We start from the raw sequence: 144,179 nt of genomic DNA, 5'->3' as shown, positions 1-144,179 counted from the left end.
GGGATATCAGACGATATACAAATCCTATGCAATCTATATCAATCAATAAATATATATATTCGGTTACAGTTAGGTGAAGGTTAGGGTTATGTATGATTATGGTTAGGATTAGGGGTAGGGTTACAGTTAGCTCTACACTCATCAACCCGTAGGAATTCCAACGTAAAATCGACATTCCTGTTAAGAATAGCCTGCAGAAGTATACAACGTTATGTCCCTGCACTCATAGGCAAGTGTAGCAGAGGTTGCATTTATCACCCTGGATTCGCAGATACTGCTTTTCAAATACAAAAAGGAATTTGAATAAATAATATTAATAAAATATTGAGAATCAATGAATGGCAATAATGAAAGGCTCTGCTGACACTGACAATTACTGCAATGGTCTCTCTCTCTGCTGTAATGTTATATCTCTCTGCTGCAATGGTCTCTCTCTCTCTGCTGCAGTTCCTGTTTGAAAGGTACTATACAAATAACGTGTTTATCATTAACCCTTTGTTGTGTGGCAGTGAAAGGGTTAACCTTCTGTATTGTCGCAGTGAAAGGGTTGACCCTTTGGTAGTGTGGTAGTGAAAGGGTTGACAGCACAGCTCTGTGTCTTCAGCTAGTGGCAGCTCCTTAGCCAATCATATGATTACATGCCAATGAGCTAGTGCTGCAGGCGGTATGGAAAGGAAGCCGCGAGATATGATGCCAGTTATCTGTAAAATAGAAAGATATTAGGAGAGGAGTCCGTAGCAGTGGATATAATAAGCACCACTGGAACTAACACGTTCATTTCGTGCAACATAAATTATTAGCCTGGTGGGATCTGTCCAGTAGAGTTCTTGTCCGTTCTCTAACGGAGCGACACGCCGCGCACTGACACAGGTGGTAAGAGAGTGCAGGGGGGGGGGGGGGGGGGGGGGGGGCGTTTCTGAGACATTAAACTTAAAGGAACACTATCTGTTTGAGTCAGAAATTAGCTTACCGTCTTCTCCAGAGAGAGAGAAATAGATAGATACCAGTTTCCTCTGTGCGTTCAGTAGAAAGCTATTTGGCTGCTCGTTAGCCTAGCTTAGCACAGTGAATGAAAGCGGATGTTGCCGTGTTCCTTTAATGGATGGTAGGTAAACATAAAGATGAAGATAAATAAAGAGAAATGAAATAGATCCCACTGGCAGATCCCAGGACTAGATCTAAGAACATCGGTGAGGCATTGAGCAGACGGCGTAGGAGACTGTCAATAACACACACACACACACACACACACACACACACACCTACGCTTGAAAACCTTGGCACATCAGACAACATAGTCAATAATAGTGAATTAATTTTCATTCCTAGCCAACAAACTGACTCAAACTAAATAGTCTGACTCCCACAACATCAACATTCAAACTCTGTAACTCAGTGAACTGGAGCCAATATTTTGGTGTGGGCGTCCAACTGTCATTCATGTTGCTGTGCAAGATAGCACCAGTTGTGGTTACAAATCACCAAACGAGCAATACCCCTAGTCTAGCGCATATATCAGGTGGTGCCTAGTCTTCTAGTATTCATATGATATGTGATGTGGCCACCGCTCATTGGCCAACAATTGGTATTTAATGATAATCACGACTAAAATGTCTGCGACAAAATACTATGAGTGGCTAGAGGCAGGAACAACACCAGGAACCCTCCACTCAGCAGGACCACACAACCATTAAAGGTGTAATATGATGGTCAACCCACCAGCTACTTAAAAATTACACAAGATGGATACGTTAGTTTACTACTACCTTTATATGGATTAGATGCAGTAAGGTGGAGAGGTACGTTATGGAGAGGTATGTTGTGGAGAGGTATGTTGTGGAGAGGTATGTTGTTGATAGGTACATTGTGGAGAGGTATGTTGTAGAGAGGTATGTTGTGGAGAGGTATGTTGTAGAGAGGTATGTTGTGGAGAGGTATGTTGTAGAGAGGTATGTTGTGGAGAGGTATGTTGTGGAGAGGTACATTGTGGAAAGGTACATTGTGGAAAGGTACATTGCCGTTTCCATAGTAGCAGTCCCGGCGCCATGGGCGGGCATTAGGGGACCGGGCCCACCCACTGAGTCAGCTGTGCCCATGTAACGGGGAAGCCCGTGGGTATGTCCACAGTCACGGAAACAGGTGTGTTGACGAGTGACTGTGGCAGTGCGGGCTGGTAAATTAAACTCACTTCCCCATAACAGGGTTAACAGACTCATAGGTACGGTAGTTAGGAGTGAATTCACTTCTTAGTGCAGCGGCCTGTGTCGTCGCCCGCGGACGCGGGAGCCCCCTGTTCGACTCCCCCTCGGGACATTCTCATTTAACATCAAACACAACGCAGACCCAGTATGATCCGTCACACCCACCCTGGTAAAAAAATAAAAATAAAAAACGTTTTTTTATTTATTTTTTTGTCAATCAAAGTCAACTATCCAAATCCTTAGTCGGGGACAGCCCTAGTGGGCACTGATGTCAACAACAACACTACTGAAGCTAGCACAACACTGTGAGAATTCGTTTTCTACCCTCAAGAACGTCTTTACAGAACATCGCCTTAGTATGCTTCATCGACGCAACTAAGGCCAATTTAATTCAGTTGGCATTTGAGAAGGACTTAACAAAAAAGTTCAGGAATGAGTGGAGGGGCAGTGTTTTAAGAAGATTTCACTCTGTCCCCAAACGCTGCTTGCCGCTCTACTTATGATGGTGAGTAGCCTGTGGAGGAATTTTGTTTGCTTTTTTATGCACCTTATTTTTGTCAGTTCAGTTCAGTTTGTCAGTGAATTCAGAAGTGTTGAATAAATGGAGACTTTTCAAACATATAGAATAGAATAGAATAGAAATGTATTATCCTGAGGGAAATTTGACACTGCAAATCACTCAACATTAAACATTTAGACAGAACAAGTCACAAATAAGAATAACAAAACAAATGGCCTAAGAATAGAATAAAATGAAATAGAATAAAAATAGAATAAAAGATACAGTAAATAAATAAATACAGTAAAAATATACTGAAGTCTACAGTAGGTGTAATAATGCACAGTGCTGTTTAAAAATTAAGAGTCCAGGAAGATGGTAATTGGTAATCTGTGCTCAGTGATGCAGTGAGGCACAGTGATGCATTGTATAGTCTGATGGCTGTCGGAATGAAGGACTTCTTGTGCCGTTCAGTGCTGCATTTAGGTAGTGTGAGCCTATAACATGCTCCTCCTGTCAGCCAAGTCTGTGTGTAGTGGGTGGGAGGGATTTTCCCTGATGGCCTGGAGCTTAGCAAGGTTACTCCTCTCCGCCACCCTCGCTAGAGTCCAGCTCCACCCCAACCACGCTACTGGCCTTCTTGACCATCTTATCCAGCCTGTTTGTGTCCCCTGCTCTCAGTCCGCTGCCCCAGCAGGTCTGTTATATATATCCGTTCAGTCTGTTTTTGTATAAGTGAAAGTTCTTAAGATAGAGAGAAATTCGATTTTTCAATTGCCTCTCTGCTGTTTAGTTCAGCACCGTGGGCAGCGCCAAGCAAGCCACAGCGCCGCTGTCCCAGCTGAAACGTATAAAAGGGAACCTGTGTTGAAAAACCATTGTGCCCCCCCGAGAACATTTTATGCCCCCCCACTAATTTGTTTCTGCAGCCTGGTCTGCATAGTAGCGTATATAGTATCTGATGAAAATTCTGACTGCGTTGGTTGTTTCGTCTTATTCCCGGAGATTGCGAGCACCTAATATGTTGAGTAGGGTGTCAATCGAACGTTGACAATCTTAGCGTTCAAGCAATGTATTGGTTCATTGGCATAAAAGCATTGGATCGCCTTAAAAAGTGCCGCAAAACGGGTCGTATAAGACCTGGTGCATGTTAAGAGGTTTTTAACTACAAATGTAGCTATAAAAGTGGATACTTTTTTTTGTGGTAAGTCAGGGTACTGGCCCATTCGTGCCTATAGGCTGCCCAGGCCACTGCTTTCTTGCAGGCCTTCATCGGGATGTGAACTCCTCTGAGTTTTACATTTCTCTCCCAAAACGGCATAGACCATTAATTTCATCAACATCACCTCGTAGGCCCTGCTTCCAGGACTGCATGTGCATCTTTTCATGCAGGGACTCCAGGGATATGAAAAGCACTTGGGATGACTTGGTTTCATTCAGTGTCCCTGGAGTCTCTCCCCAGAGGAAGCACATGTGGTTCGGTTTCAGAGTTTTGCGTTGACATTGTTTATAGTTATTGTTATGTGTACTTTTCACATGGTGGAGCCTATACTCACTGTCTTTGGTGTTACATTCACATTGTGGTGGGAGTGTGGTGTCACCAGAGTCGGCGCCAGAGCGAATTTAACGGGGGGCATATGGTAATTTCGGGGGGGGCATAAAATATAGGCTTCAGAAAACGAATTTCCCGCAAACCAACATGCATTTCAAAACATGAGTGCGCATAAGAGATAAGACGAGTCTCTCTCTCTCACGTCACAACAAACACACTGTACTGTATTGTACCCATTCTGCAATCTAAAGTTTTCAATCAATCAATCAACTCGCGTCTTGCGCACACACACACAAATTAAACAGTATGAAATAAGCCAGAGGCTGGGCTTTACATTCATTAATAAGTGAAAGTAACTGTTAACGGTGCTCCTGGTTGAGAACACATTACTCACTGTCTGCATATGCCTTGTTATGTCTGTGCCAGCCAGTACTGTACAGCGGGGCAGGTCCATGGATCCTCTTACAACCACTACGCAACTCTCTGACTCTAAACCCGATCTCCGATTGACCCCCACCGCCCACCCCCTCCCCTCGCATATAATAATCAATAACTACATGCAAGCTTATCATGCAACGAAATAAGATTGGAGAGGGGGGCAAGACTGTTTGCTGTTTTTTATAAACTGGGATCAACACTGCTCAAAACGGCATTATTTCCGTATTTGGCTGCCTGCTGCGCCTGCGCTGTGATCACAGCGCATGCGCATCATGCACCCAACGCTGGAAATAATGCCGTTTTGACCAGTTTATAAAAGATATTTAAAATGTTTATTAGCAACGCAGAGCTTTCTAACCCTCCCGTATCTCTGTCCAAGACCCTCGTGCAACTGTGAGTATCTTTGAAATTTCTCTGTGATACTTGTATAACGAACGGTTCGACCAGAACCAGTCCTTCATGGTAAATCTAGGTTGGTTTCCTATTGAGGAGCAAGTGACTGTGGATTCACTCGGTGCATCAGTCACGAAAGGGGCTACGTGCGATCAAACATACACTTCTTTTAAGACTTTTTTTTGTTTAATTTCGTTTAATAATAGGCCAAATAGCCTATTTATAAAGGAAAACATCTGACTTTTACTATAATAAAAATAATTAAATGTTTAATTATTTAATTTTTTTATAATAATTGCCTATGACGTTTTGGAGGGGCACAGTGCGTCATCTGGGGGGGCATGGCCCGCGAATGCCCCCCCATGGCGCCGACACTGGGTGTCACTAATTGGTGAGTTGTAATTGACACACTTGCTTTCTTGTAATTGACACAGTTGTTTTTGTATAATTGAACACAGGTGTGGTGACGAGGCTCCACGCCCTATAAAGCAGACTGGGAGCATCGTCACTACTGTCTCTCACAATGTTTCTGCTTGTCACGTATTATTGTATCCTGAACCAAGGAGGCTGGTGCACCCAGCTCTCCACTTCTGTTCTTTAGAAATATATAAATATTATTATTTGTACTAAATTATTGTTGTCCACCACGTTGCAACCAAGGCCTATAGAGGAAAACGAGCCATCTCTGCTTGACTGTGGAGGCCTTAGGGCAAAACATGCAGGCTTGGTTGTAACAGTTATCTATACCGCACCTTTAGGCCTCTTATAATAATAATAATAATAATAATAATAATAATAATAATAATAATAATAATAATAATTCATTACATATTTTCTCAGACTCAAAGTGATTTACAACGTAGGGTTAGGGAAATTGCCTCCTTCACCACCACTGGTAGCACCCAACCTTGGGCTACACAGGCTCAATGGCTCAAAGGCACACATCACACTACACAATGGCTGAACAGCTCAGGAGACAGGGATTGATATCAGCCAATTAAGGGGGGAGGGATGATTAGGTGGCCTTGATGTCAGAGACCTGATTGGGAATTTGGCCAGCAACGTCGGGGAGCCCCCTACTCTTTACGATTGGCGTCCTGGGTTCTTTAACGACCGAATTCAGTCAGGACCTCGGTTTAACGTCTCATCCGAAGGACGGCACTCGCAGCTGTACGGTGTCCCTATCACCATAACAGGGGCATTGTTACTGACAAGTCCAGAGGACAGAGTGCCCCCTGCTGGACAACAACACCACTTTCCGACAGCAGCCTTGACCGGGGCTCGAACCGGTGATCTTCCGATCACAAGTCCGGAGCTGTACTCATGTAGCCACGCTGCCGCACTCGTGTCCACATCGCATCGTTCTCTAATTGCCAGTGTCTTCTTCCAGTCGTTCCCAGTGAGGAGAGTGTATGCAGCCCCAGGCAGACGCCTAAGAGAAAAAGAACCTCTGCATTCCATTTTTCTCTGACTTGAAAACCCTCAAAGTCCAATGCCAGCGCTTTGCTACCAGAAAAAAAGACGCCATGAACACAAGCTCAGCGACTGAAGTAATCCGAACTAGATGTGCTGCTGTGACTGCTGCCGCTCTGGCTGTGATCACGCTCTGATCTCGCTGGACGCGGTTCAAAGCCTCATTAAATGGAGCGTTTCTCGACCGGCAGAGTGCTGAGGCTCCTGCAACTGCTCTGGGGTTGGATGGATGGAACTTGAACACACACACACACACACACGCACACGCACACACGCACACGCACACACACACACACTTTGAGTCAGAAACAAACATAGTATATATTTATTTTTTTATATGTCTGTTTATTGGGTTTTTTTCCAGTGCAACCAACATTTACAAATTATATGTACTTGAAAAAGTTCTATTTGAAACACAAAAACAAAATACAAAGAACAGCGGACATCAAGACAAAGTAACATGTAAAAAAAAAAAAAAAAAAAAAAACAGTTTCAGAGAGAGATTATAGTGATGGTAATAAGAAATATATAAAGGAGAAAAAAAGAAATATGTATATATATAATAATAATAATCATAATAAAGTAAAAATAAAGTAAATAATATTGAAAAATAAAAAGTAAGTTCGTTTTATTTTTTAAATAAGGCGATACCTTTGAAAAAGTGAGTACAGCAATTCATAGGTCAACCAACTCTGGTGTTGATTTGGTGCATCATAGGAGAAATTTTGAAGGGGAGGGATGGGTGAGTAGTGTACCAAGGGTATTGTGTGAGTGAGTATCAGTCTGGAACTATGGGAAGGTGGGTCCTCTCAACATAGGAAAAGAAGGGAGCCCACATAGAAAAGAACTTGTCTGTAGATCCTCGGAGTGTGTCGGATTTTTTCTAGTTTAATACAGTTAAGAATAGATTTAATCCAAAGGGCATGGGAAGGGGGTGAGGGGGATTTCCACTGAAGTAGGATTAACCGTCTTGCTAACAGAGTAACAAAGGCCAAGACCTCTTTGTTATTATTTGTCAGTTGTAGTAAGGGTGAGGTAACACCAAATAGCGCAATCAAAGGATCTGGTTCCACCTGAGTACTGCATATTTCAGAGTGTATTGAATATGTTTTCCCAAAGGTCTGCTAGGGATGGACAGCTCCAAAACATGTGCACATGGTTTGCTGGGGACCGATTACATCGTGGACAGTTAGGTTTCACACTTTTGTAGATTCTGGATGGTCTCATTGGAGTCCAGTGAGCTCGGTGGATGATTTTGCATTGGATGAGACCATGTCGAGCACAGATGGAAGAGGTGTGGACCTTTTTGAGTGCTTTTTCCCACATGTCATTAGATATCGCATCCCCCAATTCCTCCTCCCATGAGGACTTAATAATATTTAAGGAGGTGGGCTGTAATGAGCATAGCTGCCTATAAATTCTCGACAGGGAGCCCTTTAGAGTGGGAAGAGGGGTAAAAAAAATGTCAAGTTGTGTTTCACCAGGAAGGATGGGGAACTGGGTATCTAAGCTGCGGACATAGCTCCGGATCTGTAAAAACCTAAAAAAATTACTTCTGGGGAGACCGTACTTAACCGATAATTGTTCAAACGTAGCAAAGGTATTGTCGATATAGAGATCTTTAAATGTTCTAATACCGAGACTAGTCCAGGTTGAGAAAGCGCCATCAATCATAGATGGGGGGAAGGCCGGGTTTGAGGCCACCGGGGCAGCAAAAGATGTTGCGTGAAAACTAAAAGTGGCGTCTAGATTGGTTCCAAATTTTCATTGTTGATTTGAGGCTTCTTATCCCATATATAAGACAAAATCAGGCCATCAATTTTCTTAAAAAATGCATTGGGGAGAAAAATAGGTAGGCATTGAAAGAGATACAAAAATCTTGGGAGGGTGTTCATTTTAACAGAGTTAATTCTTGCGGCTAGAGAGAGGTGTAGTATAGACCAGCGTTCAAAATCATCCTTAGTACGAGTTAGGAGGGGGGCAAAGTTGGCCTGAAAGAGTTTGTTGAATTTGTCTGTAACATGTACCCCAAGATAGGTGAAGCCATCATGGGCAATTTTAAATGGCAGATTGTGTAGAGGAGAATTTTTTGCGGCTATATTAAGTGGCATCAGTTCGCTCTTGTTAAGGTTCAGTTTATAGCCTGACAGGCTACCAAAGGATTCGATATTGATAAGGGCAGCGGGGACAGAAACAGAAAGATCAGATGTATACAATAATAAATCGTCCGCATACAACGATACCTTATGTTCATGGCCGTATCTAACTATACCTTTGATGAGAGGGTTAAGGCGGAGTGCTATTGCAAGAGGTTCTATGGCAAGGGCAAATAATAAAGGACTTAAAGGGCAACCTTGACGTGTTGAGCGCTGTAGGGGAAACCAACTGGATTGTGTGTCATTAGTCCTGACTGAGGCTTGAGGGGATGCATACAAAAGTCGTATCCAAGTAGTGAATTTAGCGCCAAAGCCGAATTTATTTAGGGTGTAGAAAAGGTATTTCCATTCCACCCTGTCGAATGCCTTCTCTGCGTCTAGGGATATGACAGCCTCAGAGGTATTGGTCATAGAGGGGTTATGTATGATGTTAACTAAACGTCTGAGATTAAAAAATGAGTGTCTATTTTTTATAAATCCTGTTTGATCAGGTGAAATAATTGACGGAAGGACTGATTCTAAACGTATTGCTAGGAGCTTGGCTAAGATTTTATAGTCTACATTTAGTAGGCTGATTGGACGATATGAAGCACATTCCAGAGGGTCCTTGTTTTTTTTAAGTATTAGAGAGATCGTGGCTAAGGTAAGAGTCTGTGGGAGAGTGCCATTTACAAATGCTTCATTGTACATTTCGTTTAGGATAGGGGCTATCTTAGGAAGAAACTTCTTGTAGAACTCGGCTGAGTAGCTGTCCGGTCCTGGACTTTTCCCGGATTGAAGAGATTTTACGGCCATAGATAGTTCTTCAGTAGTAAGTGGCTGTTCTAATTTTCCTACCAGGTCTTGGCTAATTAAAGGAATATCGAGGGTGTGGAAGAAGTCATCTAATTCTGAGATATCGGGATCGTTTTCAGATGTATATAAAGATTGGTAGAAACGCTTAAATTCGTTATTGATCTCTTTGGGGTCTAAGGATATCCCAGACGATGTGCGGACTTTAGGAATCTGGTGTGAAGACGAGACCTGGCGCAGCTTGTGAGCTAGTAATTTATTGGCTTTATCTCCTTGTTCGTAATAAGTGCTTCTAGATTTAATAAGCAGTTCAGTAACCTGATCCGTCAGTAGTGTATCATGTTCTGCTTGCAAAGCTAGACGCTCCTTATAAGCATCTGGAGATGGTGATACAGCATATATATTGTCTAATTGAGCGATACTGCGCTTCAGTATAGATAGTCTGGTATTTTTCTGTTTCCTCTCATATGCAGCATATGAAATTATTTCGCCTCTGAGATAGGCTTTCAAAGTTTCCCAGAGAGTCGATGCAGAGATGTTTGGGGTTCTATTTGTACTTAAGAAAAAATCTATTTGGTTTGACACAAAGTTTACAAAGTCATCTTTACTGAGCAGGTGGGTGTTCAGGCGCCAGGGTGGTCGTAGATTGGTGGCAGCCTGAAAGACTACTACTAGGGTAACAGGGGCATGATCAGAGATAATTATTGGATTATACAAGCATGAAGATACAGAATGAAGAAGTCTGTCGTCTACAAGGAAGTAGTCTATACGTGTAAAGGTGTGGTGGACTGGTGAGAAGAAGGAGTATACTTTACCAGATGGGTTAGATAATCTCCAAGGGTCAGAAACCGCATAATCAGACATAAAGGTCCGGACTACCCTAGCTGAGGTTGTCAAGGTGGTAGGTTTAGTGGAGGAACGGTCCAAATGTGGGTCCAGCCAGCAGTTAAAGTCACCTCCTACTATCAACATGTGGGAAGACATATCAGGGAGAGTGGAAAAAACAGATTTAAAAAAATCCCCATTGTCCCAGTTAGGAGCATAGATATTGACAAGGAGTACATTTGTGTTAAATAACCTACCGCTGACAATTACATATCTGCCATTGCGGTCTGCAATCACATTGGAACATATAAAAGGTACCGATCTGTGAATTAGAATAGCCACCCCCCTGGCCTTACTCTGAAATGAGGAGTGAAACACTTGACCCACCCATCTGCTTCTAAGACTGGAATGTTGTGAGGTTTTAAGATGGGTCTCCTGCAGAAAAATAATATGAGCCTTTAATTGGTGAAGGTGGTGGAGAACCTTACTACGTTTAACTGGGTTATTAATGCCTCTGCAATTCCAAGTAATAAGATTAAGACCATTTCCTCCTATCGAGCTGGCTACACCTGGCTGGGTCATGTCTTGGGAAAGAGAAGATGTGTAAAGAGCAGGGTACCATGTAGACCAGAGATTTTGGTTGACCTTGAATGTGTCAAATCAAAGAACAAAAACGAGTAATACAGTACAGAAAACACTAAAACTAGAACCAAAAACACATAATACAGTACAGAAAACACAAACATACAAAACAAGAACAAATAATACAGTACAAAACACACAAGGAACACAGAAAACACCCCTTCCCTTGCCGAAGCATCTGTGAGATGCAAGCAAAACCCTAAATACCAAAATACCCTAGAGAAAAACGTGGTAACTAACCTTTACTCTATGCTACCTGAGATGTGTGACCATTGGTACAAGATAAATCAAACGTGAACATCAAACATAAATCAGGTGTGGACAACTAACCATTGGCACTACAGTGCAAGTGGCTTATGTCCACAGAGAATAGTAAACTACTAATGATAAACTTTTTAGAGAGCTGTATTCTTACTAGGGCTGGGCAATTAATCTAAAAAAAAAAAAAAAAAAAAAAAAGAATAACCGCAATCTCGATTCATAGACCTATGCAATCTCAGTTTAAGTCAAGCACTTTCATATATATTTAAGTTTAAGTCAAGCACTTTCATATATGTTGTGTTGTCTGAAGAAGTGCAATAAATTATTTTATTGAGAAAATAAGAATCGTATGAGAAAATCGTGAACTCAATTCTTAGAGAAAATAATCATGATTCACATTTTAGCAAGAATCGCCCAGTCCTAATTCTTACTGTGGATAAGACCGAGGGTAGGTTGCATCATGTACCGGTCTGTATTGAGTGTCTCATTACAGTAGGGAATCAGTTGTAGGATACAGTCCAGTATTAGAAGACTGTGCTAAAAAAGTGCAACCAACCCAACATTGTCCTTGTAGGTGGTTTATATCCGCACGAGATATGTCTTATCTCCAAATAACACATTTAATTTCAAGTTATCACTCTTCCAACAGGATCGAATATGCATTATCACTGTAATAATGCAGGACATTGGAGAACTATACGGTTTGCAATGGCACTGATTGAATGGAGTGAATAGTTGAAATTAAGTCAAATTAGATTTTCTGGAGCATTCAGCCAAAAAAAAGGAGAGCTATACGGTTTGCAATGGTACTGATTGAATAGAGTGAATAGTTGAAATTAAGTCAAATTAGATTTCCTGGAGCATTCAGCCAAAAAGACAATACCACCTCAATTTAAACTCCAGCTTCGCTCGTGGCTCATTACTACCAGTTTAGGGTAAGCAAGCAACAACAATAAGATTTCCGGTCCAGAAGGACAGATTAGGACGTTTAGCCTTCAAAATAAATGTGTAAAAATATATAAAAAGAAAACCAAAAACATACATTTCACATGATTCCGTTTTTTTTTTTTTTTGCTTATTTAACAATCAGTCGTTGACAAAAGAGATCAACTAGTTAACTGCCAGTGACAGAGTATTATTTGATGTCATACAATGTTGGAAAATAAAACGTAGAAAGACATAAGTGATGTTATGTTTACTGTAGGTGAAAACAGAGAATATGTTACATCATGTACCTATCTGCGTTGAGGATCACGTTACAGCAACAGTCAATTGTGTAGTTTACTCCCCGACCAAGGTAAGAGAGAGAGAAAAAGTGAGAAAGCGACAAAATAACAGCTCGCTAGTGTTATTCCTGCTAGGTTAACTGCATCAGCCATAGAGCTAACGCAGCTAGCCAGCATTGTAGGTTAGCCTGTCGGATGAGTAGGCTACTGATGGTAAACTATTAGAAGGTTATATGCTTATTGTGAATGGCACAAAAGATAGGTTATAAAGTGTTCGTGTCTGCATTGAATGTCGTGTTTATGTAGCCTACTCACCCACCAGGACAAGTGAAAGATTGACAGCTTCTGAGTGTCATCGATAGTCCATACTAGGTAGCCTATCGGCTAGCCTGCGACGCAGCCAGTTAGCCTACTAGGTAGCTTGTTTGCCAGCCTGCTAATACAACCAGCTATGCGATCTTTTGGTTATCTAGGCACAGTCGCCGTTTTCAGATAGTTTTGGATGAAGTCGGCTGCCAAAGCTGGGTCTTCGAATCGGTGTGCCGAGTTGTCCGGTAGAGTTAGCCTCAGAACTGCAGGGTAAACAAGTCCATACTTCACTCCATGGCAGGTTCGCAGCAGGCGTTTCACCTCACCAAAGCTAGCTCGCTTCTTAGCTACTGCCATTGTATAGTCCGCAAAGATGGAGATCCTTTTCCCATCGAGGAGCAGGGGAGACCTTTTCCCCGCTTGCTGCATCATATCGTTGCATATGTGGAAGTAGTGTACCCTGATGATAAACGGTCGTGGGGGCTCTCCTTCTCGGGGGTGACTCCGTAGGCTGCGGTGAGCTCGGTCCAGTAGTGGCTTCTCCTCCAGGCCGAGTAGCTTCTGGAGCAGCCCGGCTATGTACTCAGTTGGTCGTGGACCTTCTGCTCCTTCTGGTACACCCAGCAGACGGATGTTGTTTCGCCGCATTCTGCTCTCCATATCCTCACATCTGTTGTCTAGGTACTCTACCCTAGTCACCAGGGAGCCGACGGTGGTTTCCAGCTCACGGATGCGGGTGCTGTTATCTGTGGCGCCGCGTTCCAACTCCACTATAGCCTCTCCTTGCGTATCAAGTTTATTTTGTACTTTCTCAATCGACTCTTTTAGCTCGTCTTTGACTGACAGCATCTCCGATCTGAGAGAGTTTGAAAGGGAGTCGATTTTAGCAAAGATATCGGTCTTAAGAGAGCCCATCATGGCTTGTAGTAGTCCAGCAGTTAGGATCCCGGTTTTGTCACCGGCCTCCGGGGCGTCTGGTGTTGGGCCTCCTTTTCGTGTATACGGCATTATAAGTAATATTTCCGCACTGATATCACCGATATTTCATCAATTTCGGGTTGGATGACTGTTCAAACACCTACTTAACACATGTGTTCAATTTGATAAGAGTATAATATGCAAGTTTAGTCACACACTCAGGCGCGGTGGGGAAGCGTGTCTTACATCCTCCTCCTCCCGAAACAAACATAGTATCAATGAGAGTATCAATAATACACCTGAGTGAAGTCTAATAAAAAAATAATAATAATAATTAAAAGAAAAAGAAAAAAAAATATGTTTAAAGTGAATCGTGAGTTAAAATAAATAGTGGCGTTAATAGAATCATGCGTTAACGCGTTAATACCGCGTTAACTTTGACAGCCTTAGTATATAGACAAACAAAATACAGAAATAAACTGCGGGATGAAAAGAAGGGGTTAGGTTTCCCCCATGGTTGTGAGATTTACTGTGGCAGCGTTTCACACTGTAAGATCACATGCAATAAGCCTGTCAACAGGCACAGTCAGCTGGAGAGACCCTCTGCACGCAGAGACTTGCCCCAGAAATTAAACGTGGCCAGACGTCGGCTTTCCGAGGCTGATAGCGATGCTATAACAATTGTGACCACACTCCCCTCCCCCGACAGAACCCTGAGCATACAAATCTGTGTGTGTGTGTGTGTGTGTGTGTGTGTGTGTGTGTGTGTGTGTGTGTGTGCGTGCGTGCGTGCGTGTGTGATGAGCAATGGAGCATTCTCTCCTACTGTACAGAGTGCCAGTGCGTCAGAGGTGCGGTTTAGAAGAAGTCAATGCCGTTTTTCTCTTCTCTTCTGCATACTTATCTTCTCAACCTCCCCCCCCCCCCCCTCTCTCTCTCTCTCTCTCTCTCTCTCTCTCTCTCCCCATCTCGCTTTTGTAACAGGATTGGACTTCAACTGTAATAACCCACTGTCCAAATTCGTGGCTTAAGAACGCTGGTTCTTCTACGGCCGCTGTAGTTGGGCTCGAAGCGCAGCAGATTTTGCCCTGCGGTTAGATCCTGTCAGACAGGGCCCGCTTGGGATGTTTTAAAAAGCTAGGATCACATTAAAATGACAAAAGGCAGCTTCCACGTGGCCAGCGGGAGAAAGGAGGAAGTGAAACAGTAACAGAACGGGCGGGTGGACACGTCAAAGACCTGCAGTGTCTTATTTTAACAAACACATTAATAATAAATAATAATAATAATAATAATAATAATAATAGTGGATTTAAAGAGAGAAGCGCCTTTCTCAGATTCAAGGACACTGTACAAGGAGAGATAAGCTATATAAAAGAACGGGTACAAAAATAATGAATATGTGTATAGTAGGCCTAACAACAGGAAAAAAATAAAACAAGTAAGATAAAAAAGGAAGCAAGGTGCTGTCCAATTGGATGAAACGGTAACAAGAAAATCAACAAAAACAGCGGGATCTGTGGCTTAAAAGAGTCAGGGGATGGGCTACTTGGGAGCAGGGCCGTGTTGCGTGACGGCAAGTATGAACAGGTGTGTTTTAACACACATTGAATTGAGAGTTTTAGTATCTCCACCAGGTGACAGCATGTAATCGGCCCATTGTGTGTGTGTGTCTATCCTTCTGTCCGCAGCACATCTCGCTAACTACAGGGCAGATTGGTTTAAAACACACCTGTTCATACTTGCCTTCACGCAACACGGCCCTGCTCCCAAGTAGCCCACCCCCTGACTCTTTTCTTTTAAGCCACATATCCCGCTGTTTTTGTTGATTTTCTTGTTATTATTATTATTATTATTATTATTATTATTATTATTATTATTATTATTATTATTATTATTATTATTATTATATTATTATTATTACCGTTTCATCCAATTGGACAGCACCTTGCTTCCTTTTTTTATCTTACTTGTTTTATTTTTTCCTGTTGTTAGGCCTACTATACACATATTCATTATTTTTGTACCCGTTCTTTTATATAGCTTCTCTTTCCTTGTACATGAGCATACAAATCTGTGTGTGTGTGTGTGTGTGTGTGTGTGTGTGTGTGTGTGTGTGTGCGCGTGCGCAGCCCATATTGCAGCACGTCTCTGGGGACCGTTTTAAAGTGATTCATGTTTCAGATTTTAGAAGTAATATCCACTTTACTGTACACCTCTCCTCTGTTCTGCTCCTCTCTTCTCATTCCCTTTCCCCTATTCCTCCTCTCCACTGTTCTCTCCTCTGATTATCCTCTCCTCTCCTCTCTCCTCTCCTCTGTTTATCCTCTCCTCTCTCCTTTCCTTCTCTTCTCTCTCCTCTCCTCTCCTTCTATCCTCTCCTCTCCTCTCTCCTTTCCTTCTCTCCTCTCCTCTCTCCTCTCCTTCTATCCTCTCCTCTCCTCTCTCATTTCCTTCTCTCCTCTGTCCTCTCCTCTCCTCTCTCCTTTCCTTCTCTCATCTCTCTCCGGTGCCCTGCTGGCTTTATAGGAAGACCCTCCACCTGTGTGTGTGTGCAGCACATGTTTGTACCTGAGAGAGTAGAGAGAGAGAGAGAGAGAGAGAGAGAGAGAGAGAGAGTTAGAGAGAGAGAGAGAAAGAGAGAGAGAGAGAGAGAGAGAGAGAGAGAGAGAGAGAGATTAATGTCCCCTGCTTTTGGGAGTAATATATATGGTAGCTCCCCCCTCCTCTTTTCTCACCCCCCATAATTCACTGCTGCTTTTGGAACCAAAGCCTCCGTCACCGTGATGTTGCTCTTTGCTCTATAGAAGCATTTTGCAACCTTTGTTTTTACTCCAGGGGATCCTAGACGAGAGAGACTAATTGGTTGCTATGGTAACGTGATGTCACAATGCCCTCTCGGTAGCCAATTTGCAGCGGCCACTCTTAGTAAGCCAGCTGTTCTCAACGGGACTCACTAACAACATGGTATCTCATGTGGGCGTCATGGGCGGTTAAGGTTGGGTGTGAGGACCAATGAGGTTAACCTGGTCTCTTTTGAAAGGAAACATTCTGAACGTTTTTCCTCAAAAGGAAGAATCACTCTGAGTGCTTGTTGTGCTTGTCTTGTTGTTCGGCCTTGTAACCCAAGATTGGAAGCACGTAATAGGTCGAGTAGGGTGTCAATCGAACGGCGGCTTTCCAACGATGTGTAGGTTGCTCTGCAAAAATACAGCCCGAAGTCGATAGACGAGGGCAAAGTGATGCGAAGTGCGGGCGCGTGATGGCCCGAACCTTAATAACACGGTTAAGGTTAAGGTAGGGTGGGTTTATACGTGAGATAGTTTTTAGTGAGTCACGGTTCTCAACCTGAGGGTCGCAAAATGATGTTGTGGGGGTTGCAAAATACATGCACTGTCTAATCATCTTTCATTTGTGCACTATACCACGGTAAACATCGCCTCGTTTCAAAATAATCCGGGCTGGTTTTCTAGATTGTGAGATAAAGTGTGTTTTGTGCAGTGTATGCGCAAATCTCGTGGCTGCTCGCCTGAAACCTATATTATTGCCAGGTCAAAGGTAAACACATGGCCTTGTTTCGGGGGAGGGGGGTGGTCGTTTTCCGATTGCTCCGATCATACAAGCGCATGTTTTAGGATGGGGGTTCGGTAAAATAGATGTTACCTTTGTCAAAAGGTACACTACCATATGTTTCTTCACAAAATCTTCGGAGGGGGTCGTTTGGGAAGGGTCGTTTTCTGATGCTGCGATGATACAAACGCATGTTTTAGGATGGGGGTTCGGTAAAATAGACGTAAAATAGACGTTACCTTTGTCAAAAGGTACACTACCATATGTTTCTTCACAAAATCATCGGGGTAGTTTTCTGATGCTGTGATCATACAAACACATGTTTTATGATGGAGTTTCGGTAAAGTAAACGTAAAATAGACGCTACCTTTGTTTTAGAGGTACTCCATTTCTCACTTCGAGTCTAAGTGTCTTGAATCAGAACAGGATCAATACATATAATGTTAGGAAATGCACCTTATCGTCCATAATCATCATCCATGTAATCCATTTTGTCTTTTTCATAATATCCAATAGTTAGCTCTAGGCGATCGCCATTGTCGTCCTGCTCACAGCGAGAAATCTCTCGTTTGGTGCAGAAAGAGTTAAGCCCGGTACCAGGACGAGATTTATTTCACGTCACAAATATATCAATACAGTCCGTATTAAGTGATGTTGTGTTTCAAATGTACCCAAGAGTAAAGACCCTAACCCTATCAAAACAGCAGTCAAATTGTATATTTTCTTTTGTTTGTTTACCAATGATTTTAAGTGACATATGAGCTTATAAAAAACTCTGCGCATTGCACCGGAAAATGGACGATTTAGACGCGAGGATAGGAAGCTGTCATGAAATAGTTTTGATGTACGTCAAAATTTCATAAAACTACACTACCCAGCTCACACCAGCTGCAGACAAACAACGTGATATTACAAATATTTACGTGAAAGTCGTGTTTATATCTCACGGATCACAAACCTCAAACCTCAACATTATTGCCATGAAATACAACTTATGTTGTTTCTTTACCTTTCTGTGAATGACTAGGAAAAGATGCATCTCAATCCGGTAAAAAATGGCGGAGCTATGGACATTACAAAAGTAACTGTACTTACAGTAGATTTCAGTCACAGTCTTTGCTGCCCTGTACCGGGCGCCTGGTGGTACTAAATCCATATTTAACTCTGCCATTGGAAAGAGGAGATGTGGGCTGATCCATAGATGTATGATATGGCCATAATAAGGTAATTTATAGGCCTGACATTCTATATTCTATATTAATATTTCATATTGAATGTGTCTGGATGGCAAAATTCTGTACTGTATCTACAAGAACACCTGTAAATCATCTGCCCTTTGTTCATTTGCTTAGATATTTAGTACACTTGATCCCAAGAAGGTGCTGAATGAGCTCAGTGGCAATGTGACTTCACTTTTGGTCAATGTTATTGTTATTCACCGTCAAAGATGGGAAAAAAAGAAATAATAATAAATAATCTTGGGGCGCTCCAGTAGCACGCCCCATAGAGTCGCGAAGCGGTCGCCCCGGGTTCGTTTCCCAGACCCGGTGGCCATATGCCGCATGTCTTCCCCTCTTCTCCTCCCGTTTCACCCTCTCTCCTCTGTTGGTCCTGCGTGGCCAAAAGGTCCTGCGTGGCCAGAAAAAGCTGAAAATGCTATAAATAAAAGTAAAAAAAATTATAAAAAAAAGTATCTATATTCTCCTTTGGTTCATTATAATTTACTCAAGCATAGTAACAGACACAATATTTCTGACACTGTGAATACATTCCACAAGGTACATGGATGTCCCTAGATACCAAGAACATGCAAATGGACTTGTAGAAGTGGAGCAATCTTCCATTTACTTGGGTATGTATGTACTTTTAGGTGAATTTTCTGAAAATATGGCTAGAGTTGTAGTATGTACATCACATATTTATGGCTTGAATTTATTGGCGTAAATGCGGGGAGGTTATAATAGTGGATCAATAAGCATATAAATCTTTCTACATTTGGTTGTATCAAGTACGGGAATACATTTGTTCTCTCCACACTGTCATATATATCATCTCCTTTTTAACAATTAGCAGGACAGTATGTCACGTTTATTTATATACCATCTCAATATCTGGTGATGAAGGTAATTCAAGGCTTCAATATGTGTCTGATTGTGATCATTCAAAGAAAAGCTGCATTCTCCCTCCCTGCCTCCCTCCTCTCTTCCCTCTCTTCCCTCTCTTCCACTAAAATCACGTTCTTACTTCTTATCGTGATCATCTCATTTAGAGCCATGCATTCTGTCCTTGTATGTGGAGACAATGATTCAACTCACTCAAAGCGGCATTATGATGGAACGGTGCTTTCCTCAAATACGCTCAAATGGCACATTACAGCAGTATCCATAACAACAGCCCATTTGTGACCACCGTCTCTTCAGCTGAATGTACAGTGTCGAGAAAAATTGCCGTTGATTGCATCATTTCGTATCAGATCGCTTGAAGATGATGATTCGACCTAGTCTGGCAGAAAAGTAACTTCTGTGATACTGCAGATATGTCCATCAATATTTCATTTTTTTTTTTTTTTTCATCAGATATCATGATCTTAACTGAATAGCCCCATACAGAAGGGGAAAGGAATGCTGTTATAATCAGTTATATGGCTATCGGTTATATATCAGTTATATAGCTATCAGCAACAATTGTTTATTTTCTCTAAAAAAATTATGTTAATTTCAATGTTATACAAATCATTTGAAAAGGATGTACAAATGTCTCTTTTAGTGTAGAAAGATGACGCCTTTTTCCACAATTTTGGTCATTCTACCACTGGGTGTTGTTTGTACCAACGACCACCAGCGATTTGCAATTGAAACAGCTGTCCTGTGGTAATTAGCATACATATAGATGGTTAACCCTCTCACTACCACACTACCAGATGGTTAACGTACGGTTATGTATATAACCATAGTCAGGGCCGCCTGGGAGAAATGCGAGGCCCTGTGGGAGTTTTAAACGCGAGCCCCCCCCCCCCCCCCAAAGGTTAAAAAAAATATATATATATATATATATTTTTTCATACAGTCAACATATTCTTAAATAATAGCGCTGCCCGAGGCTGGGCATGATACAGTCAACATATAGCAAGAGAGAGAGCAAGAGAGAGCTCCCGTTCTACAGTCAATATACAGTGTACAGAGAGAGAGAGAGAGAGAGAGAGACACATTGGAAAGAAATTGAAATGCTATTTGGCCCTAAACAGAGAGTACACAGTGGCAGAATACCTGAGCACTGTGACTGAAGATCCTTGACTAGGTACAGACTCAGCGAGCACAGCCTAGCCATCGAGAAAGGCCGCCATAGGCAGACTGTGTGTGTTAGAAAGAGAGAGAGAGAGAGAGAGAGCATGTGTGTTTGTCGTGTGTGTGTGTGTTAGAGAGAGAGCATGTATGAGAGAGATAAGCAAAGATGACCCCCTAAAGGATATTCAACTTTTAATGAAAGAACAAAACAGAAGGAAAAGATAACTTCACAAAGGCAACATGAATATACATAGATCCAAAAGGACAAAGATCAACACTTAAATCCAAAGAGAAGAGGGTCTATACCAGAGAAAACAAAGCAGCAAGGAGCCAATGGCCGACATCAGCTAAATAGGCTAGCCAGGTAGGCTACTGACACCAGGCCACACACAGCTTTGGCCAACGGCCCAACGCTACCCAAGCTACACAAACGACCAAGACAATTCACACACAGCACATGTCGTATCTCCAAATGTTGTGAAGTAACATATGTTTTGCCTGGAAAAAAACATCGTTATTAACAAAACATTCGGGAGGGGAAGGAAGGAAGAGTGGGGTAATGTCATGACATTTTCATTCATCTTACCTGCACCAAGGAACGCAGGGCGAAAGGCCGCAACACAGGTCTCCACGTTGACGAAAGGCCTCTCGCTGGCGGGACAAAAATAAGCTATGGCCGGAGCCTTGTCATGGTGCAGGCCCGACTACATCTTCTGTCAAAGATGATGTCGTAGTCAGAGTGCCAGAACCCCCTGCTATTCTCACGGCTAATGTCAATGGTCGTAGCACAAGATAACAGCTAACTCTAGGCTAACTGATAGCATCAAGCTAACGTTCCCAGCCGAGCGCAGCCGGCAGCTAACGTCGTAGCTAAACAGCTAACTGGCTAACAGTTAGCTCAACCCGGCTATCGCTAACCATTAGCTAACGCAGAAGCAAGCTATGCGGCTACCACTGAAAAACTGTACAACGTGAGAAAAGCAATACAGGCCACACACCGTTAGCTACTAGTACTACAACAGCTAGTCGGCCAGTTTGGCTCCAGAGAGAGAGAGAGAGAGAGAGAGAGAGAGAGAGAGATCCACGGCGGGAATAGAATAGTTAATAGAATAGGTTAAAAACTCACCAAACGTCCAAGAGGATAGAGACAACCGCGTGGAGTTGACGAAGTTCATCTGCCAAACGACCATCCTCTTCATCTTGGCTGCATGCGCTGTCTCTAGGTTAGCTAACGCTAGTTAGACTTTAGCTAAGCTAGCTACTAGCCGACATCATCATGGCTATATCCCGACTGCACCATGACAAGGCTCCGGCCATAGCTTCTTTTTGTCCCGCCAGCGAGAGGCCTTTCGTCAACGTTCCTTGGTGACCGACCGACTGATAATGACCGACCTCTTCGTCTTGGCTGGCATAACTAAGCATAACCTCCAAAGCTGCACGCGCGAAATAGTCAAACGCAGCTGACGCACGCCGGCGTACACATGATGTAACCACTCCCTTCGTTGAAATCAATAGTATGTCTGCTGCAGAGCCCCAGAGCTCCAATAGTGAGTATGTCTGCTGCAGAGCCGCAGACCCAGGAACAAGTCAGACACATTCTACGTGTGTCTAATGTGAAATATATAAGCATATAAGCAAAACTAGATTTTAGGTCTGAGATGAAAAAGGGCCTCGCGGGAAGGGGGGCCTCGCAAAAAAAAAAAATATATATATATATAAAAAAAATAATAAATAAAAAAAATATATATATATATATATATATATTTTTTTTTGTGCGAGGCCCCCCTTCCCGCGAGGCCCTGTGCGACCGCACTGCTCGCACACCCCCTGAGGCGGCCCTGACCATAGTTATATGAGTATAGTGACGCTCTGCGTCATACTGGAATACACTTCCATATCAGTCTAAGCACTGAATAAATCTTCACATGCACCCATATACACACATCCATCTGGCCACACCCCCATCCGCTCCTCTACATAAGCAGGGGTGTGGCCATACTATCAGCTCCTTCCCAAGTCTTTCACCACAAAGGCAAGACCACGGGGTCCTCAGTGAGTCCGACGCAGAGCGTCACTATACTCGTAGTGAGCGCGAACACTCTGCCACGGAAAGAGAGCGCCTCCACGCGCAACAAGCAAGCGAGCGCAAACAATCTGCAGCGGAACGAGAGCGCCTTCACGTGCAACTCCAAGCGCAAGCCCTTAGTGAACGCGAACACTCTGCAACCGAGCGAGAGCGCTTCCAGGCGCAACAAAGGAGTGAAGACGACCGCATAAGACTGGAGGAGAGACGCCTTCAGACAGAAGAGAACATTGAAAGAGACCGCGCCAATGCACAGCGCGACGCCGCCAATGCACAGCGCGACGCCGCCAATGCCCAGCGCGATGCACAGCGCGACGCCGCCAATGCCCAGCGCGAAGCAGAGTGCGACGCCGCCCATGCCCAGCGCGAAGCAGAGCGCGACCGGCTGCAGGCACAGATGATAGAACAATTGATTGCCAGGGCGACACCCCCTCTCTCCGCACGGAGCTCCCGGAGATCATCACGACAATGGTCTAGGGCACCTTCCCCTACCCGACAAAGCGACCCGGGACCCGGCCAACAGGAGGATCCTGTCTACGTCTCCGAACCCCTTCCCCGACCGGTCCATACGAGACCCAGCCACCGGGAAGAACCGGTTAGTCCTTTCGATTAGCCCCACCCGTTCATTGTAATCAATGATGCATGTAATTATATTAACGTTACTGTGTGTTGTAGCTATGTTAATAAATTCTGAATGGCATTATTACGTTTGTTGGGTATGATAGCATTGAATAGCATCAACGCTAGCTGGCTGGCTACAACAAATTCTCAAAATCTCAACACCAGCCATGGGAATACTGTTTACTAAATTGTGGAGGCTTTTAATCGTCAAGGTAAGAGGATTTGAAGGCGTATGCTATGGAAGTCTTCCCCTGCAGCTCCACTTTGTTGAAATGTACATACTGTATAACTAGGGCTATAGGATAACCGACCGGTTAATTCGCGATTTTTTTATTGGTTTGTCATGACAAACCAATTACATAATCCAACATGTGTAGAAAACTAACATATTCCAGTTGACTGTATATTTTTTTGAATGATTCGTTACGAAGAAATAAATACTTCCATTTGTATAAATTACGTTAACTATTGAGGATAGTATTCCTGCCTGCGGAACCAATATTATATGACAGCCCCGCCCCCATTCGCTAACCAACGATAGGTACGCAACATCCTCTGCAACACACTCTGCGACATCTGCAACCATGTTGTGTTGCAGTCACGTCGCAGTTGCCCGAGCATGTAGAGCCACACAGCTGTATTTCAGCAAGGTTGGAAAAGACGGGTCAATTGTTGTTGACGAATTATTGCTTGGTTGCCACCACTCTAATCAATGAGAGGACGAGCACATTTGCGAACGCTTAAACTATATCTTAAATTATGGCTATGGTTCTAATACACCCGTCGCTTATCAACTGACTTGCTTGCAGTCAACATGTACGAAACAGATTGTTTTTTCATCAGTACATTTCAGTTTTATACCGTTTTGAATACGAGTATAGTTTTGGACATTTCTAGAAAGAAAAAAATTCTGCAGTAATAGCCATTTACTGGAATACACACAACATGTTGTCATTTTCCGGTTGATTTATGAATCGGTTTCAAATAAACGCTAGATTATTGATAGCATATGTGTACTTATGCACGCTAGAGAAGCGGGCTGAAAAATCGATTATCTATGCCGTGCCTGGTGCTAACGTTACGCACACACTGTACACACACAGGAGATACGTTGTGAACGCTGTGAAAAAAAACTCTGATTAACCCAATACTGGTAAAATAAAGTCCTTACCTCAGATCAGATGTCCTGCAAAAAGATTAATCAAATTCCTGATCGCCATTCCAAATATCGATCGCGTTTATTGATCCAACGTTATACCTCGAAACACATAATCGACACTTCTTCCAGTGCCCTCAGTGGATGCAATAGTCTCAAGTTACATGCCTCAGAAGTAAAATGTGGAGCCCGGAGTTTTTTTTCCTGATGCATTCCTATCGACTCCATTCCAATGGGTGCAATACCATCCGGGAGACGATAGGGGCGGTATTTGCCCTTTTCGAGGTCAGAGCCATTCCCAATGATAACGTGAGGCTGGATGGATGAAAAATGAATGGATATCGCTAATAAAATAAATAGCGAGAAAACTCGTCATTGGCAACCAACGCATGACGGCCAACAACGAGTTTTCTCGTTTTGGCACCCAATGTGTTAACTATAGATGTAGACAGAGGTGCGTTGCTCATGGGACAGGGTTCTCTGTGAGCAGAAACATGCGCATGCACACAGGAATGCGCTGCACTCGACTGATACCTGGCTACTTTGCATAACAATAGCGTCGGTCATCAGGTGTGTTCAAATTGCACGTGGCGTGCAACCAGCTTTGAAATCAGGAACGCAACACTGGATGTAGGGGCAGGGAACAAAATAAGCACCGCCAAACGCCAATGGCGTGTAGATTTCCTCTTTGGCTGGTAAATTACAGAGGCTACTCAGCCACTCTGGCGTGTAAAATAATTGGGAGCCATATGAGCATATTAGAGTATTATATCAGGGCTATACAGTGCAAGCATTTCACTCGCATTTGCCTCTAAAAATAGATTTGTGCGAACCGGAAAAATCATTTAGGAGCACAGTGTGCGGGTAATAGTCTTGCGTAGTGGGCGTGTCAATACGCAGTTGTCATTTCATAATATACGTGCAACGAAAATCCCAATTGTCTATCATGCTTTGCATCCTCGCCAGTTATACCCACGTCGCGCAAAAAACTAACTACTGTAATGTTATCTGCTAACTGAGTACTCCAACTAAGCTAACCTGCTAATGCTAACTACTGCTAACGCTAATCACTGGGGACGCTCTGAGGCAGTGAGGGAAGGAGGGGCTGAGAATCTGTCTCTCTCTGTCTATCTCTGTGTGTGTCTCCCTCTACATCTCTCCTGAACCCATTTCATTCAAAAGGAAGATATTGATGGACAGTAGCTATAGTATATAGCTCAGTAGCTGTAACAGAATAATTGTATTAATTACTATTGATTAACCCATTCTCTGCCACCACTTTGATCATCCTAAATCAACCTCTGCCAGCACTATTTGTCTATGGAGATGTTCACCTTCTTTGCAGGGCTATAACCGTTTAAATTGTATTGCTAAATTGACATTACTATGGCCCATTCAACATCAATTATCTATCGTTCAGGATGTAGGAACGTTTTACTTTTTCATTCACACATTCATACTAAAATACCGTCTAGAGTATAAATATGTTTTTATCGTTTTCTGCAGTATTTCATAGAACGTGAGATATAGGCATAAATGCATATATTAGATCATCAAATGTAGTTTGATACCGATTGACGTCAGATTAAACATTTATTTATAAGTCCGTGGCCGACGTTAAATCATTTATGTAGTATGGGCGATACATAGATCAGAGCAGTTTATATGGATAATAATAATCAAACACGCTGAAACTCACCGCAGCTTCCTCTGACCGTTGGGTGATCAGCGTGGAGCAGAAAGATCGCTATTATGGGATGTTGATATATGCGATCCATTTCCAGGTTGTATAATACTATATACGTCCAAATCATGTTGTTTATCGAGTTATTGGCAACGGATCGCTATCAAGCTGGAGTCCCGCGAGGAAATATGGGTGAGCACCACTTCCGGCCGCTCACTTCCGGTTTTGGCGATTCGCCGATCGGCCACCAGATGGCGGTCTTGAACCGTTGGAGAGTTGAGAGGAGATCAACAGCAAGTCTCAAGTCTCTGTGGGTGAAATATGATTGCCATGACAGATTTTTGAAATATTGATCTCAAAGACGCTGTACTACGTCATTGGCAGATTAAGCATGGCGAGCAATGACGTCTAAAGTCGTCCTTGGCGATTAAAGGGTTAACGTTATTATCGCCTAATCTATGTTTTAAATTATGGCTATGTGTCTAATCTGCCCGTCGCTTATCAAAGAATCATTTTCAAGTCAACATTGTCAAAGCAGATTGTGTTTTTATCGCTTCATTTCCGTTTTATAGCATTTTGAAAAGCACTCGTTTTCGAAGAAAAAACAACACAATCTATGATAATCGCCTTTTACTGGAATATTCCAGAACGTTGTCATTTGTCGGCCTATTTATGAATAGTTTTCAAATAAACGCTAGATGATCGATAGTATATGTGTACGCACGCACGCTACTGCCGCACGCTGATAATCGCTGCTCTTATTTCCTGACCGCGAGCAGAGTCAAACAGCCTATCACCATAATCACATAAAAGCTTATATATCCGTGAAAACGAGTCTGATTATCCTAATACTGATAACATAGATTCCTTACCTGACATCAGATGGTATCCAAATGGTATATTCCAATTCCTGATCACCATTCGAAAAAATCGATAATTGTATTGATCACCCGTGAATACAGTATAACACATGATCCGCGCGGCTCAGAGGCTCAAGAATGAATCTGGTAACCCCAGCTGCATGGGTGAGACGTAAAATGTGGAGTCAGAAATCCACTCTCCCATTCACTTTCATTGAGTCCACTCCAAAAGGGTGATTTACCATCTGGGAGACGATAGGGGGCGCTTTTTCACATCTGAGCGCCTGAGGTAGCAGAATTTCCTACCGTTGGCTCGGTTGATGAAATATGATTTCAGATCGCTAAAAAAAAAAAAATCTCACAAATATTCTTGTGATGGGCCTTCAACCAGCGGGGGGTAAACCCGAGATTTCTCGGGTGTGGCGCTCAAAGTGTTAATAACCACTTTTGGCATTATTAACCATTTATTCGCCGAAGACGTGTTAAGACGTCATTCCTAGCCATGCGTAATCTGCCAATGACGTCGTACAGCGTCTTTGAGATCAATATTTCAAATTTCTGTCATGGCAATCATATTTCACCCACGGATCCTTGACTGGTGCTGTAGATCTCCGCTCAACTCTCCAACGGTTCAAGACCGCCACCTGGTGGCCGATCGGCGAGTTGCCAAAACCGGAAGTGGCGGCCGGAAGTGGTGCTCACCCATATTCCGTCCGGCCACTCGCTATCGCTCGCGGGACTCCATCTCGACACACTGGACATCGATCCGTTGCCATAACTCGATAAACAACATGCTTTGGACGTATATAGTATTATACAACCTGGAACTGGACCACCTAGATCGACATCCCATAATAATCTTTTTGCTCCAGTAGCATCCCCCATCGCTACGAGGAAGCTGCGGTGAGTTTCAGCATTTTTGATTATTATTATCCATACAAACTGCTCTGATCTATATATCACCCATACTACATAAATGATTTAACATGGGCCACGGAATTATAAAAGTCGAGCAGGATTTCCCTTGGAAAGCGGAATCTGCTCAGGAGCCACTCTGTGCTCCCGGCAAACAGGTCTGCCCTCTCCCTGAAGACACGCTCCCTGCGGAGCGCACCATGTCCCACTGCCAAGTCATCTAATAAACATTGTATCTTGGCCTGTGGGTCGATCTAATGGGTCCGGTAGTTTTTTTTGTTGTTGCTCAAACTCAGCGTTTATAACGGTCGGATTGAGAAGAATCAAATGCTCCAGACGCATGATGTGTAGTGGATTATGTTGGCGACACGATGGACATCAATACTTGGAATGGCGATCAGATTATTGGAATATTCTTTTTGGGGTACATCCTAGTCAAGGTAAGGGCTATATCAGGGCTCCAGACAAACTTTTTTCACCACCGTCCCGAAATACAATTTGAACCGTCCCAAAGTGAATGTAAACCGTCCCAAAAATCAAAATGTCGTTTCTTTACTTTGGTTTTGTCGTCTATAGTTGTTATTGCCATAACATAAGAAACACCATTCAAATGATTAGGAAATAGATAATTGTATTTATTTGAAATAATAATAATTATTATTTTTGTATCCACTTTTTCTCCCATTTTTCAATTTTTCTCCCATCCCAATTTCGTATCATCCAATTCAATCCTCCCCTGTCTCGAACGCTGTTTCTTGCCTCCCACAAGCCGGCTGCAATGTGGACTAAGTCATACATAGCACGAGTCCCCTCCGATACTCAAGGTAACAGCAGTCGCATCTTTTCACCTGCGCGGCTCGATGTTTCAGCGTCAGGGGTCTGGGCTTTGGAGGGGCCCCGCCCCCGTCGCTTCCTGATTCTACTGCACAGGCGCACCAACCGACCTGTAGGAGTCGCTGTCCACAACGCCCGATCCCCACCCCCTAATACTGTCAATGTGTATTAGTACGGACGACCAGCTAAACTGAAAGCAATGTGGAGCGCTGGGCTCGAACAGGCGAACCCAGCGTCTCCAGTATTCGTGGTGAGCGCCTTGCCCACTGCACCACGTAGCCGCACTAAATAATTATTTATTTGAACAATAGACCAACAGGTAACAACAAAACAACCAATTGAAAGTTTAAACACCTTTCTTATTTTAATACTGAGAGAGAGATAGAGGGGGAAAGGGAGAGAGATTAGGAAATATATAATTGTATTTATTTGAAATAATTATTTATTTTAACAATAAACAAACAGGTAACAACAAAACAACCAATTGAAAGTTTAAACACCTTTCTTATTTTAATGCTGAGAGCGTGAGTATCAAGTCTCAGTTGCCTCAGTCTTTGTACTGAGGTCTTCGTGACCTGCAGCCACTGCGCCACCATTTAGTCACGGCTTCCACATAGTCACAGTGCTGTGCAGGAGGCCATGAACCCATATCTGCAGGAGGCAGTTGAGCATCTCGTTGGAGAGGCAGGACCTCCAGTCTGATTTGATCCTCTTCATGCTGGAGAAGCCGTGCTCGCAAGAGAAGCTCATGGGGAGGACGAGGCTGATCTCTGCAAGCACCTGCATGTGCTGGAACAGACCATCCCTTCCGATGGCACCCTGAATCAGCCACTGCCACAGCACCTGGGAATCAAGGTGCCTGTAGCAGCGGGCAATGAGCACCTAGCTGCCTCCACTGATTCAAAGTCCTCACATTCTTCTAAAACTGGATGGAAATGTTCCATGAATGCATTCAGCTCAGCTGTGCCAAATGTTGCCAGATTGGTGGTGTCTTCTGGCCAGTTGGATATGTCAAATAGTGTGGAGGTTGCCTTCAGAACGCCGCTCTCCAGACTCTTGAAGCGCTCTGAGACAAAACTGTAGACGGAAACGCTAGCAGGTGAATCCGCAAAAATATTTTTTCGGATGTGCCTTTCGTTTATACGGAAACAGTGTTTTTACGGGGTGAAACCGCAAAAAAGTGAGACTACCTTCCAGGGTGGAATTACTAGAAACGATAAACCTTTACGCTATCATCTAAACTGTCAAACCGCATAAAACGATGACGAAAGGGTTGTCAAGGCTCTCGTCACGCGTACTGCTTACATCACAGGCATGCGCCAGTAGCCTAGAAGCGTAAACAAAGCATGTCTGATTCTATCCATGGCGATCACCTGAAGGCTACATTGGCAGTACTTTTAAATACACAAGAATCTGTCCCGCGGCGTGACTGGACCCACTGTCTGTGAGTGACTCTGCTTTGGTCCAATCACATTCCCCACCCACAGTCTGCGAATCAGAGGCAGAGTAGGGCGGGTCTTCACAGCACGTCATGTGACATATGCGCCAATCGTGTGACAAGCGGGGCTCAGTTGTCTCGAGTCGTTACAGCGTCGTCTGCACGGAGAATTCCATCCCAAAACACTAGTCTAAACGCAAAATTAAAAGTGAGACCGCAAGACGACTTTTGCGGTTTCTGTTCAGACTCTCTCCGTCTAAACGTAGCCTCAGTGTGTTGAAGGTGTCATCATCAGCATTGGTCCTGCTGAGCTGGACACCCTGCCAGATGCTTCCTGGTCCAACCTCTTCCATAAACTGGTGTAGCCTTGGACCTGGCTTTGTCTAGTTAAAAAAAATATATATATATATATAGAAGAATGTTAAGAATATTTTAGTAATTTTTATTACAAAAAAGCCCTTTTAGTAGGCCTATGTTGAGCTGTGACTGTTAAATACAATTATGTAACTATCAAATATTATTTTAAATATGTATGTCTATCCCGTAAAAAGGTCAGTTGGTGTAAACATGCCTATTTTAAAATGAAAGTTTTCTATGTATTTCCCATCACTAGAATCAGCTAAATATATCTGCTTTTTGATGAAAATGTTGGTTTTGGACACACAAAAAAACCACATCATTGACCCATTTATTGTATGATATTATAATACGATAACGCTTTTGTCCATTTCCATTACAATGTATGTCTCAATATGAATGACCAATATGAATCTATCTAATATTTCACATCTCCTATGGCTTTCTCACCTGCATGGCCACAAGAGCCAGTGTTGTTGACAGTGGGAAAGTACGGTCAGCTGTCAATCAAGTGGGACCACGCCCCTCAACAAAGGGAGACCAATTGGAAGTGGGCCAGTCCCTCCCTCCCTCCTATAAAAGGGAGACACAGTCCCTCACTTCACTCGTACGACGGAACACAGAGACATCGAGTAAGAGAGAAAGACATGGCCAGTGAGCCAGTGAATAAACATGTCAACCCCTTAAAATAAGTCAAGCATAGCCTGAAGAAGATAAAATATTTATCGAAACGTTGCAATCTGCTTGACAAGAATATGGAGCACTTTGAGCACGGTCCGCTTTTGGACCGTGGATGTGAGGCACGCAGACAAGACCCACAAAGAGAGGGTCGGATGCCGCATGGCCACCTCCGGCATCCCCAGAAGAGTGGCAGGCATGGCCAGTATTACTATATGCACAGGGGAGATCTACATACAAATTATTTTGACCCCCATAACCGCGATTCGCAACTCGCAGACCGGCTGGTAACAGCGTTGCCAGAGAAGGACAGGATGGACCCTGATACATTGGACATTATCGTTCTCTGTCTTAACACTTTGGCGACCACAGTCTTGCGGTGATTTATGCCTCAGAGGACAGAGGTTTGTTTACAAACCGATGTACTTTCTAAGAGCTATATATATAATTTATAGTATTGCTATCTGTCCATTCTCATTGTCACTTGAGTGCATAAACCGTGCCTTCATAATGGCTTAAAGAAAATAAAAATCCATCGGTTGGTTGTCATTTTATAGCGTCGTGAATATAAGGTTTATCGCACTTTTCGTCTCGTCTTTTTTCCAGGAAGCTAGATAATAGGCTAAACGTTGGCGCCGTTATATCAAACGCCATTTCTGCTGTATGTATACGAATGAAATAAAACAAACTGCGTAGCATCCGGACTATTACAGAGCATCTATGGATGAAATGGGGGCGGCGGGGAACGCCGATTAGTATTATTGATTAGCAATACAGTGCGTTCAGGTAGCCAATGTCAGTGATCGATCACGTTAGGTTTTAAAACAATGTCCAATCCAGCTGTAATTTGGGGGAATAGTATCCTACCGTCAGGCCATGTGATCGCCGACAGCATTTCTTCATTAGTCATCGGATTCTGGTAGATCGATATGTCCATTGGCTAATCATAAATCCCATTATTCCAGGCTGAAATATGCGTTCGGTAACGGGATCAAAGATTGAGGGTCTTCGTTTGGAAGCGAGGCTCATATCCGCCCACAGACAGTGAAAAGATTTTTTTTTCAATCGCCCTCAATGATACTGCAGTGGAGCGATGGCGCCCCTAAGCGGATCTGGCCGGTATTGCATGTTTCGAAAATCAAATATGTGGGTAGGTCATGCATCTCGATCGCGGACGTTAATAGCATTATAAATATGGAATAAAACAATAACAACTCGCCTGGTCCACAACGCATGGAATCGAATCACGAGTTAACTCGTGGACGGTCCACATACAGGTAGTTCGAGGTGCACTTTCGTGCCTACGACCGCCCCACAGGGATATACGGCTTTGACAAGCTCTCTCTCTCCTGCCGATTAAAATCAGCAGCTCTTCCTCGAGTGCCTGTAGCTGCCTGCATTTGCACAACGGCATCCATCCCTGCTGCTAGCTAACGTTAAAACTAACCTAAAGTTAGTTGTTCACCAAAAATCTCAACATTTGTATTTAGCATCAGCTCAAAAACACAGAACCAGACGACACAAGCCGCTAGCGATAGCAGCAATAATACTTCCGGTCGAGGGGGTTTCAAAATAAAAGAGCGACGTCTAATACACCGGAAAGACGTCAATCACTGTTATATGGGATTGACATTTGTGTAAATTAACAAATGACGTGTAAATCCAATCAAATGGCATTTAGTTTCATTTAAATTAGTCTCAAAGGGAAGTGCAGAACTCATTATAAACATTCAAATGTTCAGTTTCAATTTTACCCGTACAGTATAGTGTGCAAGCTTGCACCGGTTTAGTTTTATGCATACTGACTGCACCAGCATGTCTCATTATTAGAAGTTCTGTGTAATTAAAAAGTAGCCTATAGCTAAGAGTTGGTGGTTTTATAGGCGACAAAAAAAAACGTATTTTGATATTTCGTTTTTTGATGCCTATTATACAGATTAGTGTGTTTACATTTTCAATTCTGATTGCACTGTGAATAGGCTACCGATTTATGCGGTTGATACCTGTTGTTGCAGAGAAACCTGTGATTTACATGCTTGTGTATCCCGCCTCGGCGGGGATAGCGTTTTACTTTATTTTTGTAGGTATAGTATGTTTCCATCGTATTTGTTGCAAAATGTAATCCAGTTCATAGAACTGGTATTTCGGTACTACCTACCCCTTTTGAGGTTTAGTTTTATGCATACTGACTGCACCAGCATGTCTCATTATTGTTATATTTTCTACGCTGTGGCTACTATTCTGTACTATTCTGATGGTGTGATGGATCACGGTTTATGTGGGTTTTATTTTAGTTTATTCTAAGGTGCTTTGGCTTTATTTCGTCTTTCTGTGAGGGACGGCTGTCTATTTCGTCTTTCTGCGAGGGACAGCTGTCAATCACTGGCCTGCAGTTAATCGCCATGCGGCATGGCAGGTGTGTGGGCTGATTGCCACCTGATTGGTGTCAGGTGTGCAGTGCCTTTAAGTGGGTTTGGTTGACTGTGTTCGGATGCTTGTTGTCCACTTCATGTTAACCCTCAACAGTAGAGGAGTGTCCCCAGCTCATGCTTCTAGGGTTTTCTCTGTCTCTTGTTTTTCTTGTTTTCAACTGCTAGGCAGTGGTGTTTATTTTGGGATTTTTACCCAGTTATTTTATACTGGTTTGTGTTTCCTACAGTTGTAATTTTAATTTATTTTATTCTTGTGTTTTCCCCCACCCTCATCAATTCCAGTGGGGAACTTTAACACATTCGGGGCCATCTAATCTCACGCTAAACGGCCAGCATTTCAAAACAGACTTGCATTGGGCATGGGGCTGTTTGTAGAGCTAAATCTGTATTGCTATCTGTCCATTCTCATTGTCAATTGAGACCATAAACCGTCCCTTCAAAATGGCTTAACCCTTGTGGCTCCCTAGAACTCCTGACACCCACTGGGTTTAAGAGATGAAATGATGGATCATGTTTAAAGCCATATCATTTTAACTGTTTACTATTTAAAAAAAAGAAAAAAAAAATCCCCATGATTAACATTAATAGCCTAATCTCAAGATATCTGTAACAAATTACAAATATTTCAGAATATTAACCACTTATAGCCGAGAGGCTAACGTTAGAAAGGACCGGTTATTACTAATATTTCTAGCGGGGATACAGTAGACTTAGTGGTAGAGCGAGCCCTCTCTCGTAGGGCTGGGCGATAAAACGATAACGATAAATATCGCGATAAATTATTTCCTCGAAATAAACATGAAACGTGGTCGCAAAGTTTCGATATATCGATTTTCCAAGTTTGGCTCGGCTCAGCCTCGGCTCAACACACTCACTAACAACAACCAACGTTACGTGATGACGTGCTTACGCACCACAGCTCCAGATGCGCTACTGTTTTGGTTTAGGACTCAAGGCTAGCTAGGATAATTAGCTTGCACGGCACTATTTTATATATTTACGTGCCGAGTATGTGTGTGGCGTGAATTCTGATGCCACGGTTATAGTAGTGTGGGGTATACGGTGGACGTCGTTGCAATGTATTGGGGCGGAACAGAGTATACGGTGGACGTCGTTGCAATGTATTGGGGCGGAACAGAGTATTTTAGGTGATATTTAGTACATTGTAAACAAGGCTGGCTAGGATAATTAGCTTGCACGGCGCTATTTTATATATTTACGTGCCGAGTATGTGTGTGGCGTGAAATCTGATGCCACGGTTATAGTAGTGTGTGGTATACGGTGGACGTCGTTTCAATGTATTGGGGCGGAACAGAGTATTTTAAGGATATTTACTAGTACATTGTCATGGGATACACAGTACTGCTCGCCCTGGCTAACTGCTAACGTGCGCGGACTGATGACGACATCAACTCGAGACATTCGCAGCAGAAAAACAAGTCTATTAATAGCCCGTCCATCGGCGCCGGGCATAATATGTTAATTAAACTTGACAGACATTATATCAACGATAATTATCGATATCGAGTTATATGAAAATAATTTTTCAGCCCTACGGTCTCGTCTCACCAGTGAGCAGCCGGGAGCAGATTGGGCACGTCACAGTGATCTAGCTGGCTGGTGACACAAGTGGGCTCGCTCTGAGGAAAGTATATTCGACGTGCATACAAATATTAATTTCTACATAATATCCCAGCGTTTCAACCAGCTGCACATTATACTCACATTATGTGCTCATTAGAAAAAAGAATTTACGCATATTGGTCAGGACATTATGAAAATACCTGAAGAAAAAAGACATAGATTTCTTTATAATTCATTTTAATTTGCATACGTTGCACACAGAATCGCTGTGATGTTTGCACACAGACTTCCTGCACTTATGGCAGTGCCTCTCCATTCGTGTCTTTTTCCCGTGGCAGAGATGGCACTGCCGCTTAGCCGGTGGTGGTTTCGCTGCTGCTGCCGGTGGTGTGGCTTGTTGCCGGACGGTGTGGCTCGCATCCTGCACAATGCCGGCAGCGCTTAGCCCGCGGGGCAACCTCTCTCGGATGGCCACCTGCGGCATGACGAGCTTGGTTGCCAGCTCATCAATGAACAGCCTCCTTCTGTACTTCCTCCCGACGTTCCAGCCTGGTTCTATGGCCAGCCAGAGCGCCAACCCATTATACAGGGACACGTCCAGCATGTTGGAGAAGAATTTGACGTGTCCCCCTCCGGCAACTATAGGTCCCCACAAGCTGAAATAAAAAAAGAGAAACCAAATAAGATAAAAACGCAAGTCTAAAAAAATCAGTGTGTGTGTGTTAGGGCTGCACGATTATGGGAAATAATCTAATTGCGATTATTCGGACAGATATTGCGATTGCGATTTGCGATGCAACAGCAGCCCAACAGAGGTTTAATGTAAAATGTGGCTTGCATTAAATGATACTTGCATGAAATGTCTCTTGGGTTGCTTTAAAGTTAAGCTTCCGTTTAATATTCATCTTGTAATAGATTTAAAACATGTGATGGGAGCATTACTAACCTGAATACCGGCAGATGTTTTTTTTCACACAACCATCTAGAAAAGCTCCATTGGAAACTGTTTGGAAAAGGGCAGGGACTTTCAAAAATACTTGACAGGTGATTGGATGAATCTGTCTATCATGATACCATCAAACTATTAACTGCTCTAATTCTAATGCAAGGATGAGAGTTTAAAGGATATTAATTGCAACAACATATTTATTTGTGTTTTTTTTAAGCAGCTGCCATTTAGTTTCTCTTAGACACAACTCTCAAATCAGTCACACTTGAAGTGTCAAACAAATTGAACAATTTGAATATGAAAATAAAATAAGACCTTTCTATAAACAAGGTTATTCACTTGTGGCTCAGGACTCAGGAGCAGCAACTAAATATTGCACATGCAATCAAGTTAAAGGAACACGCTAGGAAATTAGGTTACAGTCTTCACCAGAGAGAGACAAGAAGATAAGATGCCATGGCCCGTTTCCTCTGTGCGTTCAGTAGAAAGCTATCTGGCTGCACGTTAGCCTAGCTTAGCACAATGAATGTAAGCGGACAGTGCTGGTTAGCCATTGCCTCCAGCACTGAACACTCTTTCCGATGGGGAACTCGTGGCTGGTATACACAGGAATTTGCGAGCCAGCTTGCTCAGCATCGGAAAGCTAACATGGTGTACCCTCCACCAGGCCAGGGGGTCTTCCTCTGCATCGATGGTGGGAGTCATTAGGTAGGTGTTCACCTCCGCTTCTATGGCACCCTCCAACTGCACAGCAGATGAAGCATTGGGGTCGAGGGCACAGCAGCAGCGGTGCTCTTAAAGAAGCTGCCCAATGACCGCTTTGCCTGCAACTAGACTGGGAGGTTTTGAGATGAGATCTACCATCCCAGTTCACCCATTTACATTAAAAGTCATTTAGCTGACGCTTGTACGACAAGTCATCAGGAAGGGCACAACTCTATCTGCTGAGTAACAATGTCCATCAAAGAGTAACAATGTTCATGAACTCGCACTACTCTCACTTTGCTGGGGCTGCCTCAGGGCGACTCTCACTTTGCTGGGGCTGCCTCAGGGCGGCGAGTAACTTCTTGGTGGCCAGGAGCTTCTCCCTCAGGACCGTGTACTTCTTAGTAACTTCTTGGTGGCCAGGAGCTTCTCCCTCAGGACTGTGTACTTCTTCTGCTCCTGCTGATGCATCTGACTCGGCTTCTTCTTCCACAGCAATCTGGGGGACGGTCGGACAGTAAGTGGGGGTGCAGCGATGAGTCGATGACCATAAAAGACACTATTGTATCGGACAAATTACACGTATGTGTTCATGCATACCAACTATTTCGCCTGTTTTATTCTCCACCCATCGATCATCCTACATCTTATGTCTATTTTATGTCTACATCACTGCTGTGAAGCACTTTGGGCTGCACGTCTTGTATGAAAGGTGCTATACGAATAAATAAATAAAGTGTATTATTATTATTATCTACTGTAAAACAGCAGGACAACCCTTGAGGCCTCACCGCTGTGTGGTCTGCCTGGCCTGCATGTTCTCGGCCGCTGCCCGCGCCTCCAGCAGCAGCTTGCACTTCTGCCTCCTGCAAAGCAAAAACCAAGCCAAACAACGTCAGGGCCAAGCCAAACAACGTCAGGGCCAAGCCAAACAACGTCAGGGCCTAGCCAAACAACGTCAGAGCCAAGCCAAACAACGTCAGGGCCAAGCCAAACAACGTCAGGGCACCACTTGTTTCCATTGCGCTAAGATTCCACATGGGGCTCAAAAGTGGCGCGCGCAATTGCTCGCAACAGTTATCGCTTATTTGGCCTCAACGAGCATCCCCGAAATCATATCCTCATGTCTGGGCACTAAAATACAGCTATTGTCTAGCGATGATTATGCTTTTGGCAATAATACCTGGCAATTTCCTGTGTGGAGCTGCAGGAGTTCGTATCGGAGTTGATGCAGGAGTTCGTATCGGAGTTGATGCAGGAGTTCGTATCGGAGTTGATGCAGGAGTTCGTATCGGAGTTGTCGGAATTGTTCAACTGTACCACCACCCGCTTGTGCTTGGTTCCTGGGAGACGGAGCTGCAGGAGTTCGTATCGGAGTTGTCGGAATTGAGCGATGATTATGCTTTTGGCAATAATACCTGGCAATTTCCTGTGGAGCTGCAGGAGTTCGTATCGGAGTTGTCGGAATTGTTCAACTGTACCACCACCCGCTTGTGCTTGGTTCCTGGGAGACAGAGGAGAACAAGAGCCCATTGTACTTTATACAAGAACCACAGGAAGGCACTTAACTTATACTCTCTATACTTTCTTTCCTTATGTGCCTTATAAGGGGCAGTACTTGTCATGCGACCTCGCAATGGAATTGCAAGGTCATGTTGAGCAACGGAATTGTTTCTGTATACACACATATATATATGAATATAATTTAATTAATTTAGTCATGTTGAGCAACGGAATTGTTTCTGTATACACACATATATATATGAATATAATTTAATTAATTTAGTTATCCACTCAGCATTGAGTGTCTTAGACTTGGCCCCCAAAATGAAATGGAAGTGAACGAGGCGCCGGGAACGGTGGTAAATGGTGCATTTATATAGCAGCTTTTATCCAAAGCGCTTTACAATTTTGTTCCTCACATTCACTTGTACCTGCTCTAGAGATGCCAATGGTTTTGATACAACATTAAATAATCCCTCATCAAGAAAAGAAAAAATCAGCCGGTACATCTCAACCTCAAGCACCTCCTCTGGAAGGGCAGTCCAAGTGTCTACCACATATCGGGAATTGCATGATCAGCTGTATTATGTACATGGTGGCTGTACCCTCTGCTCCATCACGGGAACATCGTCCAACCTAGGGATGGGTATGGTTAGGATTTTATCGTTTTTCTTTTTTTTTGAGAAATGCTGTCATTTAATTTACAATAAGTGGTGCAACAACACACACAACACAATTATTCCCCACTTCGTCTTTCTGTGAGGGATGGCTGTCTATTTCGTCTTTCTGTGAGGGACAGCTGTCAATCACTGGCCTGCAGTTAATCGCCATGCGGCATGGCAGGTGTGTGGGCTGATTGCCACCTGATTGGTGTCAGGTGTGCAGTGCCTTTAAAGGGGAACTCCACTTTTTTTGGAAATTAGCTTATTTAACATCTTCCCTGGAGTTAGACAAGAAGATGCATACCTTATTTGTCTCTGCGTGCATTTTAGCTTTGGGAATAGACGCTCCGTTAGCATAGCTTAGCTTCATCACTGGAAGTGAGGCAGGACAGTAGCCTTACAGTGTATTGCAAGGTCTGACATTGACCAAACTTGATATGCATGACCTTGGTGGGCTCTAGGTCAACTCCTGAAAAGGGGGTCAATGTCAGACTTTGCAATCAAAAGTTAGGGGGCTAATAACCCTTGCCATAATTTCAGTGCGCCCCCTAACTTTTGATTGCAAGGTCTGACATTGACCCCCTTTTCAGGAGTTGACCTAGTGTAGACCTAGTAGTGTAGCCTATAGTGTAGACTAGGCATGTGCCGGTATGACATTTTGAGGGTACGATAACCTTGGGCAAAAATACCACGGTTTCACTGTATTCTGTACATAAAAAAATCCCCCATTGAACAAAACGTCTTTTATTACAGTGCACAATAAGCTTTTCTGTAAGTGTTATTTATGAATGTGTGACGACTGTCTGTATTACACACAGAGGGAACTGTCTGACCACTTTCAAACTAAGTACAGAAGTCCTCGACCTGGGTGTAGAACTGGACTGGTGTAGCAACTAACCAAGCAGCCAACTAAGTAACATAATATTGTTTGGACTGCTAAACCCAAAGTGAGAAAGCCCACTAACTGTGTGTGTGTGTAGTAGGACCTACCAGAGACGATCTGATAGGGGATTCTCAACGACGTATAGAACGCCTGTGCATTTTGATTAAGCTCATCAAACCTCGCCGAGGATTCATGAGGAGAGGTGTAGACGCTCCATCTGATCCTCCTCCCGGTGCTTGGTGCTCAACATCAGCACGTTCTTCCCCTTCTTAGGGACGTAGCTCACGACCGTGGCAGTGGCCGTGAACCCGAAGCGGGAGTCGAGGACGGGCCTGTCCCTCAGGGAGAGCAGCTTAGCCGGCAGCTCCGGCTTGTTCCGCTTGAACGGTCCCCACCTATAATATCAAATGTAATGATTGTGGAATATTACTGACTAATTAATGAGTGGTATATGAACCAAGCATCCTTGACTCTGTATATGTTTATTGTCTAAATAAAATCACTCACTGTCAGTCACTCTCAGCTATATAGCTACCAGGCCCGGAGGATTCTCGGGAGGGGCATCAGGGCGCGGTTTGCCCAGATATGGTTGCGTGCACCATGCGTATGTTGTGTTGACGTCACATAGGACCCAGAACTGGGGAAAGTGCAGAAAGACATTTCATTAGCGACTCAGTGTGTTCCTGTGTGTCGCCATCTCGCGTGTGTGCATGACAAATAAAATACTTCTAGTCAAACCAATTATTATTACCTTCAGCCCATACTTTGCTGGCTTGTTGGGGATGAACTGCCTGAATGGGCAGCGTCCCCTGAAGGCGACGAGCTGCTCATCCACGCAGATGTTGATGCCCGAGTTGTAAGCTAGGGGAAGCCGCTCCACCCACTTGTCCCACACCGCGCGGATAGGTGCCATCTATATAGTGACTATACATTTATGACATACCAGATTTGCAAATACAGTACTGTTTGTGATACAAAAAGTGTCCAGAAAAGAGTGTATATACATTTGACGTAGAAACTGTACATTGGAGGAGGTTGGGTAGGTGGGGTGGGGTTGGGTGGGGGGACTACATTGGAGGTGGGGGGGGGGGGGTTGGGTGGGGGACACTGTACATTGGAATACTGACAAAGCCATACTTGGTAATTTACTGTACAACTGGGTTAGGACATTTGTAGGGGCCAGTTTCGATGATGATAAATGGATAGATACAGCGGATTAGATGCAGTCCAGAGAAAACAACCAATCTAGATATTTCAAGATTCTATGCTTTACATCCGTGCATTCTCTGAGAGATGCACAACAATTTTAGATGACAATCGATTCCGATACAATAAAGCAAGTCTTTATCACAAACAAATCCAAAGATATTTAATGTTTTACAAAACATGTCTAGTGTTGCGCCCGGCTTTAGAGGGTTAAAAGCCTAATTGTATTTTTTATTTAGTTAATGTCTTGTTGTAATTCCTTATATACCTAATGTAGCGCATCTTCAGCTTTTTTTGCTCTGATTTGACTTGTTTAATTGCATTGTTACTGTTCACATGTGTGGTGCCGTCAGTCATATATAAGTAAAGATAAAGTTTGAATGACTTACTGAACTAGTGTTTTAATTTCACGCCACGCTGCTTGTTTGCTATTTCAGCACCAGGCGCTGTCCACCGACTTTTTTCATGTTGAGCAAGCGCTACATTGCACCTCGCTGCCTACCTGTTATTTTTTTTTAATAATCTGAGGGGCCGGATATGATTGCTGGCGGGCCAGCAAGTCTAGTGTAATGCTCATGCACAGTATTACTAAAAACAATCAGTTTATGTATAAAAACTGGAGTTTTACTGCTCATGAACAACTTGAACAGCACAACCTGTCAACTGTATGCACATTTTATGCATATGTTAATTTTATGCTATTTGCTGTGGGGCACTTTGGGCTGCGGTCCATATGTGAAAGGTGTTATTTATTATTTATTATTATATTATAAAGAAAAATGCATGCATTGAAATGTCTTAAGTCTCAACGACATTTAAAATGAGGGTGACCTCAATTGTACTTTGAGAATAAATAAAGGTTTGAATTGAATGTCTGTAAAATAGCAGTTAATAAAATATAAGGAATATATTACTCTGCAGAGGGCTCATGGATTTGACACAGCCCTCTGCCCTAAACATATTCTCGAAAATAATCTGGCACACAGGAAGTGACATGTTTACGTCACCAGCAGCAACAGCAGTTTGTTTGGAATTAATAGAAGACTAACTCAGTAGTTAGCATGCATTTTCAAGATGGAAAGCAAGTCAATATAGTGCAAAAACTACAGCAATGACCGCTTATCACCAATAGACGTCGCCAAAAACAAAACTGAAATAAGGAGTTTACAGATGACCACTTTCAACATGAACGTTGTTTCAGATTTGCAAATCTGAGGCACCCGAGAGGATTACCCACAATCCAAATTGGAAGTGACAAAAGACGATCAAAGTCTGTGACTTATTTTTATTACATGAAGATATGCTGTATAAAAATAATCAAAACACATGTTCAGTAAGACAATAGAATAATTTACTTTCCAGGATAGTTTATTGAGTCGTGCTGAACTTGTCAGACGGAAGGGTGGGGAATCGGTATACAAAAAAACCAAAACAATAAAAATGCTGTTATGTTTAAGAAAAGAAAATACAGTGGATTCCAGAGATAAATTCTAGACATATTAAAGCCTTGGAATCAAGCGATTGCTGCCAGGTAGTCTTTGACCTCAGAGGGTGACAGTCGTCTGAAACCGCCCTCGTTGCAGATTCCCACTTCAATGTTGTCTTCAGTCATCTGGCCCTCCAGGGCGTCTGTGAAGTCACTCCAGTAGTGCGTGTAGCGCCGCCGGGCATCCCGTTTCATCCCACCGAACCACCGGCCGGTACGGGCCAGAGCCTGGCCTGCACAGATTAAAAAGAAAAATTATAAAAGAAGGGAAGGGTAGAGAAGGGTAGACCTCAAAAAGCGGCATGTGAGCCATTGTTATTGGTGAACTTCACCCTTCTCCTGCCCAGACCATTGTGTTGCAACGTTTCAGTTGTTTCCATATTTGGCAGTGTGGTTGTCCCAGGCTCAGCAGGCGGCCTTGGTTTCCTCAGACTGCCGTTCAATTGAGGATTTCACTGCGGGTAGCTCATCTTTGGTGTGTCTGATGATGAGCGACATCAAGTCCTTTGAGCAGTGGTTGAGTATCTCACACCATTTTTTTAGCAAAATTCTTGGTTCTCTCTCCCGATGGTCGGTTCCAGATGTACCCTCAGGCCTCTGGGGATCTTACCGGCCCGGTAGTATTCGCTCAATGTCTTTGCGTGAGACTCGAGTCGAGCTTCTTTTTTGTGGGTATGGAGAAGGTTGAACTTCATCTCGTTGGTGTTCAACCCCACTGGTTGAGTATCACTGGTCATGTTGTCACCGGGGACGAGGATATCGTCAACTTCTTTTGCAATGGGAATGTATATGGATTCATCTGCGAACGGTCTAACAAACCTGATACCCCCAATGTACTGTTTTTTGTTCCATACAGATTTGTAAATTGTATATTGTATTGACATCAGCTCAAATCTATGTATTCCATCTGGGATGAATGAAGAGTCCATTTTGGCTCCATTCCTTTAGGTGCTATCCTAAGTTATCTACTGTATGAGCTCCATTCCTTTAGGTGCTATCCTAAGTTATCTACTGTATGAGCTCCATTCCTTTAGGTGCTATCCTAAGTTATCTACTGTATGAGCTCCATTCCTTTAGGTGCTATCCAAAGTTATCTACTGTATGAGCAAAAAAACTAGTACACTGTTTAATGAACGGTCTAACAACCTGATACCCCCAATGTACTGTCTTTTTTATTCCATACAGGTCTGAAAATATTCTATGAGTTGTTTGTTTATACTATGACATAGCTGGCGTTGGTAACGGTTAGAAAATGTCAACCTAACTGATAACGTTAACTTTGTTTGCAAACGTTAACGGCCGTTAGCATAGTGACGTTAGCTCTTAGGCTAGCTCGTTATTAGCTATCTATAACATTAAACATTATCCAACATGTTTAAAATAGTTTAAAATACCGCGATAGCCCTAAATTATAAAGTATATTATATTTAGCTCCCAAATGTAAAATAAATGTAACTCACTTTTCCACAGATATACCACGACATCTTGCTTGAGAAATAATCCAATCTGTTGTCAGTTGGTTCAGTTCTGTTGCAAAAAGCTGGTGTATTCAGTTCCGTTAAGTTCTGAATACTCGATGAGTTAACCGTTGACACTTTTATATCTGACACTTCGCAAAGCCACGCCCCTAAATTCCCGTCATATTCGATCACGTGAGGATGGCTGCGTACCTGACGTAACCAAGAAATGAAAATTGTAGAAAACATTGAAAATCAAATCAATCTAGAAATGGCTAACGAACAAAATCAGGGGTAAAGATAATTACATCTTGGTCATCGACAACTGGCACCACATTCAGCCTCAGCTCCGATTGGAGTGGACACACACGTGCCACCGCGCGGTTGAGTCCACTCTCGCAACGGAGGACTGGGACGCTGTGTCCTCCGGGTGGCATCGGTACATCTGTCAATCGTCTGCCTCATGCAGGACCTCAATAACTTGAATCCTCCACCGTCCCGCAGAGAAGGGTAGACCTCAAAAAGTGAGGAAATTGTAAAGCGCTTTGAAATTTACCATACCCCCCCCACTCACCCAGCAGTCCCCCCCACTCACCCAGCAGTTCTCCGAAGGTGACAGTCGATAACAGGGCAGTGAAGTGTATATAGATGACTGCAGCGAGGACCTGGGAGTCCAGGGTGTCTGTGAAGTCACTCCAGTAGTGCGTGTAGCGCCGCTGGCGGTCCCGGATCATCCCACCGAACCACCGGCCGGTACGGGCCAGAGCCTGGCCTGCACAGATTAAAAAGAGAAATTATAAAAGAAGGGAAGGGTAGAGAACAGTTCTCCGAAGGTGACAGTCGATAACAGGGCAGTGAAGTGTATATAGATGACTGCGGCGAGGACCTGGGAGTCCAGGGCGTCTGTGAAGTCACTCCAGTAGTGCGTGTAGCGCCGCCGGCGGTCCCGGATCATCCCACCGAACCACCGGCCGGTACGGGCCAGAGCCTGGCCTGCACAGATTAAAAAGAAAAATTATAAAAGAAGGGAAGGGTAGAGAAGGGTAGACCTCAAAAAGGCGATTAACAAAATCGGCATGTGAGCCATTGTTATTGGTGAACTTCACCCTTCTCCTGCCCAGACCATTGTGTTGCAACGTTTCAGTTGTTTCCATATTTGGCAGTGTGGTTGTCCCAGGCTCAGCAGGCGGCCTTGGTTTCCTCAGACTGCCGTTCAATTGAGGATTTCACTGCGGGTAGCTCATCTTTGGTGTGTCTGATGATGAGCGACATCAAGTCCTTTGAGCAGTGGTTGAGTATCTCACACCATTTTTTTAGCAAAATTCTTGGTTCTCTCTCCCGATGGTCGGTTCCAGATGTACCCTCAGGCCTCTGGGGATCTTACCGGCCCGGTAGTATTCGCTCAATGTCTTTGCGTGAGACTCGAGTCGAGCTTCTTTTTTGTGGGTATGGAGAAGGTTGAACTTCATCTCGTTGGTGTTCAACCCCACTGGTTGAGTATCACTGGTCATGTTGTCACCGGGGACGAGGATATCGTCAACTTCTTTTGCAATGGGAATGTATATGGATTCATCTGCGAACGGTCTAACAAACCTGATACCCCCAATGTACTGTTTTTTGTTCCATACAGATTTGTAAATTGTATATTGTATTGACATCAGCTCAAATCTATGTATTCCATCTGGGATGAATGAAGAGTCCATTTTGGCTCCATTCCTTTAGGTGCTATCCTAAGTTATCTACTGTATGAGCTCCATTCCTTTAGGTGCTATCCTAAGTTATCTACTGTATGAGCTCCATTCCTTTAGGTGCTATCCTAAGTTATCTACTGTATGAGCTCCATTCCTTTAGGTGCTATCCAAAGTTATCTACTGTATGAGCAAAAAAACTAGTACACTGTTTAATGAACGGTCTAACAACCTGATACCCCCAATGTACTGTCTTTTTTATTCCATACAGGTCTGAAAATATTCTATGAGTTGTTTGTTTATACTATGACATAGCTGGCGTTGGTAACGGTTAGAAAATGTCAACCTAACTGATAACGTTAACTTTGTTTGCAAACGTTAACGGCCGTTAGCATAGTGACGTTAGCTCTTAGGCTAGCTCGTTATTAGCTATCTATAACATTAAACATTATCCAACATGTTTAAAATAGTTTAAAATACCGCGATAGCCCTAAATTATAAAGTATATTATATTTAGCTCCCAAATGTAAAATAAATGTAACTCACTTTTCCACAGATATACCACGACATCTTGCTTGAGAAATAATCCAATCTGTTGTCAGTTGGTTCAGTTCTGTTGCAAAAAGCTGGTGTATTCAGTTCCGTTAAGTTCTGAATACTCGATGAGTTAACCGTTGACACTTTTATATCTGACACTTCGCAAAGCCACGCCCCTAAATTCCCGTCATATTCGATCACGTGAGGATGGCTGCGTACCTGACGTAACCAAGAAATGAAAATTGTAGAAAACATTGAAAATCAAATCAATCTAGAAATGGCTAACGAACAAAATCAGGGGTAAAGATAATTACATCTTGGTCATCGACAACTGGCACCACATTCAGCCTCAGCTCCGATTGGAGTGGACACACACGTGCCACCGCGCGGTTGAGTCCACTCTCGCAACGGAGGACTGGGACGCTGTGTCCTCCGGGTGGCATCGGTACATCTGTCAATCGTCTGCCTCATGCAGGACCTCAATAACTTGAATCCTCCACCGTCCCGCAGAGAAGGGTAGACCTCAAAAAGTGAGGAAATTGTAAAGCGCTTTGAAATTTACCATACCCCCCCCACTCACCCAGCAGTCCCCCCCACTCACCCAGCAGTTCTCCGAAGGTGACAGTCGATAACAGGGCAGTGAAGTGTATATAGATGACTGCGGCGAGGACCTGGGAGTCCAGGGTGTCTGTGAAGTCACTCCAGTAGTGCGTGTAGCGCCGCTGGCGGTCCCGGATCATCCCACCGAACCACCGGCCGGTACGGGCCAGAGCCTGGCCTGCACAGATTAAAAAGAGAAATTATAAAAGAAGGGAAGGGTAGAGAACAGTTCTCCGAAGGTGACAGTCGATAACAGGGCAGTGAAGTGTATATAGATGACTGCGGCGAGGACCTGGGAGTCCAGGGCGTCTGTGAAGTCACTCCAGTAGTGCGTGTAGCGCCGCCGGCGGTCCCGGATCATCCCACCGAACCACCGGCCGGTACGGGCCAGAGCCTGGCCTGCACAGATTAAAAAGAGAAATTATAAAAGAAGGGAAGGGTAGAGAAGGGTAGACCTCAAAAAGGCGATTAACAAAATCGGCATGTGAGCCATTGTTATTGGTGAACTTCACCCTTCTCCTGCCCAGACCATTGTGTTGCAACGTTTCAGTTGTTTCCATATTTGGCAGTGTGGTTGTCCCAGGCTCAGCAGGCGGCCTTGGTTTCCTCAGACTGCCGTTCAATTGAGGATTTCACTGCGGGTAGCTCATCTTTGGTGTGTCTGATGATGAGCGACATCAAGTCCTTTGAGCAGTGGTTGAGTATCTCACACAATTTTTTTAGCAAAATTCTTGGTTCTCTCTCCCGATGGTTGGTTCCAGATGTACCCTCAGGCCTCTGGGGATCTTACCGGCCCGGTAGTATTCGCTCAATGTCTTTGCGTGAGACTCGAGTCGAGCTTCTTTTTTGTGGGTATGGAGAAGGTTGAACTTCATCTCGTTGGTGTTCAACCCCACTGGTTGAGTATCACTGGTCATGTTGTCACCGGGGACGAGGATATCGTCAACTTCTTTTGCAATGGGAATATATATGGATTCATCGGCGAACGGTCTAACAAACCTGATACCCCCAATGTACTGTTTTTTGTTCCATACAGATTTGTAAATTGTATATTGTATTGACATCAGCTCAAATCTATGTATTCCATCTGGGATGAATGAAGAGTCCATTTTGGCTCCATTCCTTTAGGTGCTATCCTAAGTTATCTACTGTATGAGCTCCATTCCTTTAGGTGCTATCCTAAGTTATCTACTGTATGAGCTCCATTCCTTTAGGTGCTATCCTAAGTTATCTACTGTATGAGCTCCATTCCTTTAGGTGCTATCCTAAGTTATCTACTGTATGAGCTCCATTCCTTTAGGTGCTATCCAAAGTTATCTACTGTATGAGCTCCATTCCTTTAGGTGCTATCCAAAGTTATCTACTGTATGAGCTCCATTCCTTTAGGTGCTATCCAAAGTTATCTACTGTATGAGCAAAAAAACTAGTACACTGTTTAATGAACGGTCTAACAACCTGATACCCCCAATGTACGGTCTTTTTTATTCCATACAGGTCTGAAAATATTCTGTGAGTTGTTTGTTTATACTATGACATCAAATACAGTGTTCTGTGTCTGGTGTAGAACATGACATCAAATACAGTGTTCTGTGTCTGGTGTAGAACATGACATCTGTCTAGACATTTGCTGCTCATGGCTGCTGCGCCACACCACCGTAGCTGGCGTTGGTAACGGTTAGAAAATGTCAACCTAACTGATAACATTAACTTTGTTTGCAAACAAAGTTAACGTTGTTAGCATAGTGACGTTAGCTCTTAGGCTAGCTCGTTATTAGCTATCTATAACATTAAACATTATCCAACATGTTTAAGATAGTTTAAAATACCAAGACAGCCCTAAATTATAAAGTGTATTATATTTACCTCCCAAATGTAAAATAAATGTAACTCACTTTTCCACAGATATACCACGACATCTTGCTTGAGAAATAATCCAATCTGTTGTCAGTTGGTTCAGTTCTGTTGCAAAAAGCTGGTGTATTCAGTTCCGTTAAGTTCTGAATACACAGAGCATGGCTTTCTTTTGCTTAAAGATGGTGTTCATACCCGTAGATGATATAGGAATTTGAAAATTGCATTACTATTGTGTATAATCCATACAGTACAGTGCAAGTTAAATTAAAGACATTTTAAGTGTTTGCCAATAACAACAATTGAAATAAAGGTGGGTCCAAGCTGTTCCCAAGCAACACAATTCCAGCAAAACCATCTAAAGGCATTGGGGAAGGAACAGTCTGTGAAAAATCTGAACCATTCGGTGCAACCACCATGGTCAAAACTGGCCTTTGAGCCTTTCCATTGACTGCCATACAAGAATAAGGAATACCAAGTACAGTTAACATTAGTCATTAATGCCCGCTGCATTTTTTATTTATTTTTTTACTTTATTTTTTAGCGTTTATCGCTTTCCTGGTCAAGCATGACCGACAGTTGTAGGGTGAAACGGGAGAGAGAGCAGGGGGAGACATTCGGCAAATGACGGCGAGTCCGGGAATCGAACTCGGAGTCAACCAGATCCGTGACGCAGCGCGGTAACATGGCGTGCTACTGGAGCACCCGCCCGCTGCATTTAAATCCAAAACGGAGTTGGAGCTTTTAGTTTGTCCACATGAGGTGGTCATTTAGTTACTCATTTAGTATCTTACCGGATTAGTTTATGATTGCCATCTATGTGCCACAGAGAGAGAGGAGCTGGTACAGAGTAGGGCCGTCTGGGAATGACACGTAGTTGAAGACCACGGAGCACAATACCAACTGGATCAACCGCTCGTACCGCCTCTTGGATTCTTTGTTGCTGGACCCTTTTTTTTTTTTAAACATTTATTTATTAGTCATCAAAGGTACAGTTGGATACATTACACATTGAATGGCATTTTGTATTTTCGCCCTTCCCCCCCTCCCTCCTGGGTTCCCACATACATTGCAAAATTAGATTCAAGGACTTTCTCAAAAAAGAGAATTAAAAAATAAAAATGATACAGTTCACTTTTAAGTGCTGTTTTCTATAGCAAAAATGTATAATAATAATAATTAATAAAGAGTAAAGAATACACCTTTAGTCGGATCCAATATTTTATGGCTCAAAGCCAATCTCCGACAGTTAGCGCTACCTTGTGTCAAAATACAAGTATTTAGCATTTCAAGGACCTTGTACGAACCCTCCCTCCCATTTTCCCTCCCCTATCTTGCCCAATCCTACAAATACACAACAGGAAACATAGAACATACAAACACATATCTCTCTCACTCATCCTTCCTTCTCACTATCCTAATGTCTTTAGCTTGGCTATGTAACCAATAAAAGGGCCCCATACTATTTCAAACTTTTCACTAGACCCCCTTAGGTTGTGTTTGATTTTCTCCAGATTTAGAAAGAACATGAGATCTTTAAGCCATAGGGATGCTTTGGGGGCTGCTGGTGATTTCCACTCTAGCAAGATCCTTCTGCGTGCTAGTAGGGATGCAAAGGCAATTATATCTATTGTTCTTCTCCTGACCCCTTGGTGATCCGGTCTTGGTAAGACTCCAAAGATGGCTATTTCTGCACTGGGAGTTAGCTCCATGTCGAAAGCCTCGGCGAGGTGTTTGAAAATAGCTGTCCAGAAGCTGTGTAGGCGGGGACAAGACCAAAACATGTGCGTCATATTTGCTGGGGACATGTGGCATCTATTACAGGAGTCTGTAATATTGGGATATATTTTGGCGAGTTTAGAGTTTGTGAAGTAGATGCGATGGACCACCTTAAATTGCATCAGATTGAGCTTGGAGCAGGATGTACTGTCATTTACTCTGGCCAATACTCCATTCTATAGCCTCACCCCATTCCTTTTCCCAGTCCTCTTTGATTTTATCAAGACATGTTTCTGTTTTACGGGAGATCAGGGTGTAAATCCTTGATATAAGACCTTTTTGATTTGTGGGGATGTCCAGAATTGTGTCAATTACTGAGTTGGAGATAATAGGGAAGGAGGTATTGTGTTGTTTAACCCAGTTTCGAACTTGAAAGTATCGAAATAAATGAGATCTCGGGAGGCCAAATTTTTCACACAGATCACTAAAACTACAGAAAACCTTATTGGTGTATAGGTCCCTCACTCTAACTAGGCCTGACCTTTGCCAGGTCAAAAAGGCTGCATCAGTGTGGGGAGGGATAAAGAGGTGGTTGTTGCAAATGGGGCTGTGGCTGGAGAACCCAAGGAGTCCAGAGGCACGCCTGAATTGAAGCCATTTTTAAAGTCGATACAACAATTTGGTTTCTTGAAAATTTGGTCGGCCGGATTGGCAATTCAGATGAGAGCAGAGCCAATAGTGAGGTAGACTGGCAGGATCCTGCTTCAGATTCACACCAGCTCAGTGTCGGTTCTTGGGTCCATAAAATCATCTTGTGGATGTTGGCTGCCCAATAATAGTTTCTTATATCAGGGAGTGCCAATCCCCCACCCTCTCTAGGCCTCTGTAAGAACTCTCTTTTGATTCTGGGGGGCTTGCCTCCCCATATAAAATGGGAAATCAGTGCATTTACTTTAGTAAAAAAGGATTTGGGTAAGAAGACTGGAAGGGATTGAAAAAGGTATAGAAAACGTGGAAGCACATTCATTTTTATGCAGTTTACCCTCCCCGCAATAGTTATATGTAAGCTATTCCATCTCTCCAGGTCTAATTTAAGCTTGGCTATTAGGGGTGAGAAATTATTCTCGATAAGGTCTGAAAATGTACAACATATGTTCACTCCCAAATACTTAAAACTGTCTTTAGATATCTTAAAGGGGAATTGCTTTTCAGGGATCTGTAGGGCTAGATTATTCACTGGGAAGCATTCACTTTTTGAAAAGTTAAGTTTGTAACCTGAAAAGGTTCCGAATCTATTCAGCAGTCCGATAGTCTGAGGGATGGTAGACAGTGGATCAGAAATGAATAATAATAAGTCGTCTGCATACAAGGAGAGTATATGTTCCGAACCATATCTAAAGATTCCTTGATTGGAGTTGGCGGATGAGCGCAATAGATAAAGGTTCGTAGCAAAGGACTCAGAGGACATCCCTGGCGGGTACCTCTACCAAGAGTGAAGTACTGGGATATCATCCCATTAGTACTCACAGATGCTTTAGGTGCCCAGTATAAAAGTGTTATCCAAGAAATAAATTTGGGGCCCATACGAAACCTATTAACACTTTGAACGCCACTAGGGGGAGACGGCAAATCCCTCACCGTGCCAGCCTCTTAAGAGGCTGATTTAGCGAAAACACATGATTTCCGCGGATAGATTTCTATATTATATATTTTAGCTATGTGGAAATGGTTGGGCTCATTTGACAATATGCTAGTTGATGTACAATACGGCAAAAGCCGTTTGTTGATCCATGCCGTCGTTCGTTCACAATTCCACGCCAAAAAAGGTAAACACGAGCCCAAATTCAGCTGCATTTCCTCAAAGCCGAGATATGATCGTTTTGCTGCAGCAGCGCGAAATCATTTCCTCGTCTGAAACACATTGTCCAAGTGCAATAATGTCATGCACTGTACACACAACACTTAGTGGTGTTTATCATTCATGAAATGCAATGCATATATTATATAGAGATATTTGTATCGATCACGTTGTATGCCTATATCCATTTTTATAATAATGTGTAGCTGTATGCTTCAATTCCACACAATTACCGTACACATCTCTCGGCATACTAATATTACATATAGACATTTTCAAGGTAAATCAAAGATATGTATAGAAAACGCAGCAATTTAGCAAAACTGTGCATACGCTTCACATTCGATAAATGGGGGGGGGGGGGTATATCATGATTGCATTTATTCCAAGTGCATAATGTCACACATTGTACACTATGCACTTGGAATAAATGCAATCATGATCAACCCCCCCCCCCCCCCCCCATTTATCGAATGTGAAGCGTTGTCATAAAGTAAAGTATAAAATATCCCTATATGCATTGCATTTCATAAATGCTAAAACACTAAACCACTTCGTGTTTTACCATTCATGAAATACAATGCATATAGGGATATTTTTTATAGATTACGTTGCATGCCATATGAATTTTTATAATAATGTATATATATATATTATATTGCTTCAATTTCACACAATTACTGTATATATCAGCATACTAATATGTCTTCACAGCTGTTCGTGATGAATTTACCTGCATATCATGGTGTAGTCGTCCACAGGTATTCTGACATGTAATGCATGATGCCTGAATTTTCCCCAAGGGGATCAATAAAGGAATATCTTATCTCATTTTTGCATTGCATTGTATTCTGTATATTATAATCTAAGACACACAAGTTATAAAAATCATTGCATTATAAGTATATAATACACACTTGACACTTGATGGAGGGGAAGAAATGTCTTTACTTCAGATAAGTAGTGATTGCATTAGCAAGTGCACCATGTGTTCAACAGATACTCAACACACATGTTGTAAAAAACACATTGCATAATAATGTTCTGTATATACACACTTGACACTTGAAGTGTACAATATTTATTCACCATTGGGTACGCCATGTAAAGTGCATTCACATTCATGTATATATATATATTCAAGTCCATTCATTTTCGACCTGTCAAAATGGTCGCTGCACATGTAAAATATGTTTAGTGTTGACCTGACAAAATGGCAGATAACCATTATGTGTGTGCATCAGCACACATGTACATTTATAAAGGTATTGTGTTCAACCCATATCCTCTGCACACTATAAACACTTCTTCAGAGAAAAGCACCATTGGGTACGCCATGTAAAGTGCATTCACATTCATGCTAAAATATAAAAGCATAACGAACTATTTATAACACTTGAAGTGGACAATATGTGTTCACTTCAGGTAAGGCACACCGTGTAGTGCATTACAGTAGCAAAAACAACATACAATGTGTATATATTCAAGTCCATTCATTTTCGACCTGTCAAAATGGTCGCTGCACATGTAAAATATGTTTAGTGTTGACCTGACAAAATGGCAGATAACCATTATGTGTGTGCATCAGCACACATGTACATTTATAAAGGTATTGTGTTCAACCCATATCCTCTGCACACTATAAACACTTCTTCAGAGAAAAGCACCATTGGGTACGCCATGTAAAGTGCATTCACATTCATGCTAAAATATAAAAGCATAACGAACTATTTATAACACTTGAAGTGGACAATATGTGTTCACTTCAGGTAAGGCACACCGTGTAGTGCATTACAGTAGCAAAAACAACATACAATGTGTATATATTCAAGTCCATTCATTTTCGACCTGTCAAAATGGTCGCTGCACATGTAAAATATGTTTAGTGTTGACCTGACAAAATGGCAGATAACCATTATGTGTGTGCATCAGCACACATGTACATTTATAAAGGTATTGTGTTCAACCCATATCCTCTGCACACTATAAACACTTCTTCAGAGAAAAGCACCATTGGGTACGCCATGTAAAGTGCATTCACATTCATGCTAAAATATAAAAGCATAACGAACTATTTATAACACTTGAAGTGGACAATATGTGTTCACTTCAGGTAAGGCACACAGTGTAAAGTGCATTCACATATGTACATAGTGTGTTAGTTAGTAAAGTGAGCCATATGTACTCTGTGAAACTCTGTGAAAATAATCAGCAGCTAACACCAGGACACTGATGAACGGCATTGACAATATAGACCAACATTGCTACTCTGAAAGTGGACCAAGAATAGTGTTTCAAATATATCCATGTGCACAGTAAATTTTGCAGAGTAAATTTTACTCAAACTGAGTCCATTTGAGCCCAAATGGACTCAGTCTATGCTAATATTCTGGTCTGGCTGAAATAGCTCCTGGAATCGGTTGACAAGGTAATCTAGGACCGGGCGTACTTTGTACAGTTTATCAGCCTTGTCTGCTCTCTCGTTGTTGCTAAAATGTAGAAACCTCCAAATGACCTGGTATCTATTACGTGCCATTGTTTTGGAGAAATAGGCGCAATGGAAACATTTTAGAGTTGACCAGTACAGTTTGAGTAAAATGTACTCAGTTTGAGTAAAATATACTCAGCAAAATTTACTGTGTGCCAACACCTTTGTTCTGTACAACCAGTAATACCTATATTGTGAAATACTTACACTATTTACAAGACACTATACAATATACTACACACCCTCAATAACCCTACGCTCTGCATCGTCTGGCCGCCTCAGACACACATTGTTACTCAGCTGATAGAGTTGTGCCTGTCCTGATGACTTGTCGTACAGAACCTGTAAGTCACTTTGGATAAAAGTGTCAGCTAAATGACTAAATGTATACACTCATATCATAACACATACTACGGGGAAGTACGCACCCATCCATATATATATTTCATGGAGAGTGTTTCCACTCTTAGCACACAAAGAGAGTTTATGCTAGCGATAATGCTCAGCTAGCATAATCTCTCTTTGTGTGGTAGGGTGTGAAACACTCTTGATGTAGGGGGACTCCACACTTCGAGCAGTATGATCTGGTTTCCCGCCTAATGCCTTTTTTTTTACAGACCCGGCACTCTCTCGTGGGATGCGTCTTTTTTGGGGTGGGTGGGTACTTCTCCATAACATGATTTTTTAGCTTGCCATCCAACCTGTAGTGTGGATCTGTCTTTTGGGCCCTGGAAGCTCCCTCCCACCTCACACCCCCCACCCCCCCACCTGCGGCACCTGCCTCTGCCTCATCTGCCTCATCTGCCTCACCTGCGGCACGTGCGGCACTGGCCACTGCGAGCTAAAGCGGCTGCATCTGCCTCATCACACAAGTCAGCGATGACTTGTATTTGAAACTGCATGAGTGACTTGTGCGGTCCTGTTGGCTGTCTGACTCTGTACAGAACATAGGCATTGTTCATGGCTATTTGAAGCAAATATACTACGAACTTCTTGGTCCACTTTGCAGTCTTCCTAATGAACGGATAGTACGAAATGTGTTGATCTAACTTGTCGACTCCGTTCATGCACACGTTATACGTGAGCACGCAGTCTGGCTTCAATGCCGGTACCTTAGTCCTATGACCCTTCTTCCAGACGAGTGTTTCGATTAGAGTGCCATGGTGAAAGCTGCTGATCATTTTGACAATCCGCTTGTCTCTCCAGGCGATAACCATGACCCGATTGTTGTGCAGGGTCATGGTCTCGCCCACCGGCAGCTCAACATTGGTTACACGCTTTATCTGCGCCGGTTCTCCCCGGTGCATCCTCAAGGTACCGCATATGTGGGTCCTCAACTGTAGGAGTATGTCAGACAAGGCCACTGAGTTATAGAAATTATCCATGTACAAGAAATAGCCATTGTTCGACAGACGTCCTAGGAGCCCAACAACCGTGTCCTTGAGGGGTACATAGTCCCCACAAAATGGTCGCAGTGAAAAGCAGTAACCAGTGTGAGAATCACAGAGCACATATGACCTGATCCCATATTTGGTGGGCTTCAGGGGGCTGTACACTCTGAAGTTTAGTTTGCCACGCCAGGCCAGCATCCCCTCGTCTATGCTAATATTCTTGTCTGGCTGAAATAGCTCCCGGAATCGGTTGACAAGGTAGTCAAGGACCGGGCGTACTTTATACATTTTATCAGACTTGTCTGCTGTCTCGTTGTTGCTAAAATGTAGAAACCTCCAAATGACCTGGTATCTATTACGTGCCATTGTTTTGGAGAAATAGGCGCAATGGAAAAACTTTAGAGTTGACCAGTACATATATAATTGCGGCTTCCGATCTATCCCCGTTCTGCAAGGGTGACAGCCGTCCAACTGCGTAGCCTGTTACTCTGCCTGTTGGGATCAATGACGGCCATTGTTTGGTCAGCATACAAGTTTGTTTCCTGTACAATGCCACCCATGAGTTCATCGGTGAGGAACAGCCGCAGAAAGGCAAGGGGCTTGGCCGATGTGATGGTGGCCGCATCATGTAGTGGTCCTGGCTCTGCGTCAAATGTAAATTTCAGTGGCACAAAACTGTCTGTACCTTTGATCCACTCATCGCTCCCACCAGCAGCTGTGCTTTTACGGCCTCGACCTCTGCCTCTGCCCCGACCTCTGCCCCGGCCTCGACCTTTGCCTGTAAATTATGAGATTACAATAACTAACTGGTATACTACAATGCACTGTAGACACATTCATATAATACATATTTAGAAACTTGTGTGAGTGAATGAGTCAGTGTGAGATAGTGATCAAAACTCACCCCGCTGCTTAGCGTGTACATCCTCTTCTTCAGAAGAATCTGTATCTGCCTCAGCAGCTGGTCCTGCTTTCGCTGACGCTGAAGCTGAAAAAGGGACGTCAGCTTTGTCACAATGCATGAGAGAGAAAGAGAGAGATAGAGAGAGAGAGATATATACACACCTATCGGAGGTGTGCATGGTCTCCTTGCTGTACGGATGGCAACTTCGACATCGGAGTCAACGTCCTCCATGTCATCGATTGCGCCGTCTGCAATCTCCTCCACAGAGTCTGTGTCAGAATCTGCAATAAAAAAACAGTAAAGTCAGATTGGGGATTACATGCAACATCAAAAGACAAGTTCACGATTCAAGAGAGAGAGAGAGAGAGAGAGAGAGAGAGAGAGAGAGAGAGAGAGAGAGAGAGAGCAGGTGGGGATGGGGGGTTACTAACTAACATGCCCCACATACATAAACAATTGAGCCATGCATGAGACATCAAAGCACATCAAAAGACAATCGCTACTTCAATCACTGCAATTTACCATGCTGCATTGAGATCAAAGACCACGTGGCGATATCATGCATGCAGTCACAAAACATTCTGAAATCAAATTGTAATTTGATATGCATGAACTTACCAATTCTCCGATTGTACGGCCAAATACCCTCCACTTCTTGCATGGGTTCATCATCGTCCTCCATGTCTTCCATGTCCATTCTGCCCGGACCTATAAAGATATATAATAAATCACAGTTAGCATCAATGGTCAAACATTCAATCATGGACCCATATCTAGGCCGTGCACTTTGCTTTTCATGACATTGACTAAACACATGCATATATTCGCGTTACTGTGTATATACCCCGCGTTACAGACGCAATATAGCGACACAATAATAATAATTCATTGATTTTTATAGCACTTTTCAAAGACCCACATTCGCTGATCATATACATACGCTGCACATGCATGCTTTAGCTTGCAATGTATCTACAAACATTCGATCATACGAGATACATTCACGCGCATGGATTCAATAAACACATGCATATATATATATATATATATATGTATTCGAGTTACACATGCCTTGAATTGACCATTTATTGAATTGAAATTACCTGGCATCCACTCGTCATTATCATCAGCGATGTCGATATCAGACTCGTCCGTGGTGTGGGAGGACGGCGGCGACACATGCCGGGTCTTCGCAACCCGCTTCATTGTTGCTCTGACCGGGAGTGGCGCAATCGTTACCGGAGAACTGATCGGTGCCGGCCTCACCTGAGGAGGAGGTGCACGGCTTGTCCCAGCGACAGCTGCGGTAACCGGGGCCCTGACCCGCTTCTTTGTTGCTCTGACCGGGAGCGGCGCGATCGTTACCGGAGAGCCGGTGGCAGCGGCCACGACTGGAGCACTGATCGGTGCCGGCGGAGGTGCACGGCTCGTCCCAGCGGCAGCTGGTGGAACCGGGGCCTGGGTGAACGGCAGTGTGGTCTGGACGTATCGGTCCGGGAGTTTGCCTCGCCTTACCGACTTCCTTGTTCTCCTCATTGTGAATACCTACTCTCAACTATTACTATGAAAACGGCTATGAAAATCTACTAACTAGTGTTACTAAAACACGGACTAAGCACTTATCTAAAAGTGCTGTACTTGCTACAGTACTGCAACTAATATTACCTGGTACTACAAAAGAAAATAAGTATTACAAAATGAAGAAAATATATTATCAATCACTACTACTACTAGAAATACTATCACTACTACTATCAATGCTAAATGCTCAAAATCAAATCAAATCAAAACGCTAATCTCTCTATCTATCTATCTATCTCTCTCTCTCTCTCTCTCTCGATCTCTCTCAATGATAACTGTATTCACAAAATCCGAAGACGCACTGAGCTCACGCTGGGTGTGTTCAGGTTAAATATCAGGTGGGCAGGTCAAGATCGTCACGATCTTTACTATCGACCAATCACAGCAGAGATCCATCATCCTTATAATAATGCAGGTAGATTGACTGATAACATTATACATGTGTTACAACATAGGGCTCTACTGCCACCTGGCGGAATCGAGCGAAGTTGCATGTCTAGACGTTCAGAAATGTGGTAGCAAGATGGCCGCCGATGTCTAGTTCACAAAAAAAAAAAAAAAAAAAAATCCGTGAAATCTCGTGAGTGGCATGCAACCACCATAAAAAAAACCCGAGAAATCTCGTGAGTGGCACTCAAAGTGTTAAGGACCTCTAGCAGATACCCCCACTCCACCCTATCAAATGCTTTCTCCGCATCCAAGGAGACCACCACCTCTGGTGTCTCACCGGATGCAGGAGAATGAAGAATATTTAAAAGGCGCCGGATATTAGAGAAGGAATTGCGGTTTTTCATAAACCCTGTTTGGTCTAATGATATGATACCTGGCATAACCGAATCTAGCCGCATGGCTAGTGTTTTTGCTAGGATTTTATAGTCTGCATTTAAAAGGGAGATAGGGCGGTAGGAGCTGCAGTCAGATTGTTCTTTACCCGGTTTTAATAGCAAGGTTTTGGAGGCAGAGCCCCTTGGTCCAGAGAGTGATTGAAAATGTTTAACAGGAGGGGGGTTAGTTTATCTATGAATTTTTTATAGAACTCTATTGGATAGCCATCTGGGCCAGGGGCCTTGCCACTTTGTATCAGTCCAATCGAGTCTGCTATATGACCAAGTTCTAGAGGTTGGTCTATTTCGCTCGCTTGCATGTGGGTTCTGTATCGTTAGTGGCTTAGCTTGGCATCACTACTGCACTATCTCGCGTACGTGCACGCGTACTGAATAAACCACAAATGTACCTCTAATACCAGTATTAGTCTGACCACACCCCTCATCAGCTTACCTTCATAAGCAGGTGTGTGGTCACCTGCTCTCCTCCTTCTCGCTTTCACCACAAGGAAGAAGTGCCTCGGTAGATCCCCACACTTGACACCATGATGGAAGAAATTGGATTAGGAACAGCTTTGGGAAACAAGGATACGTTGACATCATATCTTTATTTTCTCTCTCACTATTTTCGAGAAAATACGGCGATATTGTCTTCGTACTGGAGGGTCTGGAAGATGATGATCATTCTAAAAACCCTCCACCGGTTTTCGTGTTGGGAGCACGCCGCTGCATGCTTCTCAACTGCAGTTCCTTGCTGTGTTTGTTGGGGTGAAACCTGTCAGGCCACAGCTGAACTGTCGGACATGCCGCTGTTGTGAGAAGCGGTGCGTTCCAGGTTGGGTGAGTAGTGTTTGCTGGCGTGCTCCACTTGTCTGTTAGTGCTATGGGGGCTACTTGACAAAGTTTATGGAAACCGGCCCCAGACTAGGGTCCTTTGTTCAGCCACCTAGGCGACAGAAGGCCTTGGTCTGGAGACCATTATAGTTTTAACTAGTGGGCCGCGACCATTGACACTGGTGATCCCTGTGTGTTCTGGACGAGTGGATTCTCTCTGTCACCGTGTTAAGACCCCATCTTTCATATCCAAATGAGAGTATTCCTTCAAGAGGGGATATGTGCATGTAATGTGCGATAGCGGCAGATTCATGTTCAATGTCAGCTACACAGGCCAGTTGGTACTGTGCTGATCCGTCGGATGTGGTAATGTCACCGTTGTGAAGCGGTGTTGACATCTTGTTTTCTCTTCTCTTAAAAAGTGAGGAGAGGTTCAGAACGGCGGCCTGTCTGGGTGAGTGTTATGTCATTGTTTACATGTTCATAGCTTACGGTTAGCCGGTCAGCTGTTAACTGCTGCGTTAGCCTGCTGGATCGCTGCATGGCCTGCTTAAGGCCTACTATTAGCCAGTCAGCTGTTAGCTGCGGGGCTAGCATGTCGTGGTCGCTAGGTGACGTTAGCTTGCTGCTATGGCCATGGCTTGGCGCGGGGTAGCTTAGCTTCTCGCGCGCCGCCGGGAGCTCGCTTCTGATCGCGTGCGTCGTTAGATTGGCGTCTCGCGAGCAGAAGCAATAGCACCCGAACGGTTGGAGCAGCCGTTAGCTTGATGCTATTCTGTTGAACGTGCTTTGATTTTAACATGTTTTACACTCTTGACCACGACGTCATCCTTGACAGGGGATGTTCGTCGACCCTGCCCTGAGCCTGGACGGGGATTGCGTCAACAAAGAGGACTGTAGCGACTGGTTGGAGCGGCGACGCTGCCCGGATCGAACAACACAGGACGGCTGTGTTCTACGGTGTCTTGTGACTGCACTTCGCTGATCTGCGTTCCGGGTAGGTACGGGGTTGGCCAGACCTCATAACACGTCTTCTGGTTTTACTTTGCTAAATGTATTGTGAATAACGGACAATGCATTTAGGATACGTTGCGGGTTATGTGTGAGCTGTTTTTGTCACTGGCAGTTAGCTTCTCCGTGCAAACGGGATGTAATGATCTGGTTGTTGTGTGAGTAACACGACCGTGTACTCACAAGTAAGGTAACTAACCTATGAAGCTATGCTTGGTGACAAGTGAGTAAAAGAATATTCTTTCTCAGACTGTAATGACAATGAACAATGTGTTCACACATTAACAGGTTTTCCTGTTTTAACTGGCCGTATTGAGGGTAAAATAGGAGGATTGTGTTTTCCCCCCCGGTTCCCTGGGGACTTTATCACCTCCTATCAGACATGTTGTGCATTAATTGTGTCTTTTGTGTGGTAGGGATACGATGTAACTCTTAGCTTGATTGCTGAGGTTGTGCTAAGTCTGCTGGAGAAACTTATTTCCTAAAGGGAAATTGGTTTGGTTGCTGTCATGTGTGCTTAGCAAGGCCTGTGGTCGATACTAATCAAGAATGATGTATTCTCTCATTGTGAAAAAAACGGCGTTCCTCTGTTGAGTGTTTTTGCCATTTTTTGTAGGTGATGATGGGTTGTGTGTGTCATGTGACCTACAACTGGGTTGTACTGGCCACAGAAGCACATGTGTATGTTGGACCGGGGTTCTTAGAGCCCTCTCTATTCTGTGTTTTTCCTTAGTAAAAATCAGATGGCAGGTTAGCTCATGCGCTGTGTGGAGCTGTGAAACGCTTCATAGAGCTGACTATGACTGTGTCATATTCTCTTTTTGTCGTTACGTCGTATCATGGGTGTGGGGTCGTAAAGGGGTGAACTGGTAACCTTTCCTCTCCCCATTGTTCTGTCGGTCAGGGGTACACCCCCTGTCCTTCAAGGTTCCCGTCACGTGGCGGTTCGGCACGTTACGGGGGGGGGGGGGGGGGAGGGAGTTCCTGGTCCCACGGCCTGGTATATTGGGCGTGTGCACCGCAGGAATTCCCCCGCCATAGAGTACGTCACCGTGCGCGTCTCTGTTGGTAGGACTTCCGTGTGCTGTTCAGGTCCATGTGATGGATCTGTTTTCAGGGGGGGTGGTCAGGGCTCCTCCTCACCAAGCGTCTATTCAGGCCTTCTGTGAGTTCGGACTCCTTCTTCCATGTGAGGAAGCCTCCATCAGAGTACAGAGCCTTCCTCCTCAGATTGTCAAAGTGAGTGGACCCTCTAGAAGGGTCCTTTTCTATTGTATGTATATTCGATTCAATTCGTTTATTGAGTGTGTATGGGTTCAGTGCCTCTTCCCCGGAGGCCCTAAAACCAGTTTTTTACATGGCTCAAGGTGCAATATATTCTTTTCTTTTCAGCTCGCGTGGGAAGTCTCTCTGGGGATCCCCGTCTCTTCCTATGGGAGGGTGGTGGGATGTAAAAATGTGAACATTTTTTACCCCGGCTGTGTAGACTGGGATACATACTGTTGATGCTTCCTTCTTTCTATTCCAGAAGTGTTGGAGTTAGGGAGTGTCACACCCCTCTTGTCGTTCCCCTGGGCGCCTTGGGGATTCAATGACAGGTCTAAATAGCCTGTTCATTGATGGGGGTGTGTCCCGACGCACGTATAGTGCTAGCTCGCTGTAAACAGGCGATTGACTGGCACGCCTTGGTTGCTTGTGGTTGAAACAGCGTTTTTATAAAGCAACTGAGATGGGGGTTTTTCCTCTTCCGACGACCACATCCCATGACCTGGGTGGGTTGTCGACGGATTCTCGTTCATGTCTGGGGGATGATGACGGGATGGATCTGAACATATGTAGTGGGGTCTCACGCCCTTGGGGTGGGCCACCAGGCGCGGTTCGTCCGAACGTCTGGGTGGCGCCTTCTTTTCATGTTAAGATCAACACGCATATCTGCCCTTCTCCTGGAGTAGGCATGTCGGCGTGGTTAGGGCACGGGACTGGTTCTGGTCACGCTGGTCCAGATCAGTTGAACCCGTTGTCCGCCGGGGATGCAGATCTGCTGTTCTGGTACCCTGAGGGACTTGGGCTTTTTTCAGGGGGAAAAATGCCGGGTCGGTCTGGGTGTCACAGGGTTAAGCGCTATGGAGACCCTGGTTGGGTATGTTTTTACTCAGCACTGTCGTCATGGCTTACAGCCATGCCATTCTGTACGCGCTCGATCTCGTCGGATCTCGGCCGCTACACAGGTTGGTCCTGGTTAGTACTTGGTTGGGAGACCGCCGGGGAATACCAGGTACGGTGTGCTTAGGGGCTGGTTCTCCATTATTTTTCGCTCCTCTCTCACGCATGGCGAAGAGGGGCCTGTGGGGGTGGTTTTTTGACCTCCTCTGGTGACCCTGTGCTTCCCGTACCGCCAGGCCCGGTCCGAAGTGATGTTTGCGACCCGTAGGCCTGGGTTAACCCTTTTTGGAAACTGAAACACTTGTACTGCGGTATAGCCGGTGTATGCCCGCAGGTGTGTTTTGGAGTTTTTTCTTGAGGGGTTATAGGAACAACCACCGCATTGGGTAACACCGAGGTGGTTGATTCCCTGGTGTGTTGGAGCAGTGTCAACTCCCGGGTTCACCGTTTGAGGGTGCCCCTGCACGTTCATGACGTCTGCCAATCGTGTCAGCCTTCTCTGCCTCGACCCCTCTGGGTGGGGGTTTTTAAATGGAGGCTTGGTCATGCAACACCGCCAGCTTACGCTCCTTCCGCCGGGGCGGCTGTGTTCAGCTGTCCCCTCTGGCGCCTGTCTCGTCCGCAGTCTCCAGGCTAGGGTTAACAGCCTGTTGCCTGGTTTTTCCCCGGTGCGCTGCCTGCTTCCGTTGGTTAACCTTTTTGTGTGCTTACGGCCATGCTGACTGCCTGTTCTGCAGGGTCAGTGTTCCAGGCGGTGTACTATTGGGGGGACGGGGCCCGCTCGGCTTACGGCCATACCAACCTGAACACGCCCGATCTCGTCCGATCTCGGAAGCTAAGCAGGTTCTGGCCTGGTTAGTACTTGGATGGGATTCCGCCTGGGAATACCAGGTGCAGTAACTGAGGGGCCTTTGTCCGAATACGCTGGCGATGTGGGGGGCGGGGCACTACGTGCCCACCTGGTGGGGTCTTGATGCTGGCATCATGGACTTCTCTGGGCCCCCATTCCAGGGAGTCCAGTCCTTTTGGTGGGTCTGGGTCTTCCTTCGCGCTCCGCTGCTACGGCCTTGCCACGGGGTTGGGTTTGCCCTTGGCCCCGTGATTCTGGGGGCAGTAACGAGGTTGTTCCTCTGTTCGTTCCCGGGTGGCATGCGGGTTGTGCGTGTGTGTAGTCGTGGGGTCAGGCCACGGTCTGCTCACCCTGTGCGTTAAGTTGCTTGAGTGCCTCTTCGCACGGTCGGGTCCGTCGCCTTCCCGTGAAGCCTCTAATAGGGGGGATACCCTCCATTAGGGGGGGTCGGGGGGGCTCGGCCCTCCCTGTTCTGATGGTTTTGGGGGGCTGTCAGCGGGGTGTATTTGTCAGCCAAGTGGCTCCGCTTGGCCTCCCTTGTGCAGTAGTGATGCCAAGCTAAGCCACTAACGATACAGAACGATAGGTTATGACTATAACCAAGTTCTGTTAGTTAGGGGCGATGCTTGGCATCAGACGGCCGCTGCAGCCCTTGTCCTCACCTTGTGGTGAAAGCTTGGGAAGGAGGAGAGCAGGTGACCACACACCTGCTTATGAAGGTAAGCTGATGAGGGGTGTGGTCAGACTAATACTGGTATTAGAGGTACATTTGTGGTTTATTCAGTACGCGTGCACGTACGCGAGATAGTGCAGTAGTGATGCCAAGCATCGCCCCTAACTAACAGAACTTGGTTATAGTCATAACCTATCGTTATGGATGGGAATTCCAGGTTGTCAAGAAACCTGGTCATGTCTGTATCATCCACAGGGGTTTGTGAGGTATAAAGCTTGGAGTAGAATGTTTTAAAAGTCTCATTAATAAGAGATGGGATGACTCTGAGTTCTCCGGAGGGAGTCCTTATTTGTTCAATTTGTTGGGATGTCGATCTACTCTTAATTTGGTGTGCCAAAAGGCGTCCTGCCTTTTCCCCATGTTCGTAGAAAGACCCACGTAATCTTAAAAGTTGTTTTTCAGTCTCACGAGTTGAAAGTAAGTTATATTCCATTTGGAGTTTCCAGTTGCTGGACCCTTGATGAACAAATGTGTGTTAACTTACAGCATGTGAAATAAGTTTAAAAAAAATAGCAGTGATAAGTCTTCAAAACAACAATATAAATTAAATCAACCTATGGTGACACATGTGGCAGTACTATGCACTATATACTACTAGGTAGGTAGGGGTGGACGGTATAAACGGTTGACATCATCAACTACGGCAACTTAGGACGCTCAAACTACAATTACATCACGCTCTCTCTCTCTCTACGTTGTCAAACATGTAGACTAAATTTAAGTTATGTTGGAGTTTTATTGTGTTTGAGTTGTTTGAGGGAAAGAAACCTGCTGTAGTTTTTATTTTACTTTGTGCCGCTTGATCTTATTGTATTTCATGAAAAAAGTGTTTTTCAGAGATGGAAGTAACTTGAGAAAAGATTTTGCATTTTTCTATTGCAGTTTTGCACAATAAATGTTCTTAAAATACCTCTGTACTATGTGAAATATGTCATTAATACAAGAGTACAGTAATAGCTGCCAGTGTTTTACCCCTTCAGAAGCATTTATATAGACATTTTAAGATAAATGAATATACCGTGATATATACCGTTACCGTCTATGCTTCAAATGCTACCGTGATATACATTTTAGAATTTAGACCAAATTATTTATCGCGATGATTATCGTTATCGTTTTATCGCCCAGCCCTAGTGGAGCCCTCATCTGGAGAGACAGCATGGTCCTTCAGTGGTGAGAGCCCCTGTCAAGAGGTCAGCCAGAATTAGGAGACATGTCTGACATTTCTCCAGATAAGAGAGGCAAGGTGCGGATCATTAAATTGCCTCACGGAGAGCAGGTCTTGTGGTGGAAATGTACATATGAAATAAACCACGCCAGTTAAGGCTAAAGAGGACCTCGTTGTCATGACCAGTTATTTTGCTCCCCAGGTGACTCTGTCAACAGGTTATGGGCCCAGATCACGGAAGAGCAAAATAACGATAGCTAGTTAGCTGAAAAGTTTAGGCTAGTTTAGCAGCGGGAGAACCGCGAGACGCTAAAGCTAAGCTAATGGGCAGCTAAGCTAAGCTACAATCAAAAGATGGCGACCAGAGGAAGGAGCAAGTGGCCCACGTTTAACGGAAGGGCAGAAGAATCCGAGCTCTGGGAAGAGCGGATGTTGTGCTGTATGCACGGAGTGGGGCTGAAAAATTCAATTTTGACGGACCTCACGGGAGAAATAACGGAGGCCGCGCAAGCCCTGGATACTAAGCTGAATGCTGACGCATACTGCAAGCTAGCACCACTCCTAGACAACATGAGCTTGGGGCTGATATTCCGGGACACAAAGGACAAAGGCCGAGAGAGTCTAAAAGTGTTAAGAGAACACTACATCCAGGGGAGGAAACTAACTTTTTGGCTTACCAGCCAACTGGCGAGTAGCTGATTTTTTTTACCAGCCAAACAGATTTTTTACCAGCAAAAAAAAATCGCTAATTGTGATAATTACTTCTTTGTATGTCTTCGTCTAAATTGATTTTCACACCGTAATAATAATTGATAATCACACCGTGTCTCTACTCTTTAAAATATTTATTAGCATAAAACATTAATAACAGTGTCTCTACTCTTCACAATATTAGCATAAAACATATTAACATGAAAGAGGGATCTATTCTGGACTGGGTTGGGCTGAACTGGGCAGTGAAAGATGCTGGGTTGGACTGGGTTGGGCAGTGAAAGAAAAAAACCGAAGTATGTTGTGAAGTTTCAAGTTCAAGTTTCAAGTTTCTTTAATAGTTGTCATACAGAAGTACAGAATACTTTTATACAAAATGCTTCTTACTGTTACGCTCCAGAGACTGTGCTAGACAAGATAAGCATGAAATAAAATAGTATAGCATGTAGAATAGAAGTAAAAATAGAGGTCACAGTGTATAGATAGATGTGAAATGTATAGATGTAGCAGTACTGTCTATCTGTATGTCATATGTTATGATGAATTGAAAATGGGGGACCCTGATGTAAACCAGACGAAAGTCTTTCTCTGGTCTGCATCCCCTTAACACTTTCAGTGCCGGCCGTGTTTTCCTTTTTACCCCGTTGAATGCCACCATCCACGGCCAATGTTAACGTTAATATCGCCTAATCTATGTTTTAAATTATGGCTATGTGTCTAATCTGCCCGTCGCTTATCAAATAATCATTTTCCAGTCAACATTGTCAAGGCAGATTGTATTTTTATCGCTTCATTTCCGTTTGATAGCATTTTCAAAATCACCCGTTTTCGGGGAAAAAACAACCCATGCCTATGATAATCGCCTTTTACTGGAATATTCCAGAACGTTGTCATTTGTCTGCCTATTTATGAATCGTTTTCAAATAAACGCTAGACGATCGATAGTATGTGTGCGCACGCACGCTTGTGCCGTGCGCTGATAATCGCTGCTCTTATTTCCTCATGGCTTTTACAGTCAAAACAGCCATATCACATATCACATAAACGCTTATATATCCGTGAAAACGAGTCTGATTATCCTAACACTGATAACATAGATTCCTTACCTGAGGTCAGATGGTATCCAAATGGTTTATTCCAATTTCCGATCGCCATTCGAAGAAATCGATAAATGTATTGATCCATCGTGTGTACAGTATAACACATGATCCACGTGGCTCAGAGGCTCCAGAATGAACTCTGGTAGACCCCGGCTGCATCAGTGAGAAGTAAAATGTGGAGTCAGAAATCCGTTCTCCCATTCACTTTCATTGAGTCCATTCCAAAAGGGTGATTTACCATCTGGGAGACGATAGGGGGCGTTTTTTCACATCTGAGCGCCGGCCGTCCCTGGATCTCCAACGGTAGGCTTGCGTGATGCAATATGATTTCAGATCGCTAATAAAAAAATTAAATAAAAAAACACCTGAGAATACTCGTGACGTGGCATTCAACGGTCGGGGCGTAAACCCGAGAAAAGCCGTGAGTGGCATACAAAGTGTTAACAATTGTGTGTATTGAGAATTGAGCCGTACTGTATTGTACCCATTCTGAAATCTGTTAATAAAGTTTTCAATCAATCAATCAATCAAGTTAACTTTGAACCTCGGTTGTCAAGCCGCGTCAATGTTGTGTATGCATCTGGGTAGGCATCACAACAGTGTTCACTGTGCCTTTAAGACGGCACGGTGGGCTGGAAGTACCGTCAGTGTTGTGGTATCGTCAGTTCGGTTGGTGTGTTGTTGTGCACTGGTTGAGCATGCAATAAAACATATAACCTTATGTTGTAGTCCGGTGCGTTTTTGGAAACATTATAGTCATAACAGATACACCTAGCTAACATGGGGCTGGCTGCTTTGAGCACACACACACAGGGCTAACGTTAGCTAGCAAGCAGCTATATAGCTAAAACGCTAACTAGAAACTAACTACTGTATACTGTTCCAATAGACTAACATACACCTCTGTGATTTAAATGTGTCCTTGCCTTATACTCGAGGGTTGTACTAGGGTTGGATGCAGTTCCCCGTTGGTCAGTCTGTCTGTTTTCCATCTTCTGCTGCGTTTAACGTTATATGTTTGCGAGTGCTCCCTTGACTGATGGCTAGTACCGCAGGACTTTTATTCAACATTATATATGTCCGCCGCGGGTTGGCCAGTACTGCGGGAACTTTTATTAAACATTCTATATGTCCACGGGTCTTGTGCAGTGCTCTCGTGACACTGTCAACTAAAGCGAGCACTCAGAAGACGCGCACCGTTTACCAGTGACCGTGATTGCAGAATGTTTTTTTTTGTTTTGTTTACTAGTCGCCAGACTGGCGAGTGGTCTTCATGAATCACTCGCCAAACCTAAAAAATACTAGCATTTGGCGAGTAAAGTGGCCTAATTTCCTCCCCTGACTACATCGGCAGAGGTAGGCCCCGGATTGTATCCCTGTATATAATATTTGACCGCGCTGAAGAAAGCTAACACAGAGACTGTGACTGAATACGTCATCAGGGCGGAACAGATCATCACAGCGCTCAAGAGTGCAGGAGAAGCACCGAGCGATGGACTAATGATGGCGATGGTTATGAGGGGACTACCGGAGATGTATAAACCATTCACACTGTTGGTGACACACAGTTCAGCGGACATGTCGCTGGGGGAGTTCAAGGCCAAGCTGCGGAACTTCGAGGCCTCAGAAGACTCAGACCCGGTCGCCGAAGAGGCGGAAGAAAGGGTAATGAAGGCCCGGGCAGCGCCAAAGAAAAAGACCGGACCCCTGACGGAGATGCCGTGTTGGCGATGTGGAGAAAAGGGTCACCGAAAAGATAAGTGCATAAAAACCGTTTGGTGTCGTTTCTGTGGAACTTCGGGATATGCGGACAGAGTGTGTAGAAAGAAGCGCGAACAGAGCGCTCGGTACACGCACGTGTGCAAGATGGCGGCAGCGGTGGATGTGAGGCGATGTGAGGCGAGTCGAGACGACGCCCGGAGAGCAGCGGGAAGAGAGGACTTCACCTTCGGGGCGCAGACAGCATACGTCAGCCAGTCAACGCAGCAGCAGCAGATCCAAAGGAAGGGACTGATCGTGGACACAGGTGCGTCGTCCCACATTATCAAAGACAGGAACCGATTCAAGAACTTTTAGACAGCACCTTCGAGCCGGAGAGGCACAGCATGGAGCTGGCAGACGGGAAGCGCACATTCGGGTTGGAGCAGGGGAGAGGAGACGCACAGGTATGCCTCATAGACAGTGAGCGGCGCCGGTGTACAGTGACGTTGAAGAACACCCTCTACATACCCTCGTTCCCACAAGAACTATTCTCTGTAAAATCTGCTACTGCAAACGGTGCCAAAGTGTTCTTCAATGAAGGTAACAATGTTCTTGTGGAGCCTGACGATACAAGGTTTAACATTGAGGTGTACAAGAGAATGTATTATCTACAAACTGAATGTAATGAAAATGATATGTGTAATGTCAGTCATGATATTCAGACATGGCATGAGATCATGGGTCATTGTAATTACGAGGATATACTGAAGCTGCAGGCGGTGACAGTAGGCATGCCCATTAATGGTGAAAAGCATAGACCTAACAAAGAATGTGATGTGTGTATAAAGGGAATGTTCACTCAAACAAGGAACAGAGGTCCCACGGAAAAGGTGAAGACACCACTTGAGCTAGTTAACACAGATCTAGCCGGTCCAGTAAATAATGAGTCCATAGGTGGCTTTAAATATGTGCAGTCTTTCACAGATGTGTGTACAGGGGCAGTGTTTGTTTACTTTCTCAGAGCAAAGAGTGACACACTCCAGGCTACAGAAAAATTCCTTGCAGATGTAGCTCCGTATGGCAGCATAAAATGCTTAAGGTCCGATAACGGAACAGAGTTCACAAATAGAGAGTTCCAGTCACTGCTGAGAAGGAACAAGATCAGACACGAGACGTCCTGTCCTTACTCCCCGCACCAGAACGGGATAGCAGAGAGGGAAGGACGCACTCTTTTCAAAATGGCTAGGTGTAAGCTAATAGATGATAACTTATCTAAGAGTCTATGGCATTATGCGGTACAAGAAGCCGCTTACACCAGAAATCTGTGTTTTAACAAGCACACAGGCACCACCCCCGTATACAGCACTGACAGGAAAAAGGTGTGATCTAGCCAGGATGCACAAGTTTCGGTCAGTGTGTTATGCTTACCAACAGGACAGAGGAAAGCTCGAGTCCAGGTGTGAAAAAGGACTTTTTGTAGGGCATGACAAGGGCAGCCCCGCTTTTCTAGTCTATTATCCCGGTAAGGGGAAAGTGCAAAAGCACAGGTTAGTAAAGTTTGTCACCAAGACAACATGTGAGAATGAGACACAGACACAGGAGCCAGAGCTGGACTCCAGAGTAGGGTGTGAGGAAAGAGAGACACCACAGCCTAGTGTACTGAGAACAGACATGCAGACAGACGGTCAACAACCCCCAGAGGATGATGACGAGAAGCACCCTAGGGTGACGTCACGTGCCTCATGCAGTGGGAGATATCCCTCCCGGGAACATAATCCCCCAAAGTATCTGAAAGACTATGCCCAGAGAGAAAGTGACAAGGATGACAGTACACTTACCAGCATAGATTACTGCTACAGAGTAGTGAGTGGTGTACCTCAGACCTTTAAAGAGGCCATGATATCCCCTGAGTCAGGAAAATGGGAGAGAGCAATGTGTAGCACTTGTGTCACCTACTTGTAACAGCTGTTCGCCACGGGCACAGTTCTAGGTACGAAACGAGGAGAGGAGTAATATGCACAATTTAAGAATAGTGGACCAGAGACAGAATTATAACAATAACCGATGTTTATTCAATGTGCGCTAGCTAGACATACATAATACATACAGACGTAAACGGTAGTGGTGAAGTATCCCTTTTAGGTTCTTTCAATAACCTCTCCTTCGATATCAAGTCCTAGATTGATTAGATCAACACATTAGGTTTGGTTCAGATGTCTCTGAGGTTATCTCTAGCTAAAAGCTAGGTGCAAGATTGGATATTGGATGTATCCTTTTATCACCAGTAAACTCTATTTCAGTTTATCATTTCACTAGGTAAATGTCTAAACATATTAATTTAAACCTTTAAATGTGCAGGGAACGCAAATACCTTACTAGGTGAAATGCTCCTTTAAACTCTTCCTTTGAAGGTGTAACACAACAAAAGTACCAAATGGAATATTCTAGCTTATGGGAATGCAAATACCTTATTAGGTGAGATTACCCTTTAAACCTTCTTTCTTTACAGGAGAACCATCAGTGATTCAACTATAATCAATGTCATCAATGGGTACACTAGAATCCCATTAACTCATCCTCTTTACAAGAGAACATCAGTAGTTCAGATAACTTACTGGTTGTAATTACCCTTTGAGTCTCCCTTCCTATAGGAGAATAGCAATACCCATATATCAAATTAAATCAAATCAAATACAAAATACAATATCAAAGTAACAAAAGGTGAACAGGGTCGAAGCCCTTGGAATGTCCTTGTGTTCAGGTCAGTTCAATCCGTGGAAGTTCTTATGATTCAAGTTCAGTCAGTTCAATCCAGGGGAGGAAACTAACTTTTTGGCTTACCAGCCAACTGGCGAGTATCTGATTTTTTTTACCAGACAAACTGATTTTTTACCAGCCAAAAAAAATCGCTAATTGTGATAATTACTTCTTTGTATGTCTTCGTCTAAATTGATTTTCAATCATAGTAAAAATCACACCGTGTCTCTACTCTTTAAAATATTTATTAGCATAAAACATTAATAACAGTCTCTACTCTTCACAATATTAGCATATAACATGTATTAATCACACTGTCTCTACTCTTCAAAATATTAGGATATCACATATTAACATGAAAGAGGGAACTATTCTGGACTGGGTTGGGCTGAACTAGGCAGTGAAAGATGCTGGGTTGGGCTGGTCTAGGTTGGACTGAGTTGGGCAGTGAAAGAACCAAGCATTTCACTGTAATGTAATAGCTAAATAAAACAACTTGACTTGTTACATTTGCACTCTGGTTGGATACCAAACGTATTCTGGTTGTACTGTACTTGTGCTGTATGATGACAATACATTGGAACCGAATCTCATGACAAGTTGACAACGCTAGGGGTTCAGCAGGTGTATTCTGAATGCCAAGTATGACAACATCACCGTTGTGAAGGGCATATGGGCGAGTGGTGATATGGGGTGAAACCCGGTAATAATAAAATGTCACTCGGCTGCATTTAAGCAAAGCCGCTCAGTATAGTCCACTATGTTGAATGCGCGTTATGGTAGCTTGATGCTAGGTAGCTAGCCGGCTAATGCTGGTTAGCCTCACGTCCACTTGTCATTCTCATCCGACTCGAAGGAGAACGTCGTGTGCTGTTGTTCGTCCCCATGTCAGACCGCACTGATATCCGAAAGCGACGACTCTACATGCAATTATTTTCATCCACAATGTGTTTTTGTCTAAGTGTGTCTACGTTGTCAAGCCGGTGACAGGAGTTTGTAGGTCTGCGCGCAGTGGTCTGTCCACTTCCCCTAGATGCGCGACATCTTCTAGAAAACGAGTGTTCATTGGAGGAGCTTAGAGCGCATCTGTACAACGATGATGTTCATTGGTTATGGTCGGATTATTATGAGGCACAAATGGGAAGAATCAAGGGGGGAGTCAGATTTCGGCTTGTGCCAGTGAGCGAATCAGAAGATTGCAGAATGATTTTTTTGTTTTGTTTTGTAATTACTAGTACTCGCCAGACTGGCGAGTGCTCTTCATGAATCACTCGCCAAACGTAAAAAATACTCGCATTTGGCGAGTAAAGTGGCCTAATTTCCTCCCCTGGTTCAATCCTACCGGACTGTTGAGGTAACAGGAGTTGGGCAACAGGGGTATTCGAATCAGGCTGGCATTAGCCTTGAGCTATATCAGAGGTTCAGTGGGTTGGCTCGCCATCTTGCATCGTCCGGCACACCGCCTCGTCCCCTCGTGGGCACACGTGGTGATGGGTGGTCTGGACTCCTGGAACTGCTCCCAGGGTGGAACGGGGTGCTAAACCGCAGGTTACTTTAACTGCAACGCTTCTTCGGTTTTGCAACTGGGGGAATCTTTTATAACTGTTTGATAACTGTTTTTATCATATTATTTCCTATTTCATCTCGTTATCCAGCAACGTTATCAGCTGCGGCTTCTCCGTGGAATGAGTGTCTGCATCTGCGCAGCGCGAGACTCTGTAACGTTGAGACGCTGTAAGGCAAGGCGTGCGCCGTAAAGCAAAACGTGGCTGTCGCGACATCCATCTCACTCACGTCATGACGCAAATTAAAGGGCAATGCTGTAATTCAAAGGGACTTGGTACCCAATAATATTAACTACTTATGTTCCTACATAATAGCCTTAACTATTTATGTTCTTATTCAATGGCATTAACTATTTATGTTCTTATAACTTAAATAGTTATGAATCTGAAACCTGGGTTACATCCTCCCCTTCTATCCTAATGCACGTCCCTGTGCATATTATCCCAGGACTACATTATCACAATCCTATGGGGTTCTGGGGAGTCGGAGTCATCTAAAGAGTCTGCGATTACTGAGCTTAGACTCTGGAATAGTGACTGGATTATCGTTACTAGTGGGTTTCCTAGTCGGGGATAAGTCAGGACTTTTGGAGGTTCTCTATGTCTTGTCGATCTTCTTGGGGGTTCATCTCTGACATCTCTTTCCTCTTCTCTTTCCACATTGTCTTGGACATTCTCCTGTCCATCTCTGACATCTCTTTCCTCTTCTCTTTCCACATTGTCTTGGACATTCTCCTGTCCATCTGGTTCGGTTTCTGGTTCATTCATGTTAGTATTGTTCTCCTCTGAACTCATAACTGGTAAGGTATTTTTAGGTAGGTTGTTCTCTTCCTGATCCATGTCAGGTAAGTGTTTCTCCCGATCCGCTGTATCTGGGTCAGGTAAACTGCCTTCAGTAGGTCTCACTGCGGATGGGATAGTCTTGTTCAGTGTCGTCGGGTCATCAGTTGTCCCTGGAGCTCCCTCAGGAAGAATGACTGCGTCTGAGGGGTCTTGCTCGACAGTGGGCACTGGAAAGGGTTGTGTTTCCACCACTAGGCCTCCATGGTCATAGTGATAAGTGAGATCAAGATAGTCATCATCTGGGTCTTCTCCTTCTGATTCATTCGAGCTTTCTTCTCTTGGGCTCTGTCGAGTTCTTGGTCGCTTAGGTTTGTCTTTTACAGTAGGTCCATCTTCCTCAGGGGTAGTAGGAAGGAATCCGCAAGGTAGCAGTACGTCTCGGTGGAGCGTTCGTGGTGGACCATCTCTGGTTTCAGGTCTCACTACATAGACTGGGACATTTCCAGTTTGTTTCACTACAATGTAGATATCTGCTTCCCACCGGTCTGCTAGCTTGTGCTTGCCTCTGATGCGGACGTTTCTGACGAGAACCCTGTCACCTTCCTGCAGGGTAGACTCAACAACTCGTTTGTCGAATCTTGCTTTGTTACGGTCCGCCGTCTTCTTTGCATTTTCTGTAGCTACTCTGTAACTTGCTTCAAGGTGGGATCTCAGACTGCGGACATACTGCGAGTGTGAGCCTGGCTGGTAGTAGACAGGTAAGTTGAAGGCTATGTACACAGGCAACCTTGGCTGTCGCCCGAACATCAGCTCATACGGGGTGAATCCAGTAGTGTCGTTCTTAGTACAGTTGTAGGTGTGTACTAGAGGTTTGACGTAGTCTCGCCAATGGCTTTTCTTCTGATTCTCCAGGGTGCCCAACATATTAAGCAGGGTCCTGTTGAAGCGTTCAACTGGGTTTCCCCTTGGATGGTACGGGGTAGTTTGTATCTTTTTGATGCCGGCTAGCTCACACAACTCTCTAATTGTGCGGAAATCCGCACCTTGGTCGCTGTGGAGTTTCTCCGGGATACCGTAGTGGACAATGAAGTGGTCCCATAGGCATTTAGCGACTGTCCACGCATTTTGATTGCGGTAGGGATCGCTATTGCATATCAAGATGTCTTTTGTGTTACTAGAGTCTGGTTCCAAGCTGAGAAAGTCCATGCACAGCAACTCGAGTGGTCATGTGGCTGTGATGTTCACCAACGGGGCAGCTTTCTCTTGTGGAACTTTACGCCGTACACATCGGTTGCAGGTCCTGATCTTTGTTTCTACTTCAGCTGACATTTTGGGCCAATAGAATCGCTTTCGGACAAGGTCTAGGGTTCGGTCCACGCCCATGTGGCCCATGTCATCGTGAAGGCTCTTTAAGACCATAGGTCTCAGGTCTTCAGGCAGCACAAGTTGATGATGGGTTTGTGCGCCTTCTTGTCTCTTCCAGTACAGGACTCCGTCCAATACTTCTAACCGGTTCCACTCTCTTAGTAGAAGGTAAAGTTCTGGGATTTCTCCCCTGACTCCACAAGCTGTAGTACTTGACGGATACAGGTGTCGACTCTTTGCTTTTCTCTCATTTCGGCTGGAGTTATCAGCGGAACGACGGGTAAGCCACCCAGCTGATCTTCTCCTTGGAAGCTGTCTGGGATTGCACTTGGGTGGAGGGCAAGTGATACCACCGATGCAATGCTGGATGGTGTCTCCTTAGAGCCGTTGTCGATCACTTCGCGAACGAAGTGTCTTTCGCAGATGGCTCTAATGATGTTTGCGTGCTTTGGTTCAGGGAGGTGTCTTTTCGCAAACTGTTGTATTCTTTCCATCTCTTTTCTCGATATTGCGTCATCAGCTGGTCTACTGTGTGGTCGTCTGGACAGCCCATCAGCATCTTTATTCTGTTTTCCAGCTCTGTATTGCAGTTGGAAATCGAAGGTTGATAGATCGGATAACCATCTGTAGCTTGCGGCATCAAGCTTAGCAGTGGTAAGGACATATATCAGTGGGTTGCTATCAGTGACAGCGAGAAATGGTCTTCCGTAGAGGTAATCCTGGAATTTCTCAGTTACCGACCATTTTAAGGCAAGGAACTCCAATTTATGGGCAGGATACCTGGTTTCACATCTTGACAATCCGCGGCTTGCATAAGCGATGACACGCTTCTGTCCTTGCTGCTCCTGGTAGAGGGCGGCGCCGAGACCTAGTGTGCTTGCATCTGTGTGCAATATGTAGGACTGTTTGGGGTCGGCAAAACCGAGAACAGGGGCAGTTGTCAGCTTTTCTATGATAGCGTCGAAAGCTGTCTGGCACGCGGGGGTCCATCTGTCATTGAAGGGATCTTTAGGGTCGTAATACTTCTCGGTGTTCACTGTAGCTTTTCCGTGCTTCTTCGTTGGAGGGTATCCGGCAGTAAGTGCGTTGAGGGGTTTCACTATCTTTGAATAGTCTTTGACGAATCTACGGTAGTAACCGCAGAATCCTAGAAATGCTCTCAGTTCTTTCAGTTTGGTTGGCTTTGGCCAGGTTTTGAGTGTGGTTGTCTTTTCTGGGTCCGTTTCGACTCCTTTCTCAGACACTATGTGGCCTAGATACCTTACGGAGGTCTGGAAGAATTTGCACTTTTCGGGTGATTTTAGCCCATACTCTTTCAGATGGCTCAGGACTTGCATGAGTCTCTCCTCGTGTTCCTCTAGCGTTGAAGAGAAAACGATCAGATCATCCAGGAAAACGAGGGCTTGCTTCAAGTTCAGCTCTCCCACGCACCGCTCCATAAGCCTCTGGAACGTGCTTGGGGCATTTGTTATTCCTTGAGGCATCCTATTGAACTCAAAGAATCCCAACGGGCAGACAAATGCTGTCTTGTGCTTGTCCTTTTCTTCCATTTCGATCTGGTAAAAACCAGATTTGAGGTCTAGCACTGAGAACCATTTGGATCCAGTCAGTGCTGAAAAGGAATCCTCCAGGTTGGGCAGGGCGTATGAGTCCTTTACTGTTTGGAGGTTCAGTTTCCTGTAATCTATGCATAGTCTGACATCGCCGTTCTTCTTTCTGACGACTACAATTGGTGACGAGAAGGGTGATTCAGATTCTCGGATGACTTCAGTGTCGAGGAGCTGTTGAATGTAGTTGCGCACAGCTTCTCTATCTTGAGGGTGTATAGGTCTCGCTCGATGTTTGAATGGCGTCTTGTCATTGAGATTTATGTGATGCTTTATCTTGTCAGTGCATCCGAAGTCGAGATTGTGGTGTGCGAAAACTTCTTGCATGGAGTTCAGTCGTTCAGTTATCCTCTCTTTCCACCCTTGGGGTACTGGAGAGTCTCCAAAGTCAAACTTGAGCTTTGATTTTTGGTTAGGGTCTGTCGATAGTTCTGCGTCAAGTGTCTTGAGGGACTGAACACTCATGACTGCATGTATCTCGGCTATCACAACCTTCGGGGACAGGGTGATATCGTGGTCGGACTCGTTCTTGAGGACGACTGGTATACAATGTGGCAGTTTTCGTGGTAGCTCTGCTAAGCCATCTGATACCAGTATTCCACCTGGCAAGGCCGTTGACCTTGGGGACTCTATCATCACCCATCTTCCTGCGTTGGTTGTTCTGCAACTCACTAATCCCTCGAGGACTTTGGTCTGACCTGGAGCGATAGTTTCAGGGTCTTTGCTATGTAGTTTCACTTCACCCATGCTGGAATCCGCAGACTGTTTATGTCTGGCTCCAAGGGTTTTCAAGACTACCTTGTAGCCGTATGGCAGGGATTGGTAGTTCTGAGATGTGGTGTCTGTGTACTGCTTGTACAGGATATCTAGGGCGTTTGTGCCTATCAGCGCTGATGACAGGGAGGAGCGTATATCACTCAGGCACAATCAGCGCTAGGGTGGGCGCTTCGATGTCTACTCCAAACATGCTCTTGGGAAACTTGATTGTAGTCTCGACGTAGCCGAGGTAGGGAATTTCCTGACCGTTGTCTCCTTCCACTTCAAGCAGGTCGTATAAGGAGTGGATGGGTAGATGAGACATGTTCTCTTGATAGAAGGAATTCGGGATCGTTGTCACTTGGGAGCCTGTATCGAGTAAGCAGCTGCACTCTTTACCTTCTATGGTTACTTGTGCAGTGCATTTAGCTCCAACCAGAGCTTTTGGTAGGGCTACTTCTTTGGAATGGGAGGCCGAGCACATATTGGAGGCTCGCCACTTCCGTCTGGGACGTCTCTCTCGTGACTCAGTTCCCGCCTGTCCCTCAGCAGAAACTGTCTTTAGTTTAAATCAGGCTTGGAGGCTTTGTTTTCAGCGTCCCATGCATGCTGTTTCTCCTCTAGTAATTTCTTTTTCGAGACCACCAAAGAGGGGTTTGGTTCACTTTCGCAGTGGGGTCTTATGTGTCCATCTTCTCCACATCTGAAGCAATACCAGGGTCTTGGTCTATTGCTTGTGTAGTTCTTTGGGTTTGGAGTCTCTGACTTTTGGGACTTGGGAGTACCTCTGTCAGTCGTCGGCTTCGGTTTAACTGATGCCGGGGCTTCTTGCTTGGGAGCTGGCCTCGCTTGTCTTCTCTTGTTGTCGTTCGGTATTCTTGTGAGCTGTGTCTGTAGGTCTGCAACTAGAACCTTTAAACTTTGGAGCTGGTGTCCGGAATCGGCTGTGAAGTGCATTCCTCTTCGCATTGGTACCAGATGCCCTGGTAGTTACTCGATACCCTTGGCTTTGAAACGTTGAGGTACTGTCTCATGCGGCATTCTTTGGAAGAGCGCCTTTCTTCTGCTGTGCGGAGTAACAGGAGGAACTCTGCAAAGGTAGGTGGGTTTCTCTTCCTCTGTTCTAGCTGCAGCTCGGTTATCATGGTGTTGTCCCAGCAGCCTCTGATGAATTGTCTTAGAAGTTGCTGATCAAGGTCGGTTGCAGCTACTCCTCCTCTTCTGTAGGTGGTGTTCAGCATCACCTGTAGTCGTGGGAGGTAAGCTGAAGGTTTCTCTCCATTGTTTTGCATTGTGTGGAGGAACTTTGCAAAAAGGTCATCTCCATCTTCGACGGTTCCGAAGGCGGAGTCGAGGATCTCCAGGTACATTCCTGGGGGACATTCAAGTGTCAGGTGTCTTATGATGTCAATGGCGGGTGCCATGAGGCTATCTAGGAGTTTCCGGGACTTGTGTAGATCAGACAATTTTGTGTCTTTGAGAAGAAGCCCCACATTGGAACGCCATGTCTCATAGTCTACTTCTCTGTCGGTCCGAGGTCTTCGCCCAAAGAAGAGTCTTTAAAGGGCAATGCTGTAATTCAAAGGGACTTTGTACCCAATAATATTAACTACTTATGTTCCTACATAATAGCCTTAACTATTTATGTTCTTATTCAATGGCATTAACTATTTATGTTCTTATAACTTAAATAGTTATGAATCTGAAACCTGGGTTACAAATGGATGAGGAGATGAGGTCCCTAGAGGACAATCATACTTTTACTCTAACAAAGTTACCAGAGGGTAGACAGACAGTGGGAGGAAAATGGGTGTACTCAATCAAGGAGGGTATTGAAGGGATTGAATTGATTGATTGAAAAGTTTATTAACAGATTGCAGAATGGGTACAGTACAGTACAGCTCAATACATACAATTGTTAAGAGGATGCAGACCTGAGAGACTTTCGTCTTGTTTCCATCAGGGTCCCCCATTTTCAATTCATCATATGACACACACGACATACAGATAGACAGTACTGCTACATCTATACATTTATGACATACCAGATTTTCAAATACAGTACTGTTTGTGATACTAAAAAAATCCAGAAAAAGAGTGTATATACATTTGACATAGAAACTGTGCATTGGGGGAGGTTGGGTAGGTGGGGTGGGGCTGTACATTGGAGGTGGGGGGGGGGACACACTGTACATTGGAATACTGACATACATTTGACATAGAAACTGTACATTGGAGGAGGTTGGGTAGGTGGGGTGGGGTTGAGTGGGGCTGTACATTGGAATACTGACAAAGCCATGCTTGGTCTTTATTGTACAACTGGGTTAGGACATTTGTAGGGGCCAGTTTTGAATTGCAGTCTCCCGTAGGTGTTCTTTGAGAGTGTTTTTGAAGGTGGGTAGTGATTCACATTCCTTTACAGCTTTGGGTAGGGCGTTCCACATTGTTGTGGCATAATTGCGAAACGTGTTTAGTCCCTTGTTTGAGCCGAATCTGGGTTTTACATGATTTGTGGAGCTCCCTCTGGTGTTGTGATCGTGGTATTCACTGACCTTTGGGAAGTATTTTGACTAGAGATGTTCCGATACCATTTTTCCCTTTCCGATCCGATTCCGATACCTAAGCTTTGGGTATCGACCGATACCGATATTTATCCGATACCAGTGCATAAAAAAAAAAATTAAAAAAAAATTATATAAATTATACTTTTTTTTTTTTTTTTTCAGATACTGTTATACTGTTTTTTAGTAATAACTAGAACGTATAGTATTTATTCAACAACAGGTGATTGTATAGATTTGTATTAGTATCATTAATCAATGAGTATGGGCTGCAGCACTGCAGATATACCCTACTCCAATGATCCACACGGACATTAAACGGTGTTGCACTCGCTACTCAGTGGCTCTGCAGATATACCCTATTCAGTCTGTAAGCTAGTGGCAGATAGAACGTTCATGTTGTGATTTTTGATGCAAAATAAATATTCAACATTCTCTTTTGAAACTCCGCCTCAGACTCTTATCCTTTGGCACTTGCTGTACTTTGCTTGCAGGTCTGCAGCCATTATTGCTGGATTATGTGAATAGCACCAACTTTAGACACGGTAACGTTATCAAGCTAAGCTAACTGACCTAGCTCGTCTTCCCGCATTGGCATTAAGATAACGTTAGTAATAGTCAGCTAACGCTAGTCCGTAGCTACTTAACTTAAATACAATTCACCGTGGGTGCATTATTGTTGATAGACGGTCACGGACAGTGTTAGGTCCTGGAGAAAGGACAGGCGATCATCTGATTTGATGTAATGTTAAAAGCGGATGTTGTCCCAACTAGCTATCTTTCCAGCTAATGCTATCATAACACCAGCCAAACACATCCCGATTCCCGTCCGAGCTCCCCGTCACACCGCACTGTCGGGGACAATGGAATTTAAGAAAGTGTATCTGCTGTTAAAATGACACAGCATCACACTTTAAAACATGTTCATTTTATAATCCTCACTCTCCGCAGGACTCGGCAGGAGATAAATTACATCATGGGATCGGAGGCTAGAATTTACGTGTACTCGCCGATACCGATACCAGCATTTTAGGCAGTATCGGCGGCATTTCCGATACCAGTATCGGTATCGGAACAACTCTAATTTTGACATGTACATGGGTACCTTGGTCGTGTCGTGTATCTTGTAGACCAGGCCCATTGCAAGTTGCTGTACTCTGTCGTCTACTCTAAGCCATCCTAGGTTGGCAAAGTGTGCAGGGGTGAGGTGGGTTCTAGGAGTCAGGTCAAGCAGTAGTCTGACTAGTTTGTTTTGAGATGTTTGTAATTTGGTTTTTAGTGCCTTTGAGGTGCTTTGGTACCATGAGGTGCAAGCATAGTCGTAGTACCCTTGAATGAGTGCTCCTGCCAGAGTCTTCAGGGTATTCTTGTTTACCAGGGAGGAGATCCGGTACAAGAATCGAGTTCGTTGATTGACTTGTTTTATTACATTGGATGCCATTTTGTCACAGGAAAGATTAGCCTCTAGGATGGAACCCAGGTAGGTAATTTCATCTTTCCTTGTGACAATATTGTCACCCACTGTAACTGAGAAGCCGTCGGTTTTGCTGAGTTTGTTATTTGAACCGAAGAGAATGGACTCTGTTTTGCCCATGTGTAATGATAGTTTGTTGTCGGCGAGCCATAATGCAGATTTTGCCTAGTTCCGAGCTGAGGGTTTTTTCAACCTGTAACTTGTTCTTGTCAGAGACCAGCAGGGCTGAGTCGTCCGCAAACAGGAACAAGTTGCAGTCACAAGCTGACGACATGTCATTTGCATAAATTAGGAACAGTAGTGGTCCTAGTATGCTTCCTTGTGGAACACCACAGTTCACTGTGAGGGGGGGGGGGGTAGGGTACCGTTTACCTCCACCATCTGTTCTCTCCCCTCCAGGTAGGATTGTATCCAGCTCACTGATAAACTATCAAAACCAATTGCTTTTAGCTTGTCAATCAGAATGGAGTGATTGACAGTGTCGAAGGCCTTTTGTAGGTCTAGCATGACCATGCCGCAGTATTTGCCCGCGTCCACCTCTTGTTTGATGTGGTCGTTCAAATAGAGAAGGCATGTGTCAGTGGAGTGGGATGTTCTGAAGCCAGATTGGAATTCGTAGATTAGATTTTTATCCGTAAAGTACTTTTCGACCTGTTCGTATACTATTTTTTCCATGACTTTCGAGATGGATGTAAGGATAGAAACAGGGCGGTAGTTGCCTGGGTCTAATTTGCTGCCCTTTTTGTGCAGGGGTGTTACTCTCGCTATTTTGAAGTCCTTGGGGACGTGTCCCTGTTTTATGGAGAGGTTTATTATGTGTGTGATGACTGGGGTGATGGCGGCTGCTGAGTCTCTGAGGAATTTGGAGGGGATGTTGTCATGGCCAGTGGCCTTGTTCGGTTGGAGGGCGCTCAGTTTATTGAGTACCTCATCTGTAGTTACCATTTCCAGTTTGAAATCGTCTTTGTGGACGCCTAGGTTCTTGTAGTATGCTACTATGTGTTCTACCCCATACTGCCCTGAGTGGGAGGGTAGTTTGTTTACCAGTGTTGTGGCTATGTTTGTGAAGAAAGTGTTTAAGTAATTGGCTACATCCAGTTTGTCTGTGATGAGCGTGTTGTCCGTCTTTATGTTTATGTTTGAGAACCTGGTTTTAAGTTTTTTACTGCAGCCTAGTTGATTATTGAGTAATTTCCAAAGTTCACGTGGTTTATTTTTGTTTTCCTCAGTTTTGTCATTGATGACTTTTTTTTGCAGTTTTTATCATGGAGTTTACATCATTTCTTAGTCTGTTTCTTTCTAGTTTGAGTTCAGTCACGTGGGTTTGGAGTTCACTGCTCGTGCTTTTGGTAAGCTTTGACTGACTTTTATGAAATTCAGAGCATTTTTTGTCTCTGGCTTTCATAGCGGTCAGTATTTCAGTGTGCATCCACGGCTCAGCGCGATTTTTTACCCTGGTGGTTCTTAGGGGGGCCATGTTGTTTAGTATTGTTGAGAATTTGGTTTTGAAGCCAAGCCAGGTTTCTTAAGCCAGTGTACCATTGAGTTCATCTGACCAGTCCAGGCTCTTCAGTTCAAGGTTAAAGGCCTCGCTAGAGTAGGTTTTGAGGTCTCTAGATGTGACCGTTTTGTGACAGCCAGCCTTTTGCTTTAGCTTTTTGTGGGAACAGAATATCATATAATGATCACTTAACCCGCATGCTATAACCCCTTTATTGGAGATCATGGACTTGTCGGAGGTCAGGATGAGGTCAATGGTAGTCTGGGTTGATTCACACACCCTTGTGGGTTGGGTGATTAGCTGGCTGAGTCCGTGCAGATCACAAAGCCTACTGAAGGCCTTGAAGACGGGTGCTGCTTTACGTAGCATGTCCGTGTTCCAGTCCCCAATAAGGATTTTTTCTACGCCCTCCACCCCAGTTAAGCACCCATCAAGTGTGTCATAAAAGCCACTCTGTTCTGGTGGTCTATAGATTGTGCCTATTAGTACTGATTTTGCCCTTTCAAATAAGATTTCAATCCATACAGTTTCAATCTCGTCATGGTTAAGGTCAGTACGGTTGCTGAATTTGGTATCTTTGTGTATATACACACAGACACCACCTCCATACTGGTTCCTATCCCTCCTGACGATTGAATAGTCCTCGATTTCTATCTCTGGATCCTGAACAGATGAGTCAAGTTTTGTTTCTGTGAAACATAATATATTAGCCTTACCGTTTAAAAACAAATGTCTGATTTCAGCCAGTTTGGGTTTCAAGCTGTTTATGTTTAAGTGAAATATGTGAAGTCCATTTGAGTTTGTTATTTCATTAATGTCGTCTAGTTCAAATTGTTTTTCCACTGTGGTGTGTGGTTGATCTTGTGGCGGGAGGGGGGGATGGGGTCCTGTGTTCATTGATGTTAGGAGGGGGGGTGGGGATGATCCTTTGTCCTCTGCTGGTGTATTTGGTCGGTGTGAAAGCCCGCGACGTGGGGGGGGGGGGCTGGTTGCTGTCCTCAGATGTGTCTGGAGGCCCTCCGTTGTGGGGGAGGGGGGGTGAGTCGGTTAGTCTAGCTGTCCTGGCGGGGCTAGCCGAGTCAACCGGCGGGTCCCTGGTGCTCACGTCCCGCGCTGATATGAGTCCCCTGATTGCAAGCTCTCTCCCTCTTGCATCTCGGCTCCTCTGCTTGGGCTTCGGTGAGGGGATGTCGCCGCCTGCTGGTCGGTTGGTGCATCCGCTGGCCGTTGTGTCCTGGGCCGGCGACGGTGTGGAGATGCATGCTATTGGCGGTGTGAGGATGAGCCGTTGATTCTTCGCCTGTTGGCGCGTTAAAACAGGTCCTGGGTTCTGATGAATGTCTCCAGACAGGAGCAAATACAATAAAAACATCGATTTTCTATCAAACTTGCCTGTCGGGGGTAGTCTCTTTCTTTCGGGATTCGCCGTCAACAGTCTGTGAATAGGGCACGACAAGTACAAGGCCAGGTTTGTAGCTAAAGGCTACAGTCGGAGGGAAGGAATAGACTACGGTGAGACATTCTCCCCTACAGCCAATCTGACCAGTGTACGGGTAGTGATGCAGAAGGCAGCTGAAGACAACTTGATTTTACACCAGATGGATGTGAAAACAGCCTACCTACCCATTGATAGAGATATATATCGAACAACCTGAAGGTTATGAGAAGAAATGAGAGAAGCTAGTGTGTAAGCTAGAAAAATCCATTTACGGCCTGAAACAGTCTGGGCGAAATTGGAACAAGATGCTTCATACATGTCTAATTGAAGAACACTTCACACAGAACCCAGTAGACCCCTGTGTTTACACAAAGGAGTCAAAAGAGTCAGGAAAAGTGATAATTGTGATTTGGGTGGATGATTTAATCATCGCAGCAGACAACACTAGAAACCTAGAGCAGGTGAAAGGTATGCTCTCCACCAGATTCAAAATGAAAGACCTAGGTAGGTTAAAACATTTTCTAGGCATGGACTTCGAACAGTCTGCCAGTTGTGTAAAAATATCCCAGAAGAGATATGTGGAAAAGATCCTGAATCGTTTTGACAATGTAAAACTAGGGAAACACCATGTGATCAAAAGCTAGACTACAAAGAGGATGCTCAGAAATTGACAGATGTAAAAATGTACAGAGAAGCTGTAGGTAGCCTCATTTATTTGACAACATGTACTCCCCCTGACCTATGTTTTGTAGTGAGTAAATTATCACAGCATTTTGCTGATCCCACAGAAGAGCACTGGATTACAGCAAAACATGTTTTTCGTTATCTCAAAGGTACAGCAGATAAACAGCTTTGTTTCAGAAAGAGCAGCGAGGGCTTAGGGCTTCAACCCTATAGTGATGCAGATTGGGCGGCAGACGCCACAGACAGGAGAAGTACCACAGAGTATTGTGTGAGTATGGGTACAGACAGCTCACTGGTTTCATGGAAAACAAAGAAACAGCCCACAGTGGCACTATCAATTTGTGAAGCCGAATATATGGCTCTAGCTTTGACAATACAGGAATGTATTTATCTAGAACAACTGCTAGAAGGAATGGATACCTATGTATATAAGAAAACTGTTGTTTATGTAGACAACCAGGGAACCATTGCCAGAAACCATGTGTGCCGACAGAGGTGTAAACATGTGGAGATAAAATATCACTTCATTAGATCTGTCATCAGAGAAGAAAGGATGACACTTGTTTACTGTCCTACAGACGACATGGTTGCAGACGCTATGACCAAGCCTGTCTCCAAACTGAAATTGAAAAGATTTGGAGGGGTCATGTTTGGTGTGTAAAATATTGCCTGTTATGTAATATTGACTGCCATGTTCTTTTGATGTTTTGAACTGTATTTTTTCTTGGAAAAGTTGTACAGTATACACGTCATTCATAAGTGGGAGTGTTAAATGTAAGTAATAATATGATTGAATATAACTGCACTTTAACTGTTCTACAAGAGGGCGCTATAGGCGTAAGGAGACGCAGCTATAGCAGCTGACGTCAGGTAGCAGGTATAAGGGAATGTTCCCTCCCCCTCTGTCTCTCTCACTCTAGCTCTCACGGAGAGCAGGTCTCGTGGTGGAAATGTACATATGAAATAAACCACGCCAGTTAAGGCTAAAGAGGACCTCGTTGTCATGACCAGTTATTTTGCTCCCCAGCTGACTCTGTCAACAAGATCCACAAAGAATGGATTGCACGGAGCAAGGTGCACCCTTACTTACAACTCATTATGAATTGAAAAAACCTTCATTCAATCAATCAATCTGCACGGTGATTGATTGAATGGAAATTGTATTAACAGATTGCAGAATGGGTACAATACAGTACGGCTCAATACACACAATTGTTAAGGGGATGCAGACCAGGGAAAGACTTTCGTCTTGTTTACATCAGGGTCCCCCATTTTCAATTCATAATGAATGTCAAATGTAGAGTAAAGTGTCAAATTTAAATGTAAATGTCCAGGAAGGTCTACCTATAGTCAAATGTAAGTGTACCATTAAGAGCATTAAGAGGGGGGAGGAGATATCTGGCTTTGTGTTTGACCAATGGAAAACAACAGATTATAGATTGACAGTTTAGAGAGCTACACAGCTGTTGGATAGCTTGCCCACAGCAGCCCCAGTCTCTCCTGCAGAAACAGGAGTCTCCCACGGTGAGAATCTATACGGATCCATGGACGTCTCCTTTTGTTTAACCACAAAGGCCGTTTCCACCACAGGACTAAGCAGGTCCTTTTAACTCTTTCAATGCCACGCCTGGTTTTCCGTTTTACCGCTTGAATGCCACCATCGGCGCCAATGTTAACGTTAATATCGCCTAATCTATGTTTTAAATTATGGCTATGTGTCTAATCTGCCCATCGCATTATCAAAGACTATTTTTCCAGTCAGTGCTGTGAAGACAGATTGTTTTTTTATCGCATCGTTTCCATTTCAGAGCAGTTAGAAAAGCCCCCGTTTTGATATAAAAAAAAACAGCTCATTCTGGAGCATTCTATGAAAATCGTCTTTTAGTGGAATATTCCACAACGTTGATATTCGTCGGCCTTTTTATGAATCGTTTTCAAATAAACGCTAGATGATCAATATTATACGTGCACGCAAGCACATTACGGCCGCGCACTGATAATCGCTCCGTTGATTTCCTCACGGAGTTTTACAGTGAAACCGAAAGAAGACATTTCACAAAACAGCTTATAACTTCATCAAACTTACTCCGATTATCCTACCACTGATAACATAGAGTCCTTACCTGACATCAGATGGTATCTAACTGGTATATTCCAATTCCTGATCACCATTCGAAAAAATCGATACGTGTATGGATCCAACGCGACACAGTAGATCTCTATGATCCGCGGGGATCTGAGGCTCCAGAATGAACTGTGGTAACCCCGGCTGGATCAGTGAACTGGAAAATGTGGAGTACCGGATTTTTTTCCCCATTCATTTTCAGAGTCCATTCCAAAATCACTTATGTCATCTGGGAGACGACAGGGGGCGCTTTTTTCCACAGTGATCACCGGCGCAGCTCGGCTATACTCGGGTAGGCTCGGGTGATGCAATAATTTTTCAGATCGCAAAAAAAAAAAATGTATAATTCCGAGAAATCTCGTGAGTGGCACGCAACCACCTATAAAAAAACCAGAGAAATCTCGTGAGTGGCACTGAAAGAGTTAAGGATAACAACGTATAGATTGAAAACCCAGACATGGGCTTTGGCTCAATAGCTCTCACTCTAGCCCGGCTACCCAAGTCCAAAAAAGTTATTGTGTTAAAAGTATATTTCTACCCATATGTACTTTTCTGAGAGTATACTTGCTTTGGTTGGTACTTCTTATGTGTTTTCAAAGTGTTTAGTATGATAGTTAATTCATATGCTGTAAGGGCAATATAAGTACACTTTAAAGTCTGGGTAAAGCAAATTCAGAGATTTGATTTGAGGGTCCATTTGATCGATTTGGTAGTTTATGGCAAAACTTTTTAGTGATTGAATGGAAAATTTGTATTGCACTTGTCAATCATCAAGTCCAACTTAAGTGCTTTCAATGTAACTACAGTTTAGTTTAGTATCTAATGACTTTGCGCCTCCTGGCGGCATAAAATAGAACAGCAGCCTGGGTTCCTAATTCATTTCAACGACGTGAAATCATCGTGCGCGCGTCGCGGCAAAGCTCCCATGAATACTAAAAGCTTCATCTGTACTTTCCGAAAAACTAAATGTCTGAAGTGTAAAGCGCATGGTTGAGAAAGAAAAACATGGCATTTTTGTCACCACCGTCAGACGTCGCCATGCAGATTTTGTGTCTGATGATGGGGACATGCAGGCAAAAAAAAAGTATACAGTAAATACAAAACCTGTTCCATTCCATGGTTTGTGTCTTACATCAACTTGTGTCTAATAATAATAATAATAATAAACGTTATATGTATAGCACCTTTCATACAGGAATTGCAGCTCAAAGTGCTTCACAACAGCAAAAAGACAGGCACAAAATTAGCACAGTGCACTGCAGACATATAAATCACTGATTTTCACATTAGGATCTAACATCCCAATAGGCCACCTTGTTTATGGTTTGATTCTATTGCAGTTTTAAAATAGACGATAATAAAAAGAGTAAAATAGAATAGACAGAGTAAAATAGTGCAATAGTGCAGTGCAATACAGTTTTGAATGACTATTTAACAGTTTAAAGCCATCTTTACCTTCCCTTGATATCCACAGTTTAAAACCTGACAGTCTTCCTTCCTGTTTGATACATAATATACATAAAGCTATTTAAAACATCTCGGAACGCAGGATTTCTAGCATGATTTGAAGCATTGTTTCTCAGTGTTGAATCGGGTCTGGCCCTGGCCCTGTGGCTCAGCCAGCTGGCTGTGGAAAATGTTTATTGATGACAATTCCCTTCTCTTCTGTCCGTTTTAGAGAAGACAGCCTTTTGTTTTTCTTCTGTAAGAATGTAAGTAGTTATAGATTGAAGGTCTCCAGCTGAGTGGCTCAATAGCATTCTATAGCCCCGTCTCCTTCAACTTTACCCCAGTAGAAAGGTTTTTAAAATCCTTTGAGATGTATCGATCACAGTGGTGGCATTAAACCTGTTAGAACTTTTAGCGGGAGCTGGTGATTGACGCTTTTGTTTCACTGCTGTACAGATAACAAGTTAAAGATCGTAATGTCTCGACTCCCAGCGGCGTGGTTTAATAGCTCTCTGTGTTCCACTGCTCATATTGACGCAAGTCAAGTGGGAATGTTCTGCTGACGGAGCCTTTACATTAGGGACTAGCTAAATAAAACCACATTGTTTATAGACTCCGCTATGTCGATGATTGGGTGAAACTGTGTTTCATGCATCGCTGAACCATTGAGTTGCACCCCCTGTCTGTCTGCCTGCCTGTCTGCCTGCCTGCCTGCCTGCCTGCCTGCCTGCCTGCCTCTGTCTGTCTGTCTGTCTGTCTTACAAACCATGTCTCTGTGTTCTGAGGCTGGGTTCTCATGTGCCAGCCGTGACTCATCCAGGTGTAAATATCTACAGTGATATGATCAGATGTATCTTTATTGATCACCCAGGTGTAAATATCTACAGTGATATGATCAGGTGTATCTTTATTGATCACCCAGGTGTAAATAGCTACAGTGATAAGATAAGATGTATCTATTGATCACCCAGGTGTAAATAGTTACAGTTATAAGATAAGATGTATCTTTATTGATCACCCAGGTGTAAATAGCTACAATACATAAGATAAGATCTATCTTTGATCACCCAGGTGTAAATAACTACAGTGATATGATCAGATGTATCTTTATTGATCACCCAGAGATAGAGATTGAGAACTACTCAATAATTAGGAATGATAGGAACAAACATGGAGGTGGTGTCTGTATGTACATACACAAGGACACCAAATTCATCAACAGAAATGACCTGAATCATAAATCAATTGAAACTGTATGGGTGGAAATCCTATTCGAAAGGGCGAAATCCCTACTGGTTGGCACAGTCTACAGGCCGCCAGATCATAGTGAATTTTATGATACACTGGATGGGTGTTTAGCTGGAGTTGAGGATGTAGACAAAATTCTTATTGGAGACTGGAACACGGATATGCAACGAAAAGATGCACCCGTCTTCAAGTCATTCAGTAGGTTTTGTGATCTGCACGGCCTCAGCCAGCTAATCACCCAACCCACACGTGTATGTGAATCAACTCAGACTACCATTGACCTCATTCTGACCTCCGACAAGTCCAAGATCTCCAAGAAAGGGGTTATAGCATGCGGGTTAAGTGATCATTATATGATATTCTGTACCCGCAAAAAACTAAAACAAAAGGCTGGCTGCCACAAAACAGTCACATCTAGAGACCTCAAAACCTACTCTAGCGAGGCCTTTAACCTTGAACTGGAGAGCCTGGACTGGTCAGATGAACTCAATGGTACACTGGTTGAAGAAACATGGCTTGGTTTCAAAACCAAATTCTCAACAATACTAAACGACATGGCCCCCCTAAGAACCACCAGGGTAAAAAATCGCGCTGAGCCGTGGATGCACTCCGAAATACTGGCCGCTATGAAAACCAGAGACAAAAAATGCTCTGAGTTTCGTAAAAGTCAGTCAAAGCTTACTAAAAGCACGAGCAGTGAACTCCAAGCCCACGTGACTGAACTCAAACTAGAAAGAAACAGACTAAGAAATGACGTAAACTCCATGATCAAAACTGCAAAAAAGAATTTCATCAATGACAAAACTGAGGAAAACAAAAACAAACCACGTGAACTTTGGAAATTACTCAATAATCAACTAGGATGCAGTAAAAAACTTAAAACCAGATTCTCAAACATAAACATAAAAACGGACAACACGCTCATCACAGACAAGCTGGATGTAGCCAATTACTTAAACATTTTCTTCACAAACATAGCCACAACACTGGTAAACAAACTACCCTCCCACTCAGGGCTTTATGGGGTAGAACACATAGTAGCTTACTACAAAAACCTAGGGGTCCGCAAGGACGACTTCAAGCTGGAAATGGTAACAACAGATGAGGTACTCAATAAACTGAGCGCCCTCCAACCTAACAAGGCCACTGGCCATGACAACATCCCCTCCAAATTCCTCAGAGACTCAGCAGCCGCCATCACCCCAATCATCACACACATAATAAACCTCTCCATAAAACAGGGACACGTCCCCAAGGACTTCAAAATTGCGAGGGTGACCCCTCTGCACAAAAAGGGCAGCAAATTAGACCCAGGCAACTACCGCCCTGTTTCTATTCTCACCTCCATCTCGAAAGTCATGGAAAAAATAGTCTACGAACAGGTCGAAAAGTACCTAGCGGAAAAAAATCTAATCTACGAATTCCAATCTGGCTTCAGAACATCCCACTCCACTGACACATGCCTTCTCTATTTGAATGACCACATCAAACAAGAGGTGGACGCAGGCAAATACTGCGGCATGGTCATGCTGGACCTACAAAAGGCCTTTGACACGGTCAATCACTCCATTCTGATTGACAAGCTAAAAGCAATTGGTTTTGATAGTCTATCAGTGAGCTGGATGCAATCCTACCTTGAGGGGAGGGAACAGATGGTGGAGGTAAACGGTACCCTATCCCCCCCTCTCACAGTGAGCTGTGGTGTTCCACAAGGAAGCATACTAGGACCGCTACTGTTCCTAATTTATGCAAATGACATGTCGTCAGCTTGTGACTGCAACTTGTTCCTGTTTGCGGACGACTCAGCCCTGCTGGTCTCTGACAAGAACAAGTTACAGGTTGAAAAAACCCTCAGCTCGGAACTAGGCAGAATCTGCATATGGCTCGCTGATAACAAACTATCATTACACATGGGCAAAACAGAGTCCATTCTCTTCGGTTCAAATAACAAACTCAGCAAGACCGACAGCTTCTCAGTTACAGTGGGTGACAATATTGTCACAAGGAAAGATGAAATTACCTACCTGGGTTCCATCCTAGAGGCTAATCTCTCCTGTGACAAAATGGCATCCAATGTAATAAAAAAAGTCAACCAACGAACTCGATTCTTGTACCGGATCTCCTCTCTGGTAAACAAGAATACCCTGAAGACTCTGGCAGGAGCACTCATTCAGGGGTACTACGACTATGCTTGCACCTCATGGTACCAAAGCACCTCAAAGGCGCTAAAAACAAAATTACAAACATCTCAAAACAAACTGGTCAGACTACTGCTTGACCTTACTCCTAGAACCCACCTCACCCCTGCCCACTTTGACAACCTAGGATGGCTTAGAGTAGATGACAGAGTACAGCAACTTGCAATGGGCCTGGTCTACAAGATACACTACACGACCAAGGTACCCATGTACATGGCAAAATACTTCCCAAAGGTCAGTGAATACCACGATCACAACACCAGAGGGAGCTCCACAAATCATGTTAAACCCAGATTCGGCTCAAATAAGGGACTAAACACGTTTCGCAATTATGCCACATCAATGTGGAACGCCCTACCCAAAGCTGTAAAGGAATGTGGATCACTACCCACTTTCAAAACCTCTCTCAAGAGACACCTACGGGAGACTGCAATTCAACACTGGCCCCTGTAAATATCCTAACCCAACCCCCTCCAATGTACAGTCATTTACCTAGTATGGTTTTGTCAATAGTCCAATGTACAATTTTGTTTGTTTGTACAGAGTCTCCCCCCCCTCAATGTACAGTTTTGCTTGTATATACAGTGTGCCCCCCCCCCCCCCCCAACCACCTCCAATGTAAATTACCCAGTATGGTTGTCAATATCCCAGTGTACCCAACCCCCCCCACCCAACCTCCTCCAATGTACAGTTTCTACGTCAAATGTATATACTCCCTTTTCTTGACTCCTTCTGTATCACAAACAGTACTGTATTTGCAAATCTGGTATGTCATAAATGTATAGATGTAGCAGTACTGACTATCTGTATGTCATGTATGTCATATATGTCCTGATGAATTGAAAATGGGGGACCCTGGTGTAAACAAGACGAAAGTCTTTCTCTGGTCTGCATCCCCTTAACAATTGTGTGTATTGAGCTGTACTGTATTGTACCCATTCTGCAATCTGTTAATAAAGTTTTCAATCAATCAATCAATCAAACCCAGGTGTAAATAGCTACAGTGATATGATCAGATGTATCTTTATTGATCACCCAGGTGTAAATAGCTACAGTGATATGATCAGATGTATCTTTATTGATCACCCAGGTGTAAATAGCTACAGTGATATGATCAGATGTATCTTTATTGATCACCCAGGTGTAAATAGTTACAGTGATATGATCAGATGTATCTTTATTGATCACCCAGGTGTAAATAGCTACAGTGATAAGATAAGATGTATCTTTATTCATCACCTGTAGGGGAAATGTAATTAGATGCAACAGCACACGGGAATGTAGTTAACACCAAAGAAAGACATTTCCATAAATACCTATACATCACAAAGCAAGTACAAAATTAAATAAGATAGTTGTCAGAAGCATAATTTTGAAAAAGAGAAAGTTGACAAGCGAGCAAGCTGCCATTTTCTTTTTGAAAAGAAAGTTTGAAGTTATAAGCTGTTTTGTGAAATGTCTTCTTTCGGTTTCACTGTAAAAGTCCGAGAGGAAATCAACGAGGCGATTATCCGTGCGCGGCCGTAATGTGCTTGCGTGCACGTATAATATTGATCATCTAGCGTTTATTTGAAAACGATTCATAAAAAGGCCGACGAATATCAACGTTGTGGAATATTCCACTAAAAGACGATTTTCATAGAATGCTCCAGAATGGGCTGTTTTTTATCTGAAAACGGGTGCTTTTCTAAATGCTCTGAAACGGAAACGACGCAATAAAAAAACAATCTGCCTTGACAGCACTGACTGGAAAATAGTCTTTGATAATGCGATGGGCAGATTAGACACATAGCCATAATTTAAAACATAGATTAGGCGATATTAACGTTAACATTGGCGCCGATGGTGGCATTCAGCCGGTAAAAAGGAAAACCAGGCGTGGCGCTCAAAGTGTTAACTGGAATATGTTGTGTGTGCCTTTACACATATGTTGGATTATGTAATTGGTTTGTCATTAAAAACCAATAATAATCGCTTGCATCGCCGTCTTCGCTGACCAGAGCTCTCTCAGATTCAAAGTTTTAATTGCAGCCTGGAACATACATGTTTCGGAATGGTGGTCAATGTCACTTCGGATTGCTACGGAAATGTTGTGTCTTACTAATAATAACTAATTCCTTGGTCAATAGAAGTCTCTGTGATACTTTCTGAATATGATTTGGGAACATCAAATGGGCAGGGTTATAATAGAAGAAAGACAGTGTAAACAATATAATTAACTATAATAATGAGGAAAAAGAAACAGGATACACAACAAGGTGCATGAGATGAGGTTATACTGTATGTAGAACATGGTACAGTTACAGTAAGTGGGGAGTGCGTCATGGTACAGTTACAGTAAGTGGGGAGTGTAAACACTAAACAGTGATTCAAACCCCCTCAATGTACAGTTTCTGACAGCTGGGCTGTGTTGAACTTGTCACGTGAAATAACGTTATGTGAATAAACCGCGAAATAACATAACGTTATGATAACGTTACAATGTACAGTTTCTGACAGCTGGCTGTGTTGTGAAATGTGCATAACGTTATGAATAAACCGCGAAGTCACGCGAAATAACGTTATACGCGAATCTGGTAGTACATTTCTTTTTATCTTCTTGATATGATAACATTACATCCACCTTTTGCCGCGTGACGAGCTAAACCAATCGGAGAGGGGCTTCGCTCAACCAATCAGAGAGGGGCTTCGCTCAACCAATCAGAGAGGGGTCTGCAGAAATGGGCTCAACCAATCAGAGAGGGGTCTGCAGAAATGGAGCTACGGAAAGTAGAGACGCAGTAATCACACACCCCCCCTTTCTCTCACACACACACTCTCCCAGCTCTCTTTCTCTATTGCCCCTTCCTCATCTCTCTCACCCCCTCTCTCGCTATATATCTCACACACACACACACACGCACGCACGCACACACACACACACACTTCAGAAACAAACATAGTATCAATGAGAGCATCAATAATACACCTGAGTCAAAAAAAAATTAAATAAAGTTTAAAAAAAATATATATATATATATATATTCTTTTTTTTAAGTTAATTGTGAGTTAAAAAAAATAGTGGCGTTAATAGAATCGGGCGATAACGCATTAATATCGCGTTAACTTTGACAGCCATACACATTGAAAAACAAGGCTACTTCCTTCACTCCTAAGGAAGATCAACCGGCCCTGTCCCTTCCTGTAGAGGGCATCCATGGCCAGGGACCAGTCCAGTTTGTTGTCCAGGTAGAAACCCAGGTACACTGTAAAAACTGAGCGTTATCTGGTCACTTTTAAACTATCAGCTAGTTTGATTAAACTGAAACTGTGTAAAATGCAATTCATAAATGGTTCAAATTAATTGAATTCAGCTAAATTCGATTTCAAACGGCACATAAAACGGTATTTTTTATTATGTATAGGTTACTAATAATTATTTAATAAATATTACAGTGTATTATAGGACTCCACCACCTCGATGTCCAACATAACAACATTAATTTCAGACCGGTCAACATTTTTTTATTGTAAATTAATCAAAAGAAATTTTGGGGGGGAAAGCAATACTTTTATTCTGCAACTTTATAAAAGTTATCTGGATGTATAATGTATTATAAAAAGCACCTTTAAGTTTTCCTCTCACTTGTCATTAATAAATCACACCACAGCATGGTTCCTCGGTGAGAGAGAGAGGTTCAGAAGCGACGTATGATCTTCCGTCTTCTAAACCGACCCCACAGAAGCTTCAATGCCGTTTCCATGACAACGCAGATGCACCGCTGGCTTGGTCGCCAACTAGGGTTACTGTAGCTTGTTTGATTGTGTGGGCGTTCACATGTGTGTATGTGAGAGTGTTTATGTGAGAGTGTGTGAGTGTGAGCGGTTGTGAGACTTTGTATGTGTGTCTGTGAAGGATATTTTTGGCATGTTATTCCTTAATGTATCTACTTTACCTATGAAATAATGATGAAAGTGGTTAGCTATATCTATAGGTTTGGTGAGGAAGTTTCCGTCTGTCTCTAAGAATGATCGAGTGGGTTTGGTATACTTTATATTCCATTAGATCATTCAGTGTATTCCATAATTCTTTACTATTATTTTGAATATCATTAAACCTATTTGCATAATACAATTAATTTGTCTTCTTATTTAACTTAGTAACAAAATTCCTTAATTTACAATATATTTGCCAGTCTGATTTATAACCAGATATGTTTGCTATGAACATTCCATCATACTCCTTCAACTCTTTGTCTAACCATGGTGTTCTGACGTTTGCGTGCCATTACTTTTCAGACATATTCTAGTTGGGTTGTTAATTAATTACCTGAGAAAACCTACATGCATCTACAGTTGTTTTTCAATGGACAGCTCAGCGAATTCCATATTAAGGTTGCCCATAAAATATAAATAAAAAATCTCGTAATTATGTTCACACTAGGCGGTCTGTAACAACAACCAATCAACCTGGGCTTCAAGTGAGGCAAATGTACTTGCAGCCATAATATTTTGATCTCTGTTGAAATTATATCATCCCTATTTTTTATCGGTATGTGATTTTGATCCTTGTTATCATTAGTGCCACATCCTCAAAAATTTAATCTAAATGTGTTTCTGATCAAATAATGTAAGTTGTCTGAAAATTATATTTCTGTGGTTTCAGGTAATTGATTCCTAATGCTACACATGTTTATGTGGGCTATTAGTCGATTTGTGGGTAGTTTAGAATAACTTAACATCATTTAAACTTGTAATAATTACATGATCTTCGTCTAATGACCAATCAACAATGGAGCTAACACTAGATCCACAAAGAATGGATTGCACGGAGCAAGTTGCACCCTAACTTACAATTCATTATGAATTGAAAATGGGGGACCCTGATGTAAACAAGACGAAAGTACAGCTCAATACACACAATTGTTAAGGGGATGCAGACCAGAGAAAGACTTTCGTCTTGTTGCTGATACTTCCTGCTTCTGCTGTGCAAGCTGCTTTTCACTGTCGCTCCGTGTTTTTCTACCTATCGCTACCTTAATGATTTATTATAGCCCTTTCAACTCTAAATACTCTGTATGTTAACTCCCAGTTCCTATGGTACTTCACCAGAACTGTGAATTTATTTATTTAGATTTATGACCGCAGTACTTCACCGAAAGGACGAGTAACGAGATCTCTCCGTGGGAGGACCGGCGAGATGAAGAAGTCTCCGTCTTATCAGCTACACACAAAGGACTATGTCGGGCACTGCTGAAGTCGAGGATATTTATGAAAGGCGAGAATACTTCATACTTCATTTTGAGTTTTAACGAGATGGAAGACGACAGTGGTTTTGGTTGTGTGAGTAATAGCACAGCTCCAGGGCAACGGAACTCCCCCGTGTAGGAGAGAGCGACGGAAGCTGCCCCGTTTAGGAGAGAGCGACAGACAGCTCTCCTGTATGATATTTCATAAAGACCCCGGTTGTGAAGTGAGTGACCCACCATCACCACCATCACCACCACCACCACCATCACCACCATCATCATCATCATCACCACCACCACCAGCTAAGTACCTAGCTTAGCTTCAGTTTAGCCTAACCTGAAAAGACAGGAAATAAGGGAATATGCCGGGACTCGGCTCTCCCACAGAATGTACTAATTGCTTGAAGATGAGTATGAAGATTGTAGAGCTGGAGGCTCGGGTTTCTACCCTGTACCAAATACAGCAGAATGAGCAATTCCTTGACTCTATGTTTGAAGCTACTACAAATATAGCCAACAATACCATGATTGAAACCTGGCCTATGCTAGTAGCTACAGAACAGCACCACCCAAAAGACGGTCCTTGGCACAACCAAGGAGCTAGACCAAAGCAGTGGATCACCGTCAAGGAAAAAAGGAGAAAAAAACGAACCAGGACCTCACCCCCGGTACCGCCAGGAAATAGTTTCAACCTACTCTCAGAAACATGCATATCAACACCCAAAGCAAAGAGACATAGAAGCGTGGCTAACAACGCTAACGAAGCAAACAGCGGGCGAAACGGAGCTCACGCTAACGACGCTAATAGCAAGAATACCGGAGCTCACGCTAACACTAGCGAAGCAAACAGCTGGCATGCCGGAGCTCACGCTAATGCTAGCGAAGCTAACAGCCGGCACATCGGAGCACACGCTAACGACGAGACGACGAGGAAAACAGAGCCACTAGCGACACGGCTAGCAAACACGACCCAGACCGAGCGAACGGCTAACAGCGAAGAGACTATCATGCGCCGAGAACGTCGCGGTAGCCAACGCCGAAGGTACGGGACCAGCGTTAACATGCCGGCTATTGAGAAGGCTAACGAGGCTTCACCAAGGCCACAGGACTGTGGAAAGAACCGGCAGACTAGGCCTAGCCCAAAAACAAACGGCCCCAAAACTGTTTGAAAGAAAAATGCTAACCTCACACAGAAAATAGACTGTATACTGATTGGAGATTCCACAACAAGGTATGTCGAGATGGCAAACACAGAAAATATCTGTCTAGACAATACATATGTCAAAGAGCTGGCCGAAAAACGTCCAACACTAATCAGACCGGGAATAACAAAAATTGTCATTCACTCTGGATCGTTTGACATCCTGCGAAAGAAGACTGGCACAGAGACTTTGAAAGACGATTTCACACGTTTAATGAACACACTAGACAAACATCAGTCTGTGTACACAAACACTGATGTGTCCATCAGTGGACCAATTGCATGCTTTCGCAGAGGACAGGAAGCATTCAGTCGACTCCTAAATTTTAATTCATGGTTAGGGGCTGCATGTCTCGTACACGGCCTGAAATTCATTGACAACTTCAATGTTTTCTGGAATAACCCAGAACATTTTCAAAGAAATGGCTTCTTCCCAAATCGCTTAGGTTAAAAACTCCTATCGGCAAACATGCGTCATGCCTTGATGGCCTCCAAGAATATTAAGCTCATACCAGCACGAGAGATAGTCATGAAGGACACAATCTCACCACGGATTACAGCAGCACAAGACGTCCCCCCCCCCCATATCACACAAGGCCATCTCGTCTGATCAAATGTCCCCGAAAGCACAGTACAGTCAGTACGGTGCAGAATAGCACAATTGCCATGCCATCTCTCAAAACATACAAGTAATCATAACCAGCCAATGGCATGGTGAAAAATATACACCATCAATGCGTTTACCTGCTATTAACCTCAGGGCCATCACGGTCAAGCCAAAGCAGACCTCCTCTAAAGAAGTCCAACAAATAAAATTAGCTTTCCTAAATGTCAGATCACTGAATAATAAAACTTTCTTAGTAAATGATCTGATTAAAGAAAATAACTTAGATTGCATCTGCCTAGTAGAGACATGGCTAAATAATGACACAGCTACATCAATAATGATAGAAGCTTGTCCACCAGACTATAACTTTTTTCAAATACCCAGAAAAAATAAAAGGGGCGGAGGAGTTGCAGCAATCTTCTCCTCAAAACTCTTGTTTCGAATCACAGAACTAGGCGAGTTCATGTCAATGGAATATCTTGCCATTGAACTAAAAACAGAATCAACTATTATTGTCACAATATACCGCCCGCCTAGACACTCACCAGTATTTATACAGGAGCTCTCTGAACTGATCTCACTATGTGTTACCGGATATGATAAGGTGATCCTAAATGGAGACCTGAACATCCATTTTAATAAGAAAACAGACTCCAAAACTATGGAACTAAAAAATCTACTGGATAGCTTTGACCTAATACAGCATATAACAAATGCAACTCACCGGCTTGGGAATGAATGAATGAATGAATGAAAACTTTATTAACAGATTGCAGAATGGGTACAGTGCAGTACAGCTCAATACATACAATTGTTAAGGGGATGCAGACCAGAGAAAGACTTTCGTCTTGTTTCCACCAGGGTCCCCCATTTCCAATTCATCGTAACATATATGACATACATGACATACAGATAGACAGTACTGCTACATCTATACATTTATGACATACCAGATTTGCAATTACAGTACTGTATTTGTGATACAAAAAGAGTCCAGACAGAAAAAAGTATATACATTACACTAGACTTAGTTATAACAACAACTGGGCTAAGCATTACAAATATCTCAATAACTGAATTACCTCTCTCCGACCATCACTGTATATTTTTTGATACTCAAATAACCCTTACTAAAACAAAAAAAGAAATCATAGTTAAAAAGAGGCTCCTAAACGACAAAGCTGAATCAAAGTTCATTGATCTTATCAGACTACATGAACCACACAATCATGACAGCTCTCTAAATGAAATGGTAGAAAATCTCAATGATGCAATGTCATCTATATTAAATTCTGTCGCCCCATTAAAAACGAAAAAGAAGAAAACTAGAGCCTCGCCCTGGTTAAACTATAATACGGTCAACGAAGAAAAAAGGAAATGTCGTGCAGCGGAGCGAAAATGGAGAAAAACAAAAACCACCATATGCTGTGATATATACAAAGATGCTTTAACTGCTTATAATAAAACCATCCGCTTAGCAAGGAAAGATTACTTCTCTAAAATCATTACAGAAAATGCTGGAAACTCCAGAATCCTCTTTTCCACTATTAATGTACTACTCAACACTGCCCCTACACCTCCTCAGTCATCAACGGTTAAGTGTGAAGAACTTGCACTATTCTTTAACAACAAAATAACCTTGATCAGGGCCAGCATTACTCATGATGGAAATAAAGTTGATTGCGGCAAACCGTGCAATGTAACCATGAGAAGTTTCACATGCATCACATTAGATGTACTCTGCAAAACTGTCTCAGAATGTAACTCCTCCACCTCAGACATTGACCCTATACCTACAGCTTTCTTCAAACGGGTATTTAATAGTGTTTCAAGCCCTGTGCTAGATATCATAAACACTTCCCTTAGGACTGGTATTTTCCCGGATGCCTTTAAAACAGCAGTTGTAAAGCCATTACTAAAAAAAACTAACTTGGATAGTAATGAAATGGAAAATTATCGTCCAATATCCAACCTACCATTCATTAGTAAAGTACTTGAAAAGATAGTTTCAGTTCAAATAAATTCCTTTCTTGAAGAAAACAACATCTTAGAAGAATTTCAGTCAGGATTCAGAAAATATCATAGCACTGAAACTGCCCTCACCAAAATAATCAGTGACCTCAGACTAAACTCTGACGAGAATAAGATCTCCATCCTTATCCTGTTAGATCTCAGTGCAGCATTTGATACAATCGATCACGATATTCTAATCGATCGTCTTGAAAACCATGTCGGTTTCTCAGACCATGTGCTAGGCTGGTTTAAAACATACATCAGAGGGAGGAAATTCTATGTTAAACTAGGAGATCACATGTCTGATATATACGACAACAACTATGGAGTTGCACAAGGGAGTTGCTTAGGTCCTTTACTCTTCTCCCTTTACATGTTACCGCTGGGTGATATCATCAGAGAACATAATGTAGATTTCCATAGCTATGCGGATGATACACAACTGTACATATCTGCTGAACCAAATGATACAGTGATTAGCTCCATTACAGACTGCTTACTGGCAATAAATAAATGGATGAGTAAGAACTTCCTGAAACTAAACGAGAACAAAACTGAAATTCTAATTATCGGCTCCAAAACTAAAAAAGAAACATTAATAAAGAACCTGGGGGGACTAACCCCTTGGATCAAATCTGAGGTCACTAGTCTTGGGGTTGTCATAGATTCAGAACTGAACTTCAATTCTCATATTAGCAAAGTGACGAAAACATTGTTCTTCCATCTCAGAAATATAGCAAAAGTACGACCATTTATTAATCAGAACGATGCTGAGAAGCTAATTCATGCATTCATATCTAGCCGGTTAGACTACTGTAATGCACTTTTCACAGGTCTCCCTAAGAAAACCACAGAGAGGCTTCAGCTAATCCAAAACTCTGCAGCCCGACTGCTAACTAGAACCAAAAGGAGAGAGCACATTAGTCCAGTCTTAGCCGCTTTACACTGGCTTCCTGTAACATTTAGAATTGACTTTAAGGTCCTTCTCCTTACATACAAAGCTCTAAATGGACAGGGACCTAGCTACATCGCCAACACTCTAATAAATTACACACCAGCAAGAACACTGCGATCATCAGCTGCTGGACTACTAGAGGCTCCCAGAAGCAGTCAAAAGAGGATCGGTAATGCAGCCTTTATCAACTATGCCCCAAAACTATGGAACAAACTACCCCAAAACATCAGGGAAGCCAACTCGCTAGACATCTTTAAAAGACAGCTTAAAACCTATCTCTTTGCTCAGGCATTTCACTGATAGATATCTGCTACCACCTAGTGGCAAGAGGAAACATCAGGGATATCCTGACACAACTTGTATTTATTCTTACCCTGCCTACTCTTTTACACTGCCTATCAAATTCATGTGTCGGTTATTGCACTTTTTACTTCTTACTGATGACTATTATTAAACTGAATCATTTTAAACTTTTCTTATTATTTGCTATGCTCGCTCATGCCTGTATTTTTTATGTCTGTCGGTTATTGCACTTTTTACTTCTTACTGATGACTATTTTTAAACTGAATCATTTTAAACTATTTTTATTATTTGTATTACTGCTTATGGCAGATCAGTCAGCCAGGGTTTCCGTTAGAAAAAATTGTTGCCGGTCTCCGTGACCGGCAAGATTTCAATCTACCGGACAAATGAGATTAATTCCGGTCATAGTTTATTGAGCTTTAAAACAATTGATAGGCAGGCTATATAAAGAATGTCATCCTCAAGGCATGTAGATTTATAATAGCATTACTTAAAACTAGGCTACTTTTGCGTATACAGTCATTAATATATTCCAAATAAAATAAGTCCCTCGATACTCCGTGCTGCTGCTGACTTGAAATAAAATAGACCGCGTATGTGGGCAGTCGGTCCGACACTAAACAGCAGTCTGTTATAATCACATTTTTATGAGCTAACGAATTCCGTTATATTGGACATTTGTATTAATTATATCAAGCGAAGAACTGAGAAAGCAGAGAGACGGCAACATTATCGTGGTTTGCGTGACGACTCTCCACCTCGCAAAGACTTATTTGCAAAGAGTATGGCGCTGCTGACTGATCCAGCTGTTATTGGCTCTTTTCTGGGGACCGCACAGCAGCGCCCCCCACCCAACATTGGCTGAAAATGGCTGAATTGGAGTACTGCTGGAATACTGCATTGTGCTGCTGGTGCTATGGCTCTGCAGCTTCACAAAAGTTTGCACACCCAGCACTAAGCTCTCCTCTCGCTGACAACGTCGTTGTCATTATTAGAAGCAACGAGGAAACAAATGTAATGATCGTTTCGTTCATCGCATAGGCTATTTAATTTTAGCCTATTTTAATACAATTCAAATAATCAAATTGTGCTTAGACTCAGGGAATTATTTTCACCGGACATTAAGACCGGAGAGATGAAATATGTCGGACTTCAACAGATTTTGCCGGTCAAATACCGGTAATTACCGGCTAACGGAAACGCTGCAGTCAGCATGGATTGTCTGTAAACTTTAAATACATGGATCTTATATCTATGCATTGTTGTCACTTGCTTATGGCAGATCAGTCAGCATGGATTGTCTGTAAACTTTAAATACATGGATCTTATATCTATGCATTGTTGCATTGTTGTCACTTGCTTATGGCAGATCAGTCAGCATGGATTGTCTGTAAACTTTAAATACATGGATCTTATATCTATGCATTGTTGTCACTTGCTTATGGCAGATCAGTCAGCATGGATTGTCTGTAAACTTTAAACAGCTTATGGCAGATCAGTCAGCATGGATTGTCTGTAAACTTTAAATACATGAATCTTATATCTATGCATCTATGCATTGTTGTCACTTGCTTATGGCAGATCAGTCAGCATGGATTGTCTGTAAACTTTAAATACATCGATCTTATATCTATGCATTGTTGTCACTTGCTTATGGCAGATCAGTCAGCATGGATTGTCTGTAAACTTTAAATACATGGATCTTATATCTATGCATTGTTGCATTGTTGTCACTTGCATTGTTGTCACTTGCCATATCTTGCTATGCTCGCTCATGCCTGTATTTTTTATGTCCGTTCTATTTTATAATTTTTATTTTATTTTATTTTTATTTTACTATTTTTAAACTGAATCATTTTAAACTATTTTTACTATTTGTGTTACTGAAAACTGTAAGCGGAGAGCCTATTGGGATGCTAGATCCTAATGTGAAACACTGTGATTCTACCTGTCTATCTTTTTATGCTCGCTTATGCCTGTATATTTTTACTGTTGTGAAGCACTTTGAACTGCAACCTCTGTATGAAAAGTGCTATACAAATAAAGTTATTATTATTGTTTACATCAGGGTCCCCCAATTTCAATTCATAATGAATTGTAAGGGTGCAACTTGCTCCGTGCAATCCATTCTTTGTGGATCTTAAGACAACCATTTGGATGCTTTTAAAAAGGGCCTCAAAACACATATTTTTAATAGATTTGAGCTTTTTTTATGTTCTTTTACTCTTTTACTAGTTTTACCCCTTCTTATTTTATGTTATTTTACTCTTTTACTAGTTTTAGCCCTTCACATTTCATGTTATTTTTACTCCTTTACTAGTTTTAGTCTTACTTATTTTATGTTCTTTTTTACTCTCTTGCTAGTTTTTATGTTCTACACTGTAGCGCTTTGAGATTTGTTCCACAAATATAAAGCGCCCCGCCCCCTACAAATCGAATATATTATTATTATTATTATCATCATCATCAAGGGGCTCTTTTGTTGTCTACCCCAGTGTGTCCCCAGCTAAATGAGCAATCGTTTACTTTTACTATGATTTAATTAACTAGAAAGGTCAGCCACGATACGATAATGTACGATCTTCTGATCCTGTTGTTGTGGAAGTGCTGCATGCTACTAAATCATCCCCAGCAGCAGTGGCGTCGCGTGGGTAAAATAATAGGGGATGCCAAAAAAAAAAGTTATTTAAAAAAAGAAAATTATTAATATTTTTTTTTTTTTTTTTTTACTTAAGCCAAGCAGTCACCATGTACAGTATGGCTCGGCGGCCATTGCCAGTCAAACCAAGCAGTCACCATGTACAGTATGGCTCGGCGGCCACTGCCAGTCAAACCAAGCAGTCACCATGTACAGTATGGCTCGGCGGCCATTGCCAGTCAAACCAAGAAGTCACCATGTACAGAATGGCTCGGCAGCGTTACTACTATGAACAAAACAAAGCCAAGAGAACAGTTTTGAACAGTTATTTTTCCAAATAGTTAGCATACTGTTGTAGCATTTAACCCTAGGACGCACCAATATACTAGTTACTGTACTACTAGCATCATGCAACATGACACTTCACTCCTCCTTCACAGGGATGTGACTAATAAACATGACACTTCACTCCTCTACTGTAAGGACAACTCAGTCATGGCTTTGTCAGTATTCCAATGTACAGTGTACAATGTGTGTGTCCCCCCTACCCAACCCCCGCCCCCACCTCCAATGTACAGCCCCCACCCACCCACCCAACCCCACCCACCCAACCTCCTCCAATGTACAGTTTCTACGTCAAATGTATATACACTCTTTTTCTGGACACTTTTGTATCACAAACAGTACTGTATTTGCAAAATCTGATATGTCATAAATGTATAGATGTAGCAGTACTGTCTATCTGTATGTCATGTATGTCATATATGTTATGATGAATTGAAAATGGGGGACCCTGATGTAAACAAGACGAAAGTCTTTTTCTGGTCTGCATCCCCTTAACAATTGTATGTATTGAGCTGTACTGTACTGTACCCATTCTGCAATCTGTTAATAAACTTTTCAATCAATCAATCAATCAATCACTCAGTTAGCATCCAAGCTAGCCATAACGTTACATTAGTAGCTCTAGCTTAGCATGCAAGCTACAGTAGAAACTGCATCTTACCTGCACTTGCTCCTCCTGGACAGATAGATACTATCCACAGTCACAGTGGTGTGCTGTGCTGCTGGTCCTCAATAAATGTCCCGCCGGCTAAAACTAAGTGGCTAATAAAGTGCTAAATGTTTGATAATAGAATACAGGATTAGTCTGAATGTGCCTGCTGTTAATAACATTTTCAAACAATCAATCAATCAATCCCGCGAGGGGATGACGTCACCTATGGTTCAGCCGTTGTCACGTGATTCACGTTAGATGCCAGTATGTAGACTCAAAACTAATTATTCCTTCTCAAAGCCCCGTTTTAAGGTGTGGGCAGTGCTTTAGTCAGCTCGAATCACGGAATCAGATTGGCCAGTATTGGTTTAACATGGGACGCTGGAGAAGGACATTCCGCCTCCCTCCTCTCCACTCTCCTCTGCTCTGCTGCAGTAGGCACAGTGTGTTAGAGAGAGTGAGAAGGAGAAGAGGGAGACATTTAAAAAAAAAAAAAAAAAAAAAATTATAACACATATAAACTATAAACTAGAAATATATATATTTTTTTATTTTTTTCATATTTGATATTAATTCATATTTTCATATAGGGAGGCCTGGCTTCCGTTGGCTTCCATGAGGATTCGCCACTGCCCAGCAGTAAAAACGCTTCTTCAGATAGAGGTCCCTGGGACAAATTCATACCAAGCAGTAGAAAATCTTCTCAGATAGTGTGTCTCAGAGGGAGATGCGACGATGCAATTCCCCCTATGCCAAGGAGATGAATGAAGTGCCTCAAATTATATTCTTGCGGGGGCATTCGGACCTCACAATCTAGTACATATACAGTAGATCACGTCGTACACTCACACACACAGTGAGCGCTGAGTGAGCGCTGCCCGCGACGTGTCTCTCTACGCCTCAGAGCACAGGAGCAGGTTCAGACAGGGTGGGATGGAGGGAGATGATACTGTCGCCATGGTAATTAAAACGCAATAATACAATAAGGAAGTTAATAATGTGTCAATGTGCGGCGGTGACAATAGATGTGCGCTTGTGGAGAGAGCGGGAGAGAGGTGGGGAGGCTAAATTAGATGATGAGGGTTCATTATTTTCTTTTAACACGGTTACCGTGTGAGTTTTAAAGTTTTTATTATGACAAGGGATTTTACATAGTTTTACCTTGAAGCGTTGAGCGAGTACAAGGGAGGGAGGCCAGAGTGGGTGATAGATGGAGTGGACAAGGGGGGGAAAGGAAAGAAAGGAAAAAGAGGAAAAGAAAGAGAGAGAGAGAAAGAAAGAAAGAAAGAAAGAAAGAAAGAAAGAAAGAAGTCAAGAGTCAAGAGTTTTAATTGTCACAGCATACAAGTATACAATGAAATGCGGGTGGTCTTGCCCGCGACGATGTACAGTGGTACAACATATAATAGAATCCAATAAAAAAAAAACATTGTGCAATAAACAGGTAACATGGTGTGACATCTCGGTATCTGTACATAGTATTTACAGAGCATATAGGACATGCTAGGTAGCTTTAGTAGTGCAATACACATATATGTTATGATGAATTGAAAATGGGGGACCCTGATGTAAACAAGACGAAAGTCTTTTTCTGGTCTGCATCCCCTTAACAATTGTATGTATTGAGCTGTACTGTACTGTACCCATTCTGCAATCTGTTAATAAACTTTTCAATCAATCAATCAATCAATCACTCAGTTAGCATCCAAGCTAGCCATAACGTTACATTAGTAGCTCTAGCTTAGCATGCAAGCTACAGTAGAAACTGCATCTTACCTGCACTTGCTCCTCCTGGACAGATAGATACTATCCACAGTCACAGTGGTGTGCTGTGCTGCTGGTCCTCAATAAATGTCCCGCCGGCTAAAACTAAGTGGCTAATAAAGTGCTAAATGTTTGATAATAGAATACAGGATTAGTCTGAATGTGCCTGCTGTTAATAACATTTTCAAACAATCAATCAATCAATCCCGCGAGGGGATGACGTCACCTATGGTTCAGCCGTTGTCACGTGATTCACGTTAGATGCCAGTATGTAGACTCAAAACTAATTATTCCTTCTCAAAGCCCCGTTTTAAGGTGTGGGCAGTGCTTTAGTCAGCTCGAATCACGGAATCAGATTGGCCAGTATTGGTTTAACATGGGACGCTGGAGAAGGACATTCCGCCTCCCTCCTCTCCACTCTCCTCTGCTCTGCTGCAGTAGGCACAGTGTGTTAGAGAGAGTGAGAAGGAGAAGAGGGAGACATTTAAAAAAAAAAAAAAAAAAATTATAACACAGATGATTTTTTTTATTATATTGTAAACTATATAAAAAATATATATATATATTTTTTTTATTTTTTTCATATTTGATATTAATTCATATTTTCATATAGGGAGGCCTGGCTTCCGTTGGCTTCCATGAGGATTCGCCACTGCCCAGCAGTAAAAACGCTTCTTCAGATAGAGGTCCCTGGGACAAATTCATACCAAGCAGTAGAAAATCTTCTCAGATAGTGTGTCTCAGAGGGAGATGCGACGATGCAATTCCCCCTATGCCAAGGAGATGAATGAAGTGCCTCAAATTATATTCTTGCGGGGGCATTCGGACCTCACAATCTAGTACATATACAGTAGATCACGTCGTACACTCACACACACAGTGAGCGCTGAGTGAGCGCTGCCCGCGACGTGTCTCTCTACGCCTCAGAGCACAGGAGCAGGTTCAGACAGGGTGGGATGGAGGGAGATGATACTGTCGCCATGGTAATTAAAACGCAATAATACAATAAGGAAGTTAATAATGTGTCAATGTGCGGCGGTGACAATAGATGTGCGCTTGTGGAGAGAGCGGGAGAGAGGTGGGGAGGCTAAATTAGATGATGAGGGTTCATTATTTTCTTTTAACACGGTTACCGTGTGAGTTTTAAAGTTTTTATTATGACAAGGGATTTTACATAGTTTTACCTTGAAGCGTTGAGCGAGTACAAGGGAGGGAGGCCAGAGTGGGTGATAGATGGAGTGGACAAGGGGGGGAAAGGAAAGAAAGGAAAAAGAGGAAAAGAAAGAGAGAGAGAGAAAGAAAGAAAGAAAGAAAGAAAGAAAGAAAGAAAGAAGTCAAGAGTCAAGAGTTTTAATTGTCACAGCATACAAGTATACAATGAAATGCGGGTGGTCTTGCCCGCGACGATGTACAGTGGTACAACATATAATAGAATCCAATAAAAAAAAAACATTGTGCAATAAACAGGTAACATGGTGTGACATCTCGGTATCTGTACATAGTATTTACAGAGCATATAGGACATGCTAGGTAGCTTTAGTAGTGCAATACACTGTTCCTGTTGTTATACTAATTTAAAGTGGCCTTTCCTCTTGGCCATAAGTGTTCGTGTGTGCGGCGTGAGTGTGTGCCCGCTCGTGTTAAAGTGGCTGCTAGTGTGTGAGCGTGCACAGCATGCGTGTCGTGTGTGTACTCGTGTGTGCTTGTGTGTGGATAGTTCAGTGTTCTGTGGCACTCAATGTTCATTGTTCAAGGCTCTGATGGCCTGGGGGAAGAAGCTGAGCCTAAGCCTCTCCGTCCTAGTAGCTGGGGTTCGCAGGCGTCTGCCTGACCTCAGCAGCTGGAACAGGTTGTTATTGGGGTGGTTGGGGGTCTTTCATTATCCTGCAGGCTCTGGATTTGCACCTCTTGTTGTATAGAGCCTGCAGGGGAGGTAGCGCAATACCCGTGGTACGCTCGGCTGAGCGCACCATTCTCTGTAGGGCCTTCTTGTCCTGTGCCGTGCTGTTTCCATACCAGGCAGTGATGTTTCCGGTCAAGATGCTCTCTACAGCTCCTGAGTAGAAGGACTGGAGTATCTTCCCCGATACTCTGAACTTCCTTAACTGTCTCAGGTGGTAGAGGCGCTGCTTCGCTTTCTTTACTACTGTGTATATGTGTGTTGACCATGTCAGATCCTCCGAGATGTGGACCCCCAGGTACTTAAAGCTGCTCACCCTGTCCACGGTAGCCCCGTTAATCATCAGTGGTGTGTGTGTCTCCTGCTGTCCTCTCCTATAATCCACGATCAGCTCCTTGGTTTTACCAATGTTCAGGAGCAGGCTGTTGTCCTGGCACCAGCGTTCCAGTACCTCAACCTCCTCCCGGTAAGCCTTCTCGTCGTTGTCCGAGATCAGCCCCACCACCACTGTGTCATCTGCGAACTTCACTATGGAGTTGGAGCTGAACTTGGCCACACAATCGTGTGTGTATAGTGAGTACAGCAGGGGGCTTAGAACACAGCCCTGGGGGGACCCGATGCTCAGGGTGATGGTGTTGGAGGTCTGACCCCCCACCCTGACCGCCTGGGGTCTTTCACTCAGAAAGTCCAGTACCCAGGCGCTCAGGGCGGAGCTCAGACCCAGCTCGATCAGAATCAAATCAAATCAAATCAAATTTATTTATAGGGCCCGACAACACACGTTAATGTCCCCATGGGCCGTACAGGTCTTCTTTAAACAGGTCAAGAAGACAACATAACAATAAGTCAAGAACAGAACAAGAACACCATAGGGTCCAAAATTTTTTTAGATGAATGCAAATAAATGAAAGAATGCAAGCACTCCCAGACATACCCCACGCGAAGGTAAGGAAAAACTCACTAAAACCTAACAATAGGGAAAAAAGCTCCACAGGCAGTGTGGAGGAGAGAAACCTTAGAAGGGCCGTTCAAGGGGGATCTCCCTTCTTAGATGTTGGTGATAGTAGTGTTGCAGACGGACAGTTGGTAAGCATGCACTCATGTGTGTGGTGAAACACAGATGAGTGCATGCAATAGCAACTGTACATTTTGAAAAATTAAAGATAGAGCTAATAGCGATAGCAACTGAACATTTTGAAAGATTAAAGATAGAGTTGATAGCGGATCTATTTGAGGCACAGGGGCGGCGCAGAGAGGGTCACGTCCTTCCCTGTCTTAGTCACAGGACATTCAACACTCCGGTCGTTGCTCAGGGACAGCCGGAGACAGGGAGATAGGGGGTGGCGCAGAGAGGGTCGCGAACTCCCCGACATCATCGCGGGACATCCGGCACTCCGGTCACCACTACGAGACCTCCGGAGACAGGGGGGCACGCAGAGGGGGTCGCAATCTCCCGGCCTTCGTCACGGGACGTCCAACACTCCGGACAACACTCCAGGACAGCAAGTCATAGGAAGACAGGGAGACGGGACAGGCGTTAGACAGCTCATGAGATTGTAGTAGGCGGACATAGCAATAGATACAAGTGGTAGGCATATATGTGAATGGAGTAGATATATGAAGTAAGCGTATTATGTGAATAGAATAGAAGTACTTAACCCAGCAATGAAACCGCGTTGACTGTTAATCTGTTAACAGTCTGTTAATCAGTTGACAGGACCACGGACAGACGGCGGAGAATAACTGATCCAAGGCCTCGGAGGTGCATGTAGAGTCACTACAAGCTTGGCCAAGACCCCGAGGCATCCATCACCTTGGTCAGCGCCAGGAGACGGGTACTCAGAGAGAAGGGGGAGGGAGGGAGGGAGGGGGGGGGGGGGGGGGGGGGGGAGGGGGGAGAGGGGGGGGGGGGAAGAGTTAGAGAGTTCCCATGTTTGTGGTGCTGCAAAGGAGCAGACATGTAGTACCCTGTAGTGCCATGTAGTACCCCGTAGTGCCATGTAGTACCCTATAGTACCCCATAGTGCCATGTAGTACCCCGTAGTACCCTGTAGTGCCATGTAGTACCCTGTGGTGCCTTGTGGTACCATGTAGTACCCCGTAGTGCCATGTAGTGCCATGTAGAGCTATGTAGGCCATGTAGTACAGCTTGTCCACCAGTCTGGTGGGGACTATGGTGTTGAACGCTGAGCTGTAGTCAATGAACAACAGTCTCACATAGCCCCCCTTCTGACGGTCAAGGTGGGAGAGAGTGCTGTGCAGTACCTGGGAGACCGCGTCGTCAGTGGACCTGTTTGTCCTGTATGCAAATTGCATAGGGTCCATATCACTGGGGAGGGAGGCACAAATGTGGTCCTTGACCAGCCTCTCGAAACATTTCATGACCACAGAGGTGAGTGCCACCGGTCTGTAAGAAAGAAAGAAAGAAAGAAAAGAAAGTCAATCATGTGTCCCTTGAATAGAGGTGACGGCAGATGGCTGTTGAACTGAAGGAGGCGATGCAGAGGAGGCAGAGGGGAGGTACGCAGGGGCACGTTTTAATCTCAATTGATTCTTTATTAACTTTTACCTCCACTCATTAAAGGAAAAAACAATCAGGGACAAAGAGAACGGGAGAATGTGAAAGGAAAGAAAGGAAAGAAAGATGGATAGATGAAAGAGGAGGAGAAGAAAGGAAAACAAACAGAGCACCAGCATGTCAGCATGCTGCATCATAACTCATATATATAGTACAATATATAATTACAACTTTTCTATATAGTACAATATGTATATATCTCTTTTCTGGGGTTTGGTGGACCCGCACACACATACAACTTCAAGGTTGCGACTGTGTGTGTGTGTGTGTGTGTGTGTGTGTGTGTGTGTGTGTGTGTGTGTGTGTGTGTGTGTGTGTGTGTGTGTGTGTGTGTGTGTGTGTGTGTGTGTGTGTGTGTGTGTGTGTGTGTGTGTGTGTGTGTGTGTGTGTGTGTGTGTGTGTGTGTGTGTGTGTGTGTGTGTGTGTGTGTGTGTGTGTGTGTAAAGGGTTAACCTTCTGTCGTGTGGCAGTGGTCTCATTCACCAATGGACTTACGACAAAAAGGGCTTTCTCTTAGGGCCATTTGAGACCTTTTCGGGCAAGACATGAATATAGACAATATATTATAATATAATATTAATTATTATGTTTTATTGGGACGGTTGGTGAATCCCAAAATCGTCCCGAAAAGGTCTCAAATGGCCCTAAGAGAAAGCCCTTTTTGTCGTAAGTCCTTGGTGAATGAGACCCATTTGTTGTATTTTTTACACTTAGTTGCACTTTTCTGCATCAAGGTTTCTCAAGTCATTAATACCATTATTCATGTGTATAATTGTATTGTCATAGAAAACTGTCAATTGTCACAATCCAGCGGCTCCTGTGTCTCCTCTGTCTGTCCCGGTTTGTGTGTCAGCTGAGGGGAGCAGCTTCCTGCAGACCATATATAGGCAGCTTCCTGGCAATCAGATAATTCAACTCACCTGCTCAGCAACCACACCTGTTAGCCATCTTCTCATCAGCCCTGCAGTACATCTACCCCGGTTCTTCAGTCCCTCTCCATCAGCTCGTTAACTCAGCTACTTGGTAGTGACATTTCAGGCCTCTCTTTGGAAATATTACTCTACAGGTTTTTTGTAATTTTTTCTGTGTTTTTTGTGCTTTGCTCATTTTGTGTTTCTACTGTCTCAGGATCACCATTGTCTGCCTGCCTGCCTGCCTGCCTGCCTAATCAATTCATTATTACAATGGATATGGATAAATACTAGATTTAATTATTTTCTTTTTTATTTGTCTTGTCTTACTGTCTATCTGAAGTGTGAGAGAGGCGTTTTAATTTGGTCACCATTCAGAGTCTGTTCTATCCACTCTGGCTCTGTGTGTGTCCATGTATTCGAAGAACAGGCGACATGTATAGTTCAGTATTGCTCAGTAATAGACTGGACAGAGTGAAAGGCTAGTGTAACAGAGAGAGAGATGAAGTGACCCCCACTGATAACAAATGAAAGGAGAAGAGAGAGGTGGAGAGAGCGAGATGATAAGACTCCTGTCGGCCATGTCTTATAAAGCCATATATTTTTCTAGAAAATAGACACAGACCAGTGTTTTTCCAACCCAATCTCTCACACACATGCACACGCACACACACAGAGGTGAGCAGTGATAATGTCTCTATATTTGTGGTCTAACCTTTATGATATGAGGTGACTGATTGTGTGAGACTATTTCAACCTTTAGATAATAACGTTTCTCTCTCTCCTTTATCTCTCTCCCGCCTCTCTCCTATCTCTTTGTCTCACTCTGCACCATCCCTTGTTGCACCCCCCCCCCCCCTCTCTCTCTTGATCTCTCTCACCCTCTGTCTCTCTCCCTCAACAGTCTTTTTTTCCCCTTCAGATGTTATTGTCTGTCTGCCCAGAGCCACTCAGCTGCATCTAACCGTGCTGTAGAGGTCAACTTAGTCTCTGATGATGTCTCCTGCCTGAGAGAGGCCAGGTGGAAACCGTTTCACAACCATATTTCACTTTCTCTCATCTTCGGTCCATCCCACCCTTTTCCCTCTCTCTCTCTCTCTCTCTCTCTCTCTCTCTCTCTCTCTCTCTCTCTCTCTCTCTCTCTCTCTCTCTCTCTCTCTCTCTCTCTCTCTCTCTCTCTCTCTCTCTCTCTCTCTCTCACCCTCACCGCTTGCCTCTTGAAGACAAGTCTTAAGACATTGTTTTATGCTCCACTAGACGTCTTCTCCCAGGCAGGGGGCTGGGAAACTGTGGGATCAAGCGATGGTGTGGGGAGGAGAGGGGGAGTATCATATCTATGACATCAATGTTTGAATATTGAGCTGAAGGAATATCTTGTGCTGCAGTCCTTCTGTACTCTCATAACAGGAAAATATACTAGACACAGTTCTATGGGCCACTTCTCAACGGCTGCACCCAAAGAAGATACTGGAGCACATGGTTCACTTTAATATTTTACTTAATATTCATATTTTAAACTTTCATATTATATTTAACCCTTTCACTGCCACACGACCCTTTCACTGTGACAATACAGAAGGTTAGCCCTTTACTATCACACAACCGACGGTGATGCTCCATCATTAGCTCCACGGATGCGGATGATGCTAATGATGGAGCATCGCCGTCGGTTGTGTGATAGTAAAGGGCTAACCTTCTGTCATGTGGCAGTGAAAGGGTTAAGGTGCAATCGTCTAATGTTTCGATGCACACTGTGTCTCCTTGAGAGTCAAACAGTATTGCCACAGATTGGAAGAGTTAAATATCTTCCTCCATCCAGAAAACAGGCCCTCACTGGTTAATATGGGTGGGGGGAGGCGGGACCAATACAAAAAAAACAGTACCTTGATTCGAGCACTCATTCAAGAAGGGACGCAATATGAAACAGCAACAGTGGCTGGCACAGATAGGGTTGAAGGGGGGGCTTGAGCCCCTGCCCTTTTGCCCCAAGTAAAAATTCAAAATACTTTTTTTTAATAATAATATATATATATATTTTTTTAAATATGAAGACGGAAATGTATACTACTATCCACAAAAAATATATACCTTATCAACTTAGAAAGTACCCCATATGAAAAATTATAATATTAATATATATATATATATTATTTTTTCAATTATGAAGACGGAAATGTATACTACTATCCACGAAAAGATATAGCATTACTTAGAAAGGACCCCACTGCCCCCCAAATTGTCTGTGCACGCCCCTGAACAGCAACAATCACAACTGTACAAACGACGAGGATCGAAATGTACCAATCAATATCTTAAACAACGTCACATCGTCCTCTTCCTGGGACATAGTTTACAGATAACAGGAGAGGCTTTAGTCCTTCATTATGTCCACGTGGTCAACCTCCTCTTCCTCTTCCTCTTCCACAGCCTTCATTATGTCCACGTTGTCGACCGCCTCCCTCCTCTTCCTCTACCTCTTCCTCAGCCTTCATTATGTCCACGTGGTCGACCGCCTCCCTCCTCTTCCTCTTCCCCTTCCTCTTCCACAGCCTTCATTATGTCCACGTGGTCAATCTCCTCTTCCTCTTCCTCAGCCTTCATTATGTCCACGTGGTCGACCGTCTCCCTCCTCTTCCTCCTCTTCCTCAGCCTTCATTATGTCCACGTGGTCGACCGCCTCCCTCCTCTTCCTCTTCTACAGCGTGTTTAAAGCCCTTCGTCTCTAGGTAGGATCCCCAACAACAAGCTGTTTCAGTAGGAGACTCGAAGAAGAAGAAGAAGAAGAAGAAGAAGAAGAAGAAGAAGAAGAAGAAGAAGAAGAAGAAGAAGAAGAAGAAGAAGAAGAAGAAGAAGAAGAAGAAGAAGAAGAAGAAGAAGAAACAAACAAACAAACAAACAAACAAACAAACAAACAAACAAACAAACAAACAAACAAACAAACAACATTTGCCAGGTGGATTTTGGGGATTGAGAAATGCAATCAACCAGGACGTTTTCCTTTTCTCCCCACTAATGAATGGCAATGAATATATGGGACCACCGGGCCAATCTCCTGTGCTGTGCTGGCCTGGCCTAGATAAACATGTGTAGGGGTGGAAATCAGGGGTGTATCTAGACCAGACCTGGGCATTGTACGGCCCGCGGGCCCTAATGAATGGCAATGAATATATGGGACCACCGGGCCAATCTCCTGTGCTGTGCTGGCCTGGCCTAGATAAACATGTGTAGGGGTGGAAATCAGGGGTGTATCTAGACCAGACCTGGGCATTGTACGGCCCGCGGGATGATTCTGACCGGCCCGCGAAAGATTACATGATAATAAAAATAAATAAAAAAAAATTAAAAAAAATATTTTTTTTAATATATTTTTTATTTTTTATTTTTCATGTCAACGTTCACACGCACAGTATACGCTTAGGAGACATGCTCAGAAGATGCTCAGTCCAGGTACAGATCCTCTCTCACTGATGAACATCTGGCAGCTGTGCTTCGCATCTCCACCTCAGACATGCAACCTGACTTTGATGGACTTGTTAAAGCTCAACAGAGACTGGATTTCTCACACTGAATGAAAAAAAAGAACTGAAGAACACTAAAATGTGGAAATATAACAAGTGAAATGGGACACTTGATATTTTTTTTTCTTTTTTTTGCAGTTCTGAAAACATTAAATGTTTAATATAGGCATGTAAAGTAAAAAAAAGGCTACAAAACTGGGACACTTTTCTTTACACAGTTCAGTGACATGTCTTGTTTATTTTTGCTATAAGATGATGTGATGTCTTTAGAAAGCTAAGAAAATCCTTGTTTCAATAGTATATGAAACTCAAAATGCCCTTTGTTATTAATGTTTCACATTTTGTTTATCATTTTGGAAATAAATTCTATTTGAATAAATTATATTTTTGAAAGCTAACCTCACCTTTTAATTGCCAAATAATAACATACACTCTTACCAGGGGTCAAAACAATGCCATTTACTGCTTTTTATATAGAAATAAAATGTATATTATGCATAATTGAGTTTGGAATTTTGGCCCGGCCCCCCAACATATTTTCAGTTGCTCATTCGGCCCCCCGGGAAAAATAATTGCCCACCCCTGATCTAGACCAAGCACTCTACTGGGGCACAGGGGGGCACTGAAGGATATGAAGCGGGCACGCGAAGCTAGTCCGCGGGGAGAAAAATTGCCGGTTTTGGGCGTTTTTTGGGCGAAAATTTGTGGATTTTGTAACAATTATTTTTTTTTTTACTTTCTTTTTCGGTTTTATGGTTAGGTTAGGGTTATGTTATTTAATTATTTTGGGGCAGCCAGCCCCCCAAACTCCTGAAATGCATAGAAATCTATGAAATAAATAAAACAATCTGACATTTATATTCAAAAGAGCTAGCCTTCCAAACCCCTAAAATACACAGAAATGTATGCATTTTGGAACAGTTACTATATATATAGTCAAGAAAGCAGCTTGTGAACACTAACAATTTAATTGATGTAGGAGGGGAATCCATGATAAACAAAGACAATACACTTGGGCTCATTGTAGAGAGAGTCGTTTTTCTATGGCCAGATTAGATTTTATTTTACGTTTTATTGTTTTAAACATCACTTTAGTACTGTGAAAGAGTGCAGGATAATACCTGTAGGTTTTTCTGATCACTCAATGGTATCATGCAATGTGTTTATTGCAAATGTTAGACACAAGTCTGCATACTGGCATTTTAACACGGCTTTGCTTTTAGATGTGAATTTTAAGGAAACGTTTGTATTTTTTTGGAACATTTTTAGAACTAGGAAAGGGGAGTTTGCATCCTTGAAACAGTGGTGGTGGGATTGTGGGAAAGTGGGGATTTGACAGCTTTGTCAACAGTACGCTCTCAGTGTTTCTTGTGACATCACCAAATCTATGAGAGATCTGGAGATTGAAATAGTGGAGCTGCAGGCTTCTGCGGAGTCCACAGGAAATCGAGGGTATAATGAAGACCTCAAATTAAAAAAAGCTGTACTAGCAGACTTGTTCGGCACTAGAACACAGGGGGCGCTGGTCCGGTCACATTTTCAGAATGTTGCGCTGATGGATTCGCCATCAACGTTTTTTTTCAGTCTGGAAAAAAGAAATGGACGAGCAGGTTTATCCATGCTCTCCGTTCGGATACAGGGCAGGTTCTAACTCTTTGATGACCCTCCCGGAGCTTGGATAGGAGTAGGTCTGAGGCGGCCAGAAGATGCAGAGCGTTGGGGTCTTGAGGGTGTGTAGTTAGAGACCATTGACCGGAGGTAGGCGGGAGCAGTTCCCTTTGCTGCACGGTATGCTAGGTCGAGGGCCTTGAAGCGGATACGTGCAGCAATGGGGAGCCAGTGCAGGTCCCTAAGAAGTGGGGTGACATGGGCCGACTTCGGTAGGTTTGAGATCAGGCGGGCCGCTGCGTTTTGAATGAGTTGAAGAGGCTTGGTGGCAGTGGCCGGGAGGCCAGCTAGCAGTGCGTTGCAGTAGTCGAGGCGGGAGATGACTGTTGATTGGACGAGGAGTTGGGTGGTTTCTTTTGTCAGGAAGGGGCGGATCCTTCTGACGTTGCTCAGGAGGAATCTGCAGGTTCTGGTTGTCGCTGTGATGTGAGCAGAGAAGTTCAACTGGTCGTCGAGGACAACACCAAGGTTCTTGGCGGTCGGGGACACGGTCACAGCTGCATTCTCGACTATGATGGAGAGGTCGGTCAGGGGGGAGGATTTGGCCGGCAGGTGGAGCAATTCTGTTTTGCTTAGGTTCAGTTTGAGGTGGTTGGTCGTCATCCAGGCGGAGATGTCAGACAGACAGGCCGAGATCCGCTCAGAGACGTGGATATCTGAGGGAGGGAAGTAGAGGAAGAGTTGAGTATTGTAAGATTCTGATCAAACTGGCCAGTATCACGTCTTCGTCTGTTTGGCTCTCCATCCAATTCCTCTGCGTTGTGTACTTTTAATGGTCCTGACGTCTCCGATACTGGTAGATAAGATCCTTATCTCCCCCCCGTTAGTGCAATCCATAAACCATAATACTTCTCCACTTCCGTAAGAATTCGACACTTCGACACTGTGAGATACCTTATGAGGAGAAGCGTTGTTTTATTGCTATAAACAGAACCTCATGTTATCAGATGTTATCAAATTGTATCGTCCTTGAAGAGTCTATTCTAATGATCTCTCGGTGTGTTCAGATTGTCCTTTTGTTATTCAGTCCAATAGTGGTCAGGCCTGTTCGTTAGCCGAACCCTCCTCGTGTTAGCCGAAGCTACTGTAATGATGATGTGGCATTCTCCCTTTCCCCCCCCCCCTCCGTGGTGGAGGAGGAAGAGTCTCTCCTCTGTGTGATCTCAGTCCTACTCGCTCTTGGTCAGATTCTCGTCTGAGTCAGATTCTAGTCTGCCTTACACCCGGAAACACCGTCCGACTTATAGATGTTCGTCGTCGCAACGACGGCCCCGCCTTCTGGTTGTCATGCGACGTGTTGTCATGACAACTGCATAACCTTTAACACTAATAAACTCACGTTTCATTAAGATGAACCTCTCCCTCCTGGGCCTACAGTACACTCTTATCTGTGTTCTTCCAAGGAATGCAAAACAAAACACCCTCGCTGGCAGTGTATTCAATCCGCTGGTCACCGTTCTATCACCGTCTCCTGCTTCCATGCACATTTCGATCTACCATTTTAGCTGTGGTCATCTCTCCCCAATCTATACATCACATACATTGAAAAAGCACCGTTTTCTCTCAATCCCCCCTTGATTCTTATCACAAGACTACTTGGTTTTTCAATTAATTATACACAAAAATAGACTCATAACAATTAGGGCCCCGCCGTCTGCTGTTTTCCTTTTGTTTTCCATTACCCGCATCACACCCAAACCAGAAAGGATAAACAACGGTCATGGAGGAGAGAGAGAGAGAGAGACCGAGAAAAACACAGATTGCAACTTTTCAGACGACCCACCTAAACCCTTCGGCCCCCCTATCAGGTACCCCACGTCCAAATCAGAGCGCTCCCTTCCCTCTCTTACAGTACACCTCCCATCTCGGGCCGGTCCCGTCTTCTAGGCAAGGGCCCCTTTCAATGACGGCTCCTTTCCTGAGCTGGTCCCCCCTCCAGGGCGCGGTCCCCTAGGCAAATGTCTCCCCTGGTCTGCTACTGCTCAGTGTCTCTGGCTGTCCTCTCCACATCTGCTCCTCCACCGCCGCCGTCTCCTCTCTCTCGTCGTGGATATCTGTGTACCAGGCTGCGGTGCCTGGCCCCTGCGGCTTCCTCCTCCTCCAGTCTGTCCTCCTGGTCATCTCCATCGCTGTCGGTGTCATTCCCCCCTTGAAAGCAGAAACACAACACCGGCAGTCGTCTGTCCATTCGACTTCCCTTGTTTTGCTATTAGTCTACCATGGCTTTGGGCCTGCAGCTCGTTCTCTATATATTTTTTTCCTCTGCAAGCCCCTATTTGTTCTCTATTAGTCCCCCACCTTCTCAACACCCATATCTAATCCTACAGGGCTGTTCCCTGTTTTGTTGTCTTCCGGCGTGACACCAGCAGCTAAACGATACCCACTCGGCGCTCTACGTTTGTCCCACGGGTGACCCCCAGCGCGCGCCAGTTCTTTCTGGTGACGTGTCCCCTCAAGACTCTGCCTATTTATTAGGTGTGAGAAGGCCCCACTGGAATTCAAACTCCCTCTTTATTCAATTATTAACCCATTCAAATAACTGCACCATCTTTCTGTGCAATTCTTATTTAATCTCATTAGATTCACTATTGAATCACTCCCCCACTCCGCCACTAGATGGTAGTACAGGCCTATATCTAAATATTCCCCTATGGGTAATGAAAACTCCCCAGCACTACCCCCCCTCCGCCACTAGGTGGCGACCTACTCCTCCTCCATGGTGTTTTAGTTGACGTGTCATTTCCTGGTTCTTTATCTGTTATTATCACGGCCATCTTGTATCATCCCCCTCGTGGCCCCTTTTGCGGCCATCTTGTCTCATAATGGCTACTCTCTCACAAACAAACGCTGCCCTCCTTTTTCAAGGCCTAACAACAAAACAACTTCCTTAGAGTCTCGTCGGCCAAACAGGTCATAATGATGTCTGCAGGTCACATGACAATAGATGATTTACTAACATGCAAGTACTGAACAGGTCAAAAATAGACTGAATGCCAAATGACGGTAGGTCTGAGAAACGTAGGTAGATTCTCCCGACTCACAGTCCCGCGTTCCCGCCTCTTGCGAGGAAAACAACCCTTATATTACAGACCAACAAAAATGGAATTAACCCCTTAGAACACTGCCTTCCTTCACCGGCCCGTTTGTTTTTCATTCCCCGTAGATAAAACCCATCTTGGTTCCTCAAAACACCATGGCTCTCTGCTCATATTATTACAGCTGGCTTCTCTCTGTCGAACTAGAAATGTTTACGTTTACGGATTCACTATCTGTTCGTTTTTATTTGGCTAAAAATCAAAACAACCGTGTGCACAGTGAACTCACATTTTTGATCGGAGCGCTGTTTCCCCTACAGCGCTGGTTCGCCTCCTGACCGCTCGACTCGCCGCTCTCTCCCAGGGCTGGCCGGCCTTGCTTCGATCATGATTCTCCCACACATTGATGACTGTTGTCCACTGTCGCCCCATTATTGAAAAAGTCTTTATCCGTTGTTCTTATCTCTTGCTTTCTGGCTGTCATCAACAACCAACTGTTCCCGTTGTTTTAATCTCTTGCAAATCCGGGTCACAACGGCACCATCTGTAAGATTCTGATCAAACTGGCCAGTATCACGTCTTCGTCTGTTTGGCTCTCCATCCAATTCCTCTGCGTTGTGTACTTTTAATGGTCCTGACGTCTCCGATACTGGTAGATAAGATCCTTATCTCCCCCCCGTTAGTGCAATCCATAAACCATAATACTTCTCCACTTCCGTAAGAATTCGACACTTCGACACTGTGAGATACCTTATGAGGAGAAGCGTTGTTTTATTGCTATAAACAGAACCTCATGTTATCAGATGTTATCAAATTGTATCGTCCTTGAAGAGTCTATTCTAATGATCTCTCGGTGTGTTCAGATTGTCCTTTTGTTATTCAGTCCAATAGTGGTCAGGCCTGTTCGTTAGCCGAACCCTCCTCGTGTTAGCCGAAGCTACTGTAATGATGATGTGGCATTCTCCCTTTCCCCCCCCCCCTCCGTGGTGGAGGAGGAAGAGTCTCTCCTCTGTGTGATCTCAGTCCTACTCGCTCTTGGTCAGATTCTCGTCTGAGTCAGATTCTAGTCTGCCTTACACCCGGAAACACCGTCCGACTTATAGATGTTCGTCGTCGCAACGACGGCCCCGCCTTCTGGTTGTCATGCGACGTGTTGTCATGACAACTGCATAACCTTTAACACTAATAAACTCACGTTTCATTAAGATGAACCTCTCCCTCCTGGGCCTACAGTACACTCTTATCTGTGTTCTTCCAAGGAATGCAAAACAAAACACCCTCGCTGGCAGTGTATTCAATCCGCTGGTCACCGTTCTATCACCGTCTCCTGCTTCCATGCACATTTCGATCTACCATTTTAGCTGTGGTCATCTCTCCCCAATCTATACATCACATACATTGAAAAAGCACCGTTTTCTCTCAGTATCATCGGCATAACAATGATATGAGAAGCCATGAGACGTGATAATGTTACCCAGTGATTTAGTGTAGAGGGAGAAGAGAAGGGGTCCTAGGACCGAGCCCTGGGGGACACCCGTCCGCAGGGGGCGGGTGGCCGACAGAGTCCCTCTCCATGACACTTGGTAGGAGCCTCGTTGAGGTATGATGTCAGCCATGTCAGCGCAGATCCAGCCACTCCCATTCCTGCGAGGGCCGCGAGGAGGATCTGATGGTTGACTGTGTCGAAGGCTGCAGATAGATCTAGGAGAATCAGGACAGAGGAGAGGCCTTTCGCTTTTGCTAAGTGAAGTGCCTCTGTGACCGCAATGAGGGCCGTTTCTGTGGAGTGGCCAGTCCGGAAGCCAGACTGATTGGGGTCTAGGAGGTCATTCTGTAAGAGATAAGCAGTAAGTTGGTTGGATACAGCACGTTCAAGTGTTTTAGAAAGGAAGGAGAGAAGAGAGACAGGACGATAGTTGCCTATGACGGTGGGGTTCAGGGTTGGTTTTTTTATGAGGGGCGTGACTCTGGCTTGTTTTAGGGAGGTGGGGACCACCCCCGAGTTGAGTGAGGAGTTGATGGTTGCAGTTAGGAATGGGAGGATGTCCGGTGCTATGGTCTGGAGGAGTGGGGAGGGTAGCCGGTCCAGCTGGCATGTAGTCGGATGGTTCGACGTTACCAGTGTCAGGGTCTCGGCTTCTGTAATGGGAGAGAAAGATGACAGAGTGAAGGAGGAGGTTCTCGATTCAGTGTTTGGAATGGGTGGGGTTTGGGAGAAGGAGCTGCGGATGTTCTCCACTTTTTCCTCAAAGAAGATTGCAAAGTCTTCGGCAGAAAAAGATGAGGGAGGAGGGGGTGGGGGGGAGTGAGGAGGGAGGACATGGTAGCATGCAGTTTGCGAAGATTCTTGGCAGAGGCCTCGATCCTATGGTGAAAGAAAGAAGCTTTGGCATTAGTAATGGTTTTGGAGAATGGTAACAAGAGGTTGTGATATGTGTCGATGTCAGCAGTGAGGCGTGACTTTCTATACTTCCTCTCAGCCGCTCTCAGGACCTGTCTTTGTTCTCTCACTGCATCCGTCAGCCATGGACTGGGTGGGGAACGGCGGGCAGGTTTCTCAACGAGGGGACAGAGCTTGTCGAAGGAGGTTGCAAGGGCTGAGAGGAGGGTGGAGGTTGCCATCTCTGTGGGGAGAGCAGAGAAGGTGTCACTCAAAGGTTGAGCGGATATTATGTCAGAGGACAGGGTGGAGGGGGATAGGGAGGGCAGGTTGCATCTGAGTGAGACGGTTTTCTACGCACACTCCGTGTTGATAAATACCATTTGTTCTACGCTCCGCGCTCGTGCACGATTTTAAGTATTTGCATATAGAACCACCCGTAATTAACCATATACGGTCATGAAACACCCCCATGAAATGTGGAAAAGTGGACTAAGCCGAGCGAAGCGTGTTATGGGAGAAATACGTGACAGAGACGTGTACACGTACGGTGATGTTGGATATGATATATATTAACCATTGCTGCCTGGGCAGCGCAAACACTAATAAAGACTGTGCTGGAATATGACTGCCTTTTCCCGTTTTGTTCGATTAATACCCAGGGATTAAAGTTCTCCTAAATTTTATTCCAAATCGCGATGGATTTTCCGTAAATGTTCTACCTGCATATGATTTGTAGAGGCATACAATCTATTTTGATGTCGGTATTAGGTAGCCTATATAAACAATAATACGAGAGCATATACAAGAACAATTAATCTCACTGCCATGTATGATGTAGCCTACATGTGATCAATACAAACTTGAACTTGAATTCCATCATCATATTTATATGTTGTGTCTGTCCACTATGTTTGTTACTTTGTTATTTCCCCCCTATCTATGTAAAGCGACCTTGGGTCGCTATATAAAATGAAGCTATTATTATTATTATTATTATTATTATTATTATTATTATTATTATTATTATTATCACGTCTGTGCGGGAGCTCACAAATAGACTGTCTTAGTCTCAGTGAAGTTTCAACGGAGGTCATCTATTCTAACCAACAAATTGAAGTAGAAAGCATTTTGTTGTGACCCATCTTATTTGGAAACATGACACACAAAATAATAGTATTTTGCTTTTTATTTGAAACAATATTTAATCGCGTTTGGAGGTGGGTGTTCTGTGTCTGCCCCCCCGTGCCAAACAAGCAGGCCAACCTCTTGTTCACGTGTGAGCACGTTATAATTACACTACTGTCGCTATTTTACAATGAACTATAATGAATTACGGTTCATACAGAACACGCGCCAGTGTTGGAAGTAATGCATGGAAGCTTATTTCCGCGTTGCTTGCAATAATAATATTCTACCACCGGGCGCCAGGTACGCACGGTCGGAGCTGTGCGTAAATATAGGCACAAAGTCAAGCACACGTTCGAATTGATAAGTCCCACACTTTGCTTAGAAATTATCGTACGCACGGGTTACGCACATATCTGTGCGTACGCACCATTGATAAATGAGGGCCCTGGAGAGTAGAAAGGCAGCTTTTAGATTGCAGCATATCCAGCAGTTTTTAATAGGAGGTGACAATGGTGTCTGGAAACATGTAATGAGTGCCATTTTAATGAGAGTGGAAGGGGTGGGTTTGGATGCATCTCTGTTTTTAACTAACTGTAATTTTGCACATTGGTGTGGAATGTCTCCATTTTATCAGAGTCTTTTTAGAGCACGTTTTTATTTAAATGGAACAGACTGGAGCTGGAAACTTCACTGTTCTGGCTGCTAGAAGAACCTTTGATTTATGGGGCCCGGCTAGACATTCAGAACAATGGTAGACCTGGGCTTATCCAGCGTTTGTGCTCAGTGGGGGCAGTAAAACTAAGGCATGTAGTGGATGTAGCCGGGCCAGGACTTCACAACAAGGAGGCAGTGGCTTCTTTACTGGGTCTGAGGTCATCCTGTCATACCAGAGACATTTTAAATGCATGGACTGACAAATTTTGCAGCGAGGAACAAGTCATGTTACGGGAATACTCCAGTGGAACAGAAAGTCCTGACGAGGGGGATCCATTCCCTGAGTTGGGTATTGAAATTGACCAAACAGGACTGACGGGACCCATGTTGGGTTGCTCATATGTTTTACCTATGTTAAATGGGAAACATATGTATAAGTATTGTGTCAAAGCGTTGCATAAATCTCAATTGAGTGGAAGAACAGACACTGTGTGCAGAAAGAGACTGAGGGTACAAGATAAATGTACACCAGTGTGGAGAGTGCTGTATAAGCCACTGCTAAACAAAAGGACAGGTGACCTTCATTGGAGGATTTTGAAAGGGGCAGTAGCAGTTAATTGTTTTGTTGCTAAATTAAACCCCACTGTAACAATTTGTTGTCCTTTTTGTCAGGAGCCAGAAACAATCTTTCTTTTTTTTAAACTTTATTTTTTAGCGTTTATCGCTTTTCTGGTCAAGCATGACCGACAGATACAGGGTGAAACGGGATATAGAGCAGGGGAAGACATTCTGGCAAATGACGGCAGGTCCGGGAATCGAACTCGGAGTCCACCAGATCCGTGACGCAGCACGGTTTTCCCTGACGCAGAAATAGCGCCGAGATATGCGGTGAGCTACTGGAGCCCCCCCTCTTTCATTGTTTTTTAGAATGCAAAAGACTTGAAGGTCGAAACATTGAACCAGTGGCGGCCGGCCGATAGGGGGCACTGGGGCACCGCCACTGGTTCAATGTTTGAGAGAGAGGGAGAAGAAGAACTTGTGTTTTTTATTTTAGATATTTTGAAGCCCTAAAAATAAACTAAACATGTTTAAAATGAATAATAATTACTATTAAAATGCACAATAACGTTAATATAGCATGTATGTAATATAGTTTGTTCATGCTATTCTCCCCTCTCGTTTGTGATTGACGTCACTCTCATAGAACTCTACCTACCACCAAAGTTGGGCGCTTGGCTTAACGCACACTGACTCGGCGTCACTGTGCACAAGCGGCCAATGTAAATGAATCAAGGAAATAAATTTAGCCTATCAACGGTCATAAATATGATCTGTAGGGGCGCAGCTTTCTAGCGCTCCAAGCAAGCAGGGTCACTGGTGTGTTGTCACTCCCTCCACACAGAACGGAGAGTTTGCTAGCTTACTAGTAGCTACCATGGATCATGGAGGCAGAACATTCCAACCTCGAAAATGCAGGTAAATCCCTCAAAACAATACCTTTTGAGAGATGAACACTGGAGTGAAAGAGTTTCGACCTCATCAGCCTGATATCTCAATTCAGAAACAATCAACAGACAGAGGAAGACAATAATACTCTGTCGTTTTCAAGCTGGTGGTAAGAAGTGTTGGCTACTTGGCTAACAAGAAGCTATATGCTAGCTGGATGCAGTCATGTAAATGCCGTTGCTTTCCATTCCTGCTTTTTAAAACAACGGGGACAGATGCAACATGCCCATGGACTGTTACTGGAGTTTCTTTTTTAGTGGATCTTTTTTTAAAGTGGATTATGGCTTGTGGACAGCTGAATATCTCGCCCTCTTCAACTCTTGTGATGGTAAGTCTATGTTTAATTTACGCAAGCTAGCCTTGGCTCTTTTAACAATATGCAAAATATGCTGTACAGCCTGTACTCATACTGAAGTTATTCTTGGTATATACTGAACTAGGTGATCCTTTGCAGTTCCTTCTAATTTGTGTAAAGTTAGTGCCTGGGATTCCACGTCATGCTGTGTGTGTGTGTGAGAGAGAGAGAGAGAGAAAGAGAGAGATAGAGAGATAGAGGGGGATACTAATTAATTTTGCCGCAGGGGGCATAATCACCCGGGACAATATATTGGTAACTTGTTTCAAATGACAAGATATACATCTGTGATTATTATTGTACAGATCTGAATACGGGCGTGCGCGTGGGAGCATGCACAAATATATTACAGTGATAATATGCTGCTCCCGAGGACAGAGAGAGAGAGATTTGAGATCTGGGCGTGCGTGTTTTATGTAGGCGCTATTGGAAACGTGGCTGCATTGACTGTGATCATAATTGATTGATGGCAATGGTGATAGTTGTACTCTACCTACTTAAATATTCGTACCTTGTGGTTTCGCCGAAGCTCTGACGTGCACAGTAGGCTACTCAGTGTGTGGTTTCGCCAATGCGTGCACTCGTGTGTTTGTGTGTGTGTGACATTGTGATACCTCGGTACATGTTTGCAAAATGTTTGGTATAGAGAAGAATTCACCAGCCGCCACTGCATTGAACAATGTGTTTTTGAAGTGTGGTGAGAGTTGGAGTGAAATAGCTTTTGTGTTTGGGGCTGGTTACAAAAAGGACAATGTAATGAAGTGGCAAATGTTGAATTTTATTGTGGGTCAAGCCAAAATGGCCATCTATAAGAGCAGGAAAATACAAATGGAGAATGGCTTAGGTGGTGAGCTGACCAGGGTCAAAGTGGATTTTAGATGAATTTGTGTTTCGGTGGAGTTTCAAGGAAGTTATTTGTTGTAGAGGGGCAGCTGTGTTTTAACAATGTGTGTATGTCAGTGGAGGTTTCTCTATGACAACACGTGAAACACAAATTCACTCATAATTCATAATTATTATTAATTTACATAATATATATATATTTTTTTTTTATTATTATTATTATTATTTTGTTATTATTAGAAATGTTTTCCTCTGTAAAAAGAAATTCCAGAGAATTTTTAGTTTTCTTCAAAAATGGCCAAAATGTACAGCTCTGAGCTCAGGCCTGCACTGCACTACTGCAGTAATGGCTGCAGTAAAACTGGTGCAGAATTCTGCACGGGTTGACCCGGGATTAAATAAATAATAAATATTAGCCAATCAAAATAGGCTATTAACGTCATCTAAGCACGGTCCGTGCATTTAAACTCTTGCCATTGAATGGGGGATTGAATGATTGACAGCCTTGAAATCCAATCAGAGAATGTTGCCATCTCTGCTGCTCTGCAGCTACACAGAGGTTGAATGATTGACAGCCTTGAGATCCAATCAGAGAATGTTGCCATCTCTGCTGCTCTGCAGCTACACGGAGGGGCTGCGTCTCCCCTCGCGGGATTGATTGATTGATTGATTGAACGTTTTATTAACAGAGCGGCCACGTTCGAAACCTCTATATTAGTGTATCTAACATTTAGCACTTTAATAGCAACTTATTTTTCGCCGGCGGGACATTTACTGAGGACCAGCACAAAGTGTGGATATTATGATTTAACAAGTCTATCTGTCCAGGACGATGACAACATTATTGCAGGTAAGAGCAGGCAGCCTGGTTCATGGTGAGCTGTTTGTGTTATAACGAGACAGGACATTAATGAATGAAGTAGAATGCAGAATGGGTACAAAATACACACAATTGTTAAGGGGATGCAGTTTGTTTATACTGTGTGTGTGTACTGGAATGAGTGCATGTGGGATTGATTGACATTTACCATGCATTTTATAAGCTCTTTTTGCATGAAATTGCATGTAGATGTGTTTGAAACAGTGAGGATGAGAAATGTTGACTGTGTCTGTTGTCTTCATACACATTGGGGGATGTTTTAATATTCTCTCTCTCTCTCTCTCTCTCCTCTCTCTCTCTTCTCTCCTCTCTCTCTCTCTCTCTCTCTCTCTCTCTCTCTCTCTCTCTCTCTCTCTCTCTCTCTCTCTCTCTCTCTCTCTCTCTCTCTCTCTCTCTCTCTCTCTCTCTCTCTCTCTCTCTCTCTCTCTCTCTCTCTCTCTCTCTCTCTCTCTCTCTCTCTCTCTCTCTCTCTCTCTCTCTCTCTCTCCTGTCTTCGTCAGGGACGCGACAGCGTTAGCAATCTGTTCCGCCATTGTGTTTATCTTATCCGGAGGGGGAACCCTTGTGAGCACGGGGAGAACATGCAAACTCCACACAGAAAGGCCTGGGAGATACCCCACCTGGGTAACTGGCAACACGGCAATCTGGTCCCCAAGCGGGAATCAAACCCAGGACCTTCTAGCTGTGAGGCGACAGTGTTAACCACGACACCACCATGCCGCTTGTATACTCATCCGGTTATTTCGTACAACATATAATAATGAGGAGACGTGAGACAAGGGTCATTTCCAGTGACATCTCTTCAGTGCTAAACTCATTACAATGACGCTCGTACAGTGGCTACAGGGCGACAGTGGCTCAGGAGGTAGAGCAGTCGTCTGGAGGTCCCGGTTAGATCCCCTCCTCCCGGGCAGCGTGTCGATGTGTCCTTGAGCAAGACACTTAACCCCTAATGGCTCCCGATGAGCAGGTTGGCACCTTGCATGGTTGCCTCCGCCGTCGGTGTGTGAATGAATGGGTAAAATGTGAGTAACAATTGTAAAGCGCTTTGGATAAAAGCGTTATATAAAAAGCAGCCATTTACTTAATAGCAGGGGGCGTGACAGTATCCGATAGGGACAAACTTAGAACGTCAATACAAAACACAACAGTCCCCCTTATATCACTTCATTATTGAACTGGTTCTCTGGACCTTATCATACTCGCTCCAATGCTTGTATTACACTTCAAACCCGCAGAGTTTAAACTGAAATTGGGAAATCTGTTTTCAGCTTCTGTGCCTTGATACGTGGAACAACTCAATACTTTAGTAAACTTTGGACAATCTTTAATGACCGACCATTTCACCCTGCAGTTGTTTTAATTGTTTTATTGACTTTCTTGTTTCCTTGTATTTATTGAGTGCTGTACCTATTTATCTACATCATCTGAAATGAGAGGTGAACTCTCAATGATCCTCGAGACTAAATAAAGTTTGAATGAAGAAAGAATGATTGAATTGTTCTTAAAAATTTATTCTTGATTTGGTATATATTTTCCAGATGTACTGTACGGTTCATATAACAATGCATATTAAATGCAGTGATTTTCCAAGATTCTAACACATTTCAATAATATGTAATTGCTTTTTGTCTGTAATGTACTTTATAGCTGTTCGAGAGGACAGCTATGTTCTAGTTGGGAAAGCCTTGCCTGTTAGTAAAGTATATTATTATATACTGTATATTAGATATCCTTATATCTCTGTTTCCATGGTGCTCTTATTACACGTTTGACCCATGTTGCATATCAAAGGGTTAAAAGAGGTCAACTTTATCTCAAATTACAAGCAATCTAGACAGCATATGGTTAATATTTGCCATTTACCTCTGCTAGATCACATATATCAATAAAAGTGCTATACATTTGTTGTGATAAACTGTGATGTCTGTAATCTATTATAATCAAGACATGAATGGAATAAATCATGTTTATCTTGAAAAATATAAATTAAACATGGTGGAGGCAGACAGTGAAGGTACACAGTGAACCTTTTTGTTTCATATTTACCATGTTCAATTATGTCCACACTTCCGGTCCAGTGGACCTGAACCCTATGTATGTAATGTGTAGAGGGGTGCTGAGTATCAAAGGACCATACCACCCTTCATCAAAATGTTGTCCTGATGAGCAGGGCCGCCTCAGGGGGTGTGCGAGCAGTGCGGTCGCACAGGGCCTCGCGGGAAGGGGGGCCTCGCAAAAAAAAAAAAAAAAATTTATAAATTTTTTTTATTATTATTTTTTATTTTTTTTATTTTTTTTTGTTCCTGGGTCTGCAGTCCTGCAGCTGCAGACATACTCACTATTGGAGCTCAGCCTCTGGGTTCTGCAGCAGCATTGGTTTCAACGAAGGGAGTGGTTTTACTTACATCATGTGTAGACAGTGTAGTACGGCTGCGTTTGACATTTTCGCGCGTGCAGCTTTTGACTATGCTTAGTTATGCCCAATAGCCAAGACGAAGAAAGAGGTCGGTCATTATCAGTCGGTCGGTCACCAACCAAGGAACGTTGACGAAAGGCCTCTCGCTAGCGGACAAATGGCCGGAGCCTTTCATGGTATAGCCATGTCGGCTAGTAGCTAGCTTAGCTAAATGCTAACTAGCGTTAGCTAACCTAGCGAGGCGAGGCGAGTGGATGTCTTTTCAAAAGAAGGAGAAGAGAACTTGTGAGCAGATAAATCTGTTAGGCAGCAATACGCCGAAATTACACCGTGGGGCCAAGAAAGTCTCCTTCCACGTTGATACTGCGTATGGTGAGTCAACTTATGATTATATACCCGCCGTGGACCTGAGTCACCTGACCCTATCTCTCTTTCTCTCTCTGGAGCCAAACTGGTCGACTAGCTAATACTACTAGTAGCTAACTGTGTGAGCTAACTGTTAGCCAGTTAGCTGTTTAGCGTCAGCTGGGAAGTTCGTTTGATGCTATCAGTTAGCCTTGAGAATAGCAGGCCCTTTGACAGAAGATGTAGTCGGGCCTGCACCATGACAAGGCTCTGGCCATAGCTTCTTTTTGTCCCGCCAGCGAGAGCCTTTCGTCAACGTGGAGACCTTGCGGCCTTTCGCCTGCGTTCATCGTGCAGGTAACTTGGATTAATGAAAATGTCATGATGACATTACCCCACTCTTCCTTCCTTCCCTCCCGAATGTTTTGTTAATAACGATGTTTTTTTCCAGGCAAAACATATGCCTCGCGTTAAATCTCGCACAGGGCCTCGCATTTCTCCCAGGCGGCCCTGCTGATGAGCATTGGTCCATTGTGTCACAGGCTAATATGGTCCTATATAGGTTAGATAATATGGGACTTATGGCTCATGGCACAATGGACCAACATTTCCGACAGTGTGAACTTACTCATCAGAATAGCATTTTGATAAAGGGTGGCATCATGTCTGGTTAGATTTGAGGTGTTAAGTTTGAGAGACATCAAAAATAGATTCATACCCCTACAGTCTTAATTAACACTTTAATCGCCAAGGACGCCTAAACTCATCATTCCCCGCCATGCTAATTCTGCCAATGACGCCGTAACACGTCATTGAGATCAATATTTCAAAAATCTGTGATCGCAATCATATTTTCTCCCCGGAGACTTGAGATCTACTGTTGATCCCCTCTCAACTCTCCAACGGTTCAAGAGCGCCATCTGGTGGCCGATCGGCGGATCGCCCAAACCGGAAACCGGAAACGGAAACTGGTGCTCATCCAAATTCAGTCCGATCACTCGCTATAGGTGCCGGGACTCGAGCGCGACACAATGGATAGTGATCCGTTACCAATAACTCGATAAACAACATGATTTGGACGTATATACTATTATACAACCTGGAGATGGATCGCATATTTCAACATCCCATAATAGGAATATTTTTGCTCCACGCTCATCGCCCAACACTACGAGGAAGCTACGGTGAGTTTCAGCGTTCTTTTTTACCGTGTTCGATACAAACTGCTCTAATGATCATATCACCCACTCTAGATGAATCATCTAACGTTGGCCACGGAATTATAACGACCCCCCCCCCCCCCCCCCCATCCGGTCAACATCAGATGATAAGTAGTAACTTGTAGAAGCACGTCCATTTGAAATTTTTATCTTGCGCAGATCGCTATCAAACTGTATTTGATCATCAATATAATGCATTTAGGGCTAAAATCACGTTCTGGAGACAGCTGCAGAAAACGATAAAAACATATTTATCCTTTAGACCGTATTTTAGTATGAATATGTGAATGAAAAGTATAACGTTCCTACGTCCTGAAGATAGATAATTGACGTTGAATGGGCCATAGTAATGTCAATTTAGCAATACAATTTAAAAAGTTATAGCCCTGCAAAGAAAGGGAACTTCTCCATAGACAAATAGAGCTGGCAGAGAATGGTATAATGATGTACATAAGCCTGGCGAAGAAAGTGTTAAGCTGAATAGCCTGTATTGAACATGTTTCTTTAAATAACTAAACTTTTTGCCCAACTTTTTGTTTGTCATACATTCACCACCAGTCGTCCCCCCCCCCCCCCCCCCCCCCAACTGACAAAACCAATCACACAGATTCCATTCATGTCTGCTTCATAGCAAAGATAATGAGCACAGCGAGAGGAATCTCTAGCCATTAAAATTTTTAGGATGAGTGTCCCAGTTAGAATTCCTGCTTAAAAAGACAGGTGTTCACAACAACAGGTGGCAGTGAAGTTATTATGGATAAACCTGCTTTTTATCCCTTTGCAATGAATCAAAACACGCATTAGTATAGAAGCCTACACTCTAAAAGTGTGTTTTACACTATGATACAGTCAGTTACATACTGTACACTCAAACTAATACCAATACATGTACTTCAATTTAATACATTTACTGTCTTGTAGACAGATATTCTACAATGAACACAGGTGAAGTTAAATTCTGTGGTTCCCGTCATCTGGAAGAGGATCAAAGTTAGTTTACACGTAAGTGAGATTTTGCTGGCGTACATTAAAGTGCTCTCTGGTGCTCTAATGGCTTGGTGGTCATTATGACTTGGTGGTCATTATCTTCAAGTCTAGTACATTTCTCGCTTCGTACCACACGCCAGTGGTGGGAGAAGTACACAGTTTCTTTACTTAAGTAAAAGTAGAAATACCCTGATAAATGAGTACTCTGGTAAAAGTCCCCGGTAGCACTTTATAATAACACCCTGTTATAATACATTTATAAGGTATTTGTAGATAATGAACTAATCATGAACAAACCATTTATATACATTCATAAATGATTATTAAATCATTTATAACAATTTGTATAACATTTACAGATTAGTTCTACATTATTTATAACTCAATATCAACATTGTTTGTACTTGATTAGTTCATCATTAAATAATGTTGTTTAATGTGTAGTAACACATTTGTCGATGCTTTGAAAAAACGATATGAAAAAACGACTATACTGTATCTCCATTTATTTGTCATGTTCAACAAATTTGTTAAGACATTCATAAAACATCTATAAATCATTTGCAGATGCTATTGTGTGCCCTAATCTGAAGTGAAGCCTATTCATCATTAACAAATGTCTAATACAGTTAATTATTTATTTACTTTTTCATCACATGTTACAAATGTTGTAGACAGCTTTCGGATACACTAGGACCAAGGAGTACCCTGGCCAGGTAGAGTATCTAGAGAGGAAGTCTCACGCGAGTGAGACTTGACTTCACGTGTGTTGCCGTCTGTTTGAATGGAAGCACGATACATGCCGAACCAAGTTATCCGTGCTGCTCCTGCCTCACGCTTTTAATAAGGTATGAGCAGGTTAAACACATTTTATGTTGGTAAATCTATTCCATCATTTCCGACCTACAAACAACTCTTATATGTTGTGTAGACGTACTTGATGTGGTGGGCGCTAACGTTACATTTGTTCCTAATGTGTGCTCAGTGCTCAGTATATTGCGGTATGTGATGATGACACGAAACACAAGAGTAATAATTATTTGTATTTTCAGGCTGTATCGGCGCCTATACAGTCTGAAAATACAAATAATTATTACCCTCGTGTTCATCACATACCGCAATATACTGAGCACTGAGCACACATTAGGAACAAATGTAACGTTAGCGCCCACCACATCAAGTATGTCTACACAACATATAAGAGTTGTTTGTAGGTCGGAAATTATGGAATAGATTTACCAACAAAAAAGGTGTTTAACCTGCTGATACCTTATTAAAAGCGTGGGGCAGGAGCAGCACGGATAACTTGGTTTTGCATGTATCGTGCTTCCATTCAAACAGACGGCAACACACGTGAAGTCAAGTCTCACTCGCGTGAGACTTCCTCTCTAGATACTCTACCTGGCCAGGGTACTCCTGGGTCCTAGAGCCCCCCCCAGGTTACACTATATGTCATGCACATGTATTTTATATGTTAATAAAATTGCATTTATCTATAGTCCTAATTCTGTCACTGTTTGATGTCACAAAGAAGGGTGTATCCGAAAGCTGTCTACAACATTTGTAACAGGTGATGAAAAAGTTAACAAATAATTAACTGTATTAGACATTTGTTAATGATAGGCTTCACTTCAGATTAGGGCACACAATATCATCTGCAAATGATTTATATATGTTTTATGAATGTCTTAAAGGAAAACTCCAACATTTTGGGAAATTAGCTTATTTAACATCTTCCCTGGAGTTAGACAAGAAGATACATACCTTTTTTGTCTCTGTGCGTGCATTTAGCTTAGGGAACAGTCGCTCCGTTAGCATAGCTTAGCTTCATCACTGGAAGTGAGGCGGGGCCGGAGCCTGGCGTTCCCTTACAGTGTATAGTTTGATTGATTGATTGAAAAGTTTATTAACAGATTGCAGAATACACTCCAAATACAACTCCAAAACGTTCATGTAAACATGTTGTGACCTGTGTATTCACCACGTGGAGAAATAAAAAGATAATTGAATTAGACAATTACGTTTTATAAGCAAATATACTCGGAATTTTTTTTTTGCCCAACCACTCCTCTCTGAGCGCAGCCAGTGATTTCAACGTGTCGTCGTGATTGTTGACATTCTCATTCATTCAAATGATCCGAACCGATTGAAGTTTATGGATACCATGACTTGAAATCCTCTTACCTTGACGATTAAAAGCCTCCCCAATTTAGAAAACAGTAATCCAATGGCTGGTATTGTTATACCGGATGCTCTGAGCTAACCGGAGCTAACACAGATCAGGATGGTAAAGCATATATAATGACTTCCTTTCTGGGGTTGTCAAAATAAAAGTGCGACGTTTATAGCAGCGGAAAACGTTTATTTTGTACATTATCTAACGTTAACACGAACCTAAACTAACTTTAGGTTAGTTGTAACTAAATTGGGGAGGCTTTTAATCGTCAAGGTAAGAGGATTTCAAGTCATGGTATCCATAAACTTCAATCGGTTCGGATCATTTGAATGAATGAGAATGTCAACAATCACGACGACACGTTGAAATCACTGGCTGCGCTCAGAGAGGAGTGGTTGGGCAAAAAAATTGTTCCGAGTATATTTGCTTATAAAACGTAATTGTCTAATTCAATAATTTTTTATTTCTCCACGTGGTGAATACACAGGTCACAACATGTTTACATGAACGTTTTGGAGTTGTATTTGGAGTGTATTCTGCAATCTGTTAATAAACCTTTCAATCAATCTATCAAACTATACACTGTAAGGGAACGCCAGGCTCCGGCCCCGCCTCACTTCCAGTGATGAAGCTAAGCTATGCTAACAGAGCGACTGTTCCCTAAGCTAAATGCACGCACAGAGACAAAAAAGGTATATTCTTGTCTAACTCCAGGGAAGATGTTAAATAAGCAAATTTCCCAAAATGTTGGAGTTTTCCTTTAACAAATCATTTGTTGAACATGAACAAATAAATGGAGGTACAGTATAGTTGTTTTTTCATATCCATTTTTCAAAGCATCTACAAATGTGTTATTATACACATTAAACAACATTATTTAATGATGAACAAATCAAGTACAAACAATGTTGATAATGAGTTATAAATAATGTAGAACTCATTTGTAAATGGTATACAAATATAGTTATAAATGATTTAATAATAATTTACGAATGTATATAAATGATTTGTTCATGATTAGTCCATTATCTACAAATATCTTATAAATGTATTATAACAGGGTGTTATTATAAAGTGCTACCGTCCCCCATTCAAATTATACTTAAGTAAAAGTTGAGAAGTATTTGCGATTGAATGTACTTTAGTATCTAAAGTGAAAGTATGCATTCTACATGACGTTTGTGTATTCCAGTGCTTTGGAGCATTCAATCCTCGATCCATTGAGGTTATGTTAAAGTGGTATGTGGTCCAGTTATGCTACTCTGATTAAATGTTATGTTAAAGTGGTATGTGGTCCAGTTATGCTGTTCTGACTATGTCCTCTTGAATTTGACAGGCTTCAAATGTGAAAGTATTTCTTCTTCTTTTTTTAAAGATATTTTTTTTAGCGTTTATCGCTTTTTTCTACTGGGCAGTCCAGTATAGAGAGAGAGAGAGAGGAAGAGTGGGAGACAGAGTGGGGGGAAGACATTCGGCAAATGACGTCGGGTCCGGGAATCGACCCTGGTCGGCCGTGCCACGACGGAGCGCGTTACATGGTTCGCCACTTGGGTGCCAAATGTGAAAGTATTTAATGTTATTTTTTGTATTATTTCTTTTCATGCAAAATCTTTTTCTTCAAAGTAACGAGTAACTGATGGGTTCAGATACATGTAGTGGAGTAAAAAGTACAATATGTCCTTTGAAATGTAGTGCAGTAAAAGTATAAAGTTCTCTAAAGTGAAAGTACAAGTAGCTACTGTAGAAATGACACTTACAAAATAAATAGTAAATAGTAAAAATACTACTGCCACATGCCATACCATGCGATGTCTCTTACATGGAGGTGAGTGTTTGGCTGTAGCCTCATGCCAGTTTCCCACGAAGCCAGCAGTGACGAGTGTCACTCGAGTCTCAATCGGTGGTGGGGATCCCACTGGCTGACAAACTCTGGATGAAGTAATGCTGCAGACGTGCACTTCATTATTTGATTCAAGAATTCCTACATTCGGGCGGTCAGGTGGCGTAGCGGAGATTGCGCTCGTCACCAATGCAAGAGGCTGCGGTCTCGACTCCCGGAGTCAGCATTGCCTTGGCTTGGGCTGATCGCTATACTAACTCGTTTTGGCTGGGTTAGGGGGAGGGAAGCCGTGGGTGGGACACTGGCGTTGTGGACAGCGACGCCTACAGGTCAGGTCTGGGCGCTTGCTCAGCGGAGGCAGGACTTGAGGAAGGCAGCGTGACCTCCCACGCGTTACACTTCACCAATGAGAGCCCTCGCTGCCAGGTGAGAAGAGAGCCACTGGCTGTCGCCGCACGTGTCGGAGGAAGCGTGCGGATTCCCTTGTACCGACCAGTAAGAGAACATGCGCACAACAACCAGGTAGGGGAGCGGGGGGAATTGGCACAACGACTAAATTGGGACGGGGAGAAAACAGAGAAAAATCTGAGAAAGAGAGATACAAAAAAAAATTAAAAAAAATACCTACATTCTTCATATATTGAGAGAGATGTCAGTAGAAGTCAGAGACAACTCTATTGACACCCCCCTCAATGTGTTGATTATGCACATTTCTACCAGCTATAAAACTCCCACATCCCTATACTTTCAATCGTAAACCTTTGCTATTAGAGTTGGGTGATGTACACCAAATTCAGATCGCCCTATCGTCACCCTGTGCGATTGCCAATAGCCGATGCTATTGGCCACATTTCTCCTCTGGCCCAACCCCCCCTCCCCCTCCCCTCCCCCACCCCACCCTCTCGCTCTCTCCTTCTGCCATTCTCTCCCATGGACTGGGTTGACAGCGGCACACGGCTATTGTTCAAATCACGCGAAAACTAAACATGATATCTCCTGTGGATTGTCTTGACATATACATCTGTTCATCAGATCGTTGCATTGTTAATCCTAGCTCGACAAATACTTTGTTTATCTCATTTATTATTTATTTTGTCTCCTATTTGTATTTTAATTCATTTAGTTTTGTTTTGTTTCTCACTTGTGTGTCAGCATGACTCACAGTTCTTGATTCAAATCAAGTTCTATATATATTTCATGGTACGTATGTTATTTGAATAATGCACGACATTCAGTCTACTGTAGTTGGAAAATAAATACCCACCCCATAATTAACACTCAACCTTGCCGTAACCGTGACAACTGATACAGCTCCTGCTCGCGCCCTGTTAACTGGGCTGATTGCTGGCCATTTAGCTGTGTGAACGGACTCCCTGGCTCAGTCAATACAGCATTAGTCACAGAGTTCTAAAGCTTTGATATACATATAGCACATTAAACTAGACATGGACACACACACACACACACATTCAACTACACATGGACACACACTAAAGGACACAAACACACAACCCCTCCCCTCTCTGCCCCACACACAGACACGTTATACTACAAACACACACACACGCACACACATTCATTAAACCACACCAATCACACGGGCACAGATAATGCAGAGAAGTGCTGGGATATACACATCACACTACACACATGTCACATGCGCACAGCAACACAGACAAACAAACACACATACACACACTACACACACACGCACACTAACCATGCTAGTGGGAGCAGAGAGGTCATTTTTAATTAGCCCCAATGGAACTGAATGTTGGGAAGAGAATACTATAGCTGTAGATTCTGGGCCCCATGAAAGAATGTATTTGTAGGCCCCCAGTGAATGCGAGCGCGCCTAAGCGCGCGAGAGAAATTATTTTGGGCCATTTATTTATTGATGAAAACGCATAATATGTGACTTGGAGACTTGTGTGACTTGGAGACTTGTGTGACTGGGAGACTCATGTGACTGGGAGACTTGTGTGTCTGGGAGACTTGGTTGTCTGGGAGACTTGTGTGACTGGGAGACTCATGTGACTGGGAGACTCATGTGACTGGGAGACTTGTGTGTCTGGGAGACTTGGTTGTCTGGGAGACTTGTGTGACTGGGAGACTTGTGTGACTGGGAGACTTGTGTGACTGGGAGACTCATGTGACTTGTGTGACTGGGAGATGTGGTAAATACACAGGTCACAACATGTTTACAGGAACGTTTTGGAGTTGTATTTTGATTGTATTTGGAGTGTATTTCGTGACTGTAGGGCAGTGTTAATTTTGGCAGCTATTTTCATTTTAGTTTTAGTCTTAGTCATGTGTCAAGTGCTCCTTTTTCATTTATCATATTTAGTCATCTTCATAAATTTTTCGTTTAGTCAGTTTTAGTCAACTAAATTTTGGGCCATTTATTTATTGATGAAAACGCATAATATGGTTTTTACCTATACATTCGGATCAGCAGTTCAGCACCTGCACTTTTGGTGGGTGAGCCTAGTAAAGGATGTTGCATTGCGTTCATCTTCAATGAATGGACCAATGCAATAGTCTACCAAAGCCCCCCCTCTCTCTCTATATATCTCACACACACACACACACACACACACACACACACACACACACACACACACACACACACACACACACACACACACACACTTCAGAAACAAACATAGTATCAATGAGAGCATCAATAATACACCTGAGTGATGTCTAGTAAAAAAATAAAATTAAATAAAAATCTGGGCCCCTCCCCCCCCCCCCCCAGTGCTGGGCCCTTGGAATCATCCTGTGTGACTTGGAGACTTGTGTGACTGGGAGACTTGTGTGACTTGGAGACTTGTGTGACTGGGAGACTCGTGTGACTTGTGTGACTGGGAGACTCCTGTGACTTGGAGACTTGTGTGACTGGGAGACTCGTGTGACTTGGAGACTTGTGTGACTGGGAGACTCGTGTGACTTGGAGACTTGTGTGACTGGGAGACTCATGTGACTTGAAGACTTGTGTGACTTGGAGACTTGTGTGACTGGGAGACTTGTGTGACTTGGAGACTTGTGTGACTGGCAGACTTGTGTGACTTGTGTGACTTGGAGACTTGTGTGACTGGGAGACTTGTGTGACTTGGAGACTTGTGTGACTGGGAGACTCGTGTGACTTGTGTGACTGAGAGACTTGTGTGACTGGGAGACTTGTGTGACTGGGAGACTCGAGTGACTTGTGTGACTTGGAGACTTGTGTGACTTGGAGACTTGTGTGACTGGGAGACTTGTGTGACTGGGAGATTTGTGTGACTTGGAGACTTGTGTGACTGGGAGACTTGTGTGACTTGTGTGACTGGGAGACTTGTGTGACTGGGAGACTCATGCGACTTGTGTGACTGGGAGACTCGTTTGACTGGGAGACTTGTGTGACTTGTGTGACTTGGAGACTTGTGTGACTTGGAGACTTGTGTGACTTGGAGACTTGTGTGACTGGGAGACTCATGTGACTGGGAGACTCATGTGACTGGGAGACTTGTGTGTCTGGGAGACTCATGTGACTGGGAGACTTGTGTGTCTGGGAGACTTGGTTGTCTGGGAGACTTGTGTGACTGGGAGACTCATGTGACTGGGAGACTCATGTGACTGGGAGACTTGTGTGTCTGGGAGACTTGGTTGTCTGGGAGACTTGTGTGACTGGGAGACTTGTGTGACTGGGAGACTCATGTGACTTGTGTGACTGGGAGACTCATGTGACTTGTGTGACTGGGAGATGTGGTAAATACACAGGTCACAACATGTTTACAGGAACGTTTTGGAGTTGTATTTTGATTGTATTTGGAGTGTATTTCGTGACTGTAGGGCAGTGTTAATTTTGGCAGCTATTTTCATTTTAGTTTTAGTCTTAGTCATGTGTCAAGTGCTCCTTTTTCATTTATCATATTTAGTCATCTTCATAAATTTTTCGTTTAGTCAGTTTTAGTCAACTAAATGTCTGAGCATTTTAGTCTTAGTCAGTTTTTTTCTCAATTTTGTCTTTTTTTGTTTTAGTCTAGATTTTATCTACGAAAACGGATGACATTTTTGTCTATTTTTAGTTAACACATTCCCCGCCAATAACGGCTTAAGACGGGTTTCAAGTTCATGCGAATTCTGCCAAATCACGGCGTACAGCGTTATTCTGATCATATTTCATATTTTCGCCATGGTATTCATATTTCACTCACAGAGCCTTGTCGGATGCTGTGTGAGCCAGCACAACTCTGCAACGCTTCAATACTCCCACCTGGTGGCTGATCGGCGAGTTGCAACTGGAAGTTGATCTCTTGTGATCCCGGTGCGTCTCCCTATTCCGTCCGGCCACTCATATATCGTCGCAGGACTCAATACACACACCGTGGATATGGATCCTTGCCATAACTCAATAATCGACATGATTTGGGCGTGTATTCATATTATACAAACCGGAAATAGATCGCCTCGATCCCCATCACATAACTGGGATCTGTTTGCTCCAGTATCATCGCCCAACGCTAAGAGGAGGATGGCGTGAGTTTCAGTGTGAGTGATTATTATTATCGATACTAACTGCTCTGATCAATATATCACCCATACTACATAAATCATTTAACGTCGATCACGGAATTATAAACGACCCCCCCCCCCTCCGTTCACCCGTGCATGATCAGTCATAACGTTTAGGACCATGTACAGTTGAAATTTTTAATATAGCATGCATCGGTATCAAACAGCATTTGATAATCTAATATATGCATTTATGTCTATATCTCACGTTCTAGGAAATACTGCAGAAAACGATAAAAACATATTTATACTCTAGACGGTATTTTCGTATGAATGTGTGAATGAAAAAGTAAAACGTTCCTACATCCTGAACG

Source organism: Notolepis coatsorum (assembly GCF_963971535.1).
Source record: "Notolepis coatsorum genome assembly, chromosome: 16".
NCBI classification, from domain to species: Eukaryota; Metazoa; Chordata; class Actinopteri; order Aulopiformes; family Paralepididae; genus Notolepis; species Notolepis coatsorum.
This window is presented reverse-complemented; position numbering follows the sequence as displayed.